Source organism: Strongylocentrotus purpuratus, unplaced genomic scaffold (genome assembly GCF_000002235.5).
Source record: "Strongylocentrotus purpuratus isolate Spur 01 unplaced genomic scaffold, Spur_5.0 spur5_contig_839, whole genome shotgun sequence".
NCBI classification, from domain to species: Eukaryota; Metazoa; Echinodermata; class Echinoidea; order Camarodonta; family Strongylocentrotidae; genus Strongylocentrotus; species Strongylocentrotus purpuratus.
This window is the reverse complement of record NW_022145545.1, coordinates 1,302,205-1,424,100: the sequence shown is the minus strand read 5'-3', so window position 1 is coordinate 1,424,100 and position 121,896 is coordinate 1,302,205. Positions and strand designations below refer to the sequence as shown.

The 121,896-nt window shown below is 37.5% G+C and overlaps 8 protein-coding genes across 9 annotated transcripts; 6 read left to right on the top strand and 2 right to left on the bottom strand.

Moving 5' to 3' along the window:
* Positions 1-1,175: 1,175 nt before the first annotated feature.
* LOC115918722 (cell death protein 3-like) lies at positions 1,176-9,714 on the top strand. The gene is made up of 8 exons (XM_030987941.1): positions 1,176-1,580; positions 3,096-3,369; positions 5,263-5,378; positions 5,674-5,856; positions 6,432-6,672; positions 7,086-7,376; positions 7,827-7,936; positions 8,182-9,714. Exons 1-8 carry the CDS (start codon positions 1,512-1,514, stop codon positions 8,320-8,322), a joined length of 1,425 nt encoding a protein of 474 aa, XP_030843801.1. The 5' UTR covers positions 1,176-1,511; the 3' UTR covers positions 8,323-9,714.
* A 945-nt stretch (positions 9,715-10,659) lies between these two features.
* LOC577360 (survival of motor neuron-related-splicing factor 30) lies at positions 10,660-18,519 on the bottom strand. The gene is made up of 7 exons (XM_777592.5): positions 18,419-18,519; positions 15,855-15,920; positions 15,074-15,219; positions 14,298-14,385; positions 13,684-13,760; positions 13,147-13,273; positions 10,660-12,523 (listed from the first exon to the last, which is right to left on the bottom strand). Exons 1-7 carry the CDS (start codon positions 18,479-18,481, stop codon positions 12,374-12,376), a joined length of 717 nt encoding a protein of 238 aa, XP_782685.2. The 5' UTR covers positions 18,482-18,519; the 3' UTR covers positions 10,660-12,373.
* Positions 18,520-20,178: 1,659 nt separating this feature from the next.
* On the bottom strand, positions 20,179-28,204 carry LOC100889522. Its single transcript, XM_030987933.1, has 4 exons — positions 27,775-28,204; positions 25,478-25,610; positions 22,177-24,782; positions 20,179-21,546 (listed from the first exon to the last, which is right to left on the bottom strand). The coding sequence occupies exons 2-4, from the start codon at positions 25,605-25,607 to the stop codon at positions 21,211-21,213; spliced, it is 3,072 nt and encodes a 1,023-aa protein (XP_030843793.1). The 5' UTR covers positions 25,608-25,610; positions 27,775-28,204; the 3' UTR covers positions 20,179-21,210.
* A 3,058-nt stretch (positions 28,205-31,262) lies between these two features.
* LOC115918059 (cholesterol 24-hydroxylase-like) lies at positions 31,263-68,552 on the top strand. 2 transcript variants are annotated; one of them, XM_030987924.1, is made up of 13 exons: positions 31,263-31,464; positions 33,850-33,930; positions 35,098-35,179; positions 36,160-36,320; positions 59,555-59,693; positions 59,974-60,087; positions 60,737-60,965; positions 61,730-61,802; positions 63,150-63,234; positions 64,285-64,395; positions 65,313-65,401; positions 66,518-66,590; positions 67,223-68,552. In XM_030987924.1, exons 1-13 carry the CDS (start codon positions 31,319-31,321, stop codon positions 67,361-67,363), a joined length of 1,524 nt encoding a protein of 507 aa, XP_030843784.1. In that variant the 5' UTR covers positions 31,263-31,318; the 3' UTR covers positions 67,364-68,552. The 2 variants fall into 2 exon arrangements, with proteins under 2 accessions (XP_030843784.1, XP_030843787.1); XM_030987927.1 differs by lacking the exons at positions 31,263-31,464; positions 33,850-33,930; positions 35,098-35,179; positions 36,160-36,320 and adding exons at positions 52,150-52,424; positions 56,248-56,328; positions 57,437-57,518; positions 58,299-58,459.
* Positions 68,553-78,197: 9,645 nt separating this feature from the next.
* LOC115924677 (adhesion G protein-coupled receptor E2-like) lies at positions 78,198-80,112 on the top strand. Its single transcript, XM_030987405.1, has 2 exons — positions 78,198-78,983; positions 79,852-80,112. Exons 1-2 carry the CDS (start codon positions 78,198-78,200, stop codon positions 80,110-80,112), a joined length of 1,047 nt encoding a protein of 348 aa, XP_030843265.1.
* Positions 80,113-85,823: 5,711 nt separating this feature from the next.
* Positions 85,824-90,964, top strand: LOC586978 (adhesion G-protein coupled receptor G2-like). The gene is made up of 3 exons (XM_011670210.2): positions 85,824-85,935; positions 88,542-89,341; positions 90,651-90,964. Exons 1-3 carry the CDS (start codon positions 85,824-85,826, stop codon positions 90,909-90,911), a joined length of 1,173 nt encoding a protein of 390 aa, XP_011668512.2. The 3' UTR covers positions 90,912-90,964.
* An 8,428-nt stretch (positions 90,965-99,392) lies between these two features.
* On the top strand, positions 99,393-101,333 carry LOC115924663 (sialin-like). The gene is made up of 3 exons (XM_030987386.1): positions 99,393-99,594; positions 99,971-100,185; positions 101,073-101,333. The coding sequence occupies exons 1-3, from the start codon at positions 99,393-99,395 to the stop codon at positions 101,331-101,333; spliced, it is 678 nt and encodes a 225-aa protein (XP_030843246.1).
* A 7,623-nt stretch (positions 101,334-108,956) lies between these two features.
* On the top strand, positions 108,957-110,612 carry LOC115924642 (uncharacterized transporter slc-17.2-like). Its single transcript, XM_030987298.1, has 2 exons — positions 108,957-109,270; positions 109,998-110,612. The coding sequence occupies exons 1-2, from the start codon at positions 109,115-109,117 to the stop codon at positions 110,142-110,144; spliced, it is 303 nt and encodes a 100-aa protein (XP_030843158.1). The 5' UTR covers positions 108,957-109,114; the 3' UTR covers positions 110,145-110,612.
* Positions 110,613-121,896: the final 11,284 nt, after the last annotated feature.

Below are 121,896 nucleotides of genomic sequence, written 5' to 3'. Positions count from 1 at the left end.
ACCCTAACCCTAAATCTAAACTGGAACCTAATTGCAACCCTAAATTACCCTAAACCCCTGCCTAAGCCTAACCTGGAACCTAATTGCATCCCTGACATTAACTATGCAGCCCGAAAGCAAATGTCGTCAAGACACATGTCAAGGCACCTGGACATAGACCTCTGAGGATGACCTTGCTGCGTATATATATAGCTATGATGTCATGTAAGCAAACGAAAAACAAGGAAAGAACGGGAGACGGGAGAATAATATAAGGAATCTATAATATTTTAGCGAGATTTCATGGTTGCAAATTGCCATGGTAAGTCCACTAGATTTTATTTATTTATGACGTCATGGTTGAAAGTCATCATTGGATTCTCACAAGCTTTTATTATGCCTTCCGCATGATTGTCTGGCCGGCTGTGTTGAATGCCAATGGCTTTACCTGTATGAACCCCCAGCTTACCTAGTGCTGTTCAAACACACAGTCAGCGATCAGTCGTAAAATACGAAACACGCTTTTAATAGAATCTTTTCATTGAGATTGTATTAGTAGCAATATAAAATCACATACGCAATCGCATAAAATATTGCACGCCCCTACAGTACGGCTTCCATTGTATTTTTTATTCACCTGAACAGTACATACACTTGGGAAAACAGTCCAAAGGTTATGGATGAAGTGAATAGTTTCTGAAAAACGAATTGAAATAATTTGATAGAAACGTCGTCTAGTCATGATGGTATGTATGAATTTAGGGGAAATGTAGAGTTATTAGTACTGTAGTATTCATAGAACTAAGAAAATATTTTTAATATGTGTTCTCTTTTTTCTCCATTGAATATTCCATCAATTTTCAAAGAACATATTGCCCTATAAAGATATCGACTATGCATTCTGACATCTTGATACTTTGACAACCAATTCAAGCATTTAAATTTTAATTCAGCGCTATAATTATGTTCCTATGATTTTGTTCTACACCGAGTCATACTTCGGTTCAGTTGTATATTAGCGTTGAAATACGTGGTGATGTAGTTCTGTAAACCTTAAAGTATTTAGAAAATCCCCAAGCCTGGCATTAGATTATTACTTTCTACTGCGTCTGGGAAAACCCGCTTAGAATTTGTGTGGGGAATCCCCTATGAATGATGAAAGCATGACGTAACTCGGCAGAAACGGATACGCGACTGACCGCTACATCAGTATAGCTTTCTAGAGCACTCGCGATTATCAAGACAGACAACATCTCGAAAGAAGAAGAAAAAAATCCATCCGGTTAGAGGAGTTATAAAGAATATTTTGACTCTTGACGGGCTTATTTTCAGTGAAGATAAACATAGTACCCGGTCGAACATAATCACCGAATGACGTAGACTGCTTTTAGGTCTAGGTAATAACATACAAAGCCTCATCGAGAATACACATCTCGTATCTTGTCTACACAGTGGGTATCAGCATAACATTAGCATCGCTTCTTATTTAAACCTGGAATCGTGCATCCCATAAGAGTTTGCTTAACGGAAGGATGTCATTTTTAAAGGGCCTCGTGAACATCATTAATGTGGTCGACAAGGCGACAAACGACGAATTCGAGGTAAGAAACATAGTAGGGAGGAGAGAGAGAGGGAGAGAGAGGGAGAGAGAGAGATAGAGAGAGAGGAACAAAATGGAGAGCACAATGGAATGGTATTTAAACTCTTGCTGTGTTCATAATATTTTGGCAAGTCTGATTCTTGATACTGGTCGATATTGCAGCTATGGAAAACAAACGACACCCAGATCTTTAGAAGAATTTAGGAGTAATAGAACAACAGGTTGACAAATGGGCCTATGGCATAAAACATGCTATCTGCAGTTGTATAAAGTGTGTTCAGACGGGTGTACTGCAGGGTCTTTTAAAAATAAAATAAATTATTCTTTCCTGCTTCTCTCCCTCTCTGCCTCTTTCTCTCGTTTAACAATGTTAATGCATGGCCCTACGTGCTATCGGCGTTTGTGTTATGGTGTAATATTGAAACCCTAAATTGCGCTTCAAATAATAATAATAAAGTGCCTCAAAAAAGTAAAACTATCATTTGCCCCAATAGACTGTAGTATTCGAAAACAAATGTAATTTCAATTTAAATTCATAAATATCTTGATATTCAGGCGGGCGATCGGCTTGTAAATGTCATGGGATTCCTGACTGACCCTAAGGTATATAATTGCAGTATGAGCTAAATCCATAATTTTCTTTCAGAATCTGAGACAAAGATACCCAATTCCTTTAAAGGTACTATGTTCCATTTGCAGGCCAAAAAATAAAAAGGTTAAATTCCAACGACATTATATTGAAAGATAATACTAATTTACAACTTCCCTAAAAAACGAAAGGGCTTGAAAATGTCTTTAAGTGGGAAAATAATGAGTATTAGTACATGTAAGTTGTCGAATCGACTTTAGTAATTTCAGTTTAATTTTGGCTATTACAAGAAGTGGGTTAATGATGTAAACAAATGTTCATGTACCTGTTACAGCTCAATTTATGTATGTTATAAACAAAGAACAATCTGAAGTCAGCTACTCACTCATTAGTGTCTGACAGTGAAGTTTAGAAAGCTAATTTGAATAATAGGACACTGCTATAACGTTTAAATTTTACAGATATGATTATAAACATGACATATTCATATTCCTGCAAAATTCTACAGAATTTGATGCTGGCTGCAAATGGGACATACTGTACTATCTTTAACATATCAGTATTATATAGGCCTACTCCACCACCCTTTTCACAGAGATTGTAGTCAAGTGGTTCGAGCACGTTGATTACATATGAATGGTGTGAATTCGATTCCCGACATGCCATTACCAATTCCTAAAATTTACCCCTCTCGACCCAAGTGCATGAACTAGGCCCTTGGTATTTGAACTTTGGCTTGCCATTATGCACTATTATACAGTACATCAAGGGACATCGAGATAATATAGTAAATCCAGAGCAGTTATTTCGAAAGCATGGAGGCGTTAACTGTTTCGGTGTGTAATCCGCTACACACATTAGGATATCGGCACAATTTCTCTTGCTTTATTTCCCTCCACTTCTTACCTGTTCCCATGCGGCTTGCAGGTAACGAGGGAGGGTCGAAGATTCAAGATACTGGTTCATGGTCGCTTTCATCACCCGTCCGAACCCTGGGTTTACGACGTCACCGCCACCGATGTGATCACGGGAACATCGGAGAAAATCAGGCACTTTGACAGGAAAGAAGACGGCGTGAACGAGGCCGCCAACGCCGTCCTCCACGCTTTGAGAGAGAAAGGCGTGGTAGGAGGTGTTCCCATGGTTACCACAGAGGACCGTGGACAGATAGCACTCGCCTCACGGAGTGAAGACATTAACCGTAAGAGTCTCTCTCTCTTTTTCTCTCTCTCTCTCTCTCTCTCTCTCTCTTTCTCTCCCTCCCTCTTCCCCCCTCTCTCTCTCTCTCTCTTTCTCTCCCTCCCCCTCTCCCCCTCTCTTCCCTGTCCCTCTCTCATCATTTCTTATTCTTTTCAGGGGCTCAACCGAATTCACTATTTTCATGTTGATTAATTGTGTTTAATTTGAAGTTACAAATGTATTTACTCTCTGATGTGATTTGATTAACGTCATTCCCACAGACAAGTCAAGTGTCATCGCAAAAGATGTAGGAATATTTTTCAACAAAAAAATTGATGTATAACTAACTATTATGTGCTCACGTAATCTGGAACTATATGAAAGAGAAATATCGCATCCATTGCTGATAAGGCTTCAATGTAATTTGGAAAACATGTTGTTTTATCTTCTGTTCCAACTGGACTCTTTTTCTGTCTTTCTTACACTCTCTATTTCTCTCTCTCTCCCTCTCTTTTTCATTCTCTATAATTATATCTTTCTTACTCTCTCTTTCACTAAATTTCTCTTTCATTTAAATTGATCTCGTTATATTGGTACATTTCATTACAAAAGAAGCCTTGATGAAAATGCTAGCCAAGCAGGGCTTCATGTCTGAGCCGAACCCACCGGCCCCTCATGAACCCAGATCACCACCTCCGGCATATCAACATGAACCCAGATCGCCACCTCCAGCATATCAGCAGATCATCCAATCACCATCACCCAATCAGCCAAGTCAGGCGCGGATCCAGGATTTCTTAGGGGAGGGGGCCCAACTTTATTTTTTTTTGCTCCCGAAAATTTGAAAATCGCACCGGCCAAAAATTCGTTCAGTGGGGGGGGGGGGGGGGGGGTAGTGAGCACATTTTTTTTTTTTGATCCTCAATTTTTTTTTTTTTTTAATTTTTTTTTTTTTTTTTGCTCCCGAAAAACGCGCCGGCCAAAAATTCGCTCAGTGGGGGGGGGGGGGGGGGGGGGGGGGTAATGCCTTTGCCCGAAAAGAGATTTTAATTTTAAGACGGTTGTGTCTTGGGGTCATGGCACGGACACGACCCCACCCTTAGACAGACATGACAAACGGAAGGTACATAAGAACGAATTTGAAATTAATAAATAACTATAAAATACAGTGATCCGACCAAATCTCTGGAAAACAAATAAATCTTTCAAGCTATTTTTTCACTTGTGTAATAATGATTATGCTTGTGTTTTGTAACACCAAGTATTCATTTACCATGTGAATGAACTTTTCTAATAGTAATAGATCCAAATACAAAACAATGGGAAAGAAAAATTGCTGCTACCCCCTTCCACCCCCAGAAATAATATTCTCTAGAAAATAAATTTATTCTAGGTACAACCTCCCCCCCCCCCCCCCCCTCGCCCTACATGTATGTATGACGATCCCGGATCAACTTTTATCGAAAGTAGAAATAGCTTGCTTCTTGAAAATAAGATGATGATGTTACATACATAATCTTTTCACGAAACCTGATTTTGCCACGACTCAAAGCGTTACAATAATTAATGGTCACCTTTGACGCTCTTTTTTTTACGTTCGGTATTACGATTTAAATTTGTTACCGCCACACTTTCAATACAGTATGTTATCTCCTCAAACTCTTTTCGTAATCTGTAACATTTACTTTGATACCCCAACTTTTCCTTTTCTACTTCCCTTTCAAGCCTAATTTGTGATAAATAGGTTTTCCTGTTCTAACGTAATAATCCTACCATGTCTATTTTATGAAGAAATATTTGGTTTCATGTTTTACGCCGTTTGTTATCGATTAAGTTAGTGCACTTTTTATTAAAAAACCATTTGTAATTCAACTATTACTATTATTATTATTATAATCATATATTTTAATTTTAGTCGGGGGAGCACCAGCAGTATTTCAGTATGGCATAGAACCTGATGTAGATGGCTTGTACACTTCTGTTCTGATCCCTCCCGCCCACCCTGATCAGGCGCTGCTCGATCCCAGATCTGTAAGTATACTTTTATGGCAGATATATTCAAATATTACTTCAATCTTTCGATGGATTGTATCGAATCATGAAACAGGGGTTTTATGCAATGAAAAGGAAAAAAAATCATAACAACAAATAACGTTCTGTGTATGGAGGGATGGGGGCTATAGAACACTTTTTGCAGTCGTAATCTTCATCCATGCTTATTTAGTAATCTCTAAATTAGATTGGACTACACTAATTTTATTGCAGAATTATCCATGATCGTTTCTTCATCCAAGTCCTCCTTTTTCCACTAACCCTGATTATACAGACATACGTCACATGGGAATCACCAAGAAAAGGACTCGTCTACATCTTAAACAACAGCCACTTTCCCTACCTGCCTGATAGGTCGAAGTTGAGGCGAGGGTCAGATGTCGATCTCCAGAACGTCAAACATGTATTTTCTCAGCTCGGCTTCGAACCACTGGTTCATCAAAATCTCTCCAGGGTGGTAAGTAGGAATATATTTTTTGATTTTAATTTTTGACCAGCTTAGTAGTCAATCATGTTGTGGTCGACCATGCGTTGTGATGACGTGATTTGGCTTCGGATTACTTGGTTCCAACCCTGATTCGGCAGGCTTTCTTGGGGAGCTGTGCCCCCCCCCCCCCCCCCCCCCCCCCCCCCCCCCACAGGCCCACCCCTCCGTCATGCCCGTTACTGATAACTGCATTGAGTCTGGAGAATGAGAGAATAATGCAACAATTGTGTTTCTTTCAGTAGACCTGCTAGCATTCAGAAAGTATGTCCCTGATTACCTTTGAATACTGACAACAGTCATGTGTTTCAACACTGATTCCCCCATCCTTCCTCTGAACCCGTGTAAATAAAAGTGGAGGTGTGTTATGTTTGCTGTACCTGTTGGAGTGTTGGTACAAGTTTTCAATTCAATTTTGTAATGTTTGCATTCATGATCGCTCAGAATTATTAACAATGAAATAGACTCGATATTCAATTCCTCGTGTACAATAGTGCCTTTGTGGTTGAGTGTGTTTACACTGTGTCTCCAAATGTATCATTGTGTAGGAGATTCTCAGTACACTTGACGAGACTGTTAATCGGATCAACGCAGAGGGCGACGCTCACAGTTCATTCTGCTTGTTCTTCATGAGTCATGGCAATTGGGAAGGCGTCTCGGGTACGGATGCACGCCCTGCAGACCATCGTATCGTCACCAGAGACGAGATTAAGGCCAAGCTTACTGGTCGAAGATGTAAAGCTCTTCTTGGGAAACCGAAGCTTATTTTCATCCAAGCTTGCAGAGGAAGTAGGTTTCAAGACAATGTTGTTCATTGAAGATTTCAATATATATATATATATATATATTTCCTCGGATTTTCGGTTTTCTGTTACAGTTGATATAGTATGGAACTAAAGATATTGAATAGTTATATAATAACGTATAACCACAGCGAATTGATATAATGTACTGTGCACATAAAATGAGACACAAGATCATATTCAAAGTACATATTATAATTGGTTGAAATTCAAAATGCTTTTGCTCCTGGATGATCGAACTTGTTTCAAGAGGACACAAGAATTGAAAAATTCATCCCAAGTAGTTTTCGCTCTCTATTCGGTTGTTTGGAACAAGAGAAACAAATTTTAGTCTACCATTCCGGGAATGATAGACAATTCCACTTTCTTTATAATTATGCTCCTATTACCATATTCTAGATGCATTTACTCGTAATGCTGATGAGCTTGACGCCATCGGGAAGTCAACGACAGAGGTCCAGGACGAAGAACCTCCCTTCGAGATGGACTACGTATCAGCGACACAACCACTGCGGAGCAAGGAACAACCTTTCGAAGTGGATTTCGTACCACGGGTCACTCCGACTCCGTCACCTACCATCGAGCTGGATTCCCTGGACAGTCCTTTCGGTACAGTCGACTTGGATGTTGATGGGGGTGGAGAGCTGCCTAATAACTCTGATATATTTGTGGCCAATGCAACCTCGAACGGTACGACGTTACAGTTGGTATAATAGTTTGTGTATATTAAGCTAGAATGGACAAAATCAGCCTCAAAAAGCTTTACCTGGCATTATAATTATAGGTTACCGGATAACGAGTATAACGAAAATAACGAAAGTCATGAAACTCCTCCCAAAACCAAGCACGGAACCCTCCCCCACGACCCCCCCCCCCCCCAGGACCAATGTTGAGGGTTAGTTGGTTGGTTTGTTTTCCTGACTGCTTAGCAATTATGTGTATGCTTGTAAGTAAGCAAGTCCGGAATCTTGCGAGGTGAAAATCCCATATAAGAGAAAACGACAAGGAAATGAGCCCTAACTGGTCGTTAAACTTTGTAAAAATATAACTGTGGTTTTCCCGTTTTGAAAAAAGTGCATTCTTACACGTTGCCATGCGAATCGTTCTGTGTTTAAAAACCCCGTTATGTTTTTCTTCTAGGGTACTACTCAATCCGGATGCGGAGGGAAGGGTCATGGTTTATTCAAGCCATCTCAGAGGTCTTTCTAGCGCATGCACACGAAGATGATCTTAATGAACTAATGAGGAAGGTGAGACACATTGTTGCAACGGTGTTTGTTTTATTAATTCGTGATATCTGTCTTTCTATCTATTGATCTATCTGTCTATCTGTCTACCTATCAATCTGTATGTATGTATGGATGTATGTCTCTCTATTCATATATCTACTCATCTGCCTTTGTGTCTGTCTGTTTATCTATCTATCTACGTAAATATATATTAATATGTAAATCTGTCTATCTTTCTATCTATCTATCTATTCATCTATATACAGGTGACCTGCCTTGTGACCGAGAGCTACCGGTCACAGTTCTCGGATGAGGTGACGAATCGTCCTTTTGAGGTGCGTCAGACTCCCGCATACGAGTGTCAAGGGATGCGAAGACGATTTTACTTTCTGCCCAAGTATCCATAACATAGCAGCGTCATCCTTTTTAAACTTGCACACGAGGCTGCTGACGTAGAGCTGCGTCAGGTCAGAGATTGGTGCGACCTTTGTGTGAGAGTAAAATCAAACATAAGTGAAATAAATATGAACATTGCAAATAATTGACTTGCAATACTGGCGTATGCGCTAATTGCCGTCATTGCGGCTAGATTGGCGCAGGAAATAACCCAATCGAAATGACGCCTTGTGTACAATGGGCATTTACAGGAGATAAAACAAATAACCGTGTTTCTCTTGAAACAAAATGACAAATGGTGTTTCAGTGCTGATTTGGAAATATATAATAATAATAATAATCCGTTTTTTTATATGGCGCTCAATACACCGACCCAACGATGTGCCTAAGATCTTTACAGATATATATTTGTTTCTAGTAATTCTGAGGCTCTTGCTTGATAACTCGTCTACGCTCAACTGCCACGATGTAACTATAACAAAATTACCGTGTTCATCTTGAAACAAATGACATTGTCGTAGCTACAGGGGATGGGGGACGTGCCCCTCCCGAAATAAATGGCGAACAGTTATATCTAAAAAATAAAGGTAAAGGTCGAAATGAGATGAAAGAACTCACTCCTATAATCGACGGCTCTGAAAATGGGCAATCTTAAGACGGCACTATCACAAAAATATAAAAGAAAAACGAACAAACTAAAACTGAAAGTATAACCCCATGCACAGCTGGAAAGCATAATGCTTTTGGAGAGTCGAATGACGAATGAAGCATAAATAAATGATAATTTAATTTGAAAGTTATAGGCATCTTTTCCATTCTGATATATTCTAAACATATAAGTATATGTTGATCATTATCATGATTAATACAATTTTCTACGCTGTATGATGTTTTGTGCTTTGTTGTATGAAACTAATGATATTTGTGTTGGGTTATGGATTTGGTTTTTTTTCCAAGTTCTTTTTTATCACTATTTTGTAAATTTGTTATTTGTGCTATGGGTTCACCCGTAAACCTGTAGCCGCTTGCTTTACAGGGTACTGTTTCATACTTAATTTCTCGATATGTTCAAAGATTTCATGAAAGAAAGAAATTGAATGGAAGTGTCTCTCTTTCCACTTTCCATCAATCTTTCTTCTCCGTTCACCCCTCAAAGGCTCAAACTGTCACAAATGCATTTATGTGGACGAGTTGACTTTAAAGTATTAACTTATATATAATTACCCCTATTACAATAATGGTTCTCTGCCTGTATCTGTTATAGCTGTGATATATCTCCACAGTTAAAGTCCGTTTGTAAGAAATTATTTATTATTAATGTCAAGGACTATGTATATTTCTATACTAAATATTTTTTCCGTTTCTACATACGGTATACCATTTAATGTTACAGTATTTGCAATAATCGCTCATATTTCCCGTTTCTACACAGGGTATACTATTTAATGTTATTGGTGATAATCGCGCATGTAAATCATCTTTTATTGATTGTACAACTCATGTTATAATAATAATAATAATAATAATAATAATAAATCACATTTATAACGCGCCTAATACATTGTTTCTAGGCGCAGTGGTGCCGTTGTCCCAGCAGCCATTAAGTGAAGCAATATCCTTACACGAAATAAAGCCGGGACGACAGCACCACAAGTACACAATATTATTCAGTACACAATTATACAGTATGGTATGTTACATTACAAAATCAAAATTATAGCTGTAGCTGTAGTTATAGCTGTCATATCTCCTTGGTTATAATCCATTTGTTATAACAAATTATGTTAGTAATGTTGAGGACTACGTGCATTATTGTACGTAACATTGTTCCCCTTTCTATATACTTATTTAACGTTATTTGTAATAATCCCTCATGTAAATTATTTTGTTTTATATGTAAGTTACCAGGCTTATGTTCCTTTTCTTTTAAAACCATTTTGTTTGTAAATTATGCACAACTCAACGTTATGTTGATATGCATGACTGTTTTGTTTGTTTAATAAATACAATTTTTAATTGTTTTGAATTGAATAGCCTCATACATTTCAAGTAGAACTAAATATGCTTATGGTGAAAGGGCTATCAAATTAGATCTTAAGAGGGTTTATATTTGAAATGAACTTCTTTAGTACGATACAAGTATACATTATACACTCCCCAATAGGATAATTCTCTCTCTATCACTCTCTCTCTCTCTCTCTCTCTCCCTCTCTCTCTCTCTCTTTCTCCCTCTCTCTCTCTCTCTCTCTTTCTCCCTCTCTCACTTCAAGATTGGCTCCAGTCTTCTGATAACATTAAAGATTAAGAACAACCCCAAAACAATTCCATGACCCTCACAGCGCAATCAATCATATTAAAACAATGCATTTATTATATTCAATATATTTACAATCCAGATACAGGATACACATTAATAAATATCATATCAACAACATTTGCAGATGTTAATGTGTGATTACTCTCAACATGGGATCTCATGCTGAAGCATAATGTCGGTAATGTTTTGATTTAGAAAATAGGGCTTTACAATTAATTGGACTGAACTGTGTATGGAGAAGCAATAAACAAGGTATAATTACAGTATGCGAGTTAATGCCCTTAAAGGGATTTGGCATCTTTGTCCAAGATTCCTAAACATAATCCTGGATTTAGCTTATGCTGCAATCATAATTATTAATCTTTAGGTCAGTCAGGAATCCCAATTACGTTTACAAGCCGATCGCTCGTCTGATTATCAAGATATTTATGATAGGAATTTGAAATTTCAAACTGATTTCCCAACGGGTTTTATTACACTACAGTTTATAGGGGAAAATGAGCATGGTGAAACTGGCCCTCAAAGATTTTTTTGATTTTTTTTTATCATTTTGAAGCGCACTTTTTTAGGGCTTCAATATTACACCATATCACAGACGCTAATAACACGTAGGGTCATGCATCTCAGATTTGGCATTGTTAACAAATGCCTTTAAAGGCTGGCTGATCAGACCAGTCACCAGAGTCCGGTCGCAGAGTCCATCCCTTGACCAACTCAAATACGCCTAATAATGAACATACATGTAGTGTGCATTATTATAATCAATATTCAGTGGAACATCTCTTCTCACAGATTCCATGGCACCAAGGAAGCTACCTTGTAGCTTCGGAAACGTGTTACAAAATTGTTTGAAAAAAGCAACCAAACAAACAACAGAGTAGAGGGCACTCTTGATACGAGCAGGAATACAATGAGGCTTCGTTATAACTTGACAATTTTCTATGGTTTTCCAAATTTTCATATTTCGGTTTACTTATCGTGACATTAGACAAAGAAACAATATGTATAGATACGGTCTATATGTCTTGTTTCTCATAAGCTTTCAAATTTATTTTGGGGTTCAATTTGATACTCCACTTTCTCTCGTTTCATAATCTCACTGCCTTTATATGCCATTTAAGAATATTCTTCAAGCTCTTTAGAAATGACTTCATGATTTCATATCATTAAGTTTAATTCTCTATTCTCTAACCCGTTATTCTTCGATGCTTTGTTTTCTTCTCTCAAAAGATTACTTCCTGCGCAGCATGCAACTTCGTGATCCTTGTCATAGTAATTTATTACCGTCCTTCTCCTCCATCTATCTTTCCACGTCTCTAACATCACCTTCTCAAAGCTTGGCCTTCTTCCTGTGTTTATATCAGTTTGTTCACATCATCTAATGCTACGGTCACAAAGCTTTGTACGAACAATAATTTCGTACGAATCTCCGTTTTTCCATTGTCTTCCTGAATTCCATTGCCTGAAAATTGTTCGTACGGCGTTCGTAGCAGTTCGTAATCGCATTTGTGACTGAGGCTTAACATCTTGTCTTTCTGGTTTTCCTCCCTTCATGTACCTCTCCTTTCTGTTCAGTCTTCATTGGTACTACTCCCCTCATCTCCAATTCTATACATTTCGTTCTTCTTCACAGCATGTCCATCCACATCCCTTCTGTAGATCATTTCCTTTTTCTGTTCACTTCCACTTCAATCCTACGCTCACTCCATCAAACCTATGGTCCTAGCAGCTATCCTTGACTGCTATCATTTTCTCACAACATTGTGTTTTGGCATCTTGAACTTCGTCATCGGTTGACCCCCGACCCCACAGGTTCCGACACCCACTTTACCATCAGTGACATCGGGAGAAGCAAAGATGCTCTTCTTGGTAAAACCCTTCTTCCCTTTTGTGGCCTGTAACATTAAAGGGATTGGCAAAAAAAACTGGTTAAAACATGAGTTATACAAATTGGTAAATATATCTATATCTATATATTTCCATACATTATAACTACATACATATACATTGCCATATGTTACATACATCCAGAGCAAAGGGGGATTCGTAGCAACAGAAAGGGGGAGGGGGGGGGGGGAGATATATTAATAAGAATTATCATATCATCTTGCAAGAAGAACACAAAATAACTATAATAATAATAATTATAATAATAGGAATTTCTCTAGCGCTGTCTATCTAGAAATTTTATTCCGAGGCACATTTATTATTACCCCGGCTTTAGCCTAGCTGCCATTACAGCGCTCCAGCATTTCAAGGAATTAATTCCTGCCAGGTGCTCACTTACGTCACCTGGGTTGAGTGTGGCAAATGTAGGTCAATGTCTAGCCAAAGGACATTAGTGCCGTGGCGGGACTCGAACCGCGGACCTTGTGATCAACAGTCAGGCGACGTATCCACTCGATCACGACACCTGTACTATATATCAAGTACCGGTACATAATTACTAGTTGCAGTTGGTTTCTCAAATTGAACTGAATCCTGTTGCTATATCTGGCATGCATGCTGGTCATCTTACCTTACTGCTGAAGTTAACCCATGATTTCTTCTGGTCTTCATGTAGCTGCTCCTGTTGCTTCATCCTATCAGCTTTCTTCTGCTGTTTCTTCTTCTTGTATTCCCGCTGTTTGATAAGCAACTGTTTCCTTTTTAGTGGAAAAGACCAAACAAATGTGATTGATTCAATGCTCATTATGATAATGAGCATTCAAATATGCTCTATCCATCCACAATACAAACTGTGTTTGAATTATCTATCATAATATGAATACTGTGCTAACTTGTAACATGATAATTAAGTTGGTATTTGAAATCCTTCTGGCAATCAAGCACTTTGGTGCTATTATTACCCTAATCATTTAATCCATATCACACATAAAACGGGGGCGTGTCACAAAGCCTTTTTTCAATGACAAATGACAAAAATCAGTGACAAATCTGCTGATAACCAATCAGAAGCAAGGATTTCACTAGCTTAAAACAAACATTGTCATTTTTCACTGATGACAAGTTTGTGAAACGCCCCCCTGGATTGCTTGCATAATGTTTTACTTACTTTGATATTGATGAGTCTGATGATGGAGGTTTTATATTTGACTTGTAGTCTGCTGGTATATCCTTCAATTTGGATAACTGAAAGAGAAATAACAGCAATGCAATAAAACTTAGAAGACATGAGCAAAAGTCTGGGTCGGATTTATACAGGGAACATACATGGCAGAAGCTAGGAGCTAGCAATGATTTGTACAATTAAAATGTAGTACCGGTACTCATTGTTTAATTTACATGATGCAAATTGTGTTCAAATTATTTGAAGCAACATTATTTCTTCAGTCTTTAGACACACTGAGATATATGTAGAATAAATGTGGATAACAAAATATTAAAAAATTCTATTTCAACATATAAAGTAATAATCATTTTGTTTAAACTTGTCAACATTTAAGATGTTTTTACATTTAGATACATTTGTAGACAGTTTCATCAAGGGGGATAACCTTCTTCTTAAATTTTGAAGTACAATAACACCTTTATTAAAGCTGGTTATATGTCTAAAAACAGCAAAAAGATGGAAAACAGCATTTCTTTTATCTATTGTCTGGCAATTCTGTTCAATATAAAACATTAGAGTGATAAAGACATATTTAGCAAAGCACCAGTTTAGCATACCTGTTTAACCTCCACATTCTCGTAGACATCAAATATAACAGTGGCTGTAAGCTCATCATCGATCTTGTCTATTGTTGCAGGGTAATACCTGAAAAAGATTGACACAAATACAGGTAGATAAGATTACATACAGTAAGAAGTAAATGTGAAATTGAATTCAAATTAGGGGGTAACATTAGAGTACCAATACTCATGGATGTAAAATATACACACTAACTAGAAACTATCAAACATTGGCATAAACTTAATTTGATATACAGTCAAATCTGCTTTAGTGACCACCTATCTACCAAGACCACCTGTCTACAACAAGCACATTTTTTGTTTCCCTTGAAAATGGTTTCTCATTGAAACATGTACCAAAGGAACCTGTCTACAAAGACCACTTTTTTGTGTTTCCCTTGGGCGGTCGCTGTAGACAGGTTTGACTGTACTGTACAAGTCTAAATGTAAAGAATAAAGGTTACTTGGATGTTTTAACGGATGAAGTGCACTCACATGAAATGGTTTTACATCCTCTGTGTCAATGTGCAAAGTTTTAATTTTTTGACAAGACAAGCTTTGATACAAGGCCTCTGTCTCATGAAACTGTCATAAGTCGTAAGTTGGTCACCCCAATAAAAACATTTGTGAGGAAATTAACAGGAGTTTCAATCTCAATGTGCATGTATAACGGTTTCATAAGATGCTGCCAGCGTTTCTGTCATGATAATGGTGCACACAAGTTTTCTAATGTTTCATTTGATAACACATTCATCATTGCTTCTACTACTCACTGCTGCTCCTTGCTCCAACATGCTAAGCACCTGTCTCCTACATTCCATGGATGTGTGACTACGGGAACATCTTCTGCATCTGGTTCAGCTGATGTACTGGCTCCTTGCGATGATCTGAGGAGATCTGATGTGAGTTCTATCACGTCCTATTGCCAAAACACGGTGAAAAGACACGTTTAAACCCTGATAAAGCTTCATATCACGATAAATACTAATCAACAGTAAATTGTAAAAATATCAGACGGGTCACAAGATCATTTGCAGACTCCAACTGGAAGTCTAACAAAGAATACGCTGTAAAAATCCATTGTGACTATTTATAATCATTATTTTGAACCACAATCAGAAAGATTTTGCACTATCAAATTTCCCATCTATTTAAATAAGTAGTTTCTTTAGAAGTTCTGTTAAATGGTGTGTTCTGTTTTTCTATATTTTGAGGTAGTCAGTTTGGTGGGCATGTTGCTGATTCAACAGAAAGGAATTATCGTGCCAAGCTGCTAAACCTAATAGGGCAGTATAAACATCAAAATGGCTTTCAGTTGCATTCAACATTAAAAAAGTATGCGTGTGAGGGCCATACAGTTATATCTCACTGCAAAATATTTCATTTGGCCCATGATGTAAAAATGGCAAGAAATAAATACATCTGCCCATTCAAAATGTATGAACCATAACGAGCTACTAAAACTCAAAATCTTATATATCATGGGGATAAATCACTTTACAGTATGCTAGGGTGCTTTTTTTCCACTGCTAAGCAAAATAAATTAAGACTTACCCCTAAATCATGCTTAAGTTTCAGAAGTTCTTCATTCTCTGGATCATTTGTTAAGGCTGCTTCCACCTAATCAAACATGGGGAGAGAACAATGTACAAGAGTATAAAGCTTGGTTTGTAGTTTTTTAGTCGATTTTCTCAAGAAAGAGTAATTTTTGGTCCATTTCACCATGGCACCTCACATCGAGGCCCAGCATATATCATCCTCCCAGCGAAGCTTCGACTGGGACCTTCTACTTCTTGGTGCTGCTGAAAGGGACTATCACGCGCGTGCGCCTTATTACACAAATCCCTATTATTGTTGGGCAAGTATCAGATTGGCAACATGTAAACAAAGCTTTTTCACGTACATCAGGAAGATGTGGAGGTAAGCAAGCAAATTGCTATCGCTCCAGTATCAAATTTTTGGTTGAATATTTGACCGATTTCAAAGTGCTTTGTACGAGTAGAAAGAAAAGTCCACTAGGCACTAGCAAACTCTGAAAGGTAGCTTGCAAGACAAGCTTCGTCGGGAGCAGGAATGTGTTATTACGAATGCATTTGAGATTTTGTTTACATCACTGCGCCATCTACACATTCGTAATGGCGTTATCACAGTTTTTCCTTCATTATCATTTTGCCTTCGGCGTAGACTAGAAGGGATGAGATCGATTTAGATGACTCCATGCGCAGCGAGAGTTTAACACGGCTTGCAAGATTTTCAACATGGATGTCGATTTTGACCCATAATTTCTTTAAAAGGGACCATTAAACGGATTATTTCAGTCAAGTTAGTAAGTGGAACCGATGTATTATAGCCTAGGCCTAATTTGGATATACACGAGGTAAAATGACATTTTGGGGGATTTTGGGGGCATAACAATACGACCTGAAATGGCCGTGGCGTTATCAAGGGAATGTGTATAGACGCTTTCCGTCTCTAAAGAGAGAACCGACCCTACCCCAATAAGAGGCTAACGAACGAAAGAGACGGAAAATTCGGTCTAACCCGATATGTGCTGCGCCGCTACCGCGCATTCATACTTTCTCTTCCCTATGTTGAATCAACGATATAAAACATGGATTAATTGGTTAAGGACAAGGAATCACCCTTTTTTCGTATTAAACTAAGACATCTTCAAATTATAATTGCAAGTGGTTGCCAGGATGCCCAGAGCATTCGAAAAACATTGATGAACCTCAGTTTAAATTTAATTTGTTAGATTTCAAAGAAATAAATAGTCTAGATCTAGAAGAATGATCTAGATCTAAGTTAGTAGGAACAAACCTGCTTTTTGAATCGTTTCCCGGTTTACATGTTTACGATTTAGATTTAGGATTCCTTCGGCAATAGAGCTCCTAGACAGCAATAACCATCTGATTTGGGTCATTTCTTTAATAAAACTGACATTTGTTGTCATTCCCCAATACAGATGGCAACCCAGAGATCTCGTACCGCGGGGATAGCTATAGCCAACAATGGCAGCTTTTTGTGTCAAAACATTTTCTCCCCGATTTTCTTTATTTAGATCTAATTTTCTGATTTCTAAATCAGATGTAAATTAGGTCGGTATGTCATTTGTCCTAATTACAGTTATCAAAATTTGATAACTTAATATTAAATAGACAATTTACGGACTTACTTATATGAATTATCCAATTTGTATCTCAGATCCGCGAAGCAGTACGTTCATGCATTCGAAATATTACCCGGCGGCCGATATATTTCCGGGTCCACCTACCAAAACATAGCCAAATGGCCAATCAGAGCACTCGTTTCGTGGGAGTTCGTTGGTCAAGCTGGGCCGACTCGTATGTAGCTACGGTAGCTATTGGACGTTCGAAAAGAAAAAATGAATATTCATCAACTAAAACCAAGACGGATAATGTTGACGACGAGACTTTCTCGGATTAATCATTAATTTAGGATCTAAATGAGCAAGCTATCGTAAGTCGAATAAGCTATATATATGTTATTTTTAATTTGTGTTGTAATTGCAGCAGTTATGAGGATGTAAAGAGTGAAAATCTCGTTGCATATCTCATTCATCGCGGTCCGGTCGAACCGAACCATTTGTTCCGTACAGTGCCTCACAGAAAGAGGTCCCCAGACTTCAGTCTCTGTAATCGGAGGTCTAGTGGAGCCAGACGTAGTCTCAGTGGAACAACCGACGATTAGAGAGACTGAAGTTTTCGGTCTATAGAGCTCCCTGCCTTCCTGGAGTTAAATATAACCTAGCCCTGGTTTAACTTGAGGCTACTATTAGAATTATGATTACAGTGCATGGGCACTCACTCAACATGTTCAATGACAATCCCTGAACACACACAGACCGGTATTTAGACTTTTTAGTATTGGTACTTGCTTACCTTTTGCTCACATTCACGCTCATTGACTCAGCTCAGTTCACACAACAATGCAATGCAATGCAAATGGTCACTCAATGCACAATCAGAAAGGCACTTGCAAATCCATTCTAATTAGAACATCCTAATCATATTATTTAAAATGTTAAAAAATCTATGATATAAACATACAAATGAAAGTTAACTTTAGTGTCAAAATAACTCATCGTAAGACCTTACCTGCTGTAACTGAGCCTTGTAAGTTGCCAAATTGAGAGCGTATTCGTCGCTGTTGGACGCCATTTTCAATGAATTACGGTATCGCTTAGATACAAAGCAAAAAAGAGATTCCAAAAGAGTTAGAACTCTCTGCTACCAGATCGTTTCGCTCGTATCGGCTGACAAAAAAATGCATTCGTATTTCATTTCATTTACTTTTTAGATCGGCATAAAAAGGCACATCTGAAAGATACAAAATGAACAAATTTTGAGAAGCCGTTCCTTAATGTTTTGCTTATTATTATCATTAATATTATTATTATTGATAGACTATTTTCTTCTTGTACTAATATCATTTCTATCATCAGTTTAATGTTGTTATTATTATTATCTTTAATAAGTAGTTCTTTTAATTTTCTTATCTGTCTGTAAATATTACTATTTTAACTTATTAATTTTATACATGTCTGTAAGGGACCCCACTGGAAATAAGCTCTCGAGCTTTCGTGGGATATCCTGTTCAAGCTGACTTATTTTTGATATGTTATTATTGTATATTGTTGTATGTTGGAAGCTTGTCGAATAAAAATCAATCAATCAATCAATCAATCAATCTATTATTATTATTATAATTAATATAATCATTGTTATTATTATTATTATTATCATCATCATCAATATCGTCCTCATCATAGTAAGTAGAAGGAGTAGTAGTATAAGTAGTTGTTGTGTATGTTGTTGTTGCTGTTTATAACGTAATTGATATGCATTTATGTCATTTTGTATTAATTTATCATATTTTGTGTTTACTTTATTTATCCATTTGTAAATTTCATTTGTTATTTTGTTTAATTGTATTCATTCATTCTTTCTTTTAGGCCTATATACAAATCTGTTTTTTATTTTTTTTGTGTGAATACTACATGCATTTAAAAAAAAAAAAAAATTCGTGGGGGGGTGGTATTATTTTATAGATTTAATTATTTGTTTAGTCATTTATTTTTATTTTCATTAAGTTCTTCTTCTTCTTTGTTTGTTTGTTGTTGTTGTTGTTGTTGTGTGTGTGTGCTTTTTGTTTGGGGGGAGGAGGGGGGGGGGGGGTATTATCGTCATAAGGCCATCATCAATGTATAAACTGAATGCATACACCTAACTAAAATGGGTATTTTACATGGGACTTTGTCTTCAGTAACTTAATTTCTGTCGGTAAAAATAGGAGATTCGCGGTTGTCGGCGGGGTGGGGTACTTGATCCCCCTGCCAAACCCAATCAGGCATACCATACTAGTACACACATGAAATACGAGAGCAGAACCCCCCCCCCTTCCCCAACCACCTTCGAAAAGAACCCTGCATCCTACATCCTACTCTTTCCTATCATATAATATCAACCTTTCATATAAAACAAAGATTTAATAAGATCAAAGTGGCATTTATTCTCACGAAACATAATACATGTATTTTCCATCAACACAATTGTACCATATACTAGTAGGACTACAATTCATGTAATATTATACGTTAACACATTCCTATAACACAACACGTTACATTGTCGACGTTTTGTTCAAGGAGTGGATGATTTTTTTTATTTTACTATTACAATCTTAATCAACTTTAAATCTTACATCAACATTGAATCGCGTCAAAACATACTTCATTCGGCTATATAAAAAAAAATCAAATCATTTCTTTATTCATCGTCAAATTAAAAAATACACTTTGAAGGTAAAGTCATACAAATATTTATAACGTATATATACGTTATATACGTCATACGTCATACGTCATACGTTATATACGTTATATACGTCATATATATATATATATGAAGCCTAGTATTTAGTGTGAATTCGTAATCACAGATTTCATTAAACTTATTGAGGATCATTAATTATTAATGATCCTCAATAGGCCTATTATAGACCTATATACACAAATTAGCGTGGGACATGAAGTTTCATACTTTGTTCATACTTCGTATAATATTGGATGATTTAAAGGACACCCAATATTGCAACCTGTTGTACTTTATTCGATTGTTTGTTTGTTTCACTGTATTTACTTTCCTCGGTGCAAATGACATGTAATCTACATTCTTTAAGAACATCAATTATAACACACAAATATGTACGAGGTTGCAGATGTGACAATATAAGCTCAAAATATGTTCAACATTATCTAAATTTTTTGATAATTGTAGTCGATAATTGTATAATTGTTCGAGTATGACACCATGATGTCAAATGGGTTAGGGAAAATAGATTAAGGGCGAGGGATCCCCCTTTTTTTAAGGGGGGGGGGGTCAAGTGGCAAATCAAACATCTTCATTTGGGGGGGGGGAGCTGGCGCGTGTAAAATGGATCACAAGTAATGCCATATTGTCTCAGAACTGTTACTTTTTTCTTTTTTTTGGTAATATTGTATTCGCACACTTAAAGACAATCAACAATTAACAAACAATAATAGGTAATTTCTAGAATAAATGAACAAACAAACATGAACATGATGACATCTAAATTATCAGAGTGATCGATTCACAAATAGGCGGAGTAGAACAAGGCTTAAATGGTATCAAGGGTAACATTAAAGTTGCTCTCATGGTAGATAAAGTTATCAAGTTATCAATATATTCATGGAAACGATCTTAGATTTCGTGTCTCAGGTGTCGTGGTAACGAAGCCATTAAATTAAAATGTCTGAAATATGGCAACCGTAAAAGCTGTACAGTTTTTGCTCGACGTCGCAACTATAGTGGATGATAGTCTGTCAAAATTCCGTTTGCAGACAACTTTGTCAACACAGTGTGACTATTTACACCTTTGACACGTCTGATGAATTCCAAGTTGTGAATTGGTTGGATATTCTGTGATCCGTTGCCGTCGATACTGTTCCTGCAACCAGCGTCAATGTCGTTGATTTTCCACTGCTGCGATTGCCTTTCCCGTGCTTCCTAAGCGCTCCACCTCGTCTCCTGTAGCACAGTACGCCGGTCCAGAGATGTAAGACTCGTTTATTGGCCATGAAAGCCAGGAAGATGTAGACGCCCTGGAGAGAGTTGAGGATGATGAAGACATACCACAGGGCTGACACGCCGGCAAAGGCTGCTACGAACCCGAACAGCCAGGTGAAACCTAACAATGTTGAGATCTAGAGGAAGAGAGAGAGAGAGAGAGAGAGAGTGAGGAGGGGGGGGGGGGGGGGGAGAAAGAGAGAGAGAGAGAGAGAGAGAGAGTGAGGAGGGGGGGGGGAGAAAGAGAGAGAAATATAGATATGTCAAATACTAGTACTTGTAGTTCCCAAGAGCACGTGATACGTTATATCGAGACTAAACTCCTTTTCAAGAGTGAAGTAGTAAATCGCCTCAGAGCAAATCAAAAATACAACAAAACAAAGCAATTAAACACGCGTCTTAGTTTCACACCGTGTCCATTGTAAACTAAATGCCATTCCAGATAATTAAGTCATACTTCAGTAACTCAGTATAATCTAATAAAATATGTGGACTGTGCATTTTGCAATCATTTGTTTGTAAGATGTCACCCTCACCCTCGCAGGGCGTGTCAAAGACCATGCACAGCAGTTGCTGATGCAACCCTACGTCAGGGAAACGAAGCCTCGTGTGCAACATACAGTATAGTAAAGTAAGAGAAAAGTCAGACTAATGAAAAGGTTCAATTATACATAATGAAATCACAGGAACTTTCTTTCTTTAACTTGTCTTCTCCAAACTATTTTACAGATTGTATGCCAGGATAAAGAAATTACGGTGACGTATACCTTCCAATATATCCGTAGCTCCTTTCCCCTTTCCTTCAGGGTGCTGGCATGTCGGATGGCACGATTTCGGACCTTGGTCACATGTCTTATTCCGTGGACCGTGTGTGCAAACAAAATTGTGTTGACGAACAAAAAGACGGCAAGTGGGCCACCGAATGCTATTAGATTTACAGTTCTATCACCGATCCAACATAGAGTTTCACTCCCATAGTGAAAGTTAATCTCATCGCCTATTGTGAAATGAATTCCAAGGCATGTGCCCACGATTGCGCCGGCTAATGTAAAGGCGAATGCTGAATATTTCAAAAGCGATATGAGACTGTCTGACGACACGGTGAAGTTGTTCAAACTGCCAAAAGTCCTATCCAGTTCAATCGCCAGAACGGTTGTCATGGCAAAAACTAAGAGCCAAAGAAAGTGACCCACGACTGCTACAATCATGCATGTTTGTTCATCCCCTGTTGCAAGACCATTCAGTAACTGGAAGAGTTGAGCAGCAAATAGAGCTACACAGAGGATCATGATGAGTTTGTTGCTGACGCACTGCCGGAGGACAGGGAAGGTACTGTACGTCAGAAAGGTGACGATCAGCGCAAGGAGCGACAAACACACACCAACATAGCTAAGAATAATCTGTGACTGGTCGTACCGAAAGAAATTTTTCACAACAGTGTCGTTCACTGTTCCATTTTGACCAGAGCCCACTGGCACACAGACTTGGATGTTGCCGTCTGATGTCAGCATATATTCATCTGGACCAATCAATTCCTCGGTCTTCCTATCTCTCAGAAAGAGCGCCTTTCCAGTAACTGTTGTGTAGAATGATGCATTTCGAGTTATCAACGGACAGGAAAGAACATTCCCTCGATCGCAGATACGAACCACTTCATTCTTATGGAAACTCTGAATGGGTAATGAATCCTGACGATCATAGCTCGCTACCAACTCCGTTTCATAGGGGTGATACAGATCACCTGTCTCATTATCGTAAACAAATGATGTGCCATTAAAAATCTGAAATGAAGGGTCTAAAAGCTCCTCATGGCCGTCTTGACATTTGTGAAGTCCTTCTACTGCGATACATCTTTGTGAAATTTCAACCTTCTGAATTGAACAACCCAACGACGACTGATAAACATTCAGAAGGGATCTGTCGATGGATTCTTCAAGTTCGGCATACGTAATGGCCTTTGCGTCAACTCTGTACTCTACGGATATGTACATGTGTCCTTCTTGCGGGATATTCGTGTGGTCAGAAATGCTTCCAGAATAATTAGTGCTATTATCCAATGAAATCTTATCGTTGAAGATTAAAGAATCGTTGGACAATAGGAGGCTGGTAGCAATGCAATTCGTAAGACGGTCCAACTGATCAATATCTGACTGAAGATATGTCTCATTGAGCGCTGTCAATATCACCGCAGTCAGTGATAATTCCAAATCAGCTCCTTCGTTTCCACATGTGAGATTAAACGACGGCGAATCCCTGACACACCTGCTATCAGTGAGGGTATAACCGTCAGCACAGGTGACGGCTACACATCCATCAGATGTCAGATCGAAGACTTCACCATCGTTGCACGTCACTTGCCTTTTTACGACTATGTTCTCAGAATAGAAGATGGACACCCCGCTCTTACCCGAAAAGTCAACAATTACGGAGATCGGAATCAAGGAAACGCTGTCGGTATCTTTGTCGATGAAGCTTTCATCGTCAACTCCTAAATCAAAATCAAAGCTTCTGCCGCTGCTCTGGATGACTGGTGTGAGTGACTGTTCTGGTGAAGAGCAAATTCTTTCCAAGTACTCACTGTGTTCATTCATCGTCCGATTTGTACTTATAACGCCCTCATTGCAAAGTTGACAGTATGGATTCTTGTAGAGTCGACCTGTCGAATCATCTGTGTAGACACTACTGAATGACATGCATCCCTCTCGTAGACTCTGTGGCGCATCAGTCGGGCAACTTGCAACATAGTTATTGTTTAGACATGCGCGAAGGCTACTTTTTGGCACATCTGTTGGAGGTGAGAAACGTGGTTCACAATTTGCAGAATTAATTAGTTCCTGAAGGGTTACGTTTCTCGACTCAAGACGTGTAGCATACTCCTTTAAGCAATTGAACTCAAATTTCCATCCAGTGATACTATTATTTTCGTGATTAAGCTCAATCCCATTGCAGACAGCGCAAAATACATTTCTGTAAGTAACGCCACCGTGTACCATCGGTAGAAGCACCAAATCAGTGTTTGACGAAGGCTTCCTTGATGTGCACTTATATCGCACAACGTCGCCCTTCCATTTATCTGGGCATGACTGGATCATCCAGTAGGCATCTACCGCACCTGAATTCGGAGAGATGCACGCCAGATCAACTTCTTCCAAAGCGTCCACTGTCTCATAGAAACCCCTTGTGCTCTCTGCAGATTCCATCGCAGAGCAAGCACTTTCGAAATCCCCGCAACAGTCGTTGTAGAACTCACAGGCATAGTCGCAATGGCAAGGGGTTTGGTCACCTGGTACGTCTCCACACTTCACGTCGTTACATAGAGAGGTGGTGCACACCTTAAATGTATTTTCTCCGATGTTGACATCGCGAGTCGATGCTGTAATAGAAAGGGAAATAATGAGAAGGGAATGCTATATCTAGTGAGAAGAGTGCATCGATCCTTTTTCCCGTCTTAATTATGAAGAAAGGACACTGTGAGCTCTGGTAACGTTTCACAGGAAAACCGGAACGTTTTTTTTTTACAGAATATTTTGTTTTCATCTTTATTGATATGGTGACAAAGGGCAATGTTGATGTAATGGGAAGACAGTGATCCCCCTCCCTCCCCCCGACATATTCGAGCGACGCTGTATTTATACAAAATATGTGAAAAGGGAGGAGGATATAGACAATAAAAGAGATGGGGGAATGGGAGATATACTATAAGACAAACAGGGGGAGAGAAAGAGAGATGCCGATCGAGAGTACATACATTAAACATACAAAGTAATCATACATATTAAGTCACGCTTGGATCAGCTGGAGTTACTTTTAAAGAAGATAAATATTAAAGTGGCGTATCCAGAAATAGAATAATGATTTTAAAAATACAAATAAAATTAAGGGGGTAGGGTATTGAAATTACTAGGCAGACCGGTATGATACGACATATTTTTATTTCCTTTACAAAGTTTTCAAAAGGCCCGGAGCTAGGGCGTACGCCGTCCGCGTCAATGTTGGTCATGTCACTCCGACGCCAAATGACACAAACGAAAGTGAAACTAATATGAAGAATGACAGAATTAATCATACCTGACACGCATATCAAAAGCTGAAGAACTACAGAAAGCCACAGAGGTGCCATGAGGAGGAAGTGAAAATAGTCCATTGTTGAATAACCTCTCCAGTGGATAGACAGTCGTCGGGGACAAACAGAAAACATCGCCTGTGAAACAAACGACAAATTAATCACAATTGTATAACATATCGACAATAAAGGCATAGTTTTTAAAATAATCACATCCAAGAAAACCTGATGTTCAGATCAAATGGATATTTTGTTAATTACCCGAGTTTGGTAAATCGACAAACTATACAAATAATACCAATGTAAATAATTTGGTTAAAATAACATGAGTGTCAAGTGTTAGCCGTTATCTAACTTTCCCGCCCCGCCCCTCCATGACGCCAACAGTGCCCCCCCCCCCCCAACAGCCTGACACCGGCTATGCCACAGCAGACTAGCGTACGTGTAAATATGAACATGACATTATGACGAGTAACCTAGTACGATGATAATGGTATCACTTTTGAATTGCCCCTTAGTCTCGTAAATCGTAGGCTTTGGTAATGGTAGGCTTTGCAAAACTACCTAAATATAAACTACCCAGATGTGAAACCATTTCGATGCCCTAGTGCCCTTTGGTAAGGCAATACTTCTCATTACCAAGTACCTCGAAGAATGAAGCCGTTGGTCTCCTGGTTCCTTACGTTCAAGCATACACATGTTTTCTTAGCAGTCAGGGATTACAAAAAAACCACCCAATGTACACACAACAAAACTGTCATCTAAAAGGTTTTGATTACCTCAAGACATTGATTCTCATTATTGATCATAAAAATACATAATATCTCCTGTACGTGCTGTAATAGCACTGTCTTTTTTTTCATCCTTCTAATTTATATTCATCCGTTGTTCATGATAAAGTTAACGCTATAGAATACTGAATAAATTGTTCGTTTTCATCAATGAACTTGATGTGTATTTTGTTGTGACTAATAGAATTAAAAATATAAGGTATATTCGTCGCGATTTTTAAACAACTTTTCTAAACTTAAAATGTATATGATTCGACGGAATGCGTATTTCAATAATACGTGTATAGTTTCTCTGTATTAGTATTATAGAGTCATTATTTTATTGGATTCCTCTGTGACTTCTGCACTTCCCAAAAAGATTGTTTTTCTTTTCTTTCGTATTTGCCTTTCGGCTGCGAATGTTAATACCAAAGTCCTTATTAGAACACACAAAGTTGTGTTTACATTCATTTTACAATATTGATCAAATATCATATACCATATCGCTGGGTAAATGGTAGTTGACAGCAGCAGGAAACTGCAAAATGCGGCTACACGTTGTACTTGAGATACGGTTTTTTGTGGCGTAGCTACGTAGGTCATAAGGGCACAGGCACGGTGGAAAGATTTTTTTAAATTAAAAAATGGAGAGAGGCAAAGAGGTGAATGAAATGGATATTAAAAGAAGGCAATGGGACCCCTTCCATAACCTCCATCTACCGATCACAAATGGCCTGGTTAATTAACTTTTTTTATGAACCCAGTAAGATCGGTGCACAAAGCTTTGTCAGAGCCCCTTAAGGCTTGGCTCACACTAGGCCATAAATGATCATTAACGCTTTTCAGCGAGGCACATAATATAGAAAAGAAGCAAATCGAAACAAAAAGGTTTTTAAAATCCCCGTACACACAGGATTCTTGGTATTTCTAACAGAAATAGCGATAACAATCATGTACTCAAATATACAGATGCATTAATTCTCATTGAGATTCTGATAAGCTCACTTGAATATTGGACTTAACTATGCAGTTGTGAGTGTCGGTGCATTTTCTTCAGTGTGCTCAATGATGGGGTGCACACCAAATTAGTAAGAGAAAAGGAGTATGAAAAGGATGTAAAGAGGAAGGGAGACATATTAAGAGTATGGAGAGGGGTGAGAGAAAGAGAGAGAGAACAAAATGAAATATTAAGATATTGATTGATATCTGCCGTGCTGATTGATTGTAAAACTGATTTGTAATCATGCATCAATTATAATTATCGAGATACATACAATTGTTATTATGCAAATATATTTAACACTGAAGTTCCATAAAACTGTGCTTTACAAGACTACCAGGGCACAATTCAATGAAATAATGCAAATTTTGCAAATATATTTTGCAAACACTGCAGCATTGACCATGTCTACAGTAGGCTACATTTCCATGTTTATCAGTTAATGTGTAAACATAATTTATTAATGCAAGCGATTAAGGGGTCATGATAAGTTTTTATTATAATGAAATAACAGGTAGAAAATGTTACTTACCTCTTTACTATCACAGAGAAAGCATGAAGATTATTACTGGTACATCAGTGGGTCTCTGCATACGCAGAATTAATCGCAGTATGATAATCTTATAATCATGTAGCTCTGGGATATCACCTATGCTCACAATTGAATCACGTGTAAATATTTGTGGAGTTTTGAAATCGAGTCGTCATCACTATTGTGGCAAGGCTTCCTCAAAATAATATCTACAGTCAATCAATGTAAATCGGTTTCAAAACAAATGATTGTGAGAACTAAGTCGGGAGACTGCAACGTTTGGACAGATCGATTGTGACGTTGCCGCTAAACAATAGTGAGATAAAAATGCGTCCGTCCCAACTTCCGGAATAAAGTCAGATCATGACATATAGGCAGTGTGTATTGTATTAGCAGCCGCGTGACGCAAAATGCAAATGATGGGAAAACTTTTGGTGATGCTGCGTGGGTTTGTGCGTGTTTGTGTGTATGTGGTGTGTGTGTGTGTGGGGGGGGGGGGGGTTGAAGGATAAGGTAATGGGTTTTACCTGGATAAAATTATGCAGAGTGCTGATTCAAACACTTTCTACACAGCATTATGTATCCATAAACTTCTGAAATATTTTGAAGCAACTGTCCTGTGAAGCAAGAGGCAGTTGACAATTTGGCATTGCGGTAAACATCAGGAGAAGGGAACTTAGCGGTGGCGGAGTTTTATTTAATTACTGAATAGTGCTTATTGCTGAACATATATTTTATATACATCTCTTTAGAAATCTAGCCATCTGATTGGTCGAAATTAGAGTCGTGATTTTAGCCATTCCCGCAGTAAGAAACGAACAATGCCAGTAATGGTCAATAGTTCATGAGTGAGATTAACTCAAGATTCCGGGTACCGTGAAAATAGTAACATTTTGATGAGATGCCATGGCTTACGTGTTAAAACTTACATTATGCGAGCGCGGATACCATACAGTGCTTTTTGTCTGCGTTCCCAAATGATTGTAACATTCATTCATCTTTCCAGCGAAGATGTACAGACAGTGTCTCAGATTTTTTGTGATGTTTTAACCAATCTTTACTGAAGAAAGGGATAAGGTATAATTCTTGGTAGATTTTTGGGTCAATTCGGTAAAAAAAAATTATACCGATTGCTTTAATATTCGAGGCCTGGCTAGCTGTTTCTATACTTGAGCCTATAAAAACAGTCGGGCCTCTCACAGCCAGGCGATTACGCAGGGGGTGGGGGAATTGTAAACAAAAAATAGTACACACCAGGCGCGGATCCAGGATTTCTTAGGGGAGGGGGCCCAACTTTTTTTTTTTAGCTCCCGGAAATTTGAACATCGCGCCGGCCGAAAAGTCGCTGAGTGGGGTGGGGGGGGGGGGGGGGGGGGTTGGGTACAGAGCACATTTTTTTTTTTTTTTTTTTTTTTGCTCCCGAAAATTTGAAAAACGCGCCGGCCAAAAAATTCGCTCAGTGGGGGGGGGGGGGGGGGGGGGGGTAGTGAGCACATTTTTTTTTTTATCCTCAAAAAAAATTTCAATTTGCACCCCCCCCCCCCTTGAGCGCCAGGGGGGGGGGGCCCAACCCCCCCAAAAAGGTAAAAATCACGTGATTTTACATCTCAAGGGGGGGGGGGGGCGGGCCCCCCGGGCCCCCCGGCCCCCCCCTGGATCCGCCACTGGTACACACTACTCCCCCCCCCCCTTACCCCGTTGAGCGAGAGAAAAAATGCTCATTGCACATCCGAGGGAAGAAATGTTTTCCACTTTTACAGAGCGTGCGTCTGTTTTATTTTTAAACATTTACACTGGCAAGCAAGAAAGGATGCCTGATGCCAGTAAGCATACGCTTGTGTAGGGTACGCCTGATTCACAAACAATACAATCAGGTAATCTCACCCACAAAACTCTTTTTTTTGCTATTTATATCGGGTAAGAAGGATGAATTCATTCCAAGGCTTCGACAAAAATGGAGTACCCAATCCCCTAATCTGCGTTGAACGGAAAGATGGGAAGTGTTGTGAAAGCAATCGGAAGTTGTGACCGAAGCTATATATAGTCTAGAATTCATTAACCTACTCAATGTGTATAAATTAAGAGACACGCATTAAAAGATAAACAGCAGGTGAAAAAACATACGGGTACAATTTCTCGAGGGGGGCTGAGAAAATATCAACTTTGGGGAATCTAAGTTTTGCAACCAAGTGAAAACTTATGGCATTTTATAATGCTAGAAATAACACTTCATCACCAAATAGATTTAATGTCTAATTTCTCGTCCCTCCTCCTTCCTTCTGTTGGTCCGCCTCATTTCTTCTATTTTTTTTATTCGAGAGTTTGGTTCTAAAGTTGAAATATATACCGATCTGAAGACAGTCAGACAATAAAATTATTAAAGGTAATACAAAGTTTGGGAAATTTAAAAAAATGGGTGGATAGTGATTCTTTAAAATGTTGATATATTTGGATGCCCTTAGACAATTTAGCCCCTAAAACACTTCTGCTTTCGGGAAAAGTTTAATATAAAAATTTACCGGTGCTCCCGGTAAATTATGATAAATTTCAAATAGCGCCTACGGCCGTACAATGGTAGCTGTGACTATGAAAATCTCCAAACGGGATTGACTAATTGGTCGATTTGAGTCAAGAAACATTGTTTTATAGCTTAATCAATATCTTGATCTTGAGAGGGAGGTATACAACATAAAGAGTTTATTGTTCACAATTTCATAACTTTAGACTAGATTTCAACTGCGACAACGATCACTGAATATTGTAGGATCGCATATGTTTCCAATTTGTTCATTGAACAAAATTCATGATACCAAAACTTTGTATTACCTTTAATGCAATGCAATTTTAACTTTTTGAGTCATCGAAGCGCACTATCAAATTGATTGCATTTTTACTCAATAGCATTATTCAAGTAAAGAAAGTATTAAATATCAATTAACATATAGCCCCTCCTCCTCTTCATCTTCGACAGATTTGAGCAAGAAAATAGGTTTAATCAGTTTTTCTTGGAATAATACCATATGATTCCTAAGTGAACTCAATAAAAATTTCAACACGCGAGTTTGATTTTTAGCATTCAAATTTTCAAAAGGACATTTTTTGAAAAGTTTATCATTCCAATATTTAGGTATTCTTTTTCTCCCTTATCCTCAATGTTTTAACTGACGGAGTGTTGCCAATTGTGAGTGCTGGCTCGTCAATCCTTTTTTAGAATTGTACAGAAAATTTGTTTTGTTTAGTGGTACCCCGAATCCTCACATACCGCACGGATAAATGAATTCATACCTTAAATCAAATTGTTACCATGCATGGGGCCGACTCTCCACCTATTGTGCTATTGTCATCGTTCTTGAACAAAAGCAAAAATGTCTACGGATCAACGCAACTGGACTCGGGTGAACGGGCCGGTTATAACTCAACACACGGATCTCAGTAAGGTACATTCATACGCTCCACATACTGGCATAACATCATATTCTCAAGATATATGAGTGAAGTGAATGCTCTCTGGTCCGACTCTGCGCTGCTGGAAAGACAATCTAAAATGGAGCTGAATGCCGGGTTTAGAATATTACTCTATGCACTCTTGGTCATTACTTCGACCGTTGGTGTTGCGTTTGTGGTGTTTTCGTGGCTGTTGTACCGATTTAACGGGAAATATGGACATTTGCCTTGCCCGCGACCTACAAGGTAGGCTAATAGTTATTAATTGATAAACAAACGTACTTTAATGTTTGTTGCTGATATAGCTGCACTATGAACCAATGGATCGCTTTCTGTTTACCGTTTTGCTCAGTGTAGTGTGTTGTATAAATGGCAGGGAGTGTAGTAGGTTTTCCTTCATCTGGGAATGAGCTTAAATAATGTAAACTTATATTAGAAGCAGAATAATGATCAGCACAGGTCCCTTCCCTTTAGTAAACAGACCAGAATATGACCCGTAAAAATATATTTAAGACCTAGCTGTTATCCTATTGCCATTGTGTACATTGTATATACATGTACATTACAGCGAGAGTAGTAGAGGGATTTCTTGAACAGAATCGTGGTACGCAGGCGGCCGGCGGTAATTCACAACGTGAAAGGTGCATATATAACTGTAGCTAGTGTAGAAAAGATATGAGACCATATATTTTGTATTCATACTTTTTAACACGTAAACAGGGAAGTGTAACACCTCCCTAACGTAAACTAACGAACACGCACACACATGTACCCGGATATCATACATACAAAATATTGAGTACATACATACATAAACATATTTATATATTAAATATAACATGGTCATATATCATTTCTACACTACTGGTATGTACTTTTAACATTATGAATCACTGCAACGTTCTGTTAAAAAAAAACCTTTACTCTCGCTGTATATAATTATATACAGCATATATGTCAATATACATGTATATGTGTGTTTGTGCACATATCTCCGCTATATATATATATATATACCGTGGGTGTGAGTGTATGAATGTGTAATGACCCTGTGACTCTGTGACCCCTTTCAAACTCTCCGTTGGCAAATCTGTAAGTTCTTGAACTTTTCGAAATCCTTCTGGCATAAAAAGCAGAAAGAATGTTTTAGCTCCTCCCTTTCCCGCCTGCACAATACTCCACTTCCCCTCCACAATACTCCACTTCCCCTCCATATCAAGATATTCTCTAGGCGCTTCTATTGAAGAGATCCGGTAACTTTGCCTCAGATTCTGAAACAAAATCCTGGATTTAGCTCATGCTCAATGATAATTATAAACCTTTAGGTCAGTCATGAACTTCATGACTTTTAAAAGCCGATCGCATGTCTGATTTTCAAGATATTTATGATTGAACATCATAACCAAATTTTGCGTTTGCCAAACGGTTTTCATAACACTACAGTCTATTGGAAAAACGAGTATGATAAAACCGGTTACTCAAGGATTTTTAATTTCCTGATCATTATTTTATAAAGCGCGATAAATTTAGGGCTTCAATATTACACCATATCACAGACACTTGCAGCACGTAGGGCCGTGCGTCTAAGATTTAACATTGTTAAACGATGCCTTTAAATTATGCTGTTCTACATGCGTGTGTAATTTTGTTGCTTGTCAGAGTATATGAATTTTCGGTGTAGCTACATTTGTCATGTCGTTTCATAATATGATGTTCATTCTACATGTACATGTAAGTGAATACAAGATGTAGCAACTGGAATTTTTAGTTTTTAAATTATGACAAAAATAACAAAATTATTATAATCCCAAGCGAATCAAAATCATGTTGACGGTTTGTATTATTAAAAAAACAACGACGACAGTTTGCTTGGTATCGAATAATTTTTGACTTAAAGCGTTGAAATTACCTTCTCAGTGCACTAACACAGATATTGAATAAAATACTAAGTTTGTATAAATATATTCATGAATAAATATATAACATATATATAACAGTTTGTATAAACGAGTATATTTCATATCAGAATTTTGACGCATACAGTAATGGTGTGAAGAACTTATCACATCGAAATATTTATTCAGCTTTTAATAATGATTTATTCAAATTTGGACTTCATGGTTTGGGTTATAATGTCCAGTCAAGTCTCAAATTAATATGGAAAGACTCATTTCATTCCCTTCAATATTCCTACAGTGTATGTAATGAGATGCTATATATATTAACATCAAATTATATCTATAAGTGAATGGTTAACTATTGATCAATTCAATTTCACTTTATTTTTTTAAAGAAATTACAATGCGGTATTCCATAGACTAATGATGCAATGCTTATAAAGTAAAGTGACACAGAGATTTGAATATTGATTAAAAAATCGCCAGAATGAAGATTTAATAAATAAGCTTATGTCAAAAATAGACAGTAACCACTTTCTATGTAGTTCAAATTGAGAAAACATTTCGAAGACAATAAAACAACATCAATATAGTGTAAACGTTCTTGTGTAGCAGCTATTAATTAAATAGTTACTGAAATACTTCGCTGTAAAACTAAAACTTGTTAAAATAATAATGTTGGAAGAAATTATGCAATTGTTTTGAATCCTGTTTCTATTTTTTCTTAATTTAGTTTCTTCTTTGGTCACTTGTCTCACATTAATGCTGTTTCAAAGAAGATGGATATGCAAACGCTGACTCTAATGCATCAATGGTAAGTTTAAAGATGGAAAATTTAAAGATAGCAAGTTTAAAGATGATGGCCCGAATTCACAAAGGAGGTTTGTAAACAAACCTATGTTACTGTGCGTCGTATGACGAGTTTTGACGCGTTTTGACGCGTTTTAGATTTGTCTGAACCTTGGTCTGAAACGCACCGAAACGCGTCATATGACGCACATAAACCTAGGTTTGTCGACAAACCTCCTTTGTAAATTCGGGCCGATAAGTTTAACGATGGTAAGTTTATAGACGATAAGGTTAAAGATGGTAAGTTTAAACATAAATTTAAAGATATTATGTTTAAATATTGTAATTTTAAAGATAGTATGTTTAGGGGTCCGAGGATAATAGCCCCCTGAACAATCACCCCCGACCAATTACCCAAGGGACAATTAACCCCCCGGAAAATTACCCCTTTGGACAATCAGCCCACCCCCCCCCCCCCGAGGACAATTACCCCCGAAAATTCTGCTATTATTAAAACCAATTTATTATCAGGGTGTACTTCCCCTTTAATGAACGGGGGGGGGGGGGGGGTAATTGTACTCGGGGAGTAAAGGGAGGTAATTGTCTTACTTGATACGCTTATGCCTAGGTCACATTTGCCGCCGCGGCCGTGCGGTCTAAAATATCTACGGCCAATAGCAATTAAAGGAACGCCGCAGCATTCCCACGGTCACATACGGAAGCGGTCACATAATTATGTTAGGGGAGCCGCACGGCGTATTTTGAATGTGTGGAGACATATAATCTACGACTGCCGTACGGCCTTTGAAGTGATGACGAACGGTCACCTTAGGGCGTCCCTGCGGCGGCCGTAGCTTTTTGACAAATACTAAGGTAGACGCAAGGAAGACGCAGAGTATACGCAATGTAGACGTACGGTAGCCGCAAGGCGCATGCAAGGCGCCCGAAGGGTGACCGTACGGCGACCGTGCGGCCAGACTGATGCTACCACTTCACCCCTGGAGTATATAAAACGCAAGGCTACCGTACGCCCGACGTACGGTCCCCATGGAACCGCTCTACGGCATGGCTACGGCGCGGCTAGGCTAATCGCTATGGCGAACCTAGATATAAAAAAAGTTATAACTCCGTTTTGTAATTGTGACAACATAAACTAATAACTATTATGAATTATTTGATATTTCTTTGAAAGGATGAGAGATCTTGGACCAGTCTACTGTATACGATTCATATTACAGCCAATGGTCATATGCTCTAACCCTCCAACAGTCAAGGTAATAAATCTATTTTTATAAACATTGCAATTTTATCATAGTCATAGGATATATTTATACTGTAATTTGGTGGAGTTAATATGGTTTAAAATTTAAAGATAAACTTGAGTTCTAATAAAAAAATAAAATTAATTCTTACAGAATCAAACGAAACTTACACTGAATGTTCAAGATTACCAATAAATGTCATCTGCCAAACAATTTTGGTAGAAAATGTATACTGACTGAGTAATGAGCATAGCAAGATAAGGAAATCAAGGTTAGTAGCCCCGAAACCATTTGTGTAGTCCCATATACATCTTTCTGTGTACAGTGCTTGTTACTTTACCAAGACTGGGCCAAATTTATTATGATTTTGATGACTCCAGAACCTTGCAGTACACACCGATACTTACATGCTACATGGTCAACTTTTTCAGATTCATTCCACACCTTTTCTTTTACAATGCAATCGCATGACCAGAACTCAACTTTATCTTTAAATGTTTTTTTAAATAGTGAAATGAAAATCAAATGTGAAATAATGATAGAAACATTATACGATTACGAGTCTAACAACAATCTACAAACTGATCGATTCTCGTCACATCGTCATACAGACGCCCCATCGACCCAAATTAACGCCCTACCGACTCCAAACCGACGCCTCTTCATATTTTACTCCATCGTCCCCCCACATTTTAAAAAGGATTGACCCCCCCCCCCCTGACTCACTATAGTCATAGTTAGTTATATTTCTCTGATATTATGACTAGGTTAATTGTTTTATTGTGTTCATTTGTTTTGGTGTTTTTTGTTGGTAATGTTAGATGTATCTTTTATGACATTGTCTATATGGATTTTGTTCATGTAGAGGGCATTCTTTTCAGGCAGTGTCAAAAGCACTGGTGAAGCCACCCTGGTAAAAGAAAGACTAAATGAATAGAATATAAAGGTTAATAATATTCATTATTATTATAATTAATTTCTTTAAACATCAGAAAGTTTGCCTGGACAGCCGCCATCTCAAGCCTCGTGCCTTGTATGATTTCTTCTACTCTGTGTTTGGTCAGAGATTTTTGGGATTGGGGCTCGTCTCACAAGTTAACCACGAGAAGTGGCATACTCGCCGAGCATTGCTAAACCCTGCCTTCAACCGCAAGTGAGTAATTCCAAGTTCATAAATCAGGGCCCTATTTCACAAAGTTTGTTTTCAATAGCAAGTGTCAATCACTGTTAAAAGCTACTGAAATCATTGCATTTGATTGGCTGATAGCAAATTTGTCACAGAATTTAAGCATCTTCTACTGATAAGAAATTTTATGAAACGGGTCCAGAAGTTCATTATTTTGTGTTTTGTGTTAGGTGTTCAATGTTTTACTAACATGTGTGAAGTAGTGCCATTTTTTAAACTCAATATTTATCTCAATTTACAGGCAGGAGACACCTATTACTTGAATCAACACGTATAAGTTAACTTACAGTACTTCATGTGTGTCATATAATTGGGCAGCAACAAGTTAAAAAGGGTGAAGAAAATGGAGATAAAAGAAGTAAAGTTAAACGTTGAAGAGAGAATGGAGAAGATGAAAATCAAGAAGGAAAAAGCGAGAAAAAAAATCAAGAAACAAAAAAAGAGAGGAAAAGAAGACGATGAATGAAAATATAAATAGTAGTCGAGTATTAGTAGTAGTAGTAGTAGTAGTAGTAGTAGTAGTGGTGGTAGTGTCAGTCGTAAACTTAGTCGCATATAAGCAGCAGTAGTAGTAGAAGTCTTAGTCGTAGTTGTAGTAGAAGAAGCAGCAGCATCAGTCGTAATCGTTATCGTAGTAGCAGTCGTAATAGTAGGCTTAGTAGTCGTAATAGTAGGAGTAGTAATAGTTTGTTTAATTATGTCTTACATTGTACTACCCTTATATAACTTTTATTACTTTAATATGCATTGTATTGGATATTAACGACAGTATATCCTATATGTTTCAATTCATACCTGTGTATCAAGCTTACGTAACCACGCTTTTAGGTTTTTAATTTTTTTTTATTGTAATTCTATTATTGAAAAATTATGCCCTGAAGTATGTTTAACTTTAATTTATGGGCATTTTACCTTCTTTCTTGAATCACTTGATGGTCGTATGCCCACAATTATACAATGGTCACATAAATGAGCCAGGAGTGTCATTTTTGACAGACATGATGCATTATAAATGTTCAATATTATCATTATTATTATTAGTAGTAGTAGTAGTAGTAGTAGAATTAGTAGTCGAATGCGTAGTTATATTAGTATTGTTAATAATAATAAGACTACTAGCAGCAGTAGTAGTAGTAAAAGTAGCAGTAGTAGGCCTACTAGTTGTTATAGTTGTAGTCGTAGATTTAGTAGTAAAAGCAGTAGTAGTTATAAAAGTAGTAGTGGTAGTAATATAAGTAGTAGTGGTAGTAATAGTAGAAAAAAGCAGTAGTAGTAGTAGTAGTAGTAGTAATAGTAGTAGTAATAGAAGTAGTAGTAGTAGTAGTAGTAGTAGTAGTAGTAGTAATAGAAGTAGTAGTAGTAGTAGTAGTAGTAGTAGTTGTAGTAGTAGTAGTAGAAGTAGTAGTAATTGTAGAAGTGTAGTATTAGGAGTAGTAGTAGTAGTAGTAATAGTAATAGTAGTAGTAGTAGTAGTAGTAGTAGTAGTAGTAGTAGTAAAAGTAATAGTAGTAGTAGTAATAGTATTAGTATTAGTAGTAGTAGTAGTAGAAGAAGAAGAAGAGGAAGACGTAGAAGAAAAAGAAGGAAAAAGATAAAGCTGAAGAAAAAGAAAAAGGAGAAGAAGAGGATGTGACAGTGCTGCTGCTACTGATGATGATGATGATGATGATGATAGTGATGACGTTAGTGATGGTAATGTTGTCGAAGGAGAAAGAAGAGGATGAACAGAAGTGTGAACAGAAAAAAAATTAGTTAACGCTTCCAAATATATTCCTATCAGGTATCTAATGCAAATGATGGACCATTTCGACGAGAGTGCGACCCGTCTTCGAGATCATCTCATCCCCTAGCCGACGACAAAACGCTTGTTAGAATGTTGGAGCATTTCAATAATGTCACTCTGGATGTCATTGCAAAGGTAACACTGTTTCCCTCCCCTTTCTTATCAACCACACCCACTCTCTATTCTCGCTTTCCCCCCCCCCCCTCTCTCTCTCTCTCTCCCTCTCCCCCCACTCTCTCTCTCTCTCTCTCTCCCACTCTGTCTCTCTCTCTCTCTCTCCCTTCATTGTCTCTCGGATCATTGAAAGAAGGCTAACCTTCATTGATACAACTGAATAATACGACGAATTTATTGTATGCATATGAGTTCATATTTCTGTTTTGTTATCATTGATAATACACATAACGTTAATGATCCTGTTCCCATTTTCTCATATTCATTCTCTTTGCTAAAGGTCGGCTTTGACATGGATATTAACGCCGTCGAAAATTCTGACTGTCCCTTTCCGTCGGCGATTGCGCTAGCACTTCAAGGCATGGACGCTACATTTAAGAACCCCCTCTTAATGGTATGCTTTTTCAGCAGTCTTTTCAAGGAAAATCAAAACAAATGCTATTAAAGATAGCTAAAAATCAGGGTAGCAGACTGGTGAATTTTTGAACGAAATCGTTGTATATAACCCTTTTTTTAATTATTTTTTATTTTTTGAATTTTATTAGTTGCTGTTTATTGTATCTTTTTATTCATATAAACACATGTAAATATACATTTGAAATGTATAAAATTTTAATGACATTCGTATATAAAAACTTGTGATTTGACTTGTCTCAATAATGTTTTTTTTTAGTATTATTAAGTTTAATCAAGGCAGAATAATTACTAGGTTTGTGTCTTACTTTACTGTAATGGCATAAAAATATGATTTTTCAACAATTATGCATTTTAGTTCTGGACGAGTCTTTTCGTACTACTTTAGTCACGTAATACATTGCAAAAAAGTTATTGCACACGCCTTCACAGGCATATCACACACGTTATCATCAATATTTTACAAATTATAGGTTGATCCTCGCAGCAAAGCACGCCAATATCGCCGATCGGTGCGCGACGCCGTCAAACTGGTACGAAACATTGGCCAGGATTGCATCGAAAAGAGAAGAGAGGCAAAGAAGAAAGGCGAGGAGTTGCCGAAGGACATCCTGACATGTATTTTGCAAGCAGAGGACGATGTCGGGAATGGCGAGAAGATTGAAACGGCAGATTTGATCGACGAGTTCGGGACATTTTTCGTAGCTGGTTAGCTAGTAATACATGTATATTGATTCGTCTCTTAGTATAAAGATTCTTTCAAGGATTAGTTGTGATGATTATAATCAAGATGGAACTGGTCGAAGTAATGGAGGGTTAACATACACAAATGGGGTCAATATCACAAAGATATTTTTCTTCATATTATATAGACATAGCCTATGCGTAAAAATTAAATTAAATTCTTTCCTTATGTATAACATACAAGGCACATCAATGCACATTGGCGTAGCTATGTTTTTGTTTCATGTTGGGGAGGAAGGTAGGGACAGCCCACCATGAGAATTCACCATCAAATTGAACAAAATTGATAAACCAGTACCTAAGCTAAACAAATTAACCAATGTACAGTTGAATCTCGTTTATATTGCAAACTCATTTGGACCAAGCAAAATTACTTCATTGTATGAGGGCTAAAAATAATAATATGAACACAAAATCAAAAGTGCGACCGTAATAATTCCTTGTTATAAGGAGTATGTTAAAACATTGTTCTTTCTATAAAAAAAGGTTCCACTTTCCTTATTTCACTTTTCCGATGGAATGTTAGAATCACAAACTTCCAAATATATTTTCGGGGAAGAGGACATTTGGCCCCCTCATGACACTGGTGATACCCTTTTCCCCTCTCCAAAGGTCCAAAGGGCATGGATGCTGAATGGCTACACTTATGGGGGTCGATACTTCTGAAAAGACTGGTACAATAGCCCCAAACAAACAGGGAGTCTTTATAACCTCATATATGAATGTCATGTAGGCTATTAAACATCCCCTTTGTCATAATAATTTGATACGTAATATGGTTATAACCTTGAACTTTATTGTTGTTCAATACAAAGGTCAAGAAACAACGAGCAATCTCCTTGCATTTACCTTACTGGAGATTGGAAGACACAAAGACGTGGCTAAGAGGTAAATAACAACCTACAATTGTATTTTATAATCTGCATGGAAACAAACACGATTGCGAAGACTTTCATTAAATAAAACTGAGGCCATTTCAATAGCCTCGTGTGTCACCTACTGGAAGGCGCGAACATGACAATATTAGGGACTTTTAGATTGAGTGGACGAGAATTCGACGAACGCCGACTGGTCATGCGTGTCAACGTACTCAACTGCCCATGTTGACTACAAGAAATCTTTTAGATTGCACTCGGCGATATACATGCATGCAGGAAGTAACACTATGAACATGACGAACAAAGAAAGAGGACAAAATATACAGTTCCTCATTCTACCCTCAACAATTGCTGTGGTAGAACATCCCTTCACTGCTATTATGTAAAAATGTATAGAACAGGTGAATATGCATGTGACACCTGTTCTACACATTTTTACATAATAGCAGGGAAGGGATGTTCCTTTGTCTACCTGAGGAACTGTATATTTTATGCGCACGCGGCATATACTAGTACCGTACTAGATGTAGGAAAATCAATGTTTACGCATTCTCGATCGCCGACTGAGACGACGTGACGCATGCGCAGTGCCTTAAAATGACGTCACACGTTGAAGTCAAACCTGTCGACGTGCAAATCTAAAAGTCCCTAATATAACGTGGTACGAACATTGCATGGCCCTATGTTATCAGTGTCTGTGATATGCTTACTTGCTTACTTGCTTAAGTCGGGTCAACTGCCCGAGCTGTGATGGCCTTCCACACATTCCTGTCCAGCATGGCTGCTTTTACCTCTGACAGTTCAAGTCCCGTATCCTTCTTGAGTAGGTCTGTATAGGTAAGATGAGGTCTTCCAGGGCCCGTTGCATCTTACCATTGATGGTAACTTTGCCATCAATGGCAACTACCATGGTAACATTGCTCAACAGCCAATCAAAATCAAGGTTTCCATGGTAGTTACCATTGATGGCAAAGTTACCGTCAATGGTAAGTTTTGTGCAACGGGGCCCAGGTTTCTTCTTCCCGTGATAAGAGTAAAAGCTGAGATATTGGTTCGTTGATGTTCCTACAGCTGTGATATGGTGTAATAATGAAGCCCTAAACAAAAATTGCGCTTCAAAATGATCATAAAGTGCCTCAAAAAATAAAAATCTTTGAGTGACCGGTTTTACCATACTTGTTTTCCCCAATAGACTGTGATGTAATAAAAAAAAAACGTTGGGAAACGGTTTTTTGAATTTTAGAATTCCAATCATAAATAGCTTGTTAATCAGACAGGCGATCGGCTTGTAAAAGTCATGGGATTCCAGACTGACCTTAAGGTTTATAATTATGATTGCAGCATGAGCTAAATCCAGGATTTTGTTTCAGATTCTGAGGCAATGTTACCGAGTCACTTTAACTTGATTTTTTGAAAGTCTTTGCGATCACGTTTCTAGCATCGATACAAATCAATTGACCAATTATTACCAAGTATGACTGGAATAGGCAGGAGAAAATATATCTTAGCAAATCCCACGCGTCATGTTATAAAAGTTTTGTTGACGTCATTTAGAGGTACCATATGTGCAACTTTAGATTTACAGGGAATTAAAATCAGAATTTAGGGACTTTAATCATACTAATTGTGTTTTAATCACAGTGAAAATAAAATATAAAGGAGGGATAGCAAAATACAAAGAGGGAAAATAATATCGATGGAAACGAGAGCTCAATATAAACCTGGAAAGAAGCAAAAGAGAATGTAATATACAACTCAAATCCAACTGTTTTTGTATAACTTGTGTGAGTTTGCTAACCATGATAGTAATCGTTTCCTGTTATGTATTCCGTTTTTTTTTTACTAGACTAAAAGATGAAGTAGACGAAGTCCTCGGAAGTAAATCGATTATTGAGCACTCGGATCTCACGAAATTGGAATACATGTCTAGGGTAGGTAGTACATAGGGCATGGCGGAGAACAACCGTTGGCTGAAGATAGTGTCTTCCTGTTGAAGAAACAAACAAAAATACATGTATAAAGAAAAAAATGATAAAAAAATGATAAATGAATCGATAAATAAATTAAGAAAATCATAGATTAATTAATTCATGAATTGGTAAACAAACAAACTAATACATAAACAAATAAATAAATATATAAAGTATTCCATTGAATAATTACTAAACCCAAATAGGAATATTTCCTAATAACTCAGTGTTTCAAGATAATCCATAAATATTGTTACGTTGCAACATTAAGATGATATGATTATGAAAATGATTATGATTTTCTTAAGTAGATAGGAGTTACTGTTTAATAAACAAACATCTAAATGCTACTTTTTCCCTTTTTATTTCTTCTACATCATTCTGTGAAGGTGAAAATCAAAAGGAAATTCATGTAAATTCATGCAGGTTGATTTTAAGAGAGCTAAGATATGTTTTATCACCCCATCGTCGTAAGTCTAAGGGTTTCCCATAGTTTATATCACCGCATGTACTGTATAAGTATATATATATATATATATATATATAGTCATTTATTTGTTTATATCACACAGGACCTCTGGTAGCCTGTTTGTATTTTATTCAAATACATGAGTGAAGAAATCAAGAAAGGAATACATATTTTTTTGTTAAAGGCCACGTGTCATTTCCAGTAAAATAAAATGTCCACATTTTAACATTTCATTCTTTTTCGTAGGTTTTTAAAGAAACAATGCGCCTTAACCCACCTGTAAGTGGTGCAAGCCGTGAGCTTGCTTCTGATGTTCAATCGTGTGGTTACGTCATCCCAAAGGGGGCATCTGTACTGGTAGGTATAGTCACAAAGCATTTTATTTCGGTTGCTTCTCTCTACCCAGATATTAAATAATAATAATAATAATAATAATCTGGATTTATATAACGCCTGATACGGAATACCGTCTCTAAGCGCTTTACAGATATTATAACCCCTGGTCATCGGATTCATTCACGCACAATGTGCACCATCTCCACACCCTTGGGAGCATTCCTTCCATAATTATGGTCACCGTCAGGGCATAGACAATTACTAACACCAAATTGGTGTTTAAAGCATTGAATGCTTTCGTCATCCTAACAGGTCCCCATTTCTCTCTTGGGTATCGAATGTCAAATGTAAATTAATGCCTTGCCAAGGACATTATTCAAATGGGTAACTGTTAAGATCTAGCGTATGCTCGTCAGTGACATAGCCTAAAAAATCCTCCCAAATATATTTTGAAATATACATACTTGACTATCTAATTCATTACAGATGTTATACAGCGTTACTGAGCATTATGAATTTACTTATGTTTCATGTTTACCTTCTAATACTTTGTGTGGGAAACGGATTTGCGGATGATTTGTTCCAACGGTTGAGCTCAGGTTAAAAATGGAGATAAATTTAACATTTTGAAACGGTTGGGACGACAATTCTGCCTACTTTTATTTCGTCATTAGTCAGCTGCTACGAATTCCTTCCGAAGGTCTTTTTGTAGATCAACGTCTATTTGCATTTCTAAACATTTAGTATTAGCTTTATTATATTCTTTGAAAATGCCATTCCAAGATTAACATAACGTAAGATTAATTGTATCTTATGACTTTGGAAAGCTATTTTGTTTTAAATTCTTATGACATGACTTTCTCGATGCAGTTCTTGTCCTACCTGACGTCACGATTGGAAGAGTATTTCGATGATCCTCTTCTATTCAATCCTGATCGATTTATTCCAACTGATGAAACGTGAGTATATTGACTATCATGACCTTATAAGCTCACATGAGCCACTCGAATTCTTTGTAAGTACGGCCCTAGTTTGATAATGCGTGTGCATGTATGAGCTTCATTTAAGAAAAAGAAATGCTACCGATTACACTAATGTTAATTCGAATTAATCAGGGTAGGTTTTGCCAGATTTCGTTTTACCCCCGTCGCCCTTGGAATAGTACAGTCAAACCTGATTTAGCGATCACTTATCTATAAAGACCATATATTTATTTCCCTTGAATATGGTTCCTCATTGAAACCATTGAGTCCAACCGTTAAGGAGGCATGCACTAGAACAATTGGGGGCACCTGTTTAACTCGGAAATAAATTAGGGGGAGATATGTGGGGGGGGGGGTGGTCCAGGTTTCTTCTTTTATTGTCCTTTGCCCCTTCTCATTTTCCCTTTCTCTTTTTTCTCCCCCTTCTTCCCTTTAGTCTTATTCATTTGATGGTGGAAGGGGTGCAATTTTCCCCATGTTCCCTGTAATTACGCAAATGTATTCGTATCTCCATCAGCTTTATTCAGCGTTCACAGATAATAAGTAAAGTTGCAAACACCCATTAAATACTAATTATCATTATTTTATATTTATTCTTCTTCTTATTATTATTATCATCATCATCATCATTATCATCATTATCATTGTTATTATTATTATTATTATTATTTATATATTATTATTATTATTATTATTATTATTATTATTATTATTATTATTATTATTATTATTATTATTATTATTAATATTATCATTATTGTTATCACCATCATCGTCGTCATCATTATTATTATCATAATTCATTCTTCTCATAACTAACGATACATTATACGTGGAAGATCATATTTGTATAATATCTTTTCAGGCCGAGGCACTTCTTTGCATACTTTCCCTTTGCAATTGGGCAACGGAACTGTATCGGACAGCAATTAGCTCTAGTAAGTCTTCCCCCCCCCCCCCCTCTCTCTCTCTCTACATACTAGTCAAATGGCAATATAGTATTAAATATCACAAGTCATTAATCTTCTTCAGTATCATAACAAACAAACATTTAAAGTCGTTTATGTTTTATAAATTTACTCGTCAAGTGTTTAGTGCAAACAATGTAATGTTACTTTTGCTAGTATTAAGCAACAGTTATTATTTTTATAACTATGATATTTTTTTAAAGTAGTTTTACTTCGTAACTTCAACTCGTACTACTTTTACTACTAATACTACTACCACTACTACTAATTATAATATCAATACTGCTGTTGTTGCTACTACTAGTCTACCACTGCTACTAAAAGGTAAACTAGTACTACTACTATTAATACTACTACTACTACTACTACTACTCCTACTTCTACTACTCATACTACTACTACTACTACTTTACTGTTACTACTACTACTATTACTGCTGCTGTTGTTAATTCTAATACTACTACTACTACTACTACTACTACATTATTACTACTTCTACTGCTCTAAACCCTTCGCTATTGACTAACTGTTTTTGATTTTGCAGATTGAAGCAAAGGTGATATTGGCAAAACTGTTGCAGAGTTTCGACTTTAGACTGGAGCAATCTCAGCGTCATATCATTGTGAGTCAGGTCACCAACAAACCGATTGATGGATGCAAGAATTACATCAGCCTCAGGGACTAAAGACTGAGTGTATCAACCTTTCCAACCACATGGCGGAGTGAAATGGCACCGTATGGACAGCACAGTGTCGTCTTCCAAACCAAGGCGTCATGTCTGATAGACGCTGGGCGACTAAACGCCAGAGCGAGTGGCCCAGCCAAGTGGCCTTTAGTAATCTGGTTTGGATTTCTTATGTTAACCCTTGTTTCCGACTGGAATTCTCTGGAAAGTCCAATTATCTCACTTACAATTGTTAGCTCGAGTCATCAAATGCTTCCTATTTTATTGTAATTTTGCATGTAAAATAGATTTGGATGTGATATTTTGTATTAATCATTTATATGTTCATCTTATACGCAAAACCAGTTTACGTCTTTTACCTTTTCATAATGAACGTATAACTAACGAAATCAACTGGGAAATGGCCATTGTGATTGGTCAATGAATCCAACATATAGCTCCGTTTAGTCTCATTTGACAACGCCCCCCTATCGTCGGAGTCGGCAGCCTAACATGTAAGCCAATGGAATTTTACCCCCAAAATCGCTAAAAATTCATTTTTTGTTTAAACGAAAAGCACATCCACCCGACGTACGTTATCACTAGCTCTTTCATTGGGACCATCATGTCCCATTGACTTTTGAAAGTTCACCCACCGTAATTTGATAAAAATAGGTTGCAAGCTCGCCGTTGCCTATATAACACATGTGAAACAAGTCGAACTTTGGACTCAGTTTGCCAAGCGATTGTAAGATTATAGGTCAAGCACACAAAGGATAAGAAGCATGAATTTTCACATATCACTTCTGCTTAGTTCATTATGTCCATTTCATCCAACCCCCCCCCCCCGTAATTTTTCCATTTAGTAAAATCAAACATTTTGCCGAGGTAAGCAAAAACATGAATATTCATGATCACCATGGACTATTCGATCATTTACAGAGGGGTGCAATTGTGAACCACATCAAACTCCCCTACTTTAAGTCAAGTATTTCATTGTATAATGTAGTTTGGTAGGTTTATTTTAATAACGGTTTAATTATCAGATATTAATGATAGTTTAAAGATATGGAAAATGTTCTTTTTTTTATATTTAGCAAAGCAATCTCACATACAAAGTCACTACCAAGTGTCGTCTAATCCGCCGATTGTCGTCTGCTATATACGTCCAGCCAGCGAAAATGAGACAACCGGAGCAATATGAGTCATGAATAATTCATGCAGAGCATTTAATAAAACCATCCATTACAGGTCAAGAACGTGAATGTTTTTGTAAATATTTCATTACGTTATCTATTTAATCAAATGATATATAAATGTCATTTGATTTTTATATTTTCCAGACGTTATTCATGAAAAAATATAAGTTTGCATGGATTTCGTAATATAAACTGTATACCTTGTTCATATATATTAACAAAGCATAGAACACTTCGATTATATCAAGAAACTTCAGTTGTCTAAGAACTAGCCATTGTTTTTAATGCTTATAAAACTCTTAATACCTTCTGACATGATCTGGATATGAATTCGTTGATTATTTGCATTTTAAAGACTTCAAAGATTACATTGAAGCTTTTTAAAATGAATATAAATAATTATAAACTTCTAAATAACTTTTAACATACTTGTAATGAGGACAACAGAAAAGGCAATTGATGAATGACGTCAATGACCTTTACTTCTTGAAATGTTCAGTGGTAGCGTGTATAATGAAAAAGTATTAATCCTGTGTAAATGTAATAAATAGATCAAAACCTGTTTCCCTCAATCAATACTCTCATATTTGACAAGCTATCATGTTTTCTCCTGATCGCTATCCTTCTAGGTTTAATTAGAAACACGATTTATAGTTCATATATGAAGAACTGTCGATGGCTTATGATCGTGATGATGAGTCTGGTATAAAGCATGACAACATACTCGATAAGCACGATTTAAGTCCTATTTATTTTAATTCTATGCTATTAAGATGACTTGTCATGGTCAGATGCTTACATAAAACAAACTCAGATGTCATTTAACCTACAATATATAAGTAAAAACTGAAATCAAATGAACAAAGTTAAAATGAATACTTTACATACAGGTAGAACTTAAAAGAAGGTATCCTCAGTTTTTGAAATCAATCAATTTATAAAAAAAAAAAAGGGAAACATTAATTGCTTATTTATTATGAACAAATGAAACACTTGACAATATAAAATAGTGCTATACAGGCTTTATGATTTAGAATATACAAATAGTACCCCATAGGGAACCTTATCAAATACTTTGGAGAAATCAAGGAGTGCCATGTCCGATTGTTCAATGTCATCAATGGCTTTGGCGGGGTCCGAGTCTGGACAGCAAGGGTGGGCTTGGAGATGCAGGGTCGTTTCTTTCGAAAGCCATGATGTGCATCAGACAGGATGTTGTGGTCTCCAAGGTAGGTCATGATGCTGCTAAGAACGATATGCTCCAGCAATGCACAGGTCACTGACGTCAGAGAGATAGGTCTGTAGTTATCTGGGTTGCTACGGTTACCTTTCTTGAAGATGGGAGCAATATTAGCCATCTTTTATTGACACTCTGGTTAAATTAATGGGGGTTTGGAAGAATCGAGTGAACACATGTGTCATTTCGGTGGCGAGTGCCTTCAGAAATCCGGCTGGGATTCTGTCAGGACCAGTGGCTTTATGAACATCAAGCTCAGACAGGATCTTCAGAACCCTTGGTGGAGATGTGTAATGTGATCCATGGTTGGGTATAGGAGTGGTATTTTGTCTCTCCGACTAGTCATAGCTTCATTGCAGTTGAAGATGGATGAACACTGATGACTTAGGATGTTCGCCTTTGAGAGGCTGTCTGAGTAAGTCATTCCATTACATGATTTCAATGGAGCCAGACCTGAAGCATCGCATCGCTTGCTTTTTATGAAACACCAGAAACGCTTTGGGTTGTACACAGTGGCGTAATGAGCAAAAACATTTTTTTGTTTTTATTGGGGGGGGGGGGGTTGGCAGACCATGCAGACCCTGATGAACGTTTTTTCAAAGAGGGTCTAGGGGCAAAGCCCCGGCGGGGGTCAAGGGGCAGAGCCCTCGAAGCTCAAGGGGTATGGGCATTAGTGGCGGAACCAGGAATTTCTTACTGGGTGGGGGGCACAAAATGGCATGGGTTGAAATATATGTAAATCGATGAGGTGACATAGTGAGGCTTTAGCGGCGAGGGAGCGGGGCGACCTAGCAGGGGTGGGTCTGGGAGGAGGTTCTGACCCCCTCCAAGAGTAGAAATCATTTGCAATTTTAGAACCACATTACACGCATTTTCAGACATTTCCGGGAGTACTAAAACGTAAGATTGCTCTCTCCTCCCCCCTCCAAGAGTAGGGATCTTTTGCAATTCAAGAACCACATTTGGCGCTTTAATGTCCACCGGCATTTCCTGGAGAAAAAAATGAATTCTTCTGATTGGTTAGAAGTTAGAGAAAAGTGATCTGTGACGACGTGAGACGTTGTATATGCTTAGTTGCTGCACAATGCACAAAGACGGTGGTCCGGATTTCGCCCTAAGTATTCGACCACGTTTGCATTAATAGATTTAATTGAACATATTAGGTCAGCCGTCGACACTGGTAATGTCGTCGGTATAGTGTCACTCGATCTCGAAAAAGCGTTCGATATGGTATCTCACGATATACTCATTCGTAAATTAAAGTTCTATGGTTTTCATGAAAATATGATAGTGGTTCAAGGATTAATTTTTTACTTGCGAAGTCAAATAACAGTAATAAATGGCAATGAATCAAATGTGTCTTTTATCAAACACGGTACAAGAGGGCAAACAAAAGGTTTTCATGAAGCAAATAATGACTTTAGCATTGATTATTCTAAAATACACTAGTGGAACTCCTCCATGAGTAGAAGATTTGTGGATATTTGGGGTCAATTTGACCCATGTGCTAACTACGAAAAGGTCTATTGAAAATAAGTCATGGTTTAATTTCATTTGGGGGCGCTACCAGTACGCCAGTGGTTATACATATGTTATCAGGGCTAACAATGTCTGTCAGGAACCTACTGTAGGCTTTCTTGGAAATTGTGTTATATAATCCACCAGGTAATTTCTGTTGAACCTCATGCATCTGTCTGGTGCTGATGTCAACTGCTTATCCAAATTCACCGAAGCTGGACGGGAGCAATGCTGGTCTAAATAAAGCCTATTGATAGAACAATAATGTATATCGTAAACCCACTTCTCATTGATTCGATAAACATTCTTTTGTAGGCATTTTTTATTCTTTACATGTATCTAAATTTAGACCAAAAAGGTGAAAGATAAATGCAGTAGAATCGTAATATAGCCATACAAAGCATATACTATATGTTTTTAACGTGACGTACATCTACGAAATTGGCATGAGGCTGGCACACATATTTTATGCAAAATCAATGTTTATAGAGGGCGCTGTTTCATAATATGCAAATTAACCTGTCATCTATGGCAATGCAACATCACGAAACATTTTTGTAGTGGTGGTCATAGAGATATACAGACATTTGGCTGCCCAAAATTGTAGAAAAATCCTTATTATATAATTATTATACATTTTTAGAGAAAAATCATGTACTTCGGCGGTCACTTTGTATGACGTCGTATATCTTAAATTGCTTAAGGCTGGCACAGTGTCAGCAATCGAATTCTTTAAATAGAAGGTTTAGGCAATCATAATCCATTGAAGAAAAAACACTATAGAGTACCCTAAAATAAGGTTAGTCCTATAATCTGGACTTGGCTGCCAGACTATTATGCTAGAAATGTCACTTCATCATCAAATAGATTTAATGTCTAATTTCTCGTCCCTCCTCCTTCCTTCTGTTGGTCCGCCTCATTTTTTTATTTATTTTTTATTCGAGAGTTTGGTTCTAAAGTTTAAATAAACAGGGACTTTTAGATTTACACGACGAGAGCGTGGACTGCCGCGTGTGATATTAGGGACTTTTAGATTTTCACGTCGACAGCTTTGACTTCAACGTGTGACGTCATTTTGAGGCACTGCATGCGCATGCGTCACGTCGTCTCAGTCGGCGATCGAGTAATAGTATATGCCGCGTGCGCATAAAATATGAAGTTCCTCAGGTAGACAAAGGAACATCCCTTCCCTGCTATTGTAAAAATGTGTAGAACAGGTGTCACATGCATATTCACCTGTTCTACACATTTTTACAAAAGAGCAGTGAAGGGATATTCTACCACAGCAATTGTTGAGGGTAGAATGAGGAACTGTATATTTTGTCCTCTTTCTTTGTCCATAATATTCATTATGTTACTTCCTGCATGCATGTATATCGCCGAGTGCAATCTAAAAGATTTCTAATTGTAGTCAACATGGGCAGTTGAGTACGTTGACACGCATGATCAGTCGGCGTTCGTCGTGTTCTCGTCCACTCAATCTAAAAGTCCCTATTGTGTTAAGGCATTGGGCAGTGCCTTAAAAGGACGTCACATTACCTTAAAAGGATGTCACACGTGGCGGTCATCGTTCTCGTCGTGTAAATCTAAAAGTCCCTATTAACAATCTGAAGACGTCTGGAGACAGTCAGACAATCAAATTATGAATACAATGCAGTTCCAACTATTTTTTAGTCTTCGAAGCGCATATGAAGTCATATCTTAAAGAGAAGGTTCATTGATTTAAAAAAACTAACTTTAATGTCATTATTGCAAAGGTGACACTTTGATTGGCCAAGGTTATCAAAAGCCAATGCTTGGAAACATTCGAAGTAATGATTATTAACAATTACAAAACGCTTAGATACAGCCCTGACATATAGCACCTGAAAAGTTCTCCGGTCGCTGCTGAGATATGACGTCACATGTTGAACATGATTTACACAAGCAGACCATGTCCCATGACATCTCACACAATTTCAGTGCCTGTTTTTATCATCTTTTCTTCAGTTATTTCTCTTACTTCAATACCCTCAGGCGAAATGTTTAATCTATTGCCTCACTCTAAACCCCGTGCATGGTATTATTTTGATGAAAAATGCAAGGATAACAAAAAAAGGGAATCCGTCGCTTGTAAACAAAAAAGACGCCATTGTGACGGCATTAAAACATCGTTATTTTTCCGGCGAATCTCTCGTATATCCCGGATGCTATGGAGGTTGTTTTATTTGTATTTTTATAAATCACCCGATATGTAGTTGACATAAAACTTGCATGATGACCATCTGTTAGCTTACCAGTTTCTAGTAATACGATATTTGCCATATGTGTGATTTTCTATGAACCCGCACTTTAAACTCAAAATGTAGCATTTGGTCAACCCTCCCCCCCCCCCCCCCACACTGATTCCCCTAAATTCCTTTCCTTTAAGATAACAGAATCCACTAGACCGATGATCGCATTGTGCTATTATTATTGTTCTTGAACAAAAGCCAAAAGGCAAGTCACGGGTTGCATGCATACATGCACCCCACATATGCTGGCATGAAATCACATTCACAAGATATACCGAGTGAATATTCTCTACACTGCTGGAAAGAAAATCTAAAATGGAGCTGAATGACGGGTTTAGAATATTAGTCTATGCACTCTTGGTCATTTCCTCTTCCGTTGGTATTGCGTTTATGGTGTTTTCGTGGCTGCTGTACCGAGTTAACAGGAAATATGGACATTTGCCTAGCCCACGACCTAGAAGGTAGGCTTGTAGTTATAAAGTGATAAAAATACGTACATTAAATGTTTGTTGATGAAACGGCTGTTTGCCGTTTTGTTTAGTGCAAGTGTGATGTATAAATGCCAGGGAGAAGCGGCGGATCCAGGGGGGGGGGGCGAAACGGCCCGCGGTTCCTCCCTTTTATTGGCGGCGCAAAAACAAAAAAGAAGAGCAAAAAGAGGAAGAAAAGAAGAGAAAAAAAAGAAAGGAGAAGAGAAAGAGAAGAGAAAAGAAAACAAAACAGAAGAGATACGAAAGAGAGAGAGAGAGAGAGAGAGAAAAGAGAAGGAAATGGCTGTGACAGTTACGACGAATAAACATGAATGAATGAACAAAACACCCCGTGACTCTTTAATTATCGAGTTTTAGTTCAAAACGATGCCCAGACCCGCGTTTCGTTATACCATGGATATATGTAATCATATCTCCATGGTTATACGATGTTTTCTTTATACGACCAAAGAGATACCAGCTGGTATCTCTTTGATACGACGTATCGTTAGTAAGCGTACACACACATAATTTCATCGTATTGCCAAAGAGATACCAGCTGGTATCTCTTTGGTATAGCTATCCCAAAGAAATGCTGGTATCTCTTTGGCTATCCTGCTTCGGGATAGCTATACGAGGAATTTGTGTGTGTGGACACGGGGTCAGTCTAGTGTCGTTAAATCGTAACAACCACTCCCTTGGACCTTGTATTATTTACACAATTTCAAGCTGTCGAAATCACTGGAGCGAAGGAGAGTAACATGTATAGCAAGAATGCCTATTAGTATTATACCATATTCTACCATTCTTGACCAGAAGTACGTTTTAAACTCTATCCCATTGAATGTTGTGTCCAGTACTAAGGGCGTGTTCTGCTGTTTAATTCGAGGGCTTTTTTGTGCTCTTTAAAAAGAGCACATAACAGGGGCAGTGCAATTTAAATATCAGGGGGTGGATTAGAGTTTATTTATAACAAGAAATGAAAGGGTTTTATGACTTTAAAAGAGCGATAAATCTATCACTTGAAATTTAAATTGCACTGCCAGTGTGTGCTCTTCTCAAAAAGCACAAAGGCCCTCAGATTGAACATTCCATCTCAAAAGAGTCTGTAAGAGCTAGAGGTTAGTACTAGGTGCTGTGGCGTGCGTCCGTAATCCAGCTAACAATGGAAGTTACAAACTGATTCAGCCGAGGACGCAGGTTCCAAACTGAGTCACGTCTCTCGAATTGTGACGTTAAAAGTCGATCCCCAGACGTAAATAATCATATCTGATTGATACACGTCTGTAAAAACCAAATTACACACACACAAATGAAATAAAAGGGCTATTTGACATTCAAGGGCCCTTTCATTTCAATTTAGAACTAAACTCTCTTTCTCTCTTTAAGACAATTTTCTCTCTTGAAAGTCAAATAGCCATTTCATTTCAATTTAGAAATAATCTCTTTTTCTCTAAAGACAATTTCTCTCTTAAAAGTCAAATAAACTTGAGAGCATCCAAGACAGTGCTCCGCCCCGGAACATCCGACAGTGGATCTGACTGGCCCTTCAAGCTCTGCCATGTTGTATGGATCCATTCGAAAGCAAAATAAGCCCACTCAATAATTAATATATATATATATATCCAAACGTCATAGCGATTAAACAAAATAAAAAATCCACGTATGAGGCATTTTGAACATTTTAAGAAAATTCCTGAAAATTAGGTTATCTTTTTCACTGTCGGCTCTGTGTTTTTAAACTGTAACAATTCTCCTCCGATCAGATGTAGACCCAAAACAAGCCTCCTTGTCTTCAGTATATACAAATGTCATTTCGGACCTTATAGCTTTTATAGAAATCACTTCTGGACCGTCAAAGAAAAAGTGTAAGAACTCCTGGCCTACGCATTACACATCATGTCCAACTTGACAAAGAGAAAGTTATCGATTTCGAGTTTCAAATTTCATAACTTTCTTCTTTGTTCGATTTATATAATCTCCCCCCCCCCTCCCCCCTCCCCCCCCCCCCCTCCCCCCCCCCCCCCCCCCCCTCCGGGGTGCCAAATAGTACGCGTGAAAGAGACAGAGAGAGAGAGAGAGAGAGAGAGAAAGAAAGATAGATAGATACATTATCCCCTTTGATACGGAATACTCAATCTGGGGGTGGGGGGGGGGGGACACTTTTATTTTTTTTTTTTTTCGGGGGGGGGGGGGTCTCTAAATTTGAAAAATTGACATTTTACTCCGTAGGGGGGGGGGTAAGGTCAGTTTTTTTTAGTTCAGCCATTGGCATAATTTTTTTTTTTTTTTTTTTTTTTAAATCCACAAAGGGGGGAGGAGGTTTACTCAAAAATACACACATAATACACACATAAAAGTTTTGTTAAGGGGGTGGGTTAACCCCAACCCCCCCCCCCCCCTACGTACGCGCCTGCAAGCGTTATTTACTGTCCCAGTATGTTTAAGTTAAAGATAAAGACCAGTTATGGTCATGCGATTGCATTGTGAAAGAAACGTGGTGGAATCGATCAGAAAAGTTTGATCTTCTAGCATATAAGTATTGGTGTGTACTGCAAGGTTCTGGAATCATCAAAATGATAAGAAATTTGGCCCAGTTTTCGTAAAGTTACAAGCACTGTACACAGAAAGATGTATATGGGATTAAACACACGTGCATGACACGTGCGTTTATCTCTCGCACACCAATAGATAAACTAATTTAACAAATATATCAATTAGTAGGCGGTTTCCCGGCAAAATTTGTATCATCATGTATTAGTCAAAACAATATTCTTTCACATGAATGGTAATTAGAGCTTCCATTTCATTTTTTGAAATTGGGGCATTTCCAATACTGGTCTTTACCTTTTAATGTAATTTAGTATGTAACCGTCAGCAACCTGTAATTTATATATAATTTTGTTCACTCTTTGTAATGGGTGTATCAACTTGTCAAGCCACATAGGCTTTTACTGATACACCCTATTTCATTTTACAACTATTTACATTTAAATGTTATTACTTTGTTCCACATATTTAAGTTGATTTTATATGTAAATTGTAACCTGTTTTTTTAATTTTTTTTGAAAATCAAACGTATCAATCAATCAATCAATGAAAATATAATGTCAAGGAACAAACTAAAGAAAAAGCAGGAACAGGTGAATTATGGGGAAAATTTTGCCAAACACATAGAGAAGGAAATGTAGAAGGAAGTATAATTACTGTGTATGTAACATTACAGTTCATAGTGCCATATTAAATGTCATTCATACAGAGTAAAACAGTTAAAATACACTAAATGAAGTTATACTTTTAATGAAATGGAAATGCGCATACGGAAATTGTGAGTAATGCGTAAACTATCAAAATATCACACTAAACATACTTTAAAGTGCAGCGTCCCATTAAAAATCGAAACCGAGAATTATCGTTGCTTTATCATAATCCAATCACAATTATAATTGATAAATGATACATTTGATGCAACTCATATGATGCATTTTTCACGCATGAGTGATTAAAAACAATTTGAAGAGAGGGTACCAAAAATTCCTTGGCAAATTATCTCTATAAGTGAATGATTTATTATTAATCATTTTAATTCAATGTCACTTTATTCTTTACTAGCCACTTTCTTATTTCAAATTGAGAAAGCATTTTGGAGATAATAAAACAACATCGATGTTAGTTTTTTACGTTGTTATGTACAGCTCTACATAAAACAGTAACTGAAGTACTACGCTATCAAACTAAAACTTGTTAAAATTTATATGATGTTGGAAGAAATATACAATGCTTTTAATCCTGTTTTTATCATTTGTTAATTTAGTTTCTTCACTGGTCACTTGTCTCCCATTAATGCTGTTGCAAAGAAAATGGAATTTCCAGTGCTGACTCTTTTGCATCAGTGGTAAGTTTACAGATGGTAAATTCAAAAATGGAAAATTTAAAGATAGCAAGTTTAAAGATGATGAGTTTAAAGATGACTTTGGCTACGAGAACCGGGTGGTCCCTGTGTTAACTATATGGGAATGAGAAAATTCAGTTGTCAACGGGTTAAAGACTGCAATTTAAAAGATAGTGAGTTTAAAGTAAGTATATAAATGGTAGTTTTAAGGATGGTAAGGTTTGGGATAGTAAATTTAAAGAGTGTAATTCGAAGATGGTAGGGTTAAAGATTAAGTTTGAAGGGTCCTAGGACAATTATCCCCTGAACAATCACCCCGGTCAATTACCAGCGGGACAATTACCCCCGAGGACAATTACCCCGGAATGTTATCCCCATGGTCAACCTCCCCCAGGACAATTAACCTCCGGAAAAATACCCTCCCGGATAATTACCCACCTTAGAAATCACCACCTAACCTCCCCTGAGGATAATTACCCCCGAAAAACTGCTTTTTATTAAAACCAACTTATTACCGGGGTGTACTTTCCCTTAAATGAGGTAAGTGTCCTGGGGGGGGGGGGGAAGGGGATAATTGTCGTAGGGGTTATTTCCGGGGGTAGTACTCCTCGGGGGGTAATTATCCACGTTGGGTATTTTCCTAGAGGGTAGTTTTCCGGAGGATAATTTTTATGGGGGTTATTGTCCATGGGGTGATTGTCCTGACACAAGTTTAAAAATTGTAATTGTAAAGACGGTAAGGTTAAAGAAAGTAAGTGTAAAGATGGTAAGCTTAACAGGCCTCAGATGGTAAGGTTAAAGGGATAGTTGAGTTCTTGTTCTTGTTGAGTTCACATTGTTTTCAGCAAACTATACACTTTCGCATTTAGATTCTGAGCAGTGCATATTTTTCTTTTGCTTTGATTTTGTAATGATTACAGACTTGTTCAGATGTGATGCGGTTAACCGTCGCAAAAAGGAAAGAAGGACGCAGCTTTATACGTGTAAATGAATGGCAACTTAGAGCCTCAGAAATTTGACACTTATTTCACTTAACGTCATAAGGCCTTTTTTGCATTTGTGACAGCATAAACTAATAATTACTATGAATTATTTGATATTTATTTGAAAGGACGAGAGATCTTGGACCAGTCTTCTGGGTACGATTCATTATACAGCCAATGGTTTTTTGCTCTAACCCCCCAACAGTCAAGGTAATAAACCAAATACAGCCCTCTTTTTTGTAACTATTTTGCTTACATTGCAATCTTATCATAGTCTTCGGATATATACTGTAATTCGGTGGAATTTATATAGTTTGAATTTTAATTTTTTTTTTTTAATAGTGAAATGAAAATTAAATGTGAAATGATTATATGAAACCTTATACTATAACGAGTCTAACAACAATCTCCAGACTGACCGATTCTTGGTGTGTTATCGGTCTCATCGGTGTGAGATAATACCTCAGTCACATTGCCATACAGACGCCACACCGACCCCAAACCGATGCCACACCGGCTCCTACCCGACGCCGAATCGACCCCAAACCGATGCCACACCGACTCCGAACCCACTCCAAACCCACCGATTCTTAAAGCCATGAAATGCATCATTTTGTTCGATGTGCTACCCGGCAGCTGTAGCCCGCACAATTATGTTTGCAGACTGCATCTAATTTCACATTTTGTTAACTTTACTTCTCAGTACTTACTCTTGATAATATACTCACTTTAGTCACAGTTTGTTATTTTTCTCATGATAACTTTTGATAACTTTTGACTTGTATGTTAATTGTTTCATTATGTTCGTTTTTTTGTTGTAATTCTTTACTGTATTCTTTATTATATGGATTTTGTTCATTTAGAGGGCCTTCTTTTCAGGCAGCGTCAAAAGCACTAGTGAAGCCACCCCGGTAAAAGTAAAACTGAATGAATAGAATATAAAAGTAAATAATATTTCTTATTGTTATTAATAATTTCTTTAAACATCAGGAAGTTAGCCTGGACAGCCGCCATCTCAAGCCTCATTCTCTGTATGATCGGTTCCACTCTGTGTTTGGTCAGAGATTTATGGGATATGGGCTCCTCTCAGAAGTTAACCACGAGAAGTGGCATACTCGTCGAGCATTGCTAAACCCTGCATTCAACCGCAAGTGAGTATTCCCAAGTTCATAGAGCAGGGCCCTGTTTAACAAAATTGGCTATCAATAGCAAGTTTCAATCACTGTTAAAAGCTACTGAAATCATTGCATTTGATTGGCTAAGAGCAAATTTGTCATTGAATTTAAGCATTTTGTGCTTATAAGAAGTCTTATGAAACAGGGTCCAGAAGTTCATTAAACCGAAGTGTTGACCGAAGTTGTTTGTGTTTTGTGTATTAAAAAGGTGTTCGATGTTTTACTAACATGTTTAACAAATAGTGGCATTTTACATTAATTCATGTGTGTCATATAATTAGGCAGCAACAAGTTAAAGAGGGTTGAGAAAATGGAAATTAAAGGAAGTAAAATTAGACGATGCAGAGAGAATGGAAAAGAAGAAAATCAACTAAGAAGGAAAAAGCGAGAGAAACAAAAATCAAGAAACAAAAAGAGAGAGGAAAAGAAGACGATGAATAAAAATATAAATAGTAGTCGAGTAGTAGTAGTAGTAGTAGTAGTAGTAGTAGTAGCGGTAGTAGAAGCAGTCGTAAACGTAGTCGTAGAAGCAGCAGTAGTAGTAGAAGTCATAGTTGTAGTTATAGTGATGGTAATCCAAATAATAACAGCAGTAGGAGTAGTAGGAGTAGTAGGAGTAGTAGCAGCAGCAGCAGTCGTCGTAGTAGCAGTAGTAACAGTAGTCGCAGTAGTAGTAGTAGTAGTAGTAGTAGTAGTAGTAGTAGTAGAAGCAGTAGTAGTAATGTAAGTAGTAGTGGTAGTAGTAGTAGTAGAAGAAGTAGTAGCCTAGTGGTAGTAGTAGTAGTAGTAGTTGTAGTAGTAGAAGGAAAAGATGTAGAAGAAGAAGAAGAAGAAGAAGAAGAAGAAGAAGAAGAAGAAGAAGAAGAAGAAGAAGAAGAAGAAGAAGAAGAAAAAAAAAAAAAAAAAGAAAAAAAAGAAGAGGATGGTGAGAGTGCTACTACTGTTAATGATGATATAGTGAACGATGATGATAGTGATAATGATTGATGATGATGGCAAAGCAGAAGGAAGAAGAAAAACAGAAGTGCAAACACAACAGTTAATGAACGATTCGAAATATATTCCTATCAGGTATCTAAAGCAAATGATGGACCTTTTCGACGAGAGTGCGACCCGTCTTCGAGATCATCTCATCCCCTTAGCCGACGACAAAACGCTTGTTAGAATGTTGGAGCATTTCAATAATGTCGCTCTGGATGTCATTGGAAAGGTAACACTAACCGCTATTAATTTCCCCTCCCCCTATTCATTAACCACTCTCACTCTCTCTTCTCACCCCCCCCCCCTCACCTCTCACCCCACTCCTTCTCTCCTTTCATTGTCTCTCTGCATGATCATTGAAAGAAGGCTATCCTTCATTCATATAACTGAATAATACGACGAATTCGTTGTGCATATGAGTTCATATTTCTTGTTTTGTGTTCATTGATAATACACATAACGTTAATGATCCTGTTCCCATTTTCTCATATTCATTCTCTTTGCTAAAGGTCGGCTTTGACATGGATATTAACGCCGTCGAAAATTCCGACTGTCCCTTTCCGTCGGCGGTGGCGCTAGCACTTCAAGGCATAAACGTTGCATTTCAGAACCCCCTCACTTTGGTATGCTTTTTCAGCTTTCTTTTCTCGGAAAATCCAGACTAAAAGAAAGCAGAAAATCAGGGTAGCAGGCCGGTGGACGTTTGAACGAAATCGTTGTATATCTGTAACTGTTTTTGATTTATTTTCTTTCTTTTTTTTGTGGTTTATTTTAAAAAAAATTGTTGTTTAATATATCTTTTTTTTTTTAAATAAACACATGTAAATATACGTTTGAAATGTACATTTTTTTTATTAAACGGGCCATTATTTTTTGATATGTGAAATATATAATTTTTAAATAGTAGCTTGGCGAGATGGTGCGGCAAATAATGGCGTATCCATAATGGGCACGATTCTTAATGGCATCTTATAATGGCATTATATAAAAACTTGTGATTTGACATGTCTCAATATGTTTTTTAGTATTATTAAGTCTAATCAAGGCTGAAGAGATAATTACTTGGTCTATGTCCTACTTGCATGGTTTTACTGTAATGGCATAAAAATATGATTTTTTTTTTAACAATTATGCATTTTAGTTCTGGACGAGTCCGGCTTTTCGTAACACTTTATTTCGCTAAGCCACGTAATAAATTGCAAACAAAGTTATTGCACACGCCTTCACAGTCGTATCACATCACATTATCATCAATATTTTTACAAATTACAGGTTGATCCTCGCAGCAAAGCACGCCAATATCGCCGATCAGTGCGCGACGCCGTCAAACTGGTACGAAACATTGGCCAGGATTGCATCGAAAAGAGAAGAGAGGCAAAGAAGAAAGGCGAGGAGTTGCCGAAGGACATCCTGACATGTATTTTGCAAGCCGAGGACGATGTTGGCCAGAAGATTGAGATGGCAGAATTGCTCGACGAGTTCGTGACATTTTTCTTAGCTGGTTAGTTAGTTATACTTCGTCTCTTAGTAGTGTAAAGATTCTTTCAAGGATTAGTTTTTGATGATTATAATCAAGATGAAACCGGCCGAAGTAATAAAGGGTTATCAAACACAAATGGGGTCAATAATACCACAATGATAGCTTTCTTCATCTTATATAGCACGTAAACGTAAAATTTCAATCCATTTTTTTCCTTTTGTTTAATGTACGAGGCACATCAATGAACGTTGGCTAGGCATAGTTTTTCAGCTTGGGAAGGAATGGACAGCCCACCAAGAAAATTCACCAATAAATTGTTCAAAATTGTTATACCATTTCATAAGCTAAACGAATTTACCAGTTTACAGTCAAATCTCGTTATATTGCTAACTTATTTGGGAAAAGCAAATTACTTCATTGTATGAGGGCTAAAAATAGCAATATGAACACTCACAAACAGTGGGATCGACATAATTCCGTTGCTCCGTCTAACGAGAGTTTAAACAGTGTTCTTTCTGTCGAGGTTCCACTGTTCTTATTTCATTTTTCCGACAGAAGGTTTGAATCACAAACTTGCCAATATCATTTCGGGGAAGAGGGCATTGCCTCCTCATGACACTAGTGATAACCGTTTCTCCTCTCCAAAGGTCCAATAGCATGATGCTGAACGGCTACACTTATGGGGGTCGATACTTCTGATAAGGCTATTATACATCACCCATGTCATAATATTTTGATACGTAATATGCTTATAACCTTGAACTTTATTGTGGTTCAATACGAAGGTCACGAAACAACGAGTAATCTCCTCGCATTTACCTTACTCGAGATTGGAAGACACAAAGACGTGGCTAAGAGGTAAAAAAACAACCTAACATTGTACTTTTATAATCTGCATAGTAAAAAACACGATAAGAGTCTCATTAAATCAAATTGAGGCATATTCAATGGCATTGTGTGTTACCTACTGGAAGGCGCGAACATGACAATAAAATATTTCGTGATACGAACATTTTTCGGCAATACAATAGTCTTGTTCAGACGATGGCAATTTCGGTCGGGGTAAAGGTCGTGTTAAGAGCTAGTCGGGGTAGATATGGTGAGGTCGGTGTAAAGGTCGAAGTAGTGACCGTCTGAACGATGGTCCTGTTAGCTACACCTACCTTTACCCCGACCGACTTACTCCTGGATTTATCCAGGAGTAACGCGCTAACACGACTAGAGGGTAGCGTAAGTTGACCGTGTGGGTGCTCTCACTTGGCACTCGGAGTATCTGTGACCTTATCGAAAATGAAAATTAGATTTTGCACGGTTTAGATGAGGAAGGTGTGTTGAGGTCGACTGGATGCGGGTGCCACCACTTCCAAGGGCGGTTCCAGGGGGCGCACTTCCCCTTTTTTACCTTTAAAAAAAATCACATAAATTATGTTCAGTTTACTCATTCAGAAATGCCTCAGATTGTACCATGATAGAGCATCTTAAGGTTCAATATTTTCCGGGGCCCTTTAAGCGGGCCCTACCCCACACCGTGAAGGCTTTGCACTATCAATTTCGTACATTTCACGCCCCCCCCCCCCCTTGTAAAATCTTGGATCCGCCCCTGACTACTGGAAGTTACGCTGAGTCAGACTGGGTCGATGGAAGGTTGTGTTAACTTAATCGTGGCAAGTTGGTCCGAGTAAGAGGGTGTGGCCAACTAATGACGTAACTTGTAAGTGAAATATACATGAGATATTTAATGCTGCAGGGATTATCTTACGTCGACTTAGAAGACCCCTCTGAACATGGCTAACGTCGTATTAAAACTGCTCTTAAGTTTATATCTCGAAAATCTTTTCGATCATGATTTAAGCATCGATAAATATCAATTTACCAATTATTACCAAATATGACTGGAATAGGCAGGAAAACAAATAATCTTTAACAAATCGCACGGGTCGTGTTATAACAATATTGTTGGCTCATATAAGGTAGATCAGAATTTGGAGACTTTAATCATACTATTTGTATTTAAATCACAGTGAAAATAAAATATTAAGGAGGGAAATAATATCGATGGCAAACAGGAGCGCAATGGATACCTGGAAAGAAGCAAAATAGAATGTAATATACAAGTCAAATCCAACTGTTTTTGTATAACTTGTGTTGGATTGCTAACCATAAATAATCGTTTCCTGTTATATATATTCCTTTTTTTTTTACTAGACTAAAAGATGAAGTAGACGAAGTCCTCGGAAGTAAATCGATTATTGAGTACTCGGATCTCTCGAAATTGGAATACATGTCTAGGGTAGGTAGTGCATAGGGCATGCCAGAGAACAACCGTTGGCTGAAGAGAGTGTGAATAGATGAATGGATAAAAGAATGAACACAATTTTTATTCATAAATTCATTCCTAAACACACTAATAAATAAATTAATAAAGTATTTCATTGAATAATTACAACTCAGTGTTCCAAGATAATCTCAAAATATTTGTACGTTGCAACATTGATATGATATGATTATGAAATTTATTATAATGCTCTTAAGTAAAATATGAATTAATGTTTAACAACTAAACATCCACAAACTGGACGCCATTTTTCTACCCGTTTTACGTTTTCTACATTATTTTGATAAGGTGGATATCAAAAGGAAATGCATGTTATTTTCGTGCAGGTTTGATTTTAAGTGAGCTAAAATATGTTTGATCACCCCATTGTCATATAAATTAAGTCCCTTTCACATCGGATCTGCGTAGGGTTGCGTAGTGTGGCGTACCGATTACACCGAAATTAAGTTGCGTATTCATGAAATAAATGTCGCTTCGGCGTAGTCCCTGCGTAGGTTATGCGTAGGCTGGCATACGATGGCGTATGGTTATGTATCATGTAAATAGGCACCGCGTACCTACGGCGTATGCAATTGGCGTATTTACGCGTACGATTGCATATAACCGGCGTAGGGTTGAGTATATTTACGTATGCCTGGCGTAAAGGGTATGTAGGTTTGCTTACGGTTGCGTACGCTTGCTTATTGTGGGCGCAAGCGCCGTACGTGCAAGCAGTCAATGTGCATAGGCTGCGCGCAGGTAGGATTTAGGACGCCTTTATACGCTTTTACTGCTTTATCGGAGTTGCGTAGGGTAGCGTACTATTGCGTAGGCATTGCGTACAGTAGCGTTGACTTGTTTTCCACAGTATGTATCATCGCATCTATTGTATATCATGTATTATATATGGTCATTTATTTGTTTATATCACACAGGGCTCCTGGTAGCCTGCTTATATTTTATTCAAATACATTGGTGAAGAAGAAAAAAAATATGCACACTTTAACATTTCATTCTTATCCGTAGGTATTTAAAGAAACAATGCGCCTTAACCCACCTGTAAGTGGTTTAAGCCGTGTCCTTGCTTCTGATGTTCAATCGTGTGGTTACGTCATTCCAAAGGGGACAACTATAATGGTGGGTATAGTCACAAATCATTTTATTTCGGCTTCGTCTCTCCACCCAGATATTAAAGATAAACTTGAGTTCTGGGCCCCGTTGTATAAAACTTAAGATTGATGGTAACCTTGCCATCAATGGCAACTACCATGGTAACAGGGCTCAACAGCCAATCAAAATCAAGGTTTTCATGGTAGTTACCATTAATGACAAAGTTACCATCAATGGTAAGTTTTGTGCAACGGGGGCCTGGTGTTTTTTTTTAAAATTCTAACAGAATCAAACGAAACTTTCACTGAATGTTCAAGACTACAAATAAATGTCATTTGCCAAATAATTTTGGTAAAAAATGTATACTATGAATATTTCATTGATGATATTGTCCAACATATTTACAATGGCTTCTGAAATATTGCATGGCATACTTATCTGTCGAGATACCCTACCCGTCCAGCATTACTGTTTCATCCAAACGAGACAAAGGCTGGCGTATGCTCGTCAGTGGCGTAGTCTAAAAAAATCCCCCCTTAATACATTTTGAAATATCAATACTTGAATATATAATGCATTACAGATGTTATATAGCGTTACTGAGTATTGTTTTTTTTATCAGGTTTCATTAATTATACCCTCTGATTCTTCGAAGTTTGTGGGGCACCGGTTCGTGTATGGTTTCAACAGATGAGCTGGGATGAAATGTGAAGAATTTTTTAAATTTTCTTATTTGATTCCTCACTAGTCAGTTGCCACGAATTCCTTCCGAAGAACATTTTGTTAGATCAGCGACTATTTCTATTTCTGAACATTAGTATAAGTTTCACTTGATTCTTTGAAAATGCCATTCCAGGATTACTAGAATGTAATATTAATTGTATATGATGACCTCGGAAATTCTATTTTGTTAACATTCTTATGACACGACTTTATCGATGCAGTTCATGACATACGTGACGTCACGATTGGAAGAGTTTTTCGATGATCCTCTTCTATTCAATCCTGATCGATTTATTCCAACTGATGAAACGTGAGTATATTGACTATCATGCCCTTATAAGCTCACACGAATATTCAGAATTCTCTGTAAGTACGGCCCTAGTCTGATAAAACGTGTGCATATATGGGCTTCATTTAATGCAAAAAAAAAATGCTACTGAGTACACTAATGTTAATTCGAAGTTTGTTGAAGCATTGACCATGACCATGACCATGACTGGTGACGTCATCTAGGCGCCATTTTGTGAAATTTTCTGAAAATCAAGATCATATCTTCATAACGTGTCATCAAAACTGAACCATGTTTGAAACACATAAACTTCAGGTTAAGGTTCACCATAAAATGTCATCAAAATCTGCGCACGCACCACGACGCGCACGTATGCGCGCGTCAAAATTTTTAATCAAATGAGAGTACATTTAAGGCCATTAAAGCATAAATAAAAATTGCGCTCGGGCGTTGTCACGCGTAACGCCATTACACAACATAGAATCGCCATTTTTTTCTTTCAAGATATTTCCCATTTTTTCCCGAACATTTTGATACCCTGTTTATTTCTGTAAGACTATTAATAACGGAATCAGCGTCCGTCAAGATAATAATGTTCGTGCGCGCGAGTTCATGTAATAGCATATATGGGCAAAAACATGCTTATACAAAAGTAAAGATGTTTGGGATGCACCCGGGGGGGGGGCGTTTTACAAAACTTGTCATCAGTGATAGATAACAGTTTTCGTCATAAGCTACTGGAATCCTTGTTTCTGATTGGTTATCAGCAGATTTGTCACTGATTTTTGTCAATTGTCATTGAACAAAGGCTTTGTGAAACACCCTCCTGGACCCCCCCCCCCCCCCATTTTTTCATATTTTGATAGAGTATGAGTCGGAGATATGATTTCATGTCTCATTTGACCATTAAAAATATTCTGACGTCATCATAATGGCCTTCGACGGAACTCAAAATATGAATTTGCATATTATGACGTCAGCATATTTATGGAAAATTGATTGTATCTCTGTAAATAAACGACTTTATTGTTACTATCATCATCGTTTTCATCATCATTAGTATTATCCAAATTTATTCCGTTCAAATCCGACAGAATATTATACGTGGAAGATCTTATTTGTATAATATCTTTTCAGGCCGAGGCACTTTTTTGCATACTATCCCTTTGCCATTGGGCAACGTAATTGTATCGGACAGCAAATAGCTCTGGTGAGTCTAATCTCCCCCCCTCTCTCTCTCTCTCTCTCTCTCTCTTTCTACATACTAGTAAAAGGGAAATCTAGTCTTAAATATCACAAGTCATTTAGCCGTCTTCAGTATCATAACAAACGAAAATATTAATGTCGTTTTTGTTCTATAAAGTCGTCAAGTTTTTAATGCAAACTTTGTAAACTTTATTTTCGCTAGTATAAATGAACAGTTTAATGTTCGTTTCATAATTATGATATTTTTAAGAAGTTTTACTACTTCTACTTCTACTACTTATACTACTTCTATTAATGATTATTATTATTACTACAATTATAATACTAATGATATTAATAATAATACTAATAATACTGCTGCTGCGGTTGCTACTACTAGTCTACTACTGCTACTATAAGTCCTACTACTACTATTTTTACTATGACTTCTACTACTTTACCATTGCTACCACTATAATACTACTAATACTACTTCTGCTGATGTTGCTAATACTAGTCTACTACTGCTACTATAAGTCTGACTATTACTACTACTATAGTACTACTACTACTACTACTTCTGCTGCTGTTACTTCTTACTACTACTACTACTGCTCTAAACCCTTTCTTTTTGACTAACTGTTTTTAATTTTGCAGATTGAATCAAAGGTGATCTTGGCAAAACTGTTGCAGAGTTTCGACTTTAGACTGGAGCAATCTCAGCGTCATATAATTCTTAGAGAGGTCACCAACAAACCGATTGATGGATGCAAGAATTACATTAGCCTCAGGGACTAAAGGTCGATTTAATCAAACTTAATTTCCAACCACATGGCGGAGAGATATGGCACCGTATGGACAGCGAAATATCGTCTTTCTAACCAAGGCTTGATCAGAAAGAAGATCAATGCAGAAAGAATTTTTTGGTTGCAAAGTCAAAACATCATCTGTAGAAATAAATGCCGCAGTTAGTAATAAAGGAAACAAGTCGTGTTGCGACGACTGAAGACATTCCTTATTAGACACGGCTTAATTCCCGACCCCACGAACACGATAACGATAAGCAAACTCAGCTGTAACTACGATTGTTATGTAACATTCTTTTTCGATAATACGAAATATCAACCCACTAGGGAAACAACTAAGACAACCGACTCACACAAGTGATGGATTTGTAAATGATGAGTAATTTACGTATCTTTTACAATATTACAATGCCCAATAAATATGTTCGCTTTGAAAAGCGTTATTCACTCCTATCCCACAAGACAAAGAGACAATTTGTATCTCCCCCCCCCCCCCAAATCCGGATTTTTTTTTTTTGCCACCAAAGCAATTATGTATACCGGTCCCTCTTTTTGGAATGGTTTGGATTCGGAGGTTAAGTAAACACCATCGTTAAATTGCTTTAAACGTAAAATTCGAGTTTTTCATTTAAATTCTTACATCTAATATGATTTTTTGCCATCCCCAGTCCCTTTTTCTTCAATGCTAATCTTAATTGTTAATTAATGATGCATGTCCGGTTTTTTAATGTATATAAACAAATTATTTTGTGCTATGCTAACTAAATTGCTCGGGTGACTACGCATTTTGACTACGCATTTAAACCCGGTGACTGTGGGGATTGGTGCTATTGCATTATTTTTTTATACAAATGTCCTTATTTCATTGTGTTTTAAATTCTCCCCTCTAAATTAAGTCTCTCTCTACTGCTACGGTTTTTTCATCTAAATTACTTATTTATTTTTTCCAGGAACCTATAATATACAAGCACTGCTTTTTAATAGGTACCTTACATTCTACTCAGTTAATCTATTATATGAATTGAGAATCATTGAGACGTGCTCATTTATACTACAAATGTATCATTATTTTTTTAATTTTATATATATGTCTATATTGTTTGTAAAATGTGGAACAAAAACAACTTCAAATTTAAAACTCGAAAACCCAACCATGAACCAAAGAACAAGTCTTTGCAATATTTAATCTGGACATCAAGTTGCCGTGGTGTGCTGTAGTAAATTCATCGCTGTGGAAATAAATCCGTGCATCGTTTCCCGAAACCGCCTTAAAGGCTAAATCCACTCCAAAAATAACTTGCTATTAATAGATGCAGAAAAACAAAAGAAACAGAGAAACAAAAAATTAGTAAATTCAGTTAACTGAAAGGGAAATTATGCATTTTGGAAAAAAGTATCGAAAAATGGAAATCACTACACGAATTGCTTATTTGGTTATCAGTTTTTGACGTCATTGCCTCACTATTTATCGATTGCTATATATATTTTTATCTCATTAATTTCCCTATTAATCGCCCAAAACTAGATTTTTCCATGCTTTTACCCAGGTTATATGATTTGTATCATATTGCGTGCATGACATTTTACAAAATCTTTAATGAACTTTGGAGAATTGATACTACTTTCTGATTATTGTATATTCATAATCATTGATTTTTGTATAAAAAGTGTTTCAAAATTCACATTTTTCATGATTTAACTCAACAAAATTACTCTTTATTAGTGCACCCACACATAACATATTACTATCAAAATAACTTGGATGCTGGTGTGAGGAAATAAGATTCTTAGGGGGAATCCGATTTTGCTCAAACTTGCTTCAATTAGTTTGTCTTATTTTTCTGCTTTTATCGAAAGTAAGCTGTTTTTGGAGTGGACTTGCCAGTTCAACGACATTCTATTGAAACGTGTGTTAATCGCAATACAGGCGTTTCAATATGATGTGGGTGAACTTGTACTTACTACTATATCGTGAAACGCTTGCCCTGGATTCAGACCTATGGGTTTTAATTCAGTCTGAAAATGAATGAAATGCTACATGAACACGAGACACCGACATTTTGTTGTCTCTGTTGTTATTCATATATATTATTGGACAGTACACTTTATCATGTTTATTGGAATTTACTTTTCTTCAGACTGTGTACGTGTATGTTTTTTGTAAATTTGTCAATACGTTCTTAATTGCATCAAATGTTATATAATCGTCATTTGATGTTTATGTTTTTGCAGACGTCATTCATTATAATAATATTAGTATACTGTATACCTTGTTCATGTATATTTACAAAGTATAAAATACTTCAATTATATCGAGGAACTTCAGTTGTCTTAGAACTAGTCGTTATTTGTAAAGCTTATAAAACTCTCACCTGCCGACATGATTTGATATGAATACAATAATGATATGCATTTTAAAGACTTAAAAGATGACATTGAAGCTTTTTTAATCAATATCAGTGATTACAAACTTCTATTTGGCTTTTAACCCTAATAAGGCGGGCTATTTGAAGTCTTACTACGGCCGGGGGGGGGGGCCATTATAGCCCCCCTAAGATCTCGGCCGTGAAACGGCCGATCTCCGCGAAAATTTGCACGCATGTCAAGTGAAGTGTATAGAACAATATGATAATTTCAATTTTTTTAAAAAAATCCCTCATTTGCATATTTATGGTAATTTATGCAAACAACGTCATAAAATCACATTTTTACCCATAAATCCTATATTATTCATATTTAAGCATTCCTTTTCACTACATATATTCATTAGACCATTTGGAACAATAATACGACAAAAAAAATCGGAAGAGCCAGCTTATTCCTTATGTTATCTCTTGTTTTGATAATTTCTTATGTATTTCATTGTTTTTTTAACTTATTTATGTTATTGTTTTTTGTTTTTTTTCATTTCTTCCTACAATTCAACTATTTTGACTCCCAAAACAACCACCTAGACTTTAAACAAGACCCAATAACCAATGTTTGATCTATTTTTAGGAAAAATGACATTTCCATATGTTTTGTACACAAATCACAAAAATGAGCGATTTTCGGGCTGACATGCATAGACAAAAGGTCACGTGACCTTGTAACTATAGGTCCGATTTTTTTTTTTTTTTTTTTTTTTAAGATGCGCAAGACTCTAAAGAAAAAAGTCAGCGAGCGGCGAGGCGCCATCCATATGCGTTCTCGAACAATCAGAAAAATCGTGGAGGGGGGGGGCCATTATGGCCCCCCCGGCCTTATTAGGGTTAACATACTTTGTAATGCCAGGCAAACAGTAAAGGCTGTTGATGAATGACGTCAATGACCTTTACTTCTCATACAAATGTTCAGTGGTAGCGTGTAGATGAAAAAGTATTATTTCTTTGTAGATGAAACCTGTTTCCCTCAATCAATACTCTCTTATTTAACAAGCTATCATGTACGTGGTTTTCTCCTGATTAATATCATTCTAGCTTTAATTAGTAACACGATGTTATAGTTCATATACAGTGTGAGTCCAAAAAAAGGTTTACACCTAGAAAATTGCTAATTATTTTAACAACCATCTATGAACAGTAAATTATTATCCATCTTATGAAAGAGTGTTTTCTCCCAAATCATTTGGAATCATTTTTGTGTGGTATGTGTTCAAGCTTGGATAAACAGGAGGCATTGTTTGCGAGAGTGCAAAAATCGACTTGCGCCAAAGTTGCTTATGTGACGTTTGAATAAAACAATTGGGATTTCGGTATTAATTCGGTCTTTGCAGATCCAAATAACACCCATTACAAAATTAATCATGCTACACAAGTCATATCAAATATCGAATATTAATAACCAACGAACATTTTGTGCGCGCGTGTGTTGTGTGTGTGAATTTGCTTCTGCAAAAAGCATATGCAATGCAATTCATTTGATACATTTAATTCATTCTCTCACTCCGCTAATCCCAACATAATACATACTGTAGGCATCACGCATGCCGTTTCCATCATCATTTTATGCTAAAATTAATCCTGGGATATTTGAATAGATGGCAGGTTTCGGGCGAATAGTCAATAATAATGTGTATAAAAGCAAAAGGAAATGTGATCAAGATAGCGCCCATATTTTCGTCACCGTATCAAAAATTTACACCAAATACAATAACAAATAAATGACAACAAAAGAGCAACAATAAAACAATACACAAAAGAAACAGAAAGTACACAGTACAGGAGATTTTAGAAACAATCGAACATAGAACAACAATTGTACAATTCACCTGGGTAGCACGTCCTTTTCATGTTTGCCTGTTTCCTCTCATTATCATTGAAACAATTATTGATTTTTATTGAAAATGTTCACGAAATATAAAATGATATCGAGGTTAATATTTTGTTATTTTAAATTTGACTTTTGTTCTCTCATGAGTTAACATTAATAGAGGGTCTACCTCTATAATTGTTTACGCATGATATATTTGTCGTTGAGAAACTGTTTACAAAGAAAATTAGTAAAAATGAATTCATATCTTATGTTAGTGGTGGAAATAAACAGTCGTTCATAGGGGAATTAAGATATTCTTATTCGTAAAAATGGAAATTGATATCGTGATATTTATTGCTGAAATTGCGTCCAATCAATCCCTATGAATTTTTCTTCACTGCTCTTTAATTGTTGCTTTTTCTTCACATCTTACATAATAAGCAGTCAATATACTAGAACAGTAATCATGATGCGATTGCGCCTCGAATTTAAGAATGTTCTATATCCGGCTTTAATTTCTGACCAAATCGTTTGTAAACATTTTCAACTGTACAAATGTCGTACGAATATATTACCTTTCCTCCCACTCATCCCTCTTTCCTCGCCTTTCATTAAATCATTCGCTCTTTTGATGAAAGGGGCATACTTTAATGCGAGAAATGTAAACAATCACAAACTGCTGCCATCATATTTCAGTCGTTTTCATTATTAAGCAGTGTGGATTAGTTTGAAATTCACTCGTCGGAGAGCCGATGTGTCTGTATTTAATAAAAAGATAAACAATGATAGCCACTCTCCTCCTCCTTTCGTCATCGTATCAAGTCTCCGTTTCCATAGCGATTTTTAGTATGTCTTTGGTTTCATTAACGTAGCAGCTTTAACCCTATCGTTGCTAATTCAGACATATTACATGTACGTGTAACGTCATTGACCAGTTGATGCTAAAGAGAGGTTTAACCCTCATCAGAGATAGGGATGAATGTGGGAGAGTTGGAAATAGGATGGCCTTTCACCTAAGTACCTTTTCCTCTAATGGTTAAGTTAATACTGTAATGAATGGATTTACAAGGCAACCTTAATGTACATACCTGGAAACCTTTCAATGAAACTTGTAACTTTATTAGTTATTTTATTGTTTTCTACAGATGGAGGGATTGTCTTAAGTTTGCGGGTGTCATACTATATTATTTATTTTTAATGCTTTAAAATCACAAATGTTCATGATCTCAAAATTACATCTCAATACATTATTGATACACAATTGCCTTACTATTATACACGTATAAAGTTAATTTCAAAATTAGCTTGATGTATGCCTCTGTCCACAGTATCGCAGCTCCTGACAAATAGGCTATTGCTTTGTTTTGATATTCCAACAAAACATTCTTTTTTTGTTCTTTAAAAAAATGTTCGTCAACAGCTATGTGAATATAAGGCTACAGCCCGAGCATGAGACCGACAGCTCAGATCGATCTTCTTCAGATTGTCAACTTATAGCTGACAAAGTCGTTGTCTATGGCTGACGGTCCACTAGGATGTCTAAAACCTGAAAATACATATGACAAGGCGGCTTTGAAACGGTCATTGGAATTAATATTACATTTCCCAAAGCTCGCGTTTTAATGAAAGTGAGCATCCCAGCCGCGCTGCATTTGTCAATCTTCATTTACAACATCCGCCTCCGACATCCTCATGTATACTTAAGAGACAGTTCTCGGGCGATGCCTCGCATTAATGGTACCTCTGAAAATGAAAAGCAGTCTGTTCAAGGAACATCTTTGTAGTATCACCGCTTAAAGTATGAATTCATGATTCTATTTTAACATTCAATTGACTGAGTGACTACGTTTCATTTCGATGCTACCGATGGGTAGCGTTGCCTAATGGCCATTGTTAAATTCATCAATTCATCCAACTTGCACTAGCATTAAGAAAAACTGAGAGCTCAGATAGTCTCTACCGAGTTGAACGAATTATTGATTTCAGGAAATTTGAAAGACGACCACTGATCATTTAGGTATGTATTACTTTTTGTAGTCTATGGATGTTCTATTTCTATTCATCAATAAAACTGGAGCATCGATCTTTCAAGAATAAAAAACTGAACGTAGTTCTGAAGCAGATTGTAAAGTGTTTAGCTCATGAATCTATTTCGACAAAACCTTAATCTAAAATGAGAAATATTCCATGCTCATCTTTACAATGCCCCCCCCCCCCCCGGCTTGCCAGGACTCAGGGGCATCCCTGTTACGGAATGCAACAAGTCTATGGAAACGAAGGCTTAAAGGTAATACAAAGTTTTGGTATGGGGTCATGAATTTGTTTCAAATAAACATACTGGCAGCATATGTGATCCTACAATATTCATTGCTCGTTATCGCGGTTGAAATCGAGTCTAAAGTTATTAAATTGTAATTAATTAACTCTTTATGTTGTATAGCTCCCTCTCAAGGTCAAGATATTAATTGAGCTATAAAACGATGTTTCTTGACTAAAATCGACCGATTAGCTATTCCCGTTTGGAAATTATATATCACAACTACATATTCTGAAATTTTCATGGTCGCAGCTACCATTGTACGGCCGTAGGCGCTGTTTGAAATTTATCAAAATTTACCGGGAGCACCGGTAAATTTTTATATTTAATTTGTCTTGAAAGCAAAAGTGTTTTAGGGACTAAATTGTCTAGTGCTTATTATACATCAACAGGGTCATCCAAATATATAAAAATTATAAAGAATCACTATCCACCCAATTTTCAAAATTTCCCAAAACTTTGTATTACCTTTAACTTTAGGTAGATTTTTTCGAAAGTTCATGTTCATTTAAAGAGATGCTGCTCATTGGATTGCTGCTGGTAGGAAAAGGGCTATTTCAACGCCTTCAGCCGTTGACCAGGTGTCAGATTTAAAGTCACATTTCGACAATCGCATGATCCCCCCCCCCCCACCCCCTTATACAGTATTAATTTTTTTTTCGCTTCTAAGTTTTTGAGTAGTCCGCCGAAATAAAAATAAAAGATCGGTCAAATTCCGATCGCTTTTTGCATTTATCTTGATATCATGAAAAACTTTTCATTTAATTACATATTAATGCACTATTTTCCAAACGTGTCTAGTTTCTAGGAATCAGAACGAACTATGGCTTCGACCAAATGTCGGTCTGGCGTACTTATTGTTCCCATCTTGCTATGGATGACCAGGACTATCATCTCGACAACGATGCCGACAACTGACTTTGCCAAGATCACTACATTTTCGGAGTCCATACCTCGACGTCACAGGCGAAATTCAACGGACAGGAATAATAGTAGAGCTATGGAAGAGCTGATGAATCCACCTGTAGAAGCTCAAGGCAAGTTTGGTAATTCTTTCCCAAGCAAGAGGCGAAGGGCTTTTGTACACATTTTGATCTGCCTCTTTTTTGTTGGTTTTTGCTCACAAAAATAAGTTTCAATAAACTATGAATCAGTTTGACAACTGCGCAAAGACTCAAACGTAATTTCGATTAGCTATTGCATAGCCGAGAGATATTATTATACAAATAATGAATGGTTATGAGTTCAATAGTGCGAATATTTTCATGAGTTGAAAGAATTAACGTTAATCTTTCAACGAATGAAAATATTCGCACCATTGAACAAATGAAAAACATTCATTATTTGTTTTATACAACATCGAAGAAGATCTGATAGAACGTTAATCAACAAATGATGCTTTACTCCTTATATTAAAGATAAATTAAAGTTGGAGTCAAGCCTTCTCGATTACATTCAGATTGCCTTCGCGTCAGATACACGCAGGGATACGCGCGCGCACGGCTGAGAGGTACGCAGTCTGCATATAACCAAAAATGCACGGCGCATTAACCAAAAATGCACGACCGTGCAATATAACATCTATTGAATATCATGTGACCAACAATCCTCCAATCAAATGACAAGGATCCACGTAGGTGTTGTATAAACTCGTATAACGTAATGTGTCATTGTAACGTGTGAACATGTTCAAAAGCGATGGATAAGGTTATTTTTCGAAAGTGCGATGGATGGTGTTGTTAGAAGAAAAAAGAAGCAGAAGAAAGTGAATGTCACGAATTAATATTACATTCTGACTTTGTTTCAAGATTGCTTATGTGCCTTTATTCTATATTGATGTAAGATGTATGAGACCAATTGTTATTTATGATGATTAAAGTTTTATTTAAAGAGAAATATGGTCAAACCATACAGCTTTGTCATATTTTTGGCATCTATTGAGATTACAACGCAAGGGATTTGACTTAAATCGGGGTGACATGTTTCTCTACATTTGTGGAAGGTGTACCTTTTTGCTAGGCTAAGCCGAGCCTACATTTTTTTTCTTCTGAAAGATGTATTCTAAAAACTTGAAATCAATATGTCAGTCTAGGTCAGGAATAACTGCTATCTAGTATAAATGTGAGAAGAAATAGTAATAATAATTAAACATTTATAACTTCTTACTACAAAATAGGGTATCATAAGAAACAAGTATACGTTAATAGTAGATTATCCTTATATATTCCAAAGTACATAAAAAATTGAAATTATTAAATGGTCAGTCAAAATTCGAAAAAATTAGTTATTCAGCTTACTCGGCCTTCTCATATTAACCCCTTGTTTGTATCCAATAACATGCCTTAGTACTAAAGAGGGTTAAGAATTATATTCATGATGAAATAAAACACTTTAATCGCTTCCACAAAAATCTCCATATTTGATTTCCGGATTACCATTAATTTTAGGATGGTACTGTGAGTGGACATTTTATTGCTGTAAACATTGTTATACCTTCTAGTTTCTACATGAATATCATCATGTATACACAAGTAGCGGACTTGTCATCAGGAGGAAATCATGCTGTGGCAATTATTGCTGATCAGTTTTGGGAGTTTTTTCTCTATGCACTCACCGTACTACATATAATGGACTGCTTGTACTAATATTTTACTCTCAATTTATATGAGACCACTCGAATCTTAAATGTACTTCTCATTTCCATCATTTATTTTCCAGATGATCAATCTAACATAACGACAGGAAATTTGACGATTCCGATTTGTCTCGACAAGCACGTTTGTCCCGAAAGATCCTGTACAGTTCCTCAGGACACGAATCAGGCATGTAGCTGTGATGAGATGTGTACCTTCTTCGGTGACTGCTGTCCTAGGACCCTGTCCAAGGAACATCCAAGAAATTGCCACCTAAACGGGGGAAAGAATTTTTCAAGCATATATGACCAGTCGCAATTTAGCTGTGCACAGGTAGCGTCGTCTCCTAGTTCAGCCTATTTCTATCTTATCTCCAAATGTTCAGGTCCAGTGGGCAATGATTGGATTAGGGAGAAATGCGAGTCCGCCTCTCTCCCTACAGGAGAATTCAGTCTTGAGTCTGTCCCACTTTCTTTGGGAAATATCGTAAGCTACAGAAACGTGTACTGCGCGATTTGTAATGAAAAGGATCCTTTACAACTAAAACCATGGTTGGTTACGATGCAATGTTCTGATGACGTCATTGAAGAGCTGAAGAACAAAATGCGAACACTAGAGGAAGTGGTTCGTGACCAACTCTGCCCGTTTTCTGTGGATCCTTCTTCCGATGGTACATCGGCGAGAGAATGCGTAAAGAAGGGAGATGCATCAAGTTACGTAGACACTTGTCCACTTTCCTCTGACATGGGGCTACAACTGGCATGCGCGTCTTTTAGCGCGCATATTTTCTTGAAGAGCAACTTAGGGTGTGTTGCCTATAAGAACCCAGCTTGTTATGCGTGCAGTGTCGGACATTTGCCGGACCAAAAGCGAATTTGTACTAGTGGTTGCCTTAAATCTAAAGTTCCAGGAGTCATACTACCCTTGTCAGTCCTTTTCGACTTTTCATCTCAGAGTGGGGTTAGAATACTTCAAGATGACACGCTCGTTTCTGAAACTACAGTTATGTGTCAGTCAGGAGAGGTGTTCGATCCATACGCCGGATCATGTATGAGACTTTCATGTCCTGAAGGCTACGAAATGATTGGAAATCAAAAGTGGAAAGTGCAAAGGAAATTTCATCAGATGACTTGGCATGCAGTCTCCTAACATCAGACAGCAGCCAAGTCGTCACTGCTACCGTGATTACAAATGACCAAGGCTTGTGCGCAAGTCAGCAATCGAGGGTTCAAAATTGCAATTTAGACAGGTTAATACTTGCTATGCAAAACCATTCCATGTTAGAATGTAAGGAAAATGAACTTGATGATCAGTACGAGACAATTTTCATATGGCGATTTGAAGAAGACTGCCAACTGACTGATTATGAAAGCAGCATAATCTCTGAGTTATCTGAAAAGAATACGAACAACACAGTTTGCAATATCTCCTCTTTTTCCATATACAGTCGTTGTAAACCAAATGATATTGGCACGGGTACACAGGCCTTCAATAAAACGTTCACACAGCCAACAGATACTACTGCTCACGAAGGCGACTTAAATCCCATCACCAGGGCTCCGGGCACAAGTTCCAGCAATGAATTTAAGGTACTTAAAACAAAATACAATTTGATCCACGAAAGAAATGATAACATGAAGAACATGTCTACGTTCACATGTAGCTTAACTGCAACGGAGCTTCTATGTTCAAGTTCTGTATTCAATATAAGTCTGTTCGTTCGTCTAGGGGATGATGGCATGCTGCAGTACGTGCCATCGGGTGATGTAATCAATCCTGCCGAATATGTCTCACTTGGTGATGGCACGATCCAAGCTTGTCAGTTCTTGAGTCAAAATGGCACCGTCAACGAAACTACAACATATTCCTTTTTCCGCTACTCATCCACACAAACAACCCTTAGCCTAGCAGGCACAACCCTGTCGCTTGCGTCTCTATTCATTACGCTTGTTTGCTACATCACGTTCCCTACACTTCGTCGACTAGTCAGCAACCAGCTAATCATGGCTTTTTGCGGAACGCTCTTCGTTGCACAGTGTCTTTTCTTGTTCGGCGGTATGGCCAGTTCGGTGTCCCAAAACCTGTGCAGAACCCTCGCGGCGTTCTTACACTTCTTTTGGTTGTCTGTGTTCACCCTGTCCTCTTCAATCGCATTCGATCTTCGTCGGACCTTTGGATCTAACAAGACTATCAGGGTATCTACGGCAAGTCGCAAGGTCTTGTCACTTAACATAGCAGTCGCCACTGGGATACCCTTGTTAATTGTGGTTATCAGTCTGATCCTGAGTGTCTTCGTAGGTGATGACATTGATTTGCATTACGGTAACGAGTTAGCTTGTTGGGTTGGAGGTGGAAAAGCCAACCTCGTCGTGTTTGGTGTGCCAGTTGTTGTCCTGTTGGCGTTCAACTTCTTCTGCTTCATGGATACAGTACGTGGTATATCCCATTCCAAAAGGGACAGCATGAACTTACACGAGGGAACAGAAAATCGAAGCAACCATCAGGAACTTCTCAAAATCGCCATAAAGGTAGAAATATTAAGATGAATTTGTCCCTGCCCATCAGAAGCAAATGAAAATATCATTCTCTTCTTAGCTTTGCGTTTTCCCATACCTTATACTGCACAGAAATTCTATATACGTAAATTTATCACATTTCGTGCATTCAAATGCATCAAACATCACGATGTAACCCCTTTTAATAGTCTTCGCAAGTATCATACTACCAGTCGATACAATATATTGTAATACATTCATTAGAATATTCATCAGAATCGACTAATCACCATAAGATAATCGAGTGTATTTCACGTTTCTATGACTTCTGATGAATTCTCTCTTTCGAAAAAAAAGCGTATTACTTTATCCTTTATTGACATATTATTAAGTACAATATAAATTATTACATACATTCATGGTCATATAATTGCCATGTCAAATCATTTTTTAAACCAAGGAACCAATGGAAGTGCAACTATGTTCCTGGTATTTCATGAGATTCAGCAGATAACTCCAAGGCCTAATTGCTCTACATGTATACTGATGAACGCGTCAGTAAGTTTGCTGGGGGAATAAGTAAATTTTCTTCACATCTAAAGTAGTTCTATTTTCTGTATTCTTGATGAGGCGGTTCGGGCGTATAGGGTTATTTGGAATGTAATGATTGAATCTCAAATATAACGACTATGTTACCGCAGAAAAAATAAAGTGAGAATGGGAAGCTCTATCTTTTGCTAGTCTGCCAACTATATTTCACCATGATTCTTGAATTGTTCGATGTTTTCTTCCCTCAATACAGATCTCTTCGCTCATGGGTTTCACATGGTTCTTCGGCTTCGTAGCTGCTTTCAGCAAACATCAAGCCGTATGGTACATCTTCATCATCCTCAACTCACTCCAGGGTGTGTACATCTTTCTGGCTTTCGCTGCTACCCGCAGAGTGTTCGATTTATGGCGTGGTCTAGTGCTGGAGAAGACCGTCGATACCAGCCTTCGTGATTCCTCTCTGCAGCTTAGGGATAGGTCGACGTCGAGCTATGTACAAAAGACATCCACATAATAGATACCTTACATCTTAGGTTGTTCCTTCCTGGGGAGGATATCGATCTGCAAGTTCCTTGCAATGCGTTCTGTAATAAACATATTACTATCAAATAACTTGGATGCTGGTTTGAGGATGTAAGATTCTTAGGGGGAATCCGATTTTGCTCAAACTTGCTTCAATTAGTTTGTCTGATTTTTCTGCTTCTATTGAAAGTAAGCTGTTTGTGGATTGGACTTAATTGCCCTTTAAGTATGATATACCAGTTCAACGACATTCCATTGAAACGCGTGTTAATCGCAATACAGGCGTTTCAAAAGGATGTGGGTGAACTTGTACTTACTACTATATCGTGAAACGCTCCCCCTGAATTCAGACTTATGGGTCTTAATTCAGTCTGAAAATGAAAGAAATGCCTCACGAACACGAGACACTGATATTTTGTTGTCTGTTGTTATTCATATATATTATTGGACATTACACTGTATCTTGTACATTGGAATTTACTTTTCTTCAAACTGTGTACGTATATATTTTTTGTAAATATATTATACGTTATTAATTGTATCAAATGTTATTTAATTGTCATTTGATGTTTATGTTTTTGCAGACGTCATTCATTATAATAATATTAGTATGCATGCATTTCGTAATATACTGTATACCTTGTTCATGTATATTAACATGTATATTAACAAAGCATAAAATACTTCGAATAAATATCAAGGAACTTCAGTTGTCTTAGAACTAGTCGTTATTCGTAAAGCTTATAAAACTCTTACCTGCCGACAAGATTTGATATGAATACAATAATGATATGCATTTTAAAGACTTAAAAGATTATATTGAAGCTTTTTGAAATGAATATAAATGATTACAAACTTCTATTTAACTTTTAACATACTTTGTAATGAGGAAAACAGGAAAGGCAGTTGATGAATGACGTCAATGACCTTTACTTCTTATACAAATGTTCAGTGGTAGCGTGTATATGAAAAAGTATAGTTCCTGTGTAGATGTAATAAATAGATAAAAACATGTTTCCCTCAATCAATACTCTCATATTTGACAAGCTATCATGTTTTCTCCTGATCGCTATCCTACTAGATTTAATTAGGAACACGATTTTATATTTCATATATGGAGAACTGTCGATGACTTTTGATCCGGTATAAAGAGCATGACAACATACTTGATAAGCACGATTTAAGTCCTTTCTATTTTAATTGTATGCTATTAGGATGACTTGTCATGTATATATTTTTAATGATAATAAATATAGTATTTCAGCGGTTGACGAGAAATGACCAATTGAAGGAGAAACAATAAATCAACCGTAGAATATACCCAATATACGATTTTAGGCTTTCAGCCTTTTAGCCTTTGTCAAGTAAAGGCTGAAAGCTAATGCAAAGTTTTAGGAAATGTTGAAAATTGGATTGATAGTAATTCTTTAAAATGTTGACTTTTTTTTATACCCCTGTGGATGTATTATATTCAAAAAATGTTAGCCCCTAAAACGCTACTGCTTTCGAGAAATTGAATAATCAAAAATTTACCGGTGCTCCCGGTAAATTTCAAATATTTCACGGCCATTCACTTATAGCTGCGACCAAGAAAAACTCAGAATATCCAGTTCTGATATATAATTTCCAAACGAGAATAGTAAATCGGTCGATTGTAAAAAAAAACAACAACATAGTTTTGAAGCTAAATAAATATCAGTCTTGAGAGGGCGCTATACAACATAAAAAGTTTATTATTTAAAATTTCATCACTTCAGACTCGATTTTAACTACGATGACGATCATTGAATATTGTAAAATCGCATATGCTTCTAATATGTTCATTTGAACCAAATTTATGACCGAAAATTCGTATTTTTCGTATAATTATATCCTTCGTTCGTATAAATATTTTTTCTTCTTCACTGTCTTGAATATAGAAAAAACAATTTTGATTTTCATCATCCTCCGTCACGGCAATATATAAATAATGATTAAAAAATTGTAATAAAAATCCTCGAAAGTTCTCAAGTTCTTCCTATCAGAAGAATGGAACTACCAAGGATTATTATTCAATCGTTCTAATTACTATTGACATATATATATATATATATATATAGAGAGAGAGAGAGAGAGAGAGAAAGAGAGAGAGAAGAGAGAGAGAGAGGGGGGGGATAGAGGGAGAAAAGTAGAGAGAGAGAGGGGGAGGATGAGGAGGAAGAGAAATAAGGAGAGAGGGGCTTGAGGAGAAGATGAGAATGGGATGACGGATATTTGATAAGAGAAAAAAGGAGATTGGGCGAGAAAGACCTACACAAACGCTCGTCACACACAAAAAAACACACACCCACACTTTCGTAATCTTGTAATTGAATTTCACATCAATGATATATGACTTCATTCGATTTGCAAACGTACGGACATGCAATCATGGAAGGAAAATAGATTTGTAAAACCCAGAGGAGAGCAACAGTTGACAAGTCATTTCTACAATGAATTATTAATCTTTAAAATGGTATCCAAATAAATGAGATATACATGTACTCACTTGAAAATCGGATCCACCATGCCTGGTCGCATCTTGCAATCATCGAAAGTGATGTTCCTATTCATTCTCCTGCCGGCTTGTTAGAATCTCGACTATGAACGAGTGAAACGCATGCCGTTTCCGTCATTATTTGTGGCTAAAAATTAATCCTTGGATATTTGAATAGATGGCAGGTTTCGGGTGAATAGTCAATAATAATGTGAATAAAAGTAAAAGAAAATGTGATCAAGATAGCGCCCATATTTCCGTCACCGTATCAAAAATTTACACCAAATATAATGAAAAATAAATTACAACAAAAGAGCAACAATAAACCAATACACAAAAGAAACAGAAAGTACACAAAACAGGAGATAAAAAACAATCGAACATAGAACAAAAATTGCACAATTCGCCTGTGCCCGGGGATAGCACGTCCTTTTCATGTTTGCCTGTTTCCTCTCATTATCATTGAAACAAATACTGACTTATCTATTTCAGTCTCCAAAACCCAGAACTCTAGGGCAAAATTATATCCACCGGAACATATAAAATTATATCGAGGTTAATTTTTTCTTATTTTAAATTTGACTTTTGTTCTCTCATGAGTTAACATTGATAGGCGGTCTACCTCTACAATTGTTTACGCATGATATATTTGTCGTTGAGAAACTGGCAAAGAAAATTAGTTAAATGCTTTCATATCTTAGGTTAATGGTGGAAACAAACAGTCGTGCATAGGGGAATTAATATATTCTTATTCGTAAAAATGGAAATTGATATCGTGATATTTTTTGCTGAAATTCATCCTATCAACCTCTATGAATGTTTCTTCACTGCTCTTTAGTTGTTGCTTTTTCTTCACATCTTTCATCATAAACTGTCAATATACTAGAACAGTAATCATGATGCGATTGCGCCTCGATTGTAAGAATGTTCTATTCCGGCTTTAATTTCTGACCAAATCGTTTGTAAACATTTTCAACTGTACAAATGTCGTACGAATATATTATCTTTCCCCCACTCATCTCTCTTTCCTCGCCTTTCATTAAATCATTCGCTCTTTTGAAGTAAAGGGGCATGATTTAATGCGAGAAATGTAAACAATCAAAAACTGCTGCCATTATAATTATTTCAGTCGTTTTCATAATAAAGCAGTGTGGATTAGTTTGAAATTCACTCGTCGGAGAGCCGATGTGTCTGTATTTAATAAAAAGATAAACAATGATAGCCACTCTCCTCCTCCTTTCGTCATCGTATCAAGTCTCCGTTTCCATAGCGATTTTTAGTATGTCTTTGGTTTCATTAACGTAGCAGCTTTAACCCTATCGTTGCTAATTCAGACATATTACATGTTCGTGTAACGTCAGTGATCAGTTGATGATCACGAGAGGTTTAACCCTCAACGAAGATAGGGATAATTGTGGGCGAGTGGGAAAGAGGATGGCTTTTCACCTAAGTACCTTTTCCTCTATAAATGGTAAAGCTCTTTACTGTAATGAATGGATTTACAAGGCAACCTTAATGTACATACCTGGAAACCTTTTGATGAAAGTTGTAACTTTAATAGTTATTTCATTGCTTCCGACAGATAGAGGGATTGTCTTAAGTTTGCGGGTGTCATACTGTATAATTTATTTTAATGCTTCAAAATCACTAAATTTCATGATTTTAAAATTACATCTCGATACATTATTGATACATAATTGCCATTATATATATATAAAGTTTAATTTCAAAATTAGCTTGATGTATGTCTCTGTCCACAATATCGCAGCTCCTGACAAATAGGCTATTGCTTTGTTTCGATATTCCATCAAAACATTATTTTTTGTTCTTTAAAAAGATGCTCATCAACAGCTATGTGAATATAAGGCTACAGCCCGAGCACGAGACCGACAGCTCACATCAATCTCGAGGCTCTTCTAACTTTTCATTTCTTCAGATTGTCAACTAATAGCTGACAAAGTCGTTGTCTTTGGCTGACGGTCTACTAAGATGTCTAAAACCTGGAAATACATATGACAAGGCGGCTTTGAAACGTTCACTAGAATTAATATTAATTTCTCAAGGCTCGCGTTTTAATGAAAGTGAGCATCCCGGCCGCGCTGCATTTGTGAATCTTCATTTACAACATCCGCCCCGACATCTTCATGCGTACTTAAGAGACAGCTCTCGGGCGATGCCTTGCATTAATGGGACCTCTGTAAGCGAAGAGGAGTCTGTTTAAGGAACATCTTTGTAGTATCACCGCTTTAAAGTACCAATTCATGATTCTGTTTTAACATTAAATTGACTGAGTGGGTACGTTTCATTTCGATGCTACCGATGGGTAGCGTTACATATTGGCCATTGTTAAATTAATCAATTCATCCAACTTGCACTAGCATTAAGAAAAACTGAGAGCTCAGATAGTCTCTACCGAGTTGAACGAATTGATTGCAGGAAATTTGAAAGACGACCACTGATTATTTAGGTATGTATTACTTTTTGAAATATATAGATGTTCTATTTCTATTCATCAATACAACTGGAGCATTAATCTTTCAAGAAGAAAAAACTGGACGTATTGACATCAATACGTTAGTCCTGAAGCAGATTGTAAAATGTTTAGCTCATGAATCTATTTCGACAAAACCTTAATCTAAAATGAGAAATATTCCATGTTCATCTCTTCAACGCCCCCCCCCCCCCCCGGCTTGCCAGGACTCGGGGGCGTCCTTTTAACGGAATGCGACAATTTTATGGAACGAAGGCTTAACTTTAGGTAGATTTTCCGAAAATTCATGTTCATTTAAAAAGATGCTGCTCACTAGATTGCTGAATGGTAGGAAAAAGGCTATTTCAACGCCTTCAGCTGTTGACTATAGGCGTCAGATTAAAATCACATTTCGATAATCGCATGATTCTCCCCCCCCCCCCCCTCCCTCCATTATACAGTATTGATTTTGTTTCGCTTCTGAGTTTCTGAGTAGTAAGCCGAAATAAATATTTTTTTCGGTCAAATTCCTATCACTCTTTGCCTTTATCTTGATATCATGAACAACTTTTCATTTAATTACATATTTATGCACTTTTTTCCAAACTTGTCTATTTTCTAGGATTCAGTACTAACTATGGCTTCGACAAAATGTCGGCCTGGCGTACTTATCGTTCCCATCTTGCTATGGATGACCAGGACTATCATCTCGACAACGATGCCGACAACTGACTTTGACAAGATCATCATGGAAAATTCAACGGACATGAATAATAGTAGAGCTATGGACGAGGAGATGGAGCCATCTTTAGAAGCTCAAGGCAAGTTTGGTAATTCTTTCCCAAGCAGGAGGCGTAGGGCTTTTGTACACATTTTGATCTGCCTTTTTTTTTGGTTTTAACTTCTCACTACCAAATAGGGAATCATAAGAAACAAATATATGTTAATAGTAGATTATATTTATATATTCTAAAGTACAAGAAAAGTTGAAATTATTTAATGATTGGTCAAAATTCGAAAAAAATGAGTCATTCATCTTACTCGGCCATCTCATATTAATAATAACAATAACATTTAGCTTTTATATAGCGCTTAATACAAATGTCTCTAAGCGCTTTACAAATATACCATTACCCCGGTCATTGGATTCAGTGCTTGCCCGCACACACTGTGTGCACAATCTCCAATCCCTGGGGAGCATTCCAGCCAGGCGTTACTTGACGCTCAAAACTGTTTGACCGACAATTACGGTCGCATCCTACCGGGTACCCATTTAACACCTGGGTGGAGAGTAGCAAGTGCAGGTTAATATCTTGCCAAAGGATGTTAGTGCCGTGTCGGGATTTGATTCCTCGACCTTCGCATATACAGTCAAGCGCTTTAATCCGTTGTTTGTATCCATTAATAGGCCTCTAGGACTAAAGAGAGTTACGAATTTTATTAATGATGAAATAAAACTCTTTAATTGCTTCCACAACAATCTCCATATTTGATTTCCGCATTACTATTAATTTTAAGATGGTACTGTGGGTGGACATTTTGTTGCTGTAAACATTGTTATACATTCTAGTTTCTATACATGTATATCATCATGTATAAAAAAAAAGAGCGGACTTGTCATCAGGATAAAATCATGCTGTGGCAATTGCTGATCAGTTTTGGGAATCTTTTCTCTATGCGTTTACCGTACTACTTATCATGGACTACTTGTACTATCGTTTTAATCTCAATTTATATAAGACCACTAGAATCTTAAATTTACTTTTCATTTCCATCATTTATTTTCCAGATGATCATACTAACATAACGACAGGAAATTTGACGATTCCGATTTGTCTCGACAAGCACGTTTGTCCCGAAAGATCCTGTACAGTTCCTCATTACACGAATCAGGCATGTAGCTGTGATGAGATGTGTACCTTCTTCGGTGACTGCTGTCCTAGGACCCTGTCCAAGGAATATCCAAGAAATTGCCACCTAAACGGGGGAAAGAATTTTTCAAGCATATATGACCGGTCTCAATTTAGCTGTGTAAAGGTAGCGTCGTATGCTTGTTCAGCCTATTTCTATCTTATCTCCAAATGTTCAGGTCCAGTGGGCAATGATTGGATTAGGGAGAAATGCGAATCTCCCTCCCTCTCTTCAGGAGCATTCAGTCTTGAGTCTGTCCCACTTTCTTTGGGAAATATCGTAAGCTACAGAAACGTGTACTGCGCGATTTGTAATGAACAGGATCCTTTACAACTAAAACCATGGTTGGTAACGATGCAATGTTCTGATGACGTCACTGAAGAGCTGAAAAACAAAGAGCGAACACTAGAGGAAGTAGTTCGTGACCAACTCTGCCAGTTTTCTGTGGATCCTTCTTCCAACGGTACATCGGCGAGAGAATGCGTAAGGATGGGATGTGCATCAAATTACGTAGACACTTGTCCGCTTTCCTCTGACACGGGGCTTCAATTGGCATGCGCGTCTTTTAGCGCGCATATTTTCTTGGAGACCAACTTTGAGTGTGTTGCCTATAAGAACCCAGCTTGTTACGCGTGCAGCGTCGAACATGTGCCGTACCACGAGCGAATTTGTACAGGTGGTTGCTATGGAGGTTTTGGAGCGATCTCTTCCATACCCTTGTCAGTCCTTTTCGATTTTTCATCTCAGAGTGGGGTCAGAATACTAGAGTATGACACACTCGTTTCTGAAACTACAGTTGTGTGTCAGTCAGGAGAGGTGTTCGATCCATACGTCGGATCATGTTTGAGACTTTCATGTCCTGAAGGCTACGAAATGATTGGAAATGAATGTGCAAAGGAATTGTCAGCCCCGTTTTCATCAGATGACTTGGCATGCAGTCTCCTAACATCATACAGCAGCCAAGTCGTCACTGTTACCGTGATTACAAATGACCAAGGCTTATGCGCAAGTCAGCAATCGAGAGATCAAAATTGCAATTTAGACAGGTTAATACTTGCTACGAAAAACCATTCTTTGTTAGAATGTGAGGAAAATGAACTTGATGATCAGTACGAGACGGTTTTCATATGGCAATTAGAAGAAGACTATCAACTGACTGATTATGAAAGCAGCATACTCTCTGCTTTATCTGAAAAGAATACAAACAACGCAGTTTGCAATATATCCTCTTTTTCCATGTACAGTCGTTGTAAACCAAATGATATTGGCACGGGTACACAGGCCTTCAATGAAACGTTCACACAGCCAACAGATACTACTGCTCATGAAGGCGACTTAAATCACTTCACCAGGGCTCCGGACACAAGTTCCAGCAATGAATTTAAGGTACTTAAAACAAAATACAATTTGATCCACGAAAGAAATAATAACATGAAGAACATGTCTACGTTCACATGTAGCTTAACTGCAACGGAGCTTCTTTGTTCAAGTTCTGTATTCAATATAAGTCTGTTCATTCGTCTAGGGGATGATGGCATGCTGCAGTACGTGCCATCGGGTGATGTAATCAATCCTGCAGAATATGTCTCACTTGGTGATGGCACGATCCGAGCTTGTCAGTTCTTGAGGCAAAATGGCACCGTCAACGAAACTACAATTTATTCCTTTTTCCGCTACTCACCCACACAAACAACCCTTAGCCTGGCAGGCACAACCCTGTCGCTGGCGTCTCTATTCATTACGCTTGTTTGCTACATCACGTTTCCTACACTCCGTCGACTAGTCAGCAACCAGCTAATCATGGCTTTTTGCGGAACGCTCTTTGTTGCACAGTGTCTTTTCTTGTTCGGCGGTATGGCCAGTTCGGTGTCCCAAAACCTGTGCAGAACCCTCGCGGCGTTCTTACACTTCTTTTGGTTGTCTGTGTTCACCCTGTCCTCTTCAATCGCATTCGATCTTCGTCGGACCTTTGGATCTAACAAGACTATCAGGGTATCTACGGCAAGTCGCAAGGTCTTGTTACTTTACATAGCAGTCGCCACTGGGATACCCTTGTTAATTGTGGTTATCAGTCTGATTCTGAGTGTCTTCATAGGTGATGACATTGATTTGCATTACGGTAACGAGTTAGCTTGTTGGGTTGGAGGTGGAAAAGCCAACCTCGTCGTGTTTGGTGTGCCAGTTGTTGTCCTGTTGGCGTTCAACTTCTCCTGCTTCATTGATACAATACGTGGCATATCCCATTCCAAAAGGGACAGCATGACCTTACACGAGGGAACAGAAAATCGAAGCAACCATCAGGAACTTCTCAAAATCGCCATAAAGGTAGGAATATTAAGATGAATTTGTCCCTGCCCATCAGAAGCAAATGAAAATCATTCTCTATCTAGCTTTGCGTTTTCCCGTATACCTTATACTGCACATAAATTCTATATACGTACATTTATCACATTTCAGGCATTCAAATGCATCAAACATCACATTGTAACCCATTTTAATAGTTTTCGGAAGTATCAGACTACCAGTTGATAAAATGTATTGTATAACATTCATTAGAATATTCATCAGAATCGAATAATCACCAGAAGATAATCGAGTGTGTTTCACATTTCTATGACTTCTGATGAATTCTCTCTTTCGAAAAAATTCGTACTTGGGTACTATACTTTATCCTTTATTTACATATTATTAAGTACAATATATTGACATTCATGGTCATATTATTGCCATGTCAAATGGTTTTTTAAACCAAGAAACCAATTGAAGTGCAAGTATGTTCCTGGTATTTCCTGAGATTCAGCAGATAACTCCAAGGCCTCATTGCTCTTTATGTATGCTGATGAACGCGTTAGTAAGTTTGCTGGAGGAATAAGTAAATTGTCTTCACATTTGAAGTATAGTTATATTTTCTGTATTCTTGATGAGGCGGTTCGGGCGTATAGGGTTAATCAGAATGTAATGAATGAATCTCAAATATAACGAAAATGTTATCGCAGAAAAATGAAGTGAGAATGGGAAGCTCTATCTCAGGCCTTCTCAACTAGTTTATTAGAAGTGCCAAAACAAACATTTATTGAGGTTGAAGTGCCAACCTGTATGTTTGGTGACTGTGTTGCGAGGAAGCGTAGCGACCGAGCCGATACTGGGTGGGATCCAGGGGGCGAAGCCCCCGAAAGCTAGTGGAATTAGGGCTTTTTTAAGGCCCAGATGTGGCATTTTAACACCTTTTTGTTCCATACAACATCAATCATAATTTCATATAGATGTAAAATATTTAGTATAATTCCTGGCTAAAATCTACATTGGAAGTTAATTTATATGTAGGTATTTTGGTGCAATAAACACGGAAAATGTCAAAATCAAGTGAAAATCAAACAAACAAAATGGCTTGCTTACATTTTGGGCTCAACTTCGACTGCGACTTTTTGATTTTGCTGATTTTTTAATTTAAAAAAAAAAATTCTTTCTTTAATTTTTAACGTTTAATTTTAATTAATTTTTTGGAACAGCCGCGCGCCGCTTCGATTGACCGCGCGCGCCGCCAGTTGAGAAGGCCTGCTCTATCTTCTGCTAGTCTGCCAACTATATTTTACCATGATTCTTGAATTGTCGATGTTTTCTTCCCTCAATACAGATCTCTTCGCTCATGGGTTTCACATGGCTGTTCGGCTTCGTAGCTGCTTTCAGTAAACATCAAGCCGTCTGGTATATCTTCATCATCCTCAACTCACTCCAGGGAGTGTACATCTTTCTGGCTTTCGCTGCTACCCGCAGAGTGTTCGATCTATGGCGTGGTCTAGTGCTGGAGAAGACCGTCGATACCAGCCTTCGTGATTCCTCTCTGCAGCTTAGGGATAGGTCGACGTCGAGCTCTGTACAAAAGACATCCATATAAGTGATGCGACATGAATTGGGGGGGGGGATTTGTTGACGAGACCATCAACCATTACTTACCATACATCTTAGGTCGTTCTTTCCTGGAGAGGACACCGATCTGAAAGTTCCCTGCAATGCGTTCTGCCTTGTGCTTTTGACCTTGCTTGACTCCCAGCTCAGGAAATGCCTAATGGCGTAGTCTAGTGCTGGAGAAGGCCGTGGGCCCCAGCCTGCGTGATTCCTATATCAAAACCCCTTTTTCTGTTGAAGCAAACAAAATAAGTAAATGTTTTTACATGAAATAACATAATCTTTCAATAAAAATTAAAAAACAGTACTCCTCCACAGAGAGAGAGAGAGAGAGAGAAAGATAAAAGATAAAAGACAAAAAAGCACCTGGTATATACTGCGATCATTCTTACTAGTTAAGAAAACAAAATATACTTCTTTTCCTTTCTGCAGCTGGACATATCAAACATATAGTTTTTTGCGGCCAATTTCACAGTTTTTTAATTCAAATTCATGAACGTGCATTCAAATTCACATAGTGGTCACTTACATGTGAATTCGGGCATTCGAATTCAAAATCAGAGCAGTCAATTTCATTTATCGGCACTCTTATTCATCTTCCGTGAAATCAAATTCACGAATGTGCATACAGTTTCCTTCTTCGTGCATTCAGGTTAACGCGGCGCTCACGATAAGCCCGTTTGAGGCACTCAATTTCATTTTTTGGTGATCAATTTCCTACTACGTGGATTCAATTTAGTGAAATATTGAGAGGGATTCCAGATAAGAGGGAAACTTTGATTTATTTAAATAAATTATTTGTAATTTTTGTTAATCACTGTTACACGAGGAAATCTCTACAGTTTAATTAATGTTCTTTGTTTATCTGGCAGTAATTGTTGCCTTGTGATAATGTTTTTGATTATCATATCGCTAATTATATATATATAGGCTTAACATGAATATCTCGTACTACACCTTTATTTCAGTATATATTTATACGAGTTCTAAATTATTGGAAACATTAGTAGAGTTTTAAAACCTAAAAAATAGTGATTTGAAGGTGATGTCTGCAATATTACTGCAGAAATGCATTATCCCTCAATTTATAAAAAAAGTCAATTAATGCATTTCTACAAACCTTAATGAAAAGACTTTTCAATGAAATTGTTCTTTTGTATGATGTATATATACCAGTTATGTGCTTGTGTTCCTCTCTCTCTCTCTCTCTCTCTCCACCTATCACGCCCTTGCTCTCTCCTTCTCTCTCTCTCCACCTATCACGCCCTTGCTCTCTCCTTCTCTCTCTCTCCACCTATCACGCCCTTTCTCTCTCCTTCTCTATCTCTCTCACTCTCTCTTCCATGTCACCCTCTACCCATTCTCTCTCTCTCTCTCGCTCTCTGTTTCTCTCTGATCTCTCTCCTCAACTTGTCTCCCCTTTCCTCTTTTACCACCCCCCCCCCCATTTATTCTTCATATTTATATTTTATACCCCTTTTTTATAGGCCTAATCAGATATGATAAGCTGAATACCAGTCACCTATGGATCCAAAGATAATTCCTATTAAGATCCACTTTGCTGATGAAATCACACATTATTAAACATGGATAACGCTCCCTACAAGAACAAATATACTTCACCCATCCTAAGATCAGCATTCACACTTTTACAATACTCAGACATAATGCCGAGTCCACTACAAAATAAACAAAACCCTTTCATATTTTCTTATCTTTGGCAAATCTTGGTAATTACGTGCATTTATAAATTTTGAAAATGCCACGAAAAATGTGATGTTTGTACAATATTTGATGAGTTGAAAGTAACCGAGTGTCATTCTTGATCGAGTGATATTGCACTTAGGCAGTTTCTGCAGTTTCCATAAACACTGTATATAGCTTTTTTGTATGTGTTTGTGCCCAGGCCTGTTTGTGACATGAGTAATATGGCAAGTTATATATTTATGTCTTTAACTTTTTGTTAGTTGAGAGAGTTTACAAATGAAAATGAACAAGATAATGCAAATGTCATGATAATGAAGCCTACATTTTTCACAAAATGAGCAAAATAAAGCTTCTCAAAGACCCCAAAGAAACTAAACGCAATACTTTTTTTGAAATTGAGTGCACTTATTTCAAACATGCTTGCTCATTCACAAATTTGAATGACCAACGAGGTACTGTAGCCGACATTACATGAATTTGAATGCTCTTTGCACGAAATGTACGCTCTTAGTTAACATTTGAATGACCCGATTTAACAATTGATTGCACGGATAGTGAATTTGAATGACGGATTTAGAATTTGAAAGCTGATTCAACGCTGCGAGTGCGAATTGCGCGAATTCAAATGCTTGGAATATGAACTTGAATTTAAAAAAATGTGTGAAATTGGCCGCAAAAACCTTATTATGAAATGCGTATTAATGTTATAAAATCTATGTTCATACATAGCTATCGATATTTTATAGTGATATATCAAGAGATACATATATCCATTTTGCACAACTTTGTGAATGATATTATTAGATTTATTATAAAACAGCGTACATTGGTCTCAACGTTTTACCAATAAGGTCAACTTTCCAAATTAGGAAATTTACCTATCGGAGACTTGTTGACTCTATACAGTCTCATAATGAGAATTACGCATATCATATGTATTGTGAGTCTATGTGTGTGTGTGTTAGTGGGTCTGTGTGTATTTATACGAGTAAAAAGCGATGCAATGCTGATTTAAAAACTAAATCTATTTATGTAAGTTTTCCAAGCCCTTAATGCTTATTTTCTTGTTCGTATTATTGTATTTGCATTGTTTTATATTAAGATTGCGATATGAATGCACTACGTGCAAGATCACAAAAAAAAGTATATAATGTTTAGCTAGACTTGTTTTAGAAACTTTATATGGTGAATTACAGAATAACATATGTATTTGACTCAATGAAATATTTTAACCGACTGCCAAGAAAGCAAGTACGTGCTTGTTTGTAAGAAACAAACGAGACGGCTTTGTGTCCTATCCGAGGGACTTGTTAATTGAGGAGCAATGCTTTTCCAAACGGCACCAGTACATCAACTTCAATGAACGGGACCTCCCGGTTACGAGACCACTGCTCTACCACTGAGCCATCATTATTAATATACATGTATATATACTAACGCTTTGACTGGTAATGCTATGGCAAGGATTTACCTTCATACATATTGCAGTGCTCACAATCAAAATAACTATTGTCGAATATTTCTAGAATGGTATCCGAATAATTGGATTAAAATAACACTCCCCCAAATAATTGTGTTATATAAATGTAAACAGATGTCGTCTCTCACGTGTAAAGTCATAAACCTTTTTTGTCCTGTTTTGACACTTCGTGTAATTTCGTGTTCATTCATCGAACATCGTTTCTGTAGTTTGTTTGTTGTGAGTGTTACATGACCTTATACCTTTGCACATATTTAAAGGAAATACACCTCTAGCAAGTAATAAATTGGTGATTGTGGCATTAAACGTAATGTTTCTTTGCGTAAGGTTTCGTGATTGTCAGATATTGGTCTGCGGCTTCTCGTGTAAATATGTAAAAACGATGCTCTAACACAGACTTGTGGAGATAGATCGAGCACATATTACTTTAGCCATGATTTGTGAAACCAATCTTTTTCAGGTCTTTTTTTTCGGGTAGGCCGGTCATAGGGAGTAAAACATGACTTCTCGTTGTCCTATTCCTAAGCTTGTTTTATTATTTACAGTGATAAGCATTGCACTCTGGACTGTGACATATCGAAATATGTCAAAAAGAAAAAAACATAACAATTATCAGTTTTTTCCTCTTCATATTCCCCAATAAGCTCTCAAGTGTTCTAAAAGTATAGATAGAGCAATGTTTTGGTGGAGGATCATCTGTCCGTTCCACCTTATGCCCGCCCCAACCCCATTTTGTATGACTACTCTTTCGATCTGGTCCTCGGATGAACTGGACTAAAGAGAAAACAACTGTAACAAATTATATCGTATCTAGAAAGTCATTTGCATTAAACTTTTAAATCTATGTTTAAAGAGAAGGTTGAGTTCTGGGGAGAGGTGAAAAAAAATAATTTGTGAGCATTTTCATTGTTATTATGACAGTGGTGTCAGACAAAAAGTGTTCCCTGAAAAGCATGGCTTTATATTCTAAATATGACATGTGTACAGCTTAAAAATGTGGGCCTCATTTGTATGCCACATGTTTGTGTAGTCCCATATACATCTGTCCGTGTACAATGATTTTTACTTCACCAAGACTGGGCCAAATTTCTTATCATTTTGATGACTCCAGAACCTTGCAGTTCAAACCAATATTTTTTCGCTATATTATGATCAACTTTTTCTGATCGATTCCACACCGTTTCTCACACGTTGCAATCGCATGACCAGAACCCAATTGTATCTTTAAGAGAAAATGAGATATTTATTGCAGGAGAATGACAGTTGTCGAATATATTTTATGGGGGAAATACTTTTAGCCGTCGAACGTGAGGGACTTCCTTAGCGATCTGATAATTCTCGTAAAACGCACGTAAAAGGAATGGTTAGATGAGACGGATTGAAGAAAACAAATGAATTTAAATGATATCAACTACTCATGGCATTGCAATGAATATACCAAAATAACATTAACGTGGCCATCACAAGACTGACAACAAACCAAACAATATTGAGTTACAATTATTTTCTTCCGCAACATACAAATCAAACAATTGCGTTTCAGCAATACAACATACAAAAAATATAATTTAAAGAAAATGTTGAATGTCTACACGTTAAAATAAAAATATACGATGACATTAAAACGAATTGAACTGAAAACACAATACCAAGAAAGTTGCAGAAGAAGAAGGGCTATTACAATAAGCGATTGCTTGATAGCGTGATAGCCCGGTGGAAAGGGAAGGGTAGGGTGTGGATGTGATGATAACCAAACAAATGGTGATGGTGTTGATGATAATGATAATGTTGATGATAATGATGATGGTAAAAATGAAAATGACAATATGCTGATGTAAATATGTCTGACACAGAAAGCTCATACATTTAAACGGGAGTTATAAAATATGGTGCTGGATGTTTTCTAGGAATGTAAAGATAATATTGAATAATATTTCAGCACTGGAAATAGATCAAACAGTGTACTCTGATAGAAATATTTTCTTCGTATTGAATTTAAATGAATTTAGAGTTTTACACGAGTTGGTCGAGTCTGGGGGTGCATTCCATAAATCTGGACCATGATGTTGATTTATGCAGAATAACTAATTTATGATTTATCACATGAAAGTTTAATGAGTTCCGAGTAGGGAAATGATGGAAAGTTTAATTTAATACCAACAAATATTACAATACTCTGATGGCTCAAAATAGGTCGGATTAGTATCGATGAAAACACGTTTGATGTCAGTTTGGCGGTGTTCCTGCAAGCAACATAGCTTGGCAAAACATCCGAATTCACGGATTTCACTCATCCCTGCAAGAAAATACTTTCCTCGTATCTGGAATGCGTGGAAACATTAAGAGGGGAAAGAAATCAAATTAAATGGGCTATTTTATTCACTTCATTGGCCTAATTATACATCATCTGTATATAAGTTTATTGTCCATTTATCAATGATAAGAATATTTTCAATTATCAGATACGAAAGTTTTCCAACTGTGGTGCGTTGTGGTTCGATATCGAATTTGGAGCCCGCGAGATGTACAAAATTCATAGTCGATAGAAGTCTCTACAATTGCGCCCAGGTTTACCCTTCGTGTGTTATAAATTGGTTTATATGCAGTTTTTCAAAATAGAAGAAACTGTAATCATGAAAGCTATATAAAACGTGTGTGTTATTGTATGTTTAATTGCAATTGGGTCACTTTTATGTAGAGCACAAAGAACCTGTGGTAAAGGATAATGGCCATTTGGACGGTACAAATACATATCCCAACCTTCATGCAATACTGTAGCTCATTGTCACAATACTTTATACTACTTTTCTCAGAAGATATCAATTTCTTTTCCGGTAAACATTTAATCGATCCAGCCTAACATTACAGGCTGGGCCACAATTCCTTTCTTTCTGGGACACTCTGTAGTATAATGAAATTCGTTCACAACCGATTACAGCAGCGTTTTTCAACCGGGGTGCCTCAAGACATTACTAGGCGTCCCGCGAGACAAATTTAGCTATTAAAAATACTTTGGAATGATTTGAAGCAGGATGATTTCAGCCAGCGAAGTGCCTAAATAGCTCCATATTTCGGCGAAAGAGGTGCCCGAATATCTTTCAATATGACAGCGAGAGGTCCGAATATATCTTATATATTTTACATCGAAATCACATGTTTACCAAGATCGATCGCTTCACTCACTTGCAACATTTAGAAACAAGGATGGTTCTAGGCAACGAGATGCATGCCCGATCATATCCTCGGATTCGTATATCGAAGAGATCGGATATTATGATTTCCGTATTCATGTATATTCGGCGGCGAGGTGCCCGCAATCATTTTTTTTAATATCTTATCTAGTGCGTTGATAACATTTTTGTTTGTTTACCATATCAAAAATATCTTCCTGTTTTGCTCATACTTTGGGGTGACGCGAAACGTTATATTTCCGGCTTAAAGGTATACCGACGCTTAAAAACGGTTGAAAAACGCTGGCTTAAAGCATGAAAATCAAGCATATAATCACAGTAGGTATGGTAAAAATGGTGACGCCTCTGATCTGATACGCCTGTCACGCTCCATACCATCATCACATGAATTCATTCACTTTCGTTTCAGCATCAAATGTGACTTGGCATAAACACGAACAGATCATAATGCACTTAAAAGCTATAAGCCGTGCGTTGAATATAATCACCCTTCCATGCAGAGAAATAAGTATACCACCACTTGCATTAATTTTCACGTTAACAAAAATCTTTCATTTCGCGGAGAGGCAATTTCATTTCGACAATATTTCAACTAAGCAAAGTAGTAATTTGCTTTTTTTCTTCTCATTTGCTTGCTTGGTTGAAAATTCAGTCTTGGGAGTAACCCTGCCCCTAGGCACCCCCAGGTCCAAAATTTTAGTGCGCTGACTCTATTTGTCATAACATAAACATGCTGGCACATCAACCTCTCCACGCACGGGCACACACACACACACACACACCCACACACACCACGCACACATGTGTCATCATTACATAGTTGCTAAGATCAGAGGAAACTTTATGACCTATGACAACCTCTTTAACATCGATAGCTAGGATTTTAAAAATGATTGTCCACTTTGCACAACTTCAAATATGCCAGACTGTTACGACCAATGCACTATGGACCTCGTTTGATCTAGAGGCATAAAACCACGAACGGTAAACGTGTACATTGCCCCATGTGTTTGTGAAATATTGAACGGCCGGTTATTAAAAACATAACATACGTTTATTACAAGGAAAATTAGGAAGCTGCAAGTGGTAAGTTATTTTTGTCTCATTCATTTACATTGTTCTTTTAACAGGATACTGGATTTTGTATAATATACATAAATCCCATGATATGACGGTAGTGCTCTTTCACAGTTGAAGTTACTTTAAAATGCAAATAATTTTAATTTAACAGGATACTGGATTTTGTATAATATACATAAATCCCATGATATGACGGTAGTGCTCTTTCACAGTTGAAGTTACTTTAAAATGCAAATAAAGACTTAAGAAATTAAAAGATAGGCGTGTGTCATTATGAAGATTTTTCCGTAAAAAAGCTTTACAAATTACCTTCGTAGTTCTGCTAAACGTAGAGCAAATGGTGTATTTCATATACTTTGGTTTGTTTGTTTTCTGCCTTAGTCTAACGTCTAATAAAGGTCTTGGTCTGAAATTAATCAGCTTATATGACCTACTGTGACCTTGGTCACTAAGACAACTTATTTCAAACAATAGAAAACCTTGCATTAACATTTGATACTAACGTGACCGTACTTCGTCTATGATTCGCCGCAGTGGCGCAGATACAGAAGAAGGGTGGGCATGTGTCCACCCCCTTCTCCATTGAAAGAGAGAGAAAAGAGGGAAAAGGAGAAAGGTGGGGTGCAAAAATAAAGGAGATAGTTGCACCCTTTGCATCCGTTTCCAAACCCTTACCCAATTCGACGGCGTTATTCTTTTGCATTTCACACACCTATTAAAGACCGGTTTCCCAAGCCCCATGATCACCAACACCCCAACAGTATAAGTCACTGATTTTTCTCACAATATCCGCAGGTAATGAGATTTGTTTGTATTTGTTGTCCTGCAAACTTGGTCCGACATCCATATCCATCTTCCTTCACCACAAGTATGTAAGATTAAAATTATCTATATGCTGTTGAAAATATAATCCAATATAATTCGTCGCCTTCTGATCAATTACATCACTTAAATTTCCAAGCCCAATGAAATATCCAATTTTCCCAGTATAAACAATATCAATATAACTAGTATGACCAAGGGCCACGGAGAGCAGACAACTGATGAGTCACTGTCAACGTCGACATCAATGTCCATTCCGTCTAGATATCCATCGATATCAGAGACGATGGCTACCAAAAAGGATGGCTCAAAGAAGACGGACTATGGTTCATTACCGCTTGAAGCTAGTGAACAGGACAGAAAACCACTTCTAGGACCTTCAAAGAAGAATAGTGAGTACAGTAATTCATCACTACCATACTGAAAACATGCTGTCATCAAATTTACAATTGTGATGTATGCGTGCTGTATTTATGTTTTCTTTTTCTTTTTCTTTGTACTATATGGTATATATATATATATATATATATATATATATATATATATATATATATATATATATATATATATATTATATCATTCTATACAACAACAACAAAAATGTCACTTCTGGATAAATTGATGTATGATGATTTAAACTTACACATAAAGGATCAGGGAGATGGAACGGTAATGATATTGACTGAGTAGGAGGTGGCGAAGAAGAAGAAGTCTATAACATTCGTTATCCATGCATGTTCATATCTGCGTCTTATTTAATTTCACAAGTACCTGGGTTCATCCAAGTTCGCCATCAGATGGCCATACTGGTTTTCCTTGGGATGACGGCCGTCTGCGCGATGCGGCAAAACGTGAGCGTTGCCATGGTGGCAATGGTTAACGGGTCTTACGTCACATATGACGAGCCACTCGGGAACGAAAGTTTGGAAGGCGTGGAGACTTGCGCAGAATCTCTAGCGGTGAACTCGACAACTGAACAGACGGTAAACCCGGAGATTAATTGGTATTATTTCATGATTTAATACGAAGTATATCCGAAGTGAACATGGTGAAGGGCATTGTGTAGACGTGTTGATAAAATACGAATGAGGCGCCATCATCACAGTTTACATTCTTGAAGTGGTAAATATTTAATTAAACTCTCTGAACACACCCACAGAGAGATAGAAACTTAAAGGTGAAGACCAGTTCTGGTCATGCGATTGCATTGTGAAAGAAACGTTGTGGAATCGATCAGAAAAGGTTGATCATCTACCATATAAGTATTGGTGTACTGCAAGGTTCTAGAATCATCAAAATAATAAGAAAAATTGGCCCAATCTTGGTAAAGTTACAAGCACTGTACACAGAAAGATGTATATGGGAATATGCGACACGTGCGCGATATCTATCCGGTCCGGATAGATATAATAATTTACCCAATATATGAATTAGTAGGCGGTTTCCCGGTAAAATTTGTATCAGCACGTATTTTAGTCAAAACATATTCTTTCACATGATTGGTAATAAGAGCTTCCATTTTAGTTTTTGAGAGGGGGTGTTTCCAAAAGTATGTCGAGGTCCGTTTCTTTTGTTCATTTCAGGGTCAGTTTCTTTACACTCACGTGTTTCAAAGAACCAGACATTTTAAATGTATGTCCAAAAATAATCAAGGAAACACAGGTATTACCGCTGAGAGTATGTACGATACTTCAGTTCCATATGTCTCCTTGGACTGCCCTTGAGGGAAGTATAACTATAATCGATTAGACCAACTCTTACGAAGGATAAATTCAAATTAAGTACTTACAATCAATATCATAATTTTTTTGGAGAAAATTTAGTGTTAATACAGCTATTTGTTGTTGTATCTGTCGGTAACATTTTGTAGAGTTCTGGCGAGTTTCTGTGGGATACACAAACACAAGAACTACTCCTCGCGGGCTTCTTTTACGGCTACATCTTCACGCAAATCCCCGGCGGCTGGCTTTCTGACAAGTTTGGTATGAAATGGGTCCTCGGGTTTGGATTTCTGCTGTCAAGTGTATGCACTCTCCTGGGGCCAGTAGCTGCTTATGCTGGAACAGAGTGGTACTTTGTAACTAGGTTCTTCAGTGGACTGGGTGAGGTAAGGAAAGACAGACAAGATTGAGCTTCCCCTTCGTATCAAGTAGCCTAGTATGATAACCGAAATGGTTTAACAGTCACTAGAAACATCAGTAAATTATCAATACAGAAAAGCCCCATGAGGACCTACCGAAACTGAATAGCACCATGTAGTAAGTCCATGATTCGATCAAATGCTGTTGACACAGCACAATTAAAAACAGAGCAGGACATTCGAGACAAAAGTTGTGTCTGGTAAGTGGTAACCCTTCAATCTGGTGAAAACTTATTTGGTTTGTCATATCCCTTGAACGTTCCACATACATTCCAAAGGTTCGGCCAACCAAAAGTTTAGGTCAGGTGAAAAAATCATTCTCTTGAACATTTCCACATTTCTGAAAGTTCAAGAGATCGTCGGGTTTGTCAATCTTTAGCCTTGTAAGCCTTCAGTCTTGTGAATGAACCTCCCTCCCCATATCCCATTCGTTACCCTCTTCATAGGCTATCATGATTCTTCTTTCAGGGCGTCTCTTTCCCAAGTTTGCTTGCCATGTGGTCTAAATGGGCACATCCAGAGGAAAGAAGCAGTCTAAGCGTGATCGGTTTCGTAGGTAATGATATGGAAGTATAATTCGCTGCTTAGTTTTCTCCTTATTTCGTTCTAGTGGTATTACAATAACTGTCCATATTCTTTCCCTTTCTTGCAACCTAAGAGGTTTGAAGACAGCTTTCTAATTATTATTCTCGTCTTCATTTTCCTTCTGCTTCATCATAATCATCTTTACATATTTCATCATTATCACTATCATCATCTTCTTCATCCTCTTATTTTTCTTTCTTTTCCCATTTTCTTCTGTGTTCTATATTTTCTTTCTCAACTTCCCCTACTTTTGCCATCTCCTTTTCTCACCATGTTATCTTCCTTGCTAACTAATGAAAGCTTAACCGAAACACTGAAAGCTAAATGTTTATCGGCCATAAAAGAAAAAATACTCGAATAAGGAAGATATATTAAGTTCATAGCATTAATAATATATATTTTATCAAATAAATTAGGAAACATACAAGAATACATTATATATATACATTAGAATATAAAAATTGTAAGGTCTTAACAATTATATAACACTTTAATTTCTTCAGCGTGGTACTGCTCTTCCTCTTCAAGTAAATTTCCTATGAAAATGTTTACCTTAGTAAAATGTCGAAGGTAAAAATTTCAGAGGTAAAACTGCCACAGAGGTACATATGTCAGAAATTATTGATTTATGAATTTAGTACACAAAGAATTTATTTTGTGGGGAAAAAAAAATTTAAATATCAAACGATGTTCCACCGAACTGTGTACTGTACGATAAACAATGGTATAAATACATGTAGCCGAATGTCTCTCTGCCGGGAACCCCAACTCTACTAAGCGTTAATATCTATATTTTGTTTTCCGATTTCAGGATTCAACAGTGGAAATGTGTTGGGTAATGCATTGACAGGATATCTCATTAATCTAGGTGTGATAGGCGGGTGGCCTCTTCCATTCTACGTATTTGGTTAGTGATAATTGCTACTTAAACCTACTGCATTTTCTCTTCTGTTTCACCCTTCTCCCTGTCTTTTTCTTCTTTTTTTCAATACAAAGTTTGAAGGATCCATGCAAAACTAAAATACTGCAAGGGTGTCGGCCTTATCATAATATTTATCTCAATTCTCTGAAAGTGGAAGATTGCATAGGGAGGCCGGCTTATCATATATTAAATCATTCATTTATTGCAACCATAAGTTGGATTTCATACAGTAAAAAAGGCAGGCATATAAATGGTTCACAATATAGTTATATGTATATATACTTTGTACAATAAAACTGTATAAATTGACACTTTAAATACATAGATATGAAAAGAAGAAGAAGAAAAAAAAATACTCAAGAGCAATCGCATTTAAACATAATTATAAGGTACATAGGACTTCACAGGACCAATAATCATATATCAACTGACATCAACGTATTGTCCAACAATTAAAATTGAGAAAGATTTTGAAAGAAAGAGAGAGACGGTAAACCCAAATTGAGTGGTGGTATAATGCATTATCCGTAAAAAAAAAATATCCAGTCAAATTCAATTGGGAATAAATTTGTTACATTCTAAATTATTATAAAATACATATAATAAACAAGTGTGCAATTTTAAGTAAAACATCTATACGGCACCTCAATTCAATATAAAATTGGCAATAATGATTATTAATTAAATTTAATACCCTGTACAAAGTTTGAAGACACTAATAAAACGGTGTCGTATGATAATCACAAATATGTAAAATAGGATTGATGTCTTCTCATTAAAATTATTACATTTGATTAACGAGAATATACTCAATAAAAAGGACAATAAAAATACATTAAATTTGGCAAGATCATTGTAGATTTAACAGACACCAGGGTATGAAGCTATTTTTGTTTCTATTAGTTTTGCATTTGAGAGGGTACAGGTCTTTGCTGTTCCGAAGAGAGTATCTTGTTTCTCTTAGAGCAAAAAGAAGATGGCTTAGCATGTGACTGGGGTTACGAATTTGGGTAAACAAATTAAGGCATAGTTTTTGTCTACGTTCAGAAAGGGATTGGAGGTTAAGAAAGACAAGGGCGTCAGAGTATGATAGTCCAGGTGAAATAATTCTAACTGCCCTTTTTTGGATGGACTCTAACATTTCGGATTGTTCTTTGGTCAGACCTCCTTGAAATACTTGGCAAGCATACTCTAACACCGATCTAATGCATGCCACATAGTATCTGCACATATCAATCTGATTTTAACCTGCCCTTCGTAATTGAACAAGAAGGTACAAGCGTTTTGCTGCTTTAGTGTAGGTTTCTTTCACGTGGGTATGGTGGCCCTGAAGGGACATCGCGAATAGACTAAATCGTGAAAAATATGCGATAAAATTCACGATATCGTCAATTTTATCGCATATTTTTCACGAAGAAATTCACGAAATTGACGATATCGTGAACTTTATCGTGAACTTTTCACGATGAAATTGACGATATCGTGAATTTTATCGTGAAAAGTTCACGATATAAAGTTCACGATATCGTCAATTTTATCGTGTACTCTATCGTGTACTCTATCGTGTACTCTCCTGACGGGCGCTTCGTAAACAAAACCAGCCCTAGTTGGGGGAGACAGAGAGAAGGAAAAAAGGGAAAGGGAAAGAGAAGATAAAAGGAAAGAAAGAATAATAAGAAGAAAAGAGGGAAACGGGGGGGGCGAAGGGCTCTTGCCTCCTCCTCACTCCCCCCCCCCCCCGCCAAAAAATAAATAAGGAGAGAGAGAAGGGAAAGGGAAAGGGAAAGAAAATATAAAAGGAAAGAAAGAAGAAGAAGACGGAAAGAGGGAAACGGGGGAAGGGCGAAAGGCTCTTACCTCCCCCTCCCCCCTCCCGCCATAAAGGGAAAGAGAAGGGAGAGGGAAAGAAAATATAAAAGGAAAGAAAGAAGAGGAAAAAGAATAAGAAAAGAGGAAAAACAGGGGCAAAGGGCTCTTGCCTCCTTTCTTTTCTTTCTTTTCCTTTCTTTCCTATTCTCCCTCTTTTTCGTTTTTCTCTTTCTTTCTTCTCTTTCCCTTTCCTTCTCTCTCTCTCTCTTATTTATTTTTTGGCGGGGGGCGGGGGGACGAGGCAAAAGCCCTTTGCCCCCGTTTCCCTCTTTTCTTCTTCTTCCTCTTCTTTCTTTCCTTTTATCTTCTCTTTCCCTTTCCCTTTCCCTTCTCTCTCTCTCTCTGATTTATTTTTTGGCGGGGGAGGGGGGGGGGGCAAGAGTCCTTCGCCCTTCCCCCGTTTTCCTCTTTTCTTCTTCTTCCTCTTCTTTCTTTCCTTTTATCTTCTCTTTCCCTTTCCCTTTCCCTTCTCTCTCTCTCTCTGATTTATTTTTTGGCGGGGAGGGGGGGGGGGTGAGGAGGAGGCAAGAGCCCTTCGCCCCCCCCCCGTTTCCCTCTTTTCTTCTTATTATTCTTTCTTTCCTTTTATCTTCTCTTTCCCTTTCCCTTTTTTCCTTCTCTCTGTCTCCCCCAGCTAGGGCTGGTTTCGTTTACGAAGCGCCCGTCAGGAGAGTACACGATAGAGTACACGATAGAGTACACGATAAAATTGACGATATCGTGAACTTTATATCGTGAACTTTTCACGATAAAATTCACGATATCGTCAATTTCATCGTGAAAAGTTCACGATAAAGTTCACGATATCGTCAATTTCGTGAATTTCTTCGTGAAAAATATGCGATAAAATTGACGATATCGTGAATTTTATCGCATATTTTTCACGATTTAGTCTATTCGCGATGTCCCTTCAGGGCCACCATACGTGGGTATCCCAGTTAAGTTTGTTATTGAGGTACAAACCGAGTAGTTTAACTTCCTGAACCCTCTCTACTTGATTTCCACCGATGGTAAGATATGGTAAGTTTGGATCGTCTTTCATGAAGCAAACAACCATTTCCTTGGTCTTCATTGGATTTATCTGCATATCATTCAAGTCAGACCAGTGTGTAAGTTCATTGAGGGTATTCTGAATCGTGCCATTATCACCATATGGACATATCTCATACAATGTTGTGTCATCAACATTAAATGAACGGTATTATTTTCTTTTCAAATTATTACTCAAAATGGGTCTGCCATAAAATGGATTTCGGATCTGCTAGTTGTGCGGGTACATCTTAAATGACCGAGCCAAAGATTTAAAAGATGAAATAAACCTTTAGTTTGATGAACCTTCAATCTTGCGGACCGTAGTCCGAGCAAATACATGTACATACACTAATGATGAACAAATGAACTGTCAATCATATTTTGCAGGTACGGTAGGCTGTCTTTGGTTCATCTTGTGGAGCTTTGTTGCCTACAGTTCACCACGTGAACACCCATGGATATCTAAAGAAGAGCGTGAATATCTGGAAGAGGGCCTAAAACATTCCAACGTTAGTTGTACTCTAACGTGATATACACCTAATGCAAGGGCATAGAAAGTAAAGCGTAGGAATTAAGGATGGAGACCAGTTTAAAGACTAAACTTTGTCTGGATCATGCATATATTTTCTTCCTTTTGTGTCATGCAACGTCACCTTTCTCCTAGATAATTGTAAACTTCCATACTATCAACTTGTGTGTTCTTATGTTGTTACATGTGTTTTGTTTCGTTTTTTTTTTTTTTTTTTTTTTTTTTTTTTTTTTTTGTGTTTTTTTTTTGGGGGGGGGGGGAGGGGAAGGGGTAAAAGATTAGTGATATATATAAACATCTGAGCAACAGTAAACCTATTTGCTTGGCCTGTTTTGGAGTCTCCTTAAAGGAACTGCTGGTGTGACCAGCTGTCAGAATTATCTGTTGGTACCTGAACTGACTATTGGTCGCAATGGCACAATATGTACAAAGAAAATAGCAAATAAAATGCCAGGAATGTATAGAATATAGGTAGTAATGGGAACATTTAACTAAGGCAGACCGTTTTATTTCTTTTATCAGATGATAAAACCTGCGGCAGGGGTTCGAGCCCTCCACCTTGTGGTTTACATTTCGTAGACGAAACCACTAGACCACAGCACAACACAACATCATCTATAGTACATCGTTTTTTTTTCTATGTCCACAGACACTGAGACCATCCATACCATGGAGAAGTATCCTCAGTTCCCCAGCCATGTGGTGCCAAGTATGCACTCATTTTCCATTCACGCTAGGCATGTTCACCCTACTCGTCAACCTACCGCTCTACTACAGCGAAGCACTTAATGTTCCCATAGAACTCGTAAGTTTATAGTGCTAAAAACCTTATTCAGGGTGGTTGATTATATTTAGAAAAAGTTATATATTCAATCCAAGAAATATTTTCCTGTGAGCAGATCGAGGCGTGCTGAACAATTTGAGCAAAGACAGGTCGAGTGGGGGAATAATCATAATTGTGCTCACCAATTGCATGATAATTCATGACAAGGCGATCCCCGTGACGGCATCTTCTGGCCAACTTTTGCCATGAACTTCCATAAGCTCATCCGTGGTACAAGTTTGTTGGTACAAATCTTTCTTTTGTTAGTAATCCAATATATACATTTTTTTTAAATCCCGATCTATGGACAGTTTTTGGCAAGATTTACACAAATTGGTAACTAGGGTGTCGGATTGCAGAAATGAATCTCACGAGACATATTTTTAAAATCATTTTAATACTATTTTGTTTCTGTCATTTGATAGGCTGGCATATATTCGGCTTTACCCTACGCCCTGCAATTCGTTGTAATGCTTGTCTTCAGTTACATCTCAGATGCTCTCTTCGCCCGGAGGATACTCAGTAAAATAGCAACCAGAAAACTTATGGCAGCAATAGGTAACGCAATTATTTCTCCTAAAGCTCGTTGCATGCGATCCATCATTTTAAGCGCCCTCTCACCTGCGCTAAACGAACCTGTAAATTAAAGGCAGTGAGCCCATACGCCAGTATACGCCAGTATGGGCATGCATTGATTGCACAGCTCATATTGCGCGTCAAAGACTGTTTTTCGCCGTTCTTCATGAGGCGAATGACGTCTCGCTTTGTGCAATCGATATTTTTTGTGTCATTTTCCCTCACACCCATGCGTCATTAATTTTGTTGACATGATAGGCGTGGGCACTGACGCAATCGCAATAGGGACTTTTAGATTCGCACGAAGACAATGTGGATTGCTACGGTCGACGTCCTTTTAATGCACTGCCCTGAATGGACGTCATACGTATCAGTCCACGCAAATCTAAAAGTCCCTAATAACGCCTCGTGTGCAACGTACGAGCTTTTAAATTTATGATGAAGCTGTCTGTGGGCCGCTTAGTAAATAGTAGTAGGTTAGAGCCCGGTTAAAGGTAAAGACCAGTATTGGAAATGCCCCAATTTCAAAAAATGAAATGGAAGCTCTCATTACCAATCATGTGAAAGAATATGTTTTGACTAATACATGATGATAACAAATTTCCCGGAAACCGCCTACTTATTCATATATTTGGTAAATTTGTTTCTCTCATGGTCTGTGAGAGATATAGGGTAGTCCTATATACATCTTTCTGTGTATAGTGCTTGTAACTTTACGAAGAATGGGCCAAATTTCTTATCATTTTGATGATTCCAGAACCTTGCAGATGCTAGATGCTAGATGATCAACCTTTTCTGATCGATTCACAACGTTTCTTTCACAAAGCAATCGCATGACCATAACTGGTCTTTACCTTTAACAGACGGCTTGGAAGGACGACGTCTCACGAGATCGACATCTGTTTTGCGCACCTTCTTACATTATTGTCAGTGGGTTAACCCGGAAATATTTTCAGTTGTCGGTCTCTAGGGCCGTCAGTCTTGTCGGTCTTGTCGGTCAACTGATAATGGCAATATTTCAATAGAGAGCGTCATTGGCATGCCCAGAAGTTAAAATTCAGGGGGTTACATCGGATTTGGGTGCGAACCCCAGCGTACTATAGACTCAATACAACTTCTTCTTTTTTCTCGGCATTAAAAAAGGGGGTCTGGATATAAGTCAGTGAATAAATGAAAGAGAAAATTAATCGGTACATCGCTAGAGATTCAGATAGTCTTCAATAAATACTTACCACGAATCCTCATCAGTTCACATTTTTTGATTTTTTTTTTCTTAAATAGTTTCTTATATTGTGTTGTTTGTTTGCTTCTTATTGTTTACTTCACTTGTATCTTGTTTTTTCCAAGCAGGTTTTGGATCGGGGGCGTTCTTTCTTATCCTCACCGGTTTTTCACGGTGCAACACTGCTCTGTCCGTGACGTTCTTGACCCTAGCCATGGGTGGGGTCGGCATTTGTTTCTCCGGTCACTTCGTGGCCTTACTGGACATCGCAGGTCCCTTTGCTGGTTCGGCTATGGGAATGATGAACACGGCCGGTACCCTAGGCGGCATTATCGGGCCCTACATCGTCGGCGTCTTGACTGAAATACAGGTTTGGCTAAAATTACAAACAATCACGAGATGATTGCTTATGTCAGTTGTGCACAATCTCTCAGCTATATATAGCTAACATAATGAAAGAAGATTGGAAAATGGTTAGCAATTATAAGTCTTGACTCACCTTAGATTTCATTCACTTTAATCTGAATTGGGCGTATAAAGCGGAGGGCCAAAGTCAGAAAAGAGAGGTTTGCCTGCCACTACCACATAAACCAAGTACACCTTGTTTATTCGAAAGGCTTTATCATAATACATAATATTTGAGAGGTGTTTCTTTTTTGTATTCGTAGCTAACACCCCTAAATCGGAGGGGCCGTCAAAAAGCTGAAACTGAAAAAAAAGTGATTGGACATTTTAGTAGTGCAGAAAGTTCAATAGATTTTGATTTTGATTAGTACTTTCTCTATACTCTGGGATGTTTCAGGAAAAGTGGACATTAGCAGCTCCCCCCCCCCCCCTCCCCGTGATATCAATGTTATTTCCATAAAATATAGATGGTTTGTCTTGTTGTCACTCTCTCCCGCTCTCTCTCTCTCTCTCTCTCTCTCTCTCCCTTTCTCTCTCTCTCTCCCTTTCTTTCTCTCTCTCTCGCTTCCTTTCTATCTCTCTCTCTCTCTTCTCTCTCTCTCCCTCTCTCTCGCACTCTCTCTCTCACTCCCTCTCTCGCTATCTCTCTCTTTCTCTCTCTCTCTCTATCTTGCAAACTATTTCTTACCCAGTCCAACATTACAGGTTGGCAGAAGGTGATGTGGATCATAGCAGGTTTCTACGGATTCGGGGGTTTGACCTTTATCATCTTCGGCACAGTCGAGCTTCAACATTGGGCTAAACAAGACTACCAACCAATCCCAGGCAGTGACGAATAAGCGAGTTTTTGTGAAAACTAATAATGTGAAAGGACTTGCGTATTTTGCAATGTATTCATACATCCAAGTGTAGAACTAAGTTTGAAAAAGAAGTAGTAAGAGTAAATGAAACACAATCTTGGAAAACCGGAAATAATATTGTGTGGTAATGTCCAGCACTGTTCGGTAATAATTTCCATAAGATTTTCTATAAAAGAAGTCCACTGGCTCGTATTCTCCAACTAATTATTCCAAAGCGTTTCTGCCTGCCAAGTTACCTCGTCGATTGGAAAATTTTCTTACTCTTTTGAAGGACAGATGATGTCAAAAGATGAATGAGATCTGGAACATTTTTTAGGGTAGAACCTAGCAGGTCTGAAAAATCGTTTTAAATAATATTTAGAAATGTATGAAATATATTTATATTTTTAATAGAAAAATATGAGACGTATTATGCAGCACTGCAAATCAACAGGAATCAACTTATATTTGGATGTCATCTGACCCTTGAATCATTCTACTATTGTATTAGTCGTTTACTGGAATATCTTGAGAGTTCGTGTGCTTTAATAAGATTAAGAGGCTATGAATTTGAAATAATACCTTTTCTTATTTCTCATTCGTTTTTTTTTTTACATCAATGGGCAATGAGTACATGAGTAGAAATTATGTATGCATGTACTTTTATAAGAATCATGAAGTATTGGTGGGTCGCAGGCATATACGTATTTTCACCTGGGGCTTCAATCTATACGTCATAGTCGCCAAACACTTCAAATATGTAATTTCATAGACAAGTCAAAATATTCAAGTCTGTGACTTCCTCCCCACAATATAAGAAACATTTTTACAATAGTACGCCAGTTATTACATGAAACTCTGCGCTGCAAACACTACAAATGTAGACTATTATGCACAGTAAAGTATATAGATTAAAACATAGTAGATCAAAGGTAAACTAAAAAAATATCGGCAAATCCCTTTTTTCCAAAGACTAATTGGGACTTTTCCACCAGAGTAAGGGCCACACATACTTCTGTCAGTTCTGTGCTCTAATTTGTATAATTACAACATCGACTAGGGAATTTGGATTTCTATGGGAATAAAATGAGACAGATTGAAGAACAGAAATAAATTGTAATGATATCAACTACTCATGGCAGTGCAATAAATATACCCAAAATAATATCAACTTGGCCATCACGAGACTGACAACAGACAAAACAATATTGAATTACAATTATTTTCTTCCGCAACATACAAATCAAACAATTGCTTTTCAGCAATACAACATATAGAAAATATAATAATATTTTTGAATGTGTACACGATAAATAAAAAATAAATGATGACATTAAAACAAAATTGATAACTGATAACACAATACCAATAATTATTCATTAAGAAAGTTACAGAAGAAGAGGGGCTATTACAATAAGCGATTTCACAGTGCAAATTTGTTTAGGGTTGTGCGGTCTACATGTATGTTTTTGTTTTTGCTTATGTTCTACTTTGATTTGTTTTGTTTTGTTGTGTTTTGTTATTGTTTATTCAAATACCATATATCATTTGTATGATTCCTATACTGTTTTTTTTCTGGTGGCTGTCCAGACAAACCCTCTAGGGTTTTTATACAGCAACCTAATTCCTATTTGTTTGTTTTTACTGTCAATATTGTACTATGTTAATCATATTTATGTAAAAGTAATATTTTGATGTCACTGTTTTTTTTACTATGGAATTAAATAAATACTGAACTTGAACTTGAACTTGAACTTGCTTGATAGCGTGATAGCCCGGTGGAAAGGGAAGATGGGGGGGGGGGGGGGTAGTGGGTGTGATGATAACCAAACAAATGGTGATGGTGTTGATAATGGTGATGATAATGATGATGGTGAAAATGAAAATGAAAATGAAAATATGCTGATGTAAATATGTCTGACACACAAAACTCATACATGTATAAGTATACGGGAGTTATTAAATATAGTGCTGGATGTTTTCTATGAATCTGAAGTTAATATTGAAGATTATTTCAGCACTGGGAAAAAAATCAAATAGTGTACACTGATAGAAATACTTTCTCCGTATGAAATTCAAATGAATTTAGGGTTTTACATGATTTTGTCGAGTCTGGGGGTGCATTCCATAAATCTGGACAATGATATTTTATTGATTTAGGGAGGATAAATAATTTATGATATATCACAAATAAGTTTAATGAATGCCGATTATAGGGAAAGGATGGATAGTGTTATTTATTACAAAAAATATTACTATACACTGATTGGCTCAAAATAGGTCGGATTAGTATCGATGAAAACACGTTTGATGTCAGTTTGGCGGTGTTCCTGCAAGCAACATAGCTTTAACCAACCCTTGGCAAAACATCCGAATTCACGGCTTTCACTTATCCCTGTAAGAAAATACTTTCCTCGTACCTGGAATGAGTGAAAACATTGAGATGGGAAAAAAAATCAAATTAGATGGGCTATTCAATTCACTTCATTGACCTAATTATACATCATCTGTATACTTTATTGTCCATTTATAAATTATAAGCATATTTTCAATGATCAGATACGAAGGTTTGGATCCATTTATCACACTTTTCCAACTGTGGTACGTTGTGGTTCGATATCGGATTTGGAGCCCGCGAGATGTACAGAATGCCCTCACCCAAATAAATTCATTCACCTTCATTTCAGCATCAAATGTGACTTGGCCTAAACACGAAAAGATCATAATGCACTTAAAAGCTATAAGCCGTGCGTTGAATATAAACACCCTTCCACACAGAGAAATAAGTATACCTTTGTTGCGCGCAACACCACCACTTGCATTAATTTTCACGTTAAAAAAAAACTTTCATTTCGCGGAGGGGCAATTTTATTTCGACAATATTTCAACTAAGCAAAGTAGTAATTTGCTTTTTTTCTTCTCATTTGCTTGCTTGGTTGAAAATTCAGTCTTGGGAGTAACCCTGCCCCTAGGCACCCCCAGGTCCAAAATTTTAGTGCGCTGACTCTATTTGTCATAACATGAACATGCTGGCACATCAACCTCTTCACACAGGCGCGCACACACTCACACACACACACCACGCACACATGTGTCATCATTGCATTGTTGCTAAGATCAGAGGAAACTTTATGACCTATGACAACCTCTTTAACATCGATAGCTAGGATTTTAAAAATGATTGTCCACTTTGCACAACTTCAAATATGCCAGACTGTTACGACCAATGCACTATGGACCTCGTTTGATCTAGAGGCATAAAACCACGAACGGTAAACGTGTACATTGCCCCATGTGTTTGTGAAATATTGAACGGCCGGTTATTAAAAACATAACAAACGTTTATTACAAGGGAAATTAGGAAGCTGCAAGTGGTAAGTTATTTTTGTCTCATTCGTTTACATTGTTCTTTTAACAGGATACTGGATTTTGTATAATAAACATAAATCCCATGATATGACGGTAGTGCTCTTTCACAGTTGAAGTTACTTTAACATGCAAATTAAGACTTAAAAAATTAAAAGATAGGCGTGTGTCATTATGAAGAATTTTCCGCAAAAGCTTTACAAATTACCTTCGTAGTTCTGCTTAACGTAGAGCAAATGGTGTAGTTCATATACTTTGGTTTGTTTGTTTTCTGCCTTAGTCTAACGTCTAATAAAGGTCTTGGTCTGAAATTAATCAGCTTATATGACTCACTGTGACCTTGGTCACTAAGATATCTTATTTCAAACAATAGAAAACCTTGCATTAACATTTGATACTAACGTGACCGTACTTCGTCTATGATTCGCCGCAGTGGCGCAGATACAGAAAAAAGGTGGACATCTGTCCACCCCCCCCCCCTTCCATCGAAAGAGAGAGAAAAGGGGGAAAAGAAGAAAAATGGGGTGCAAAAATAAAGGATATAGTTGCACCCTTTGCATCCGTTTCCAAACCCTTACCCAATTCCACGGTGTTTTTCTTTTGCATTTCACACACCTAATAAGACCGGGTCCCCCAGCCCCATGGCACCAGTACCCCCAACAGTATACGTCACCGATTTTTCTCACACTATCAGCAGATAATGAGATATGTTTTTTTTTTTTTTAAATTGGTCCGACATGCATCTTCCCGCACCACAAGTATAGGATTAAATTTTCTATATGCTGTTGAAAATACAATTCAATATGATTCGTTGCCTTCTGATCAATTGCATCACTTAAAGGTGAAATTCAAAGAAAATATGTGAACTAATGTATCACTAGAAACTGGTAAGCTAACAGATGGCCATCGTACAAGTTTTAGGTCAACTACATATCGGGTTATTTATTTAAAAAAAATACAAATACAACCACCTCCATAGCAGCTGGGATATACGAGAGATTAGCCGGAAAAATAACGATGTTTTAATGACGTCACTATATGGACCAATACTGCCCAAGCAGACGACATCCCATAACGAATGATACATAATTGCAAAGCTTTTATTTGTCAAATTATAATGGGTTTAGTGTATATAAAAGTAACGGCATGTCAAACCATTCCAAAGGGGGTATGACCCGATTCTGATAACTGAAATCGTTTGCTTGTAAATACACAGGATAGGGGTTAATTATTAATCAAAGAAACCAGACTTTCAAATTGAAAAGCCCCCGGAATGATATTAAGGACGGCATTTGTTCCCTCTTTAAACGCCGAACATACCCGGTGTGTGCATCTGACTATACAATGGCGTCTTATTTTGTTTACAAGCGACAGATTCCTTTATTTTTGTATCGCTGCATTTGTCATCAAAATAAAACCATGCGCGGGGTTTAGAGTGAGGCAATAGATTATACATTTAGCCTGACGGTAGTAAAGTGAGAGAAAGAACTCAAGAGAAGATGAAAACACAGGCACTGAAAATGTGTGAGATGTCATGGGACATCGTCTGCTTGTGCAAATCATGTCCATACTGTGATCTCACACATCTCAGCAGCGTTCGTAGAGCTCTTCAGGTGCTATTCCGGGGCTGTATTTAAGCGTTTTGTAATGTATAATAATCATTACTTCAAATGTTTCCAAGCATTGAATTTTGATAACCTTGCCAAATCAAAGTTTTAACTTTGCAATAATGAAAATAAAGTTAGTTTTTAAAATCAATGAATATCTACTTTAAATTTCCAAGCCCAATTAAATATCCCATTTTTTCAGTATAAAAAATATCAATATAACAAGTATGACCAAGGGCCACGGAGAGCAGACAACTGATGAATCACTGTCAACGTCGACATCAATGTCCATTCCGTCTAGATATCCATCGATATCAGAAACGATGGCTACCAAAAAGGATGGCTCAAAGAAGACGGACTATGGTTCATTACCGCTTGAAGCTAGTGAACAGGACAGAAAAACACTACTAGGACCTTCAAAGGAGAATAGTGAGTACAGTATTAATTCATCATTACCATACATGCTGTGATCAAATTTACAATTTTGATGTATGCGTGCTGTATATATGTTTTCTGTTCTTTTTCTTTGTACTCTATGACATATCCTTTATCATTGTATACAACAAAAAGATCTCACTTCTGGATAAATTGATGTATGATGATTTAAACTTACACATGACGGATCAGGGAGATGGAACGGTAATGATATTGGTTGAGCAGGAGGTGGAGGAGAAGAAGAAGACGAAGTCTATTACATTCGTTATCCATGCATGTTCATATCTGCGTCTTATTTAATTTTACAAGTACCTGGGTTCATCCAAGTTCGCCATCAGATGGCAATACTGATTTTCCTTGGGATGACGGCCGTCTGCGCGATGCGGCAAAATGTGAGCGTTGCCATGGTGGCAATGGTTAACGGGTCTTACGTCACATATGACGAGCCACTCGGGAACGAAAGTTTGGAAGGCGTGGAGACTTGTGCAGAATCTTTGGCGGTGAACTCGACAACTGAACAGACGGTAATCCCGAAGATTAATTGGTATCATTTCATAATTTAATACGACGTATATCCGAAGTGAACATGGTGAAGGGCATTGTGTAGACGTGTTGATAAAATACGAATGAGGCGCCATCATCACAATTTACGTTCTTGAAGTGCTTTTTAATTGTCTTGGTAAATATTTAATTAAACTCTCTGAACACATCCACAGAGAGATAGAAACTTAAAGGTGAAGACCAGTTCTGGTCATGCGATTGCATTGTGAAAGAAACGTTGTGGAATCGATCAGAAAAGGTTGATCATCTACCATATAAGTATTGGTGTACTGCAAGGTTCTGGAATCATCAAAATAATAAGAAAATTGGCCCAATCTTGGTAAAGTTACAAGCACTGTATACAGAAAATGTATATGGGACTATGCGACACGTGCGCGATATCTATCCGGTCCGGATAGATATAATAATTTACCCAATATATGAATTAGTAGGCGGTTTCCCGGTAAAATTTGTATCATCACGTATTTTAGTCAAAACATATTCTTTCACATGATTGGTAATAAGAGCTTCCATTTCATTTTTGAGAGGGGGGTGTTTCCAAAACTGGTCTTTACTTTTAAGGAATGAAACGAGAATGTCGGGGTCCGTTTCTTTTGTTCATTTCAGTGTCAGTTTCTTTACACTCACGTGTTTCAAAGAACCAGACATTTTAAATGTATGTCCAAAAATAATCAAGGAAACACAGTATTACCGCTGAGAGTATGTACGATAATTCAGTTCCATATGTCTCCTTGGACTGCCCTTGAGGGAAGTATAACTATAATCGATTAGACCAACTCTAACGAAGAATAAATTCAAATTAAGTACTTACAATCAATATCATAATTTTTTTTGAGAAAATTTAGTTTTACTACAGCTATTTGTTGTTGTATCTGTCGGTAACATTTTGTAGAGTTCTGGCGAGTTTCTGTGGGATACACAAACACAAGAACTACTCCTCGCGGGTTTCTTTTACGGCTACATCTTCACGCAAATCCCCGGCGGCTGGCTTTCTGACAAGTTTGGTATGAAATGGGTCCTCGGGTTTGGATTTCTGCTGTCAAGTGTATGCACTCTCCTGGGGCCAGTAGCTGCTTATGCTGGAACAGAGTGGTACTTTGTAACTAGGTTCTTCAGTGGACTGGGTGAGGTAAGGAAAGACAGACAAGATTGAGCTTCCCCGTCGTTTCAAATAGCCTAAGTATGATATTAAACCGAAATGGTGTAACAGTCTAGAAACCTTAGTAAATTATTAATACAGAAAAGCCCATGAGGACCCACCGAAACTGAATAGCACCATGTGGTAAGTCTATGATTGAATCAAATGCTGTTGACACAGCCCAATTAAAAACAGAGCAGGACATTCGAGAAAAAACAGTTGTGTCTGATGGTAACCCTTCAGTTTAGTAAAAACTTGTTTGGTTTGTCATGTGCCGTGAACGTTCCACATACATTCCACAAGGTTCGGCCAACCAAAAGTTTAGGTCGGGTGAAAAAATCATTCTCCTGAGCATTTCCACATTCCTGAAAGTTCAAGTGGTCGTCGTGTTTGCAAGTCTTTAGCCTTGTAAGCCTTCAGTCTTGTGTATGACCCTCCCTCCCTCCCCATATACCATTTGTTATGCCTCATATGTCTATATAGGCTATCATGATTTTTCTTTCAGGGCGTCTCTTTCCCAAGTTTGCTTGCCATGTGGTCTAAATGGGCACATCCAGAGGAAAGGAGCAGTCTAAGCGTGATCGGTTTCGTAGGTAAAATGATATATTATTTTCCCTTTCTTGCAACCTAAGAGGTTTGATGACAGCTTTCAAACCATTATTCTCGTCTTTATTTTTTCTTCTTCTTCATCATAATCATCAATACATATTTCATCATTATCACTATCATCATCTTCTTCATCCACTCCTTTTTCTTTCTTAAGTTCCCCTTTTTTATGTGTTCTATTTTGTCTTTCTCAAGTTCCCCTACTTTTGCCATCTACTTTTCTCTTCAAGAGAACAGCCAGTATAGCGTCAAGAAATCTGGAAGGGCTTGAGGGATAGGGGAAGAATGGAAATGTTAAAAGAAACCTCACACTAAATAATAAGTGCAGATATGCTGAAAATGAGATTTATTTCTGCCTATCGATTTACAATATTCCTGACGAAAATGTAAATGAGATATATTAATGACGAAATTCGTGGCATTATAAAAGCCTTTTAACGTGACATGGGCGGATCTATTCTCTTGATAATGTTACGTACCAGGCGAACTAGTACATGCATCATGGACCAAGCTCTTGTCGGAAAAACTTCCAAGACTTAAAATTCCTCATCTGTAGGCCTTCGGATTATGGAAGTGACTGGCTCTATTTGATTTAAGTGGAATTCCGCACTCTACTATGTGTTAATATCTACATTTTGTTTTCCGATTTCAGGATTCAACAGTGGAAATGTGTTGGGTAATGCATTGACAGGATATCTCATTAATCTAGATGTGATAGGCGGGTGGCCTCTTCCATTCTACGTATTTGGTTAGTGATAATTGCTACTTACACCTTCTGCATTTTCTCTCCTGTTTCACCCTCCTCCCTGTCTTTTTCTTCTTTTTCCAATATACAATTTGAAGGATCCATGCAAAACTAAAATACTGCAAGGGAATTATAAATGTCGGCCTTATCATAATATTTATCTCAATTCTCTGAAAGTGGAAGATTGCATAGGGAGGCCGGCTTGTACGGTATTAAATGAACGGTATTATTTTCTTTTCAAATTATTACTCAAAATGGGTCTGCCAAAAATGGATTTCGGATCTGCTAGTTGTGCGGGTACATCTTAGATGACCGAGCCAAAGATTTAAAAGATGAAATAAACCTTTAGTTTGATGAACCTTCAGTCTTGCAGACCGTATTCCGAGCAAATACATGTACATACACTAATGATGAACAAATGAACTGTCAATCATATTTTGCAGGTACGGTAGGCTGTCTTTGGTTCATCTTGTGGAGCTTTGTTGCCTACAGTTCACCACGTGAACACCCATGGATATCTAAAGAAGAGCGTGAATATCTGGAAGAGGGCCTAAAACATTCCAACGTAAGTTGTACTCTAACGTGATATACACCTAATGCAAGGGCATAGAAAGTAAAGCATATGAATTAAGGATGGAGACCAGTTCAAAAACTAAACTTTGTCTGAATCATGCATATATTTTCTTCCTTATGTGTCATGCAACGTCACCTTTCTCCCAGATAATTGTAAACGTCAATACTATCAACTTGTGAGTTTTTATGTTGTTTCATGTGTTAGATTTTTTTTTTTTTTTTTTTTTTTTTTTTTTGGGGGGGGGGGGGGGGGTACAAGATTAGTGATATATAAACATCTGAGCAATAGCAAACCTATTTGCTGGACCTATTTTGGAGTCTCGTTACAGGAACTGCTGGTGTGACCAGCTGTCAACAATTATCTCTTAATACCTGAACTGACTATTGTTTGCAATTGCACCATATATACAAAGAAAATAGCAAATAACATGCCAGGAATTTATAGAATATGGGTAGTAATGGGAACATTTAACTATGGCATACCGTTTTATTTCCGTTATCAGCTGATAAAACCTGCGGCAGGGATTCGAACCCTGCACCTTGTGGTTCACATTTTGTAGACGAATCCACTAGACCACAACACATCGCAACATCATCTGTAGTAGATCGTTTTCTTTTCTATTTCCACAGACACTGAGACCATCCATACCATGGAGAAGTATCCTCAGTTCCCCAGCCATGTGGTGCCAAGTTTTCACTCATTTTCCACACACGCTAGGCATGTTCACCCTCCTCGTCAACCTACCGCTCTACTACAGCGAAGCACTTAATGTTCCCATAGAACTCGTAAGTTTATAGTGCTAAAAACCTTATTCAGGGTGGTTGATTATAGTTAGAAAAGAGTTATATATCCAATCTAAGAAATATTTTCCTGTGAGCAGATCGAGGCGTGCTGAACAATATGAGCAGAGACAGGTCGGGAGGGGGAATAATCATAATTGTGCTTACCAATTGCATGATAATTCATGACAAGGCGATCCCCGTGACGGCATCTTCTGGCTAACTTTTGCCATAAACTTCCATAAGCTCATCCGTGGTACAAATTTGTTGGTACAAATCGCTCTTTTGTTAGTCATCCAATATTTTTTTTTTAAATCCCGATCTCTGGACAGTTTTTGGCAAGATTTACACATATTGACGATAAGGGTGTCGGATCGCAGAAATTTATCTCACGAGACATATTTTTAAAATAATTTCAATATTTTTTTGTTTCTGTCATTTGATAGGCTGGCATATATTCGGCTTTACCCTACGCCCTGCAATTCGTTGTAATGCTCGTTTTCAGTTACATCTCAGATGCTCTCTTCGCCCGGAGGATACTCAGTAAAGTAGCAACCAGAAAACTTATGGCAGCAATAGGTAACGCAATTATTTCTCCTAAAGTTTGTTGCATGCGATCCTTCGTTTAAAGCGCCCTCTCACCTGCGCTAAACGAACCTGTAAATTAAAGGCCGCGTCAAAGACTGTTTTTTCGCCGTTCTTCATGAGGCGAATGACGTCTCGCTTTGTGCAATCGATATTTTTTGTGTCATTTCCCTCACGCCCATTGTATATGGGCTACGTGAGAAACTAGCGTGCTCTTGGACGCACCACGAGATAGTAACATCGTAGACAAAAAATAACGCAAAATGGACAGTGCAAAGAGTCAATTCAGTTTCTAAAATACTAGCGAAAATCTTTTACAGACAAGATAGGCGTGGGCAGTGACGCAATCGCAATAACGCCTCGTGTGCAACGTACGAGCTTTTAAATTTATGATGAAGCTGTCTGTGGGCCGCTTAGTAAATAGTAGTAGGTTAGAGCCCGGTTAGCAGACGGCTTGGAAGGACGACGTCTCACGAGATCGACATCTGTTTTACGCACCTTCTTACAACTTGGCAGTGGGTTAACACGAGACAAATATTGTCAGTCGTCGGTCTCGAGGGCCGTCAGTCTTGTCGGTCTTGTCGGTCAACTGATAATGGCAGTATTTCAATAGAGAGCGTCATTGGCATGCCCAGAAGTTGAAAATCAGGGGGTTACATCGGATTTGGGTGCGAACCCCAGCGTACTATAGACTCAATACAACTTCTTTTTTCTCGGCATTAAAAAAGGGGGGGGGCCTTTGGTTATAAGTCAGTGAATAAATGTAAGAGAAAATTAATCGGTACATCGCTAGAGATTCAGATAATCTTAAATAAATACTTACCACGAATTCTCATCAGTTCACATTGTTATTGATTTTTGTTTATAGTTTCTTATATTGTGTTGTTTGTTTGCTTCTTATTGTTTACTTCACTTGTATCTTGTTTTTCCGGGGAAGGTTTTGGATCGGGGGCGTTCTTTCTTATCCTCACCGGTTTTTCACGGTGCAACACTGCTCTGTCCGTGACGTTCTTGACCCTAGCCATGGGTGGGGTCGGCATATCTTTCTCTGGTCACTTCGTGGCCTTACTGGACATCGCAGGTCCCTTTGCTGGTTCGGCTATGGGAATGATGAACACGGCCGGTACTCTAGGCGGCATTATCGGGCCCTACATCGTCGGCGTCTTGACTGAAATACAGGTTTGGCTAAAATTACAAACAATCACGAGATGATTGCTTATGTCAGTTGTGCACAAATACCTCAGCTATATATAGCTAACATAATGAAAGAAGATGGAAAAATGGTTAGCAATTATAAGTCTTGACTTACCTTAGTTTTTATTCACTTTAATCTGAATTGGGCGTATAAAGCAGAGG

Excerpts from the sequence above, each read along its gene's own strand:
- LOC115918722 (XM_030987941.1), top strand. The coding sequence starts at position 1,512 with ATGTCATTTTTAAAGGGCCTCGTGAACATCATTAATGTGGTCGACAAG. Across the intron at positions 7,377-7,826 it reads GGCCAATGCAACCTCGAACG|GGTACTACTCAATCCGGATG; the intron begins GTACGACGTTAC and ends TTTTTCTTCTAG. Across the intron at positions 7,937-8,181 it reads TTAATGAACTAATGAGGAAG|GTGACCTGCCTTGTGACCGA; the intron begins GTGAGACACATT and ends ATCTATATACAG.
- LOC577360 (XM_777592.5), bottom strand. The coding sequence starts at position 18,481 with ATGGCGTCCAACAGCGACGAATACGCTCTCAATTTGGCAACTTACAAG. Across the intron at positions 15,921-18,418 it reads ACAAGGCTCAGTTACAGCAG|GTGGAAGCAGCCTTAACAAA; the intron begins GTAAGGTCTTAC and ends ATGTTTGATTAG. Across the intron at positions 14,386-15,073 it reads TGTTGGAGCAAGGAGCAGCA|GTATTACCCTGCAACAATAG; the intron begins GTGAGTAGTAGA and ends AATCTTTTTCAG.
- LOC100889522 (XM_030987933.1), bottom strand. The coding sequence starts at position 25,607 with ATGTTTTCTGTTTGTCCCCGACGACTGTCTATCCACTGGAGAGGTTAT. Across the intron at positions 24,783-25,477 it reads GCTTTTGATATGCGTGTCAG|CATCGACTCGCGATGTCAAC; the intron begins GTATGATTAATT and ends TTTCTATTACAG. Across the intron at positions 21,547-22,176 it reads AGCTACGGATATATTGGAAG|ATCTCAACATTGTTAGGTTT; the intron begins GTATACGTCACC and ends CTCTTCCTCTAG.
- LOC115918059 (XM_030987924.1), top strand. The coding sequence starts at position 31,319 with ATGGAGCTGAATGCCGGGTTTAGAATATTACTCTATGCACTCTTGGTC. Across the intron at positions 35,180-36,159 it reads CTAACCCTCCAACAGTCAAG|AAAGTTTGCCTGGACAGCCG; the intron begins GTAATAAATCTA and ends TTTAAACATCAG. Across the intron at positions 60,966-61,729 it reads CGTGACATTTTTCTTAGCTG|GTCACGAAACAACGAGTAAT; the intron begins GTTAGTTAGTTA and ends TTCAATACGAAG.
- LOC115924677 (XM_030987405.1), top strand. The coding sequence starts at position 78,198 with ATGTCTACGTTCACATGTAGCTTAACTGCAACGGAGCTTCTATGTTCA. Across the intron at positions 78,984-79,851 it reads TCTTCTGCTTCATGGATACA|ATCTCTTCGCTCATGGGTTT; the intron begins GTACGTGGTATA and ends CCCTCAATACAG.
- LOC586978 (XM_011670210.2), top strand. The coding sequence starts at position 85,824 with ATGCCGACAACTGACTTTGACAAGATCATCATGGAAAATTCAACGGAC. Across the intron at positions 85,936-88,541 it reads AGAAGCTCAAGGCAAGTTTG|GGGATGATGGCATGCTGCAG; the intron begins GTAATTCTTTCC and ends TCATTCGTCTAG. Across the intron at positions 89,342-90,650 it reads TTCTCAAAATCGCCATAAAG|ATCTCTTCGCTCATGGGTTT; the intron begins GTAGGAATATTA and ends CCCTCAATACAG.
- LOC115924663 (XM_030987386.1), top strand. The coding sequence starts at position 99,393 with ATGACCAAGGGCCACGGAGAGCAGACAACTGATGAGTCACTGTCAACG. Across the intron at positions 99,595-99,970 it reads AGGACCTTCAAAGAAGAATA|TACCTGGGTTCATCCAAGTT; the intron begins GTGAGTACAGTA and ends TAATTTCACAAG. Across the intron at positions 100,186-101,072 it reads ACTCGACAACTGAACAGACG|AGTTCTGGCGAGTTTCTGTG; the intron begins GTAAACCCGGAG and ends AACATTTTGTAG.
- LOC115924642 (XM_030987298.1), top strand. The coding sequence starts at position 109,115 with ATGGGTGGGGTCGGCATTTGTTTCTCCGGTCACTTCGTGGCCTTACTG. Across the intron at positions 109,271-109,997 it reads GCGTCTTGACTGAAATACAG|TCCAACATTACAGGTTGGCA; the intron begins GTTTGGCTAAAA and ends TTTCTTACCCAG.